Source organism: Oratosquilla oratoria, chromosome 22, assembly GCF_046742065.1.
Source record: "Oratosquilla oratoria isolate Oo_2021 chromosome 22, ASM4674206v1, whole genome shotgun sequence".
Classification (NCBI taxonomy): Eukaryota; Metazoa; Arthropoda; class Malacostraca; order Stomatopoda; family Squillidae; genus Oratosquilla; species Oratosquilla oratoria.
Genome location: NC_134798.1, coordinates 8,794,817 through 8,902,316, shown reverse-complemented (window position 1 = coordinate 8,902,316; position 107,500 = coordinate 8,794,817). Strand labels below are relative to the sequence as shown.

The window sequence follows — 107,500 nt, the reverse complement described above, 5'->3', positions numbered from 1 at the left end:
CTACCTGCATGCTCAGACTCTTAGGATAGGGAGTGATCACCCGTTTCCCTTGTTCATTTTGACGATGGGCCCATACAATGTTATGAGGTTGGAACTAACATGCCATAAGCTATACTATTTCGAATGTATTATCATTTTCATATCTTGAATTCTTCTCGAAAAATACAATTAGAAGTCACCCATCCACGTGTTTTCAGAGGTCATATTCCTTTCTATTGTGGCTGCTGCCAGGCAATCCCTCTCGGTAGCAAATAGTTAATATTCTTAATCTATTAACAGATGACAACACAAAATAACGTTCTGACCATTTCGGTGATTTTTAAGATGAATCACTCGTTGATCCTTTCTTCAAGTCGTATTCTAATAAAAAAAAAAAAAAAAAAAAAAAAAAAAATCCGTCAAGTACGTCATCTATTTAAGGAACGCGAACTACTTCAGCATCACAAGAAATAAAATAAAATAGAATAAAAGAAGAAGGTGGGAAGTATGAGGAAGAAAAGGGGGAGTAGGCGGAGGGGGAGAGGAAGAAGAAGGTGGAGGAAGAAAAGAAGGAGGAGGAGGAGAAGAAGGAGGAGGAGAAGTCATTGTCCATCGTCTGCACCATGACACCGTGTGCCCGATGAGCTCCTTGACTGCGGACTTCGAGACGAAGTGCTCTCGGCGTCCCTTGACCAGTGGTCAACCTCCCCCCGCCCCAAACATTTTACATTTGGGGAGTGGAGTCTTCGTTATATCACTTAATTCGAATCTCTTTACATTTGAGGTGTTTCCGTTCCACCTTTCAGTGATTCTATTTGGTAAAAAGCTTCTTTTACATCATCTTAGTTTCTTAAATCTAGCTTTGCTTCCTTTCGTTGCAACTCATGCCCGTTAAGGTGGCGGCACATTAGGCTAGCATGCTACTTGCTTTTGCTACTTCGTTTGAGTAGAAACTACTTGGGTTACAATATTCTAGACTTCCGCAGGATCATCTCAAAAAAGTGTTTGGCATTCGTATTCTAGGTTTAACTTGTCTTAGTTCGTCATTCAGCTTCTCACTATATGACTCAAAAGTAAATTGGCATTTGGAAATTTGATAAACAAAATATGGTAACCAAAGTCGTTTCTACTTAAACGGAATAGCAAAAGCAAGTAGCATGCTAGCGAGAAATGTCTTGTGTGTCGCCACCTTTAGCTTCATCTTCCAATCTATGAATCCCATTCCCTTTGTGCACTTTGTAAAGGTGATCAAATCTCCTCTTTCCCTTTCTTTCTTCCACACTGACGCATGTCATTGTTAGTGATGAGACGATACTTTCAACGATTCCGATACTGCTCTAAATTTCCAATTCCGATAAATAATTACTAAATGTACTTTGTTCATAAATAATTTGTTTCCCAGACCAATTGCAGGGCCTGGAAATTACCATGAACTATGATTACCACTGCAGGTATCGGAATCGGAAGTTTATAGTTGTATCGGGACTGGTACTGCAATAGTTGAAATTTTTGGTATCGTCGCATCGCTATTAATTGTCCAGAATTTTGTTGTAGGACAAGGTCAAACACTGCCTTCCTCTGAGGGCAGTATCTCGATGACTTCCTTGGCAATAGCCACGTGCATTACCTCCATAACTTAGACTTAATAAGATTACGAGCATGACGGCTCCAAATGGACCAGCTCCTTCGATCATGCCCCCTTGCTGCGCCTCCATCCGGGATCTTCAGGTACAAGGCAAGACCAACCGATACGCGTACTCGATTAACCGGACCATGATCAAACACGAAAGAAAATTAAATCATTGCGATCACCTTCCGGCAGAAGCATCGGACACTCGACCGCGCAACCCTCTGGATGTGTCTTCAAGACCCAAGAGCTTAAGACGAAGACAACCTGAAGTGCGTCACCGAAGTGACGAGGTTGACTCCTTCGCCAACGACAGGGTCCACATGAAGCTGAATAAAATAGTCTGGCAACAGCCAGGAGAAAAGGACAAGTACTACTTGGAACACAAGGGACGAGACCCAGCCTCCTTGAGTGACGTCGACGAATCCGGCATTGCCTTGTTCGTCGGAATCTGACACAAGTTACTTGGTTGTGAAGCTTCACTTCTGATTCTTGCCCAGTGTTTGTCTGTGGACTTAGACATCTATCGACAACTTCTCGTTCTTATCCTACCTTCCAGGTCCTACCACTCCGAAAGGTGTTATTTTTTCCCCGGTGCTAGTGTACTTGAATGTGCATGGGTAAGTACGACTGTGAGAATGTGAGCGAGTGCAAGATTGTGAGCGTCTGCGCGCCTGTTTCATTTGTGTGAGTGTGTGTGTGTGTGTGTGTGTGTGTGTGTATAGGTGTGTGCATGTGAGTGGGTGTCGAAGCAAGCGAATAACGAGGGAAAAGTTTTTCTTGTCGGGTTTCCACGAGATGCGGCATATTTTCTACGTCTTCCTCCATTTCTTGGCGCCAGACGTGGGGCCAAGTAAACATTGTGGCTGGATTCGGTTGAAATTTTGTGGTACAACTTTAACCTGTCCATGCCAATATCTTAAGAATCTTTTGATCTATTTGATTTAATTTTATCTTATCTATTCGGATTTTTATCTTATCTTATTCTATTTCATTTTATTTTATTTATTCCTGATGCCATCAGCAATAGCGTTAGGGAGAATATTGGAGACAAGTGAAAATCAAGGAAGAACAAACGGATATCGCATAAGTTGAATTCTCATGCATATATATAGATATGTATATGTATATGTGTATATATATATATATATATATATATATATATATATATATGGGGAAAGAGAAAGAGAAAACAACAATAGTGACGTCACTCCGGAGGCTGAGAGACGGATGGGTCTTTATGTGCCATAAACCATTCAGCCAAACTTGATAAGGCCAGGAGACAATGTGTCAGGGGATCATCGTAGATGACTTGCTGACATCGTCAGCAAGACTGGGATGTGATTCTGTCAGACACTCACGAGCAAAACATAATTATTCCTTTAGGAACTTGAAGAGCGTACGCCAGGAGGCGCTGAGTAGCTGCGACCGAATTTGTTATCTTTACCTTATGCGCTTGGACTGCCGGGCAGGTAACAGCCACTGCTGGGAATCGGAGAGACGTGCGGGATTCGAAACCGCGACTAGGAAAATGCGAGACCCACATCAATCCGATTACGTCTGAAGTGGACCAACATGCCTGTGGACTCGAACGGGATCATTACGAAATTATTCACTGCGGAAGGACACACGAGGTTTGAAAAGTGGTCATCCCACATGCAAAGACCCGTCCCCTGTAATTAAATCACGAAACGACACGAACCCACTCATACCCGACACGCTCTACCAGGCCAAGTGTAGCAGCCCAGATTAACCCATGACCAGAATTAACCCGGGTATAGTTTGGCCCAGGTCAGACTATACCATGAGGGATAAACTGTCTAGGCTAAATTATACCTGGGGTATAAATGAGCCTAGGCAAGACTGTAGGCCAGAATATACCCCTCAAGTGTAAAAAGATTTTGATTGTATTTGCTCAGGCCAATTCCTACACCGGAGTGTGAATTGGCCTAGGCCATAATAGGTATAACCGAGCCTAGGGCGCTTTAACCCCGGGTTTAGTCTGGACTTGGGGGGGGGTATACTATGGTCTGTTACACCCAATGTAGTGTCATTAGTGACAACACTTTTTTTTTTTAGCCTCTGTCCTTTCCATCCCAGGCTGCATCCATTGTACGAGTATCTATTCTGGCTGTCATTAACATGATAATCCCTTACTTACCAGATTATAATCTTCATTTTACCCTAACTGTCGCCAGATTATTGTATTCATCTTCAACCCCGCCCCTTTGCGTCGAAGGGGTAAGTTAATAATGTGTTATTTGAAACGCTGACAGGTATCTACTTCTGATATTGATGCAAGTGACATCCCAGGTGAGTTACCCTTTGTCAGCGATTGTACACCGAGTACCAGAAATCTATATTCTATGTAATTCCCCGTAGCGTGTTTTATTACTGTATTCTACCAACCCAAGGAAACGAACGCCCCATATATACGAGAGGAACCAAAAAGGACGAAACCTTTATTGTTAGTACTACTTAGTAATACCAAGTCCTAATAAGGCTTTGCCCTCACACCATATGTCCTCTGACGTGAATGAAATCGCCTGGCGGCAGTCACAGAATTCTTCAATAATAAATAAACAAATAGAAATGAGTTAGGTAAAGGGTAACGCCATGTTCCATGAAGAGTTTTGGAAAAAATAATTTAAAAATCACGTGGAAATTAACACCATATATCTAACTGGCCTTGAGCAACAAATGTTTTGCTCTAAACATTTAATCGTATACCTATCTACAGCTACAACATTGAAAATACAGACATAAATATTAACTGCTCCTATACATACACTTGTGGACACGCATATATACATAGATGCCGTGCAACGCTGAATTCATTGCACTGTTCAGATTATGAAACTAAGATTATTTTTATAAATCCGATTCCCCTACGGGGGTGACACTTGTACATGCGTCCGTGTGTGGTTGTCTGCGTGCATGTTTACTTACAATAGTTGTAATGTACATGGTTGGAGTTGTGTACATGATACCCTGTCTCTTTCCCTCCACTCATCAAACTTTGCCTTAAATTCGTTTTTGTTGTTGGCTTGGATTATGTTTTTTTTTTTAACTTGTTCCTTAAGTCTACACATCTGTGTGGACAGTTGTACTTCCTAACACCTTTCATTTGTTTTCAAAATTTTACTGCGACCTTTTGTTGATCTTTTATTACATACCAGAAAATCCTCTCTGTCCATTTTTCTGTACCTCTCTCCAATCTAAACGTCATTATCATGTCGCCTATCTTAGCAATTCCAATGTGAGAAGTCTATTTTTTTCAGTCTTTCCTCATATCTCTTGTCGTTTAGACTAGGGATAATCTTAGTTGCCGCCTTTTGTATTATATCTACTTTTCTTGCATTTTTCTTTAAATGTGGTAAACACACCGCCTCTGCATATTGTCTAGGACGAACGAGACTTTCAGTGGCTTTCTTCATTATGTCCTCTATCATGTTAGGAAATACTACTCTTATGTCCTTCAGGAAATTGTAAGGCTATCCTATTATTTTCTTTATTTGACTTTCTGGCCATAGATCATTTCTGATTACAGTATCTATTTTCTTTATTAATTACCCCACATTACATCTCGTTGGTGTTTTTATTATCTACTTTCTCCATTCCTTTGTATTGAAATTCATTTTCCACTCCTGGTTCTATTTATAAACTTTATCTACGTCTTCCTGTAGTAGTCTGCAATCATGATCATTATCTTGACATCATCTGCAAATAAGTTTGCATAGCTATCTACTTTATTCATCATGGCGTTTATATAAACATTAAAGGTGCTAGAACTGAGCGCTGTGGTACCCCACCAGTCACTCTTCTTCAGTCCGACTTTTCATCTCTTACTAATGTTCTCATACATCCATCGTTTATTTTTATTCATGTAATTATAGTCCCTTTAAGGACTACGTTTTCTAATTTCCATATCAGTCTTTTATGTGGCACTTTGTCAAATGCCTTTTCCAAATCTAAGTATCTGCAATCCACTCACCCCTTCCTTTCATTCAGCCCATCAACCACTCGTATAAAAAACACGTTGGTTACACACATTTTTTATTTTCTAAATCTAAATCGTCAACCAAGATTCCTTTCTCTTCTAAATATTTCACCTATCAATATTTTACAAAATTTCACGCATTTTGATTATCGTACTGATCAAAGACCAGTCTACAATTTAGCAGTACCTACCTGTTTCCTTCTTGGAACACTGGTACCACATTTGCAGATTTCTAGTCCAATGCCACTTTCCAATGGACATGTTATCGTGTATGTTTGTGTGTTTGTGTTTGAATGTGTGTGTGTGTGTGTGTGTGTATGTGTGTGTGTGTGTGCGTGCGCAGGTGACTCCAAGCGATAATCTTTAGTTAACCCGATCAACGCGGCGTTAACTTAAACAAAACTAAAGTACTTCACCGAATCAAAGGTGTTTATTTTGCTTTGTTATGACAGTGGTGGGGGTGGTGGATGTGGTGGTGATGGATGTAGTGGTGATGGATGTGGAGACGGATGTGCTGGTGGTACCGGAGCTTAGAATGGCTAAGAAGCGTCCATACTCTAGAATCTCGGCTCTACCTACAATCATAACCTCATTTCTGTCACGTTTCCTGTAGCTTCAATATTGCCTCAAGACAACTCCGCCCACCTAGCACAGGCTCCTTTGGCGCATGGCGTCGCTAGATGCGAGCTTATGAAGCAGAATTTCTTTGATTTTCCGCGGAATTATGTCTGTTTCCGTACTCATGACCCCTCGGCGATTGCAAAATAATTCCAGGCATGCAAGGTTACATTCTGTACACATTTTCTAATTCTAATCCTATAAAACCCTGGATTAACCACACTTGTTCTCGTGCTATCCAAGATAGGGACAAGGCGCACAAGCGGTACCGTACCCTTTAAACTCCTGAAAGTCATAAACTATTTACCTCTGTCTGCAATCGTGCAAAAATCTATCACACGCCAAGCTTAACACTTATGTCAATAAGTGTCAAAGGCTTACTTCCTGTAGTACTTCACGCTATTTCCAGCCAAAATGTCCAAAAACCTCGCATTATCTATATCTCCTCTCCTTAGCTGCGAAAGAAGCGTTGTTGTATCTTTCTCTGAAAAAGATGAACTCTTTGCTGACCCTATTTCTCACAGCACTGTTCCCTTTGACCTACGCCCTCAATTTGAGTTTCCTCCATTTTTTATTTATTTATTTATTTGTTTATTTATTCTGTCTCAAATGGCTTGACAGTGAGAAGGTTTAAAAGCCGAATGGGGCGCGCTCTTTCATTACATAATTTCTAAAATCTGTGCCTCCGTGCTGACTCCCCGCCTAGGCAAACTGTTCTATATCTGTCAATTTGCGACCCGAACCTTCCCTGGTACTGTATTTGTGTACAGTTTTGGTGAAACAAATGAACATTTATTTTCTCTTCAAGGAAGGCGTGGCCAAAACCTAAAAATCATAAATATATTTTTCGACTTTCCACCACCACTACGTTCGTATGTCAAGAATATCTTCAGTATATTTTGGCATCACGCTGTCCCTCTGATATTTGTATAGGAAAAAACACACAATCAATCTGTGATAAAAACACACACACACACACACACATTTCCCAATCCGTGTTCAATGTCCCCACGGCGACAAGATCTGAGAGAATTATCGTGGATTATAACCAGCAAAAGAGGCGTGGTGAACCGGTGCGTACGCCTCTGGTAAATACACAATCATATTCAATCCGCTCCTACTACATTTTTAAAACTAGTGTTAGCAAAAAGGGATGGATACAGAGTAGGCTGGCAATTCATTCACTCCAGAGATCTCAATAACCGAAAAAAACATTAAAATAATAATAATAATAAACAAATAAGTAAATATGTAAATAAATATACAAATACGTAAAATAAAAAGATAAAGAAATGAATAAATAAACAAATAAACTAATAAATAAATGAATGTATAAAATCTCATTACGGGTTGTGACAAATCAGCCCTTCATAAGCTCCTTCCGTGCCAGGTGGTACTTTCCTTTATAGGCTATTGTGTTCATCCCCGTGCCACCCTTGATGATAAACCCATACCACCTGTGCCAGGTACCACTTGTTGTTGTTGTTGTTATTATTATTATTATTATCATTATTATTATCTATTTTTTCCTTCTGCCAGAGTATTTTATTTATCTCCGTAGTACTCCATTAGTAACAAAGGGAGTAACACTTAGATAATGTAAGTACATGCATACAAAAGGCCTCTCCCCTCTTATGAGGGGGATAGCCAGTCAAGGCATGCACCGATCATTCACTTGTCAAAATTATTTTCCTGAAAAAATTGAATTTTTAAGTATCCGGGGGGTACATATAGCGGTGAATGGAGGAGAAAATGAAGAAGCAAATTATAGGGTAAAAATAACGAGCAACTGTCTGGGGGGGTGGAATGAATATTATTTTAAGAAAAATATATTTGGGAATGATTACAAAGAAAAGGTGGGCGTGATTCTACCCATTCTGTTTCATAGAGACTCGGAATACAAGAGACACAGAGAGAAGAGACTGAGAGATGTAAAGGTGAGGCAAAGAAATGGGGGTAAAAAGAAAGTAGTCGGACAGGATAGAATCAGCGTTTCCCAATCTTTTCCGACCCTAGCACCCCCTGTAGTCAGGGTTTAAGCAGTCTAGTACTCACAAACAAATATCTTATTATTAGAAGGATAAAAGAAAGTGTATGCATGCACTGCTTCCCAACACCCCCTATAATTTATTTCACCATCAGGTTGGGAAACACTTGGTTACATAAACAAATAATGAGGTGGTTTGTACAAGTTGAAAGAATGGACGAGGAAACTCTAGCAAAGAAAGTGTGGGAAGTAGAAGTGGATGGAATGAGCCTAAGAGGAAGACTCATAATGAGATGGATGGATGGATAGGGCGAAGAAGGCTTTGATGCGCGTGAAATTTTCGTTGTGGCGGGACGAAGGCGTCCCAAAAATAGGAGTGAATGGAGGGACATTGTGGATGGATGAAAGGAAAATGCGGCTCGAAAGGATGTACTTCTCACCTGTTTCCTTATTTATTTTGAGTGGATGAGGAGGATGGTTGCCATGCAGTGAAGCGATGGGGGTGGGGGGTGGTAACTATCTTCAGTTAATGAGTCCTGCTATGGGATGGGAAAGCTGTGTCTATCTGCATTGGTTTTAACCCAAACAGTGAGGCGGGATCAGGGTGGTGCTTCATCCGCGAGGTGCTGAGATGGTATGATCAAATGGGTTTTACTTGATTATGAAAAGCTTATGTGTTCTGGTTCGGTTACTCTCCTTCACAAGGGGAAAAGGCTTTTGGTATATCTGTCACTCTACAAAATCATTTCCCTTCCTGGCCACCGCAACACCCAATCATTTGCAAGTTAACAAGTCACATCTCATTACGAGCTCCCCTTCGAACTTAAATAGTCATCTTTCCCTAAGTACATTAGCACCTGTAATCAACCCCCGGTAATGTTCTCATCACTTAGTAGGGACCTTATACAAATTATTTATATTATTTTAGTACCTTCTCTATAATAATGTCCACATATCAAGTCAATTTCAGTGATTGTAGGAAAAAATCTTTGGGGTTTTAGTTTGACACTGAAAGCCTTAGACGTCACGGGTGCCAGTGATGAAAGTACTGGCACTGTTAGCATTTTCAATAAATAATGACCACAATGTGGCCCCATAGGCTGGCCCCGTAGACCTCATTACTAAGTCACGCTGACGTCACACACCCCTGTCTCGAACCTGCACCGCACGCCGTCCTCTCCAGGTTCCCCTCTCCCGTTTCCACCTGTCCTCATGAAAACTTTAACACACAAGCTGGTTCTAAAGTTCGACGACATCTTTGTGGCACCATCCCTTCCGATATGCTGATGGATGGTACCCCCACCTGCATACTCAGCACGTTGCAAATGAGATTAATGATTAATTGCGAAAATGAGACCAGCCTCTTGTGGTGCAATTTGTCTGTAGTTGAGGAAACCGTAAGACTGTCATAGAACTTTGTAACCCGGCTGTGCAGATAGTTTCTGCAACAGACTACAATCACATGGCGATAGTTAGAAAAAAGCTTGAAAACCCCAAAACTCCAGAAGGGACTTGATCGATACAAGTCATCACCTTAGCCCAATGCGCTTTGGGTACTGTTGGGGCAGGAAACAGTCACTGCTGGCAATCGGATTCGAACCCACAACTAAGTGAATGCGAGACCAGCACACTTCCGATTACGTCACCAGCGCGCTTGATCGAATTAGGCGGGACCATTTAGTTATTCCTACTATCAAGACGGGGCTTAAACGTGTCACATGCATCTAATAACGGTCCCACTACCGCGGGGATAAAGAAGAGACGAGTGAAATAGCCCGGCTGGGACCAGTATTAAAAAAAAAAAAAAAAAAAAAAAAAAAAAAAAAAAGCCGTTTGATACAGAAGGGAGTAAGATTTATTTTATTTATCTATTTGCTTGTTCATTTATTCTTTATATTTGTTATTTACTATTTATTCATTCATCCATCCATTTGTTTCGTTATGTTGCAGAGACAATACACTCCTTTTGTCCATGAACTTATTTACATTTGGGGTATTGATTGCATAATTCTTATACATACATGCATACATGAATCAAATTACCTCTTTCCCCATATAAAGGAGGTAGCCAGTGAAGCCATGCAGCCACCCTTCACCCATCCTACAGCCAAATGTTTTCCCTTTTATCTTAGATCCCTATGGATGAAGGACAATTCCTGTCTTCTGCTCACTGCCTAGGTCAGAAGCAAAGCAACAAGACTCGGCAGCACCTCCACAGCGGGGCCCGAGAGCCGAAGATGGTTTACCCCCACAGCTTCAGTTACATGACGACCCTCCCGCCTTGTCCACTCACGAGTAATTAGAAAAGACAAATAGAAATTCCTTCAGGGCGCGTCGAATTACCATTCATTCACAACCACTCTCCAGTTCCACCTATCTTTGTCTATCCTCTTAACCTCCACCAGACGTCTTAAACACTCCATCTCAAACACAATGTCCTCCTTTCTACATCCCTTAAAATCCAAGTCTGCTCAATACAATATCGTAGGCACAATCACCTCTTCATATAGTCTATTCTTTGCGTTCATCCCTAGATACCCATGTCTCAATGACACTTCTCATTCCTCCTAGACATACTTGCTTCCCTCACTCTACATTTTAACTTGTCCAACATTCCTCCATTCCCTGCTGCATGTGACCCTGTATACATAAAAACCTTCTTTTCCTCTAGCCTCTCTCCTCTAGGATTTACCTCCAATTCACAAACACCCTCTCCCGTGTCCATTTCATCACCTCACTTATACCCACATTTATTTTCAAATTTCTTCTTTCACAAATCCTCCCGAACCCTGTCACCAGCTGCCTTAGACCCTCCTCTAATCCAAGCACAAGAGCAGTCACCAGCAAACGACTGGTTCACCTTCCACACCCCTCCATCCTCAGTATCCATCTCCAAACCCCTGTCCATCATCCTCACATTTACCTCCCGTACCACACCATCCATGTGCACACTGAACAACCATAGTTACAATACATAACCCTGACACAGCGCCACCTTCACCTTAAACCACCCGCTCTATTTTTAATTCTAATACAAGGTCTACTACTCACGTAAAAAAGACGGTTTTTAATAATTTCCCCCTGTCCCATACTTCTTCAACACTTCCCAAAATCCCTTACTGTCGACCTTTCGTAAACCTTCTCCAGATTCACAAAATTCCAAAAGACATCCTCACATTTTGCCAAAAACCAACTCGCAAATCTGTCGTAATACGAAAAGTTTATCAACTTATCCTTTATCTTTCCTAAATACACACTATTCTTCTCCAATTATTCCCTCTATTCCTCTCCTAAAGCTTTCAATCATCACCCTCCCATATGCTTTTCAAACAACACTAATCAGACCGATCCCTCTACAACTACTACATTCATGTTTGTCTCTTTTTCTTTGTAAAGTGGAGCTATACAAAAACTCCTCTTGTCGTCCGGCATATTTCCTTCCTTTAAGTATACATAAAGCAACCTCACAAGTCAATCCACTACAACAGTTCCTCCATTTGTTAGACATTCCACATGAAACCCATCCAACCCAGATGCCTTACCAGCTTTCATAAATTTTAATGTACATTGTATCTTATCTTTTTATGCTGTAGCCCTGCCATTTTTTCTCCTTCCACAGTCATTTTCATTGCTCCCCCATTGTCATAATCAATCTCTAACCTCCACATTCAGTAATTTTTAAAATATTTTACTCAGGTTCCCACTTCGCCTTTAATTTCATTAGCATCTGTCCATCTACATCCTTTACATTTTCCTCTCTAACTGACTCACCCTCTCACTCTGTTCATTTCCTTTCAAAATCTCTTTTTATTATTTCTAAAATTATCTGCCAAAACTCTACCCCACTTTACATCTGCTCTTCTCTTTGCCTTCATCACCTTGCGTTTTGCTTTTCTTGTCTACTTCCTGTACTTTTCATATACTTCCCTTGTTCTACTTTGCAACCAAGCCTCATACGCTCGCTTCTTAACTCCCACCATTGATTTCACCTCTTCATCTCACTATTCGCTTGTCCCACATATCTTTTCGCACTATCACGTCCGCCTTGAAACATATACTTTCTCCTTCTATCCCTCTTTCCCCTTTACCTTTCACCACCTGCCACACTTCTCTCAGCTTCTGTTGGTATTCTTTCTTTGTCCTTCCTATTCAATTTGTTTACTTCCAGCACTTATATACTTCTCTCTCTTTTCTTCCTTCTCCAGTTTTCCTTCATTTTTAATTTACCTTTAACCAAAAAATATCCGACAATCCCCATTTCTCTTCCCTGAGAACACGAATATCCAAAACCCTTCCAATCCTCCCTTTGGATACCACTACATAGTCCATTAACACCCTATCAACCACTCTTATTTTCACCACCCTGCCTTGTTCTCTTCCAAAACAGTGTTCGCTATCAACAAATATATAATTATTCAGCACGAAGGTAATGTATTAGATCATTTAGTAAAAATCGCACAAATTGCAGTTTGAAAACGTGAAGCAGACAAAAGGTACTGATTCCCAATAATATAATGAGGGGGACTTATCCCCTAACCCCTCTCTCAAATGGGGGCCCCCTGCTTGCAGCCAAGAATCATAGGGACTGCTGCTGTCGGGGAATGCAAGCCCCTAACTCACCCCCGAACCCCCGTTCCTCTGAGGGCTCCCTCCCTGGCCATCCCGACTCCGTGGCAGTTGGCATCAAATATGAATCCCACCTTATACGACCTCACCGAGGGGGTTTGGGAGAAGGGTCCTGGGGGTTTACCACTATATCCGCGAAGCAAATTTCGCTCCCCGAACTTTTCACCCGATCTAATTTTGCCAATAACCAGCGTTTCTATCCTTTGGGGCAGTATCGAACCGGGGAAAAGCCCTAGAGGACAAAGAAAAATTATTCTTGGACAGCAGAAAAAGTTATATTTTTAGCGGATTACACTCTCCACGAATTTCACCAACGAACATTTTACTCGAATCGACTTACAAGGTGTGTAAGTTGCAGTAGTATTGGTATCATTTTATACAATATGTATTGTTATATTACTAAATGGCAACTGGAAACGTTGACAAAATTTATACTGAAGCTTCTAAAATTTTCGAGCAATACTTATGTGTGAAAGTGTTACGGCGTTTAACAGATGCCCAAACGACTTTCGGAGATTAACTATCTCCAATACGTCATTCGACCAAAATGGCCACATTCATGGAGAGAAGTGTACAAAAATACCAGACACAGGCTAGGTTACAACACGAAAAACATCTTCAAGGATAACGATCTCCACCGCCTCACCATGACCGAAGCCGTCCTAATTAGTCAAGAACACCCTTCCATCTATATACAGCTTATGCATGCTACATCTCTAATAGCAGGCGTCTTCCCCACGGCTCAAGACCTCCTACTCCCAGCCAATCAAAGTTGCCCTAGCTGCCCGCTACTTTGCAGAACGCAAGAATTCTCATGGTTACCTCTCCTAGTGTGCGTGCCTCTCTTATTTGCTTCCATGTTTTCTTGATTTTTTTCTTTTTACACTTTCCTCCCTGAATATGGGCATTGTGGTCGAAAGACGCCTTGGAGATAATGAACTTCCAAATGCCACTTGAATTTTTCTGTTGAATGCCCTTATACCTTCACAGAGAGGTATAGCTCGAAAATTTAGAAAACTTCAATATAAACTTAACAGTCCCTCCGCTGCTGTCGACTTCCTGTCTTCAAGATGTCCTGCTTCATATATAGATATATATATTATATATATATATATATATATATATATATATATATATATATATATATATATATATATAATGCGAAAACTATAATTCAACCAAATCCAAGAATGAAATAGCAACTATTCGGCAACATTGGTGAATAAAATCGCCTACAGTGAGCTGGAACAAAAGCCTTTAAACTGTGCCACCGTATTAAAAAGGTTGACCTGTCGGTCCACTCCAAGAGTGCCAAATGTGGCGCCGTTGTCACCATCATAAAAACATAAACAGATAATGAATAGTGACAATGACCCTCACCCATACTTCATGCATATTTCTTTTGATGGCATTGTATTCATTACTTCATTACTATCGGTCTTATTACCATTCCAACACCCGTTGCCTTTGACGTCTTTCGTATCAAGTGACATTTTTATCTTTATTCTAGTTGCTGGCATGCGATTTCATTCATCTTGTGGCACTCCCCCATCACTAAGGCAACGATGGGGCCGAACCTTGTCGCGATTAAATTCTTAAAAAAAAAAAAATATATATATATATATATATATATATATATATAATAATAATAAATTAATAATAATAAAAAATGGCGGTGCGAGACTGCTCACAAGGAAAGAAGTGCCAGAAAACTATAGTACATAAAAAGAGCAAGAAATCAATCATCAATTGTTCCGAATCAATGGAAAGCCTCAACCTGCCTGGAACCCATTTCTGTTAAACCAGTGTCAGGAAACAAGTGACAGAATATCAGAAGCAGGAGGCTGAAATGAACCTGGTTACGTATGCAACGGGCTGATGCATTTGTTATCGGGAACATAATATAGATAAATTCGTAATTTACGATCAAGGAGTCACGTGTTCCGACCCTTCGGCATTTGTAACCTCCCCCTCCCCCTTCCAACACACACATACACACGCATTTATTCTGCCTGGCGCCAAGCGATCTTATTCACGTGTCGTTTAACCCTTTGGCGTCAATATTTGACGCTCATGACGCCAAGAGATGTCATTAAGCTCAGGCACACTTGTACCGAACTCAAAAAGCTGCCTGACAGCGTCTAGCTGTAGAATGCCCAGTATTTTTTAATGGCGACTGCATATCTGCTTATTTATTACTTATTAACATATTCATTATAACTATTCAATCAATTAATTCATATAATTAATCATAAATAATCCCTTGTTCATTATACTCATTAATTTACATATATCAATATATTACTTATCACTTGTATCTTGCCTGTATCTTTATCTTTATCAACAGTGAGGGTCATTAATCATCGTAAGAACACTGTGATTGGTCTTCATATATTCAGGTCATACAAGAGGGAAACAAACAGACAGTAAGTACTTTAAACCAATCACCAGTCGTTCTAGTTTCGGTCTCTGAGGGTCGGCTTGCAAACGGCGGCGATTCCCTTTATTCTGGATGTCGCCAAAAGGGTACATTTAGCTCAGGGAATTCCCCTTCCTCTACTAAACCCACGTTCTCCTTCAGAATTGAATTAGTGACCATGTTGATGATCGTTGTTTTATTCTGGCTAACGTCGCGCGATTTCATCATAGGCATTCCTTCAGTAGCGAAGTTTTGCTAAAATAGAAATAAAAATGTTGTGGACAAGTTCATGGCAAATTGCCTGATCAGAGAAGAAAGTCGTAATCTGGAACAGTGTAAGACCAAACATTCTACCTTTCCTGGCCACGCCGTTCAGTTTTGCATCCAGCAAAACAGTGTAAGGAGGGACACAGCAGCAGCAGCAGCAGAAGTGGGCCTTGACGTCACACAGCGTCACGTCAATGCTGAGACATAAATAGTCTGCTGAATCCAAAGACATTTCTTTCCCTTTTACCGGTTGCCTAGCAACCACATACGTGCACTCTAGTCACCTCAAGTCCAAGAACAGTTTCACTTCCTCCTCCCTCCCTACGGCCTTAATTAATGTGTTTCGAGGTGTAGTGGCCTCATAGTTCACGTCAGGGGTGGGCAACCCTTGGCACGCGTGCAAAACTTAACGGCACGATAACGACCTTTTTTTCCGGCACGCGAAACCCAGAACTTACCTTGAGGAGGAAAATAACAACAATAAAAATAACAATAAAAGTAGTAATACTAATAACAGTAATGATAATGATAATAATAATGATAGTAATATATATATATATATATATATATATATATATATATATATATATATATATATATATATATATATATATCTTTTTTTTAGCCATTAGTTACCGCATGCTGTGCTGGGCGGCGGATTGGGGCCCTCATTGTAGTTGAAAAGAGGGAGTGGGCCCATACTTGTATGTAGGCCTATAAATTTAAAATAGTGTAATATATCAATACAATTTCTTGCCTAGCAATTTTACGACATTATACGATACGCGTTCCCCCCGAGTATAACTTGTAACGGAATTCTTAATCTTGGAAAATATATATTTTTTCGAATTAAATTGAACCGGCAGAGTTTTTCAGAAGTCTGTCTATCTATATACCATGTTTTTTTCCGCCTTACCAGAAAGGCAGCCAAGTCAAAAAGGCATATACCCACTCCCATCTTTTTTGGCATCTATTCCACATTCCCCCATAACCCTTTCTTCCCTCTCATTTTGGCTTCTCATGGATCCCGCCCAATGCCCTGGATTTTTCAGAATTACCGAATAAATACGGCTACCCTTTGGCAGGAAGTTGACAAAATGTTGACGAAATGTACACAATCATACGAACAAATTTGGAAATAATTAAATTTTCACAATGTGAATGTCCCAGTTTTCCTGAGTAAAATGCACATCGACTCGTGAAACTTTTAAATTTTATTTTACTCTTGTCATCTGATACTGTCAATACCTCTTCTGACTGACTATCGCTACATTAAATAAAATACTTGTTTCGCAACCGCTATTTCAAATTTTCGGGGTATGATGGGAGTCTTTTCTTAGTATAACATGATATGCATATGCAAGGAAGATATGATTAATGATGACATCCACTGTGTATACTTTCAGTATGATGGCATAATAAGGTAATAACACCTATAAAAACTAAGCCCAAGTTGTTGAAACATATTCACCGGATTCCGGCGCTCTGTTTTACATAACCTTATCAAATAAGAATAAAATTAGGGTTTCTGGGTATTAATACTGTCGGATGAGATTACTGAACAAATCTTTTTGATGTGTCCTACCTACCAATTGAACATCTACATTAGAGTTCCTTACCATGACTCTCGTGTCCAAGTTTGCTCTGGATTATCTTGTAGTGAAGACATCATAGTTTCCCACTAAAAGCAGAATCTCATGAATTATTTGCTCAGAATTTCATTGAAGTCGGTTCCTAATTATTTTCCTTTGAGGCTTGGCGGGTCGTCTATCCAACTACTGGTCACTTGGTCATCGCAAAAACCTTTGTTAGTGCAATCCTAATATGATACGATGAATCAATATTATAATGGAAATATAAACAATTATATAGTAGTATTTTTAATCTTCTTTGATAAAAATAGTAATATAGTTACTTGATAAATCGAACGTATTTCAATTTTCCGAAAATTACATCCGAATCCTTCGAAAAGATTTCACGATTGTTTTCTTTGAATAAATCACAGTATAACTAGAACTAATACAAGTATCATATTTCATTATATTAATTAAGTTTTCAATTACTAAAACATTTAAAGGTTCAAAACTGTGTCAATAATAAGCAGTAACCATGATAATAAATTCAAATTAAGATAAATTTACAAAATTCGGACACTTTGTTTTAAGGTCAGCTGTTTACAAAGTAAACTAAAGAGCTATAGTTTATAGAATAGTTTATATCAAAGCAAAATAAAATCTATATTTTATGAACTAATGACTAAATAGAATTAATAAATAAAGTTATTAAAGTATGTATTTTATGAAAAATATTTGTTGATTTTATTGATATTACAATATCAACAAGTGTTTTGATTCCAATACTGTTGTTTTCGAAACTAGGGGTCCGTCTGCTAGGTTTCGTTGTGGGAGTGCTGTACTATGGTAGGTTATAGAGTAATTTGCGTAATATAATGTTTTATTACTGATGAACCTATGTAGAATATGCTAGATTTGTAAACAATGATGGGTAGCAGGTATTTTAACAATGTTTAAGTTTATTTCAAAGGCACAATTGGTTTGCATAGTATATGTTTATTAGGTTAGCCACCCTCCCACCAGAGATAATTGCAAAATGTATCATTTGTCTTGCATACAGTAATGTATCCCTTATAAACTGAACTTATGAAATAAGCATCAGCACGTTTTTTGAATATAAATTGGGGTTTTCTTTAGCTTACAGAGTATGGAAACAAGTGGTATGCACTCAAGAAGTATTTGGGAATTGTTCCATTTGATTTCCAAATACTTATGAAAGAAGGAATTACTGTGCCTTTTAAAAAAATGGCATTTAATCAGCAGATTTAGGGAAATGTTACTATTGAACTGGAACTGACTTGCTAATTTGTATTTTCATTGTTTATCACTTTATTTAGTATTAGTATTATGTTTATAATCACCAATAGTTTTATCCTTTGGGACAGTATTGCACTAAATAAATGGAACCACAGAGGAGTGTAACAGAATGGAGGGATAGTAGATATTATCAGCATTCAATTTTTGAGTGGAGTCTTGAATCGTAACAGAAATATGATTTTGAATCGTTAATTGTTAATATGTGCCTCAACCACAGTGACCACTAGACCATGATACAAGAGGATAGTTATTACGAGCTAGAGCCACAGGCACATTAGCCTTTTCCAGAAGCCTTCTGTGTGTGTGTGTGTGTGTAACGAAATGCTGTGTTACTTTACTTACTTTGGGTGCTTCTGCCTGTTCATGGCACATCTGATGATCTGAGGTAAACCTTCATTGTCTCCAAGTTGTTCCGAGTCCCCTGCCACTCTTGCAGCTTCAGGCAGAGTCTTGTGGTGGAGACTTAGGTGTCCTGGTATGTGTCCTGCCTCATGTGGTAGCATGCCTAGCAACTTGTCCAGCCTGTATTTGAAAGACACCATTGATATTTCAGTTTGGATCCTAATATCTTTTTGATGGACAAATGAAAAGTTGGGCCCCATTGTAAGAGAAGCAATTGTGCACCAAGGTCTGCACCCACTGTGTGCTGTCCTGTGTAACTCCAATGTAGCACATATTTTCTCTTCTCTCATGGATATTCACTACGAGTCCTACATTTGGTACTATTTCCTCCATGATTTTCCACAACTATATAATGTTCTTTCCTTCTTTGAAGGGAGTATATTTGGAGGAGATTTAGTCTCTCAATAATTAAGTTGTGTACCTCATGTACGTTGTGGGCCTTCTGTTGTAACAATATATTAGGTCTTGTATGGGGACTGTTGCTGGTAGTAGTATTCTATTCTGGGCAGTACTAATGATTTCCAGAATATGATTAGAGGCTGTCTCTCTCATGTGCAGAAAGTCCTTAGGATCTAATTGCTCATGTTCCTTACTTTTCCTTCTATTTGGTGTAGATGATAGAAGATTGTCATTGTAGAGGGTGTGACTAAAGTCGGCTAAAATATTCACTACATAAAACTTATGCAGTCCCTACTCTATATGGAGTGTATTATTTCATTGAATCTCAAATACTTTAAAACTAACCTCAAAATTACACTCCAGCTGACTCCTCTAGACATCAGCTCCTCTGAGAAATTCCTCCAACAAACAATAATCATATTAGTATGACTGTTCAGGCCATTACCTAGCACTGATATGATACCAATTTATATTAAGCATGGTCACAGACTCAAGTTGCCTTAGATACAATCACTATACAGAGGTCATGGAAGAACTTATCCCGCATTGCCCCACTCTTGCCCAGCTCAGACAACAACATATTATTTCTTATTGAGTGACTTGCCCGCCATCCTGTCATTTTGTCGTAGTTTTTCAAGATATCCTTTATTCATTCAAGGAGCTTACATCTAAGTCCTCCAGTATGTTTCGGTTCCTACAACCATGTGGTTCAAGAGTTACAAAATTGATTACATTATTTCCTTTGAAAAGCTGTTTTTGAATTATTATTGTTTTTGCATGCCTGTATGTTTTATGTGTGCTTGTGGCACAATTGGAAGTGTGTTTGTCTCATGTTCATGTAGTTGTGGGTTCAAATCCTACAGTTCTCTTCGATAGTGACTTACGTGCCTCAAGAGTCAAAGCACATAATAGGGCAAAAGTGACTGCTTTAGCCACAGCTATGCACTTCCTGCCTTAGGCTCTGTACCTTCTCCTGTATGGCTTATATGAATTTTACCTTTTCCTCAGTGTTTCATAATTCTTTTGCCTTTATTTTCAGGAACCTGAAACATCAAAAGAAAGGCCAAAAAGGAAAAAGGTGCCACCTCCTGTACCTAAGAAGAAGTCTCGAGCTAAAAAACCAGAACCACAGCAAGTTCAGGAACAAATAACCCAAGACTTTGAGAATGATCAATTTACTGTTAAAGAGGAAGAATTTGTGAAGTGTGAAGACTTGACAAGGCTTCCATTTTTGTATGATGACTTAGGTGAGTAATAGGATACAAGTACTGTAGTCAGTCGGAATCTTTTATATGAGTAGTAGGACATGTGTAAGAGTCTAGAGTTGGGTGAGTGAAGGGTTTGAGGTGAATGGGGGACTGCATAAGGGTTGTTAATGTTGCCATGGTTGTTTAGTGTGTGTTTGGATATGATGGTGAGGGAGGTAAATGTGATAGTATAAGGCAGAATATAGGAGTTGTTGGGTGAGGATTATTGGTTTCCAGTAAGGTGGAAAGGAAAATGCTGAAAGTATTTTCAAAGTGTAATTTCATAGGGAATTTACAATATAAGTTCTAACTGGCTCACTCTCTCACGCATGATCTGAATTCAATGCCCGCTCGCTCGTGACTGCTGCGTGATGCTTTCACACTGTTTGCGTGCCCAAAACAGTTGCCTATTTATTTAAATTTTCCACTATCATTCCTTGCACACAGAATTTAACATGTACTCAAATATGATATAATGATTCAAATTTTAATGATATACTGATCTATCTCCCATTCATTCAACTTTTGCATACAAGAATAAAATGATAATTAATGTAAACAGAAATGGCAATTTGATTGTTCTATAATATTCATGGCTGCTAATGCATGCATGTATATACATGCACACTTCCAACTATGCATTTACTTGTATCTCCTACATGTATACAAAGTGCTACAATCTATAGGATGAAAGGTTATAGGAGGTGAACCAGTTATTGTTTGTGAATGACACTGTACTTGCGGTTGATTCTGAGGAGAGACTAAAATAGTTGGTGAATGAGTTTTGAAGGGTGTGTGAGAGGATAGCATTAATTGTTGTTAAGAGGACCGCATGGTAGCCCATTGGATACCATCTCACACTCATGAGCATGTGGTCATGAATTTGATTCCTGGGACTCACGGTGGACTTTGTTGCATTGGAATCTGACAGCTCTGGGCAGGTGGAGAGGTGACCTAACATTGGCCTAAAAAACCCAGTGGCTTTGCCTCAACCAACAGGGCTTTGCACTAATGGGTTTCTCACTTCCCACTGCATGGGAATGGCTTGGTGAGTTTTGAATTGTCTCATGTTTCACTGCAGGCCACAGGTCTTGTACAAGAGAGACCAGGTGTAATGGAGTTATTGATTGATCACTGACTAGAAATCCACAGCCCCACAGTAGCTTGCAGTGGTCCTTAGGCCATCTCGGTTATCTCTCTATGAAGAAGCTATGGACCATTGTACTGTATTAGTGTGGGGGTACTGTTTCAGTGTCACCAACTAAAAGTATTAGGAAGTGGGGAGTAGTTGCTGGTTGTCAGTTTTCCATATTTGAAAAGATGAAGGGAATACAATTGAAGTTGATAAAAATCTTGAGGCTGGTCCAAAGACCAAATGACAGGTTTTGAGAATGTGCAACAAGGAGATGATTCTGCCATCTGTCTTGCAGGACTACCACGAGCAGGTGCCTGTCATTGGTCCTTATGTGAGAGGAGAGAGTTAAGAGTAAATTTAGGCAAAAGTAAAGGGGTAAGTTGTGCAAAGAATGATTATAGTGGCAGGTTGAATGTATGAAAGATGAGAGACTTGAGAGGTCAAGCATTTTGAATACTTAGGGTCATATGTAACAATGAATGGAGGAGTGGATGTAAAGGTGAATCATAAAGTAAGCAAATAACTGCCTGGATAGAATGAAAAGTGTTACGAGAAATAGGTACTTAGGGATGAATGCAAAGAGATATTTATATGGAATGATTGCACATACATCATTGCATGGAGTAGAGACTTGGAACATAAGAGAGACAGAAAGGGAGGATGGAATATTTTCAAAATTAAATGTCATAGGAGTATGATAGGTATTACATGAATGGGTAGAATGAGAAATGTGGAGGTGGAGGGAACGAGGGAGGAAAAAGTTGTTGGGTATGGGAGATCAGTGATCCCCAAACTTTTTTAAGCTGAGGGTCACTTATCTCATTGTAAATACAATGGTAGGTGCCAAAAAACAAAGAAAGAAAAACCAATGTATGCAGGTTTTTCCACATAAACACAGGTTGAAGTTACAAAAATCTTTCTTGTGAATCCTTGTGGGTACCATGATAGAGTTCTGAGGGTGTCATGGCACCTGTGAGCTAGAGTTTGGGGACCACTGGGGTAGACCAAAGGGTGTTGAGGTGGTTGGGGTATATGGTATAAACAAATGATTAAAGACAAAAAAAAAAAGTGTGAAAAACAGATTGGATGTAGCCTAATAAACTTGAGAGGAAGATCATGAAAGAGGGATAGATGGGATGAAGGGGGCTTTAGATGTACAAAGAATGTCTCTCAAGGAGGGAAGATAGTGCAAAAATAGGAAGGAGTTTGTGAGTTTATGAAATGGCATTATCTGTTTCATGAATTATTTTGAATGAATGAAAGGGTGTAGGGGGAGGGGGCATCATATGATGAAATGGTGAGGTAAGCTAGCTTTGGCTGTCAGACTTTGCTGTGAAAGTGCTGAATCTCCCTGCATTACCCTTGACCCAAGCACTGTGACTTCTATGAGGTGCTGAGATGGGAGGGGCATTAATTGGGTTTTAATGTGTATGAAGTAGGTGTATGCTTTGATTCCACCACTGACCTTATAAAGGGGGAAGTGCCTGGTATGTGTGTACATGAGAGGGCAAGAGATAGGAATGAATGATAAGTTGACACATCCCAAAGGGATTATTTAATTTTTGATATGTAAATTCCTTAGTGGATGAGGGGAGGGGGTCACCATGTAATGAAGCTGTATTGCTTCTGACCTGAACAGTGGGCAGGGGATAGGGATGACCCCTCGTCCACAATGAACCAAGATAGAAAGAACAGCAAATGGGTGTCAGATGGTTGTGAGATAGGCGAATGGTGGGTGCATACCTTAACTAGGTCAGCCCCCTCCTCCCCTCAATAAGGAGAAGGGGGAAAGGACTTTTTGTTGTGTGTATGTATAAGAAACAGCATGAAGGATGTTTGCAGACCAAGCAGTTTAGAGCATTGCTTCTTGGGCATGAGATCTGAATGAAAATGGATCAAATGTGTCAGGCTGAATTCATAGTAAGGGGGATAATACATAAAAATTCCTCCATCAGGAGGCACCATCGTAGCCCTCCCTGAGAGGGGGCATTTTTTATGTCAAACTGAATCAGATCAAATCAAAGAAACAAGATTACTTATCACTTTTATTGTGGTGATGTACACTAGATTTGTTTAGGGTAGGCAGTTGATTTTAGACAGTCCTCATGTTGAAAGGTCAAAGTTCAGTGTGTTGTCTCTATGGAGCATTTAGATATCTTGTAAATATCATAGGGTCTGCTTGGTACTTTTCTGTCTGTGGGATGTATGACAAGAACTTAAGATACATGTTCCTTTTCAGTTCTTCAGTGTATTTCTTTACGCTTTTCTGCTGGCCAATATTACACATGGGCAGGACCAACACTTGTAGCTCTGAATCCTTGCAAGAATATTCCCCATTTATATACATCTGACATCAGGCAGCACCATTATTCACAAATTAAGGTTAGTTACTTCGAAATTTTATGAAAATTGCTGTTTTGAAATTGAATTTTCCTTGTGTACATTAAAATGGAAGGTGTATGACTAGAATACTGGTAAGTATAGATTCTATTTTTCTATCTGCATGCCAAAAAGTTTCCTTCTCCTTATGAGGGAAGTAGTTCACCAAGGCATGCATCCAGCCTACACCCATCCAACACCCATTATTATCTTAGCTCCTTGTGGATGAAGGAAGCATAGATACTGAATAGAATTTCAGGTCAAAGAAAAATAGAAATATTTTAGAGGATTGAAATTTTGTGATCAGTCATTCATTTATAGATGTGCAAAATATACAGTATGATTAGTGAATAATTTTATGTGCATTTCTGTAATTTAAATTGAAGTAAACATGTTGATAGTAATTATGATAATTGTTGCCATGAGTTTCACAAATTGAAACCTGCATCCTATCAGAGAATGGCAACAGTCCATGTACCCTTCCATAGATCTCTCTGAGAATAAACTTTGGTTTGCTGTCTGTATCGGACTCTTGTGGGACTGTTTCTGTTTCACTGGCTGAAGGAGGGAAGCAGTTGCTAGTTGTCAGCTCTTTTATTAAAAGATGGAGGAAAATAATCCGATTCTGTGGAGAGGCCCACTCTGTGTTGGTATTGTCACAGCTGGATGGTAGGATGATGTCCCAAACACAGGTGTGCCAGTGTGGTTCCTGTCTTTCCCAAGAGGGACTCTCTATGGGGTTGGTTTCAAGGGCAGGGTGGGGGTTGTAGCACCCAGTTTGGTAGTCCATCCCAAAAAGCCCACCTGTTCCATGATCTAGGTGTGAAAGTATTCTTCTGTAGATACACCACATAGTGCATGCGGTAGACCACTGTGTATGCCTGAACAATACACTGCCTATGTGGTCTCCCTGCCAGTGTAATGCAGCAGGTTGTGTGAGTGGGGCTAAGGGCTCCAGCAGAGAACATTGCACCCATCCCCCCCACCCACGTGATATCCCTGTATGAAAATGCTCCATTGGGTTGGTTTTAGTGCACCCTGCAAATTGGTGTTGGATGTATGTGAGATGGGTGAAAGGTAGGGGTATGCATTGGCTGAGCCATCCTATATATAATGGAAAATGGCCATTTGGTGTATATATTTTTATATATATATTCAATTAGATCAGTGGTTTCCAAACTGGGAGTAAATTACCTCCTGGGAAGAGGTGTCAAATTTTTGGGGGTAATAGAGGGGTGAAAAAAATCAAGAAAACATTGCGGCACCTGGCATTAGGATTAATATTAACTTAGTATGTATAGTTGTAAAGCTGAAAAAAGTTTGGGAATCCCTGAATTGGATGTCTATACAGTAGATAATACAAAATTTCTTGAAGGTTTTGTGAATGATGTACTTAAAATACTGTTCTGTTTAATGTTTTGAGTCATTATTCTTCTCCTCTTTCAGAGTGGAAAGGACAAGCGGGATGCTCATGTTTACAGTATTGCTGGTGTTGCACATCACCACTTGCTACACCAGCTAGGATGTGTAAACCAGGCAATATTAGTGTCAGGAGAAAGTGGTGCAGGAAAGGTACTGAAGTAATACATTTTATCCTCAGATGTTTGAATTTTTTTTATCCAATAGTAAAGTAAAATTTATTGTCCTGATATTAGAGATTAAACATAAGCTATTGCAGTTATAGTATTTTCTAAAATTGTCTGAGTAGTTAAGAAGTTTGTCCTAATGGTAGTATATTGTTTAACCTTTCAGACAATGTCAGCAAGATATATGCTAGGTTACTTGACACAAGCTGAAACTGGCTGGAGGAGTCCAAGTAAGACCATGAATCCTGATGGTGGGAAACCAGAAACAATTCAAGAAAGAATTTTAGCAAGTAATCCAATCCTTGAGGCATTTGGCAATGCAGCAACACTACGCAACCACAATTCTAGCAGGTGGGATATTTATTTACACTTATAAAAGTGGACACATGGAAAGAATGAGTGAAGAAAGACTAGTAAAAGAGGTATGGAAGGCAGATGTGGAGGGAGTGAACATGAGGGGACGTCCTAGGATGAGGTTGATGGATGGGATGAAGGGGGCTTTGGGGAAGAGGGGAATGTCTGTTGAGGAAGGACGGGAGAGGACAGAAGACAGGGGTGAATGGAGAATGGTTGTATATGGATGATGTTGTGATGTATGAGGTGGAATGGGTGGGGGGATGGGGGGTGAGGTAGTATGTGTGAGCAAAATTTGACGCAGCCTGAAGGGATTTCTCCCCGTCTTCTCCTTTTATGCATGGGGGGACGGAGAGGGGGGTCGCCAATTTAATGAAGCGGCCTTGCTGTGGATGTGCTGTGTCTTGCGACACTGCTTCTGACCCAGGGCAGTGGACAAAGTGCAGGGATGACCCGTCATCCAGGAGGTGCTAAGATAAGAGGGAGGGTGGAGGGGTGTGGAGTGTATTCAGGGATGGAATGGGTGGGAATGATTTTATGCCTTTTCCTTTTTAGCTACCTCCCTTGTAAGGGGTAAAAGCCTTGGTATATGTATAAAAGTGGAATGAAAAATGTTTTGTATGTTTTAAAGGGTGAGAATTTTTCTTAAGTGTCTCTCACATTTGTACAATACTCAAGGGTTTGAAGAGATGTGTTAGAAGGAAGTGAAAAAGAATGAGGGCCGAGGAGTCAGGTTGGGTAGAGAGAAGGTAAAGGGTGCAGGTAGATAAATGCTAATGGAAGTGAAAATGGTGAAGAGAAAATATATACATATTTTTCAGGGAGTTGTTAAATGGAAAGGAAGATAGGGAGTCTGATATTTGCATTGGGAGATGTCAGGAAAATGACTATGATGAGAAAGTAGAATTGTAAGGCTATAGGAAAACTGCTACAGTATGATGGTGTGATATATGTTGCTACTCAAACTGTTTCTTACAGGTTTGGAAAGTTGTTACGTTTGCAATATGGAGGAGGAGTCCTTCGGGGTGCTGAGATTGAGACGTATCTTTTGGAAAAATTTAGAGTCACTCATCAGCCAGAAAATGAAAGAAATTTTCATATATTCTATCAGGTAATGTGGCCATGTTTAAGTTGATTATGTAAGATGTTGATATGTCTCGACTCTCCACAATTGAATTGTGTAGAGTTTGAATTAGTATGGCTTATAATGATTTATAGATATATATTTAATTTTATTAAAGAGGAAAGATATGATTTATTTCTAGGATGTCACAGCTTGAGGATGGTTTATGGTTACTTTAGAAAAAATAGATTAAGAAAAGATTATATTATATTTAGTGTGTTTTTGTTGTTGTGGAAATATTTTGGTTCATATGCTACTAGCAAGTTGGACAGAGGGCATGGTTAATTAAATTCCATGCTACATAGTCCTCTGTAAGGGGCACTATCCTAGCCTCCTGATAGTGGGAGTTTGCGATGTTAAACTGAATCATCATCATGGGTATGATTTCATTATTCATTATTTCAATGTCTTAGGTTGTGGCTGGAGTTCACACAGGTGCTATTGAAGGACTTCTTATTGAACCAAAGGACCAATTCAGAATTCTTCCAGGGCAGCATGAAGCAGAAAACTTAGATAATTTCTACCTTACATATGAGGCCTTCCAGCAATTAGGCTTTCCAAAGGAATTACAACATGAAATATTTAAGGTACTTAACACATGTATTTTACTTCTCTTGCATACATATATGCACCAAAATATTTTTTCCCCCTTACAAAGGGGGTTGCCTGTGTCAAAGCATAGATGTTCCTTGTGTACTTATATTTCGAATGTTTGGAGATTTTTCTTGTTTACTTATATTACTTTTTACTTTTAGTAAAGTAAAGTAGAGTGCAAATGTGGCAGGAAAAGGTGGAGTGAAGGTGGAGGTAGAATGTAGATTGAGAGAAGTGAGTAAATGCCTTGATGGTCTAAAAAGTGTAATGAGGAATAGACATTTGGGAATGGATGCTAAGAGGAGACTGTATGAAGGAGTGATTGTGCCAACAGCACTGTATGGGGCAGAAACATGGAACATAAGAGAGGAAGAGAGAAGGAGTTTGAATGTGTTTGAGATGAGGTGTCTGAGAAGTATGATGGGGGTTACTAGGGTAGATAGAGTGAGAAATGAGGAGGTGAGGAGGAGAACAGGGGTGGAAAGGGAGTTGGGAGATAGGGTTGATGAAAGAGTATTAGGATGGTTTGGACACATGGAAAGAATGAGTGAAGAAAGACTAGTAAAAGAGGTATGGAAGGCAGATGTGGAGGGAGTGAACATGAGGGGACATCCTAGGATGAGGTGGATGGATGGGGTGAAGGGGGCTTTGGGGAAGAGGGGAATGTCTGTTGAGGAAGGACGGGAGAGGACAGAAGACAGGGGTGAATGGAGAATGGTTGTATATGGATGATGTTGTGATGCATGAGGTGGAATGGGCAGGGGGATGGGGGGTGAGGTAGTATGTGTGAGCAAAATTTGACGCAGCCTGAAGGGATTTCTCCCCGTCTTCTCCTTTTATGCATGGGGGGACGGAGAGGGGGGGGTCGCCAATTTAATGAAGCGGCCTTGCTGTGGATGTGCTGTGTCTTGCGACACTGCTTCTGACCCAGGGCAGTGGACAAGGTGCAGGGATGACCCGTCATCCAGGAGGTGCTAAGATAAGAGGGAGGGTGGAGGGGTGTGGAGAGTGTTCAGGGATGGAATGGGTGGAAATGATTTTATGCCTTTTCCTTTTTGGCTACCTCCCTTGTAAGGGGGAAAAAGCCTTGGTATATGGATGGACTTATATTACACAATACAAAAGTGAAAGATGCTTGCTGGGTGAACAGGTGAGAATGTTGCTACTTAATGCAGAGGTCAAGGTAATGGTTGTTCAAACCCTGCCACCAGTGAGTTGAACCTAGGGTATAGTTCATTAAATTCCATGCTACGAAATTCTCTGTAATGGGCACCATCCTAGTCTCCTGATAGGGGGAGTTTCAAGACATTAGATTGAGTCATCATGAATCAGCATCACAAAAATAAATGGAAAAACTTACTATTATGAGACTTTGCATGCGAACCAGTTAATGGACTATGATACCGTCTCTAAAGCTCCTTTTCTAACCTTAGCATTGCTGTTTTCCTTGTCTTTTCTCTAACATAGTAATGGATGTGTCGTCTGAGAAGTTTTATTTACATTGTCCACATAAATGAATATGTACCATAGACTTGGTTTTTAAATGACAGGTGTTAGACTTGGTTTTAGAATGACAGGTGTTAAAGTCACAATCTTGGAAAGAGGGATGCAAGACAGAAAATTGTTAATTATGAAAAATTTAAGGCAGGCAAAAAAGAGAAATTTAAATGCATTTGAGATTACATGTTTTAAGAAATATTGGGGTTGAGAATGGATAGTGAGAAATGAGGGGTGAGGTGGAAAGAGAGCTAGGAGGTAAAGTTAATCAAGGAATACTGGGATGGTTTGGGTGTATGGAAAGAATGAGTTAAGAACATACATACATATACCAAGGCTTTTTCCCCCTTACAAGGGAGGTAGCCAAAAAGGAAAAGGCACAAAATCATTTCCACCCATTCCATCCCTGAATACACTCCACACCCCTCCACCCTCCCTCTTATCTTAGCACCTCCTGGATGACAGGTCATCCCTGCACCTTGTCCACTGCCCTGGGTCAGAAGCAGTGTCGCAAGACACAGCACATCCACAGCAAGGCTGCTTCATTAAATTGGCGACCCCCCCTCTCCATCCCCCCATTGCATAAAAGGAGAAGACAGGGAGAAATCCCTTCAGGCTGCGTCAAATTTTTCTCACACATACTACCTCACCCCCCATTCCACCTCATGCAATCACAACATCATCCATATACAACCATTCTCCATTCACCCCTGTCTTCTGTCCTCTCCCTTCCTTCCTCAACAGACATTCCCTTCTTCCCCAAAGCCCCCTTCACCTTATCCATCCACCTCATCCTAGGCTGTCCCTTCATGTTCACTCCATCCACATCTGCCCTCCATACCTCTTTTACTAGTCTTTCTTCACTCATTCTTTCCATGTGTCCAAACCATCCTAATATTCTTTCATCAACCCTATCTCCCAGCTCCCTTTCCACCCCAGTTCTCCTCCTCACCTCCTCATTTCTCACTCTATCTAGCCTAGTAACCCCCATCATACTTCTCAGACACCTCATCTCAAACACATTCAAACTCCTTCTCTCTTCCTCTCTTATGTTCCATGTTTCTGCCCCATACAGTGCTGTTGGCACAATCACTCCTTCATACAGTCTCCTCTTAGCATACATTCCCAAATGTCTATTCCTCATTACATTCTTTAATCCACCAAGGCATTTACTCGCTTCTCTCAATCTACATTCTACCTCCACCTTCACTCCACCTTTTCCTGCCACATTTGCACCCAAGTATCTAAAACTATCCACTTCCTCCAGTCGCTCTCCCTTAATACTCACTTCCAGTCTACTGCCACTTTCACCCCTTGTACATCTCATCACCTTACTTTTACCCACATTTATCTTTAGCTTTCTTCTATCACATACTTTCCCAAACTCTGCCACCAACTTCCTCAATCCCTCCTCCGATCCTGCCACAAGCGCAGTGTCGTCAGCAAACAACAGCTGGCTCACCTCCCACTTTTCTCCATTTTCTTTAACCATCTCCAATCCCTGACCCACTACCCTTGCATTTACCTCTCACACCACCCCATCCATGTATAAGTTGAACAGCCAGGGCGACATAACGCATCCTTGACGAAGTCCCACCTTTACCTCGAACCACTCACTCTCTCCATTTCCAATCCTGACACAAGCTCTACTACTCTCATAAAAACTCTTGACAGCTCCCAGAAGCTTTCCTCCTACCCCATATATCTGCATATCCTCCCACAGTGCCTTTCTGTCTACCCTATTGTAAGCCTTTTCCAGATCCATAAAAGCCCAAAAAAACATCCTTCCCCTTTCCTATAGCTTTCTCACATATCTGTCTTACCACAAAGATCTGATCTACACAACCTCTACCTGTCCTAAATCCACACTGTTCCTCACCAATTACTCCCTCTGTTCCTCTCCTAATCCTCTCAATCAAGATCCTCCCATAAGCCTTCCCAACTACACTTAACAAGCTAATACCTCTGAAAGTACTACATTCACACTTGTCCCCTTTTCCCTTGTAAAGAGGAACTATACAAGCACTCCTCCAGTCCTCCGGCACTCTACCCTCTCTCCAGCAGACATTAAATAACCTCACCAGCCAGTCCACCATCACTGTATCTCCCTTTTTCAGACATTCTGCATGGCATCCATCCAGACCAGGTGCCTTACCAGCTTTCATCATCTTAACAACTGCCTTCACCTCATCCTTCCTTATTTCTCCTCCATTCTCCTCACTCATCACTCTCATTTTCTTCGCATTTCCCACTGCAGCTATCTTTCCCTCCCTATCCTCCTTCACATTTAGTAACTCCCTAAAATATTCTGCCCATCTTCCCCTTACTGCCTTCTCTTCCATTATCATCTCTCCATCTGCACCTTTTACCTTTTCTTCTCTACTTGATTCGCCTCCTCTTCCTCTCTTAATTTCTTTCCAAAACATCCTTTTATTACTTTCAAAATTATCTGTCATACTCTTACTCATTTCACATCTGCTCTCCTCTTTGCCTCCTTTACCTTTTGCTTTACTTCTCTTTTCTTTTCTTTGTACCTCTCATATGACTCCCTCGTCCTATTTTGTAACCAATCTGTGAAAGCTCGCTTCTTCTCTTCTACAACCTTCTTTGTTTCCTCATCCCACCATTCACTACCCTTCCTTCTATTTCCTCCACACACCATCCTTGCACACTTTATGACTCCCTCCTTGAACCATCCCCATTCCTCCTCCACACCTAGCTCTACTCTATCCTTCACTCCCTCCCACTCCTCCTTCAGCTTCTTTTCGTACTCCTCCTTTTCCTTTTCATTCAAAGAGTTCACTCTAAGAACCTCCCTACCTTTTGTCCCTTTCCTCTTTCTCCATCTATCCTCCACTCTCAACTTACCTTCCACCAAATAATGATCTGATATTCCCCCACCCTCTCCCCATAGCACATGTACATCCTTAACTCTTCCTATCATAATCCTATTTACCACTGCATAATCCATTAACGCTCTATCTACCACCCTCTCCCATGTGTACTTATGCTTGACTTTCTTCCGAAACACTGTATTTGCTATCATCAACTCTCTTTCTAGACACATTTCCACCATCAACTCTCCACTACGATTCTTTCCTGGAACTCCACATTTCCCAACCACTACATAGATTGGACTATTTCCTACCCTAGCATTAAGGCAGAAATGGATGGAGTGAACTTTAGGGAAAACTGAGAATGAGATGGATGGATGGGATGAAGGTGTTCTTGAGTAAAAGGGGAGTATTTTAGCAGGGAAGGGAGAGTGCAAGAGATGGGTGTGAGTGGAGAATGATTGTGAATGTATATATTGATGTAGCATGAAGGGGAGCTAAGATAAGAGGGAGGGAGGGGGTGAATGGGTGTGTAGTATGTGGGGATGGAATGGGTGGGAGTGTATCTTATGCCTTTGTTTTTTGGCTACCTCCCTTTGGTATATGTATGTATGAAAAGATTTCTCCTCATCTTCTCAAATTACTCATGAGTAGAGGAGGAGAGAGGGTTGCCATGCAATGGAGTAGTTAGTGCAACCAGCTTCACCTGTTAGGCCCTGCTGTGGAGATACAGTGTCTTGCTGCATTGCCTCTGATCCAAGAAGTTGGCAGGGTACAGGAATGATCCTTCATCCAAAAGGAGCAAAGATGGAAGGGACAACAAATGGACATTAGATGGGTGTGGGATAGGTGAAGGGTGGGTATATGCTTTGACTCCACTGCCCCCTTTGAAAAATGGAAAAGCCTTTTGGTATATATGTATATGTAAATGCATGTATTCCTGTTCCTCCTCTCTGCTGCTTCCTTGAATCTGTCCTTTACCACTTCTTAGTCTTTACCTTTTCATTTATGCCCTGTATGGTAATTGAATAAAGGGGAGAATAATGCTGCCACTGTGTTTCTATGTGTGTCATAGAAGGTAACTAAATGATGACAGAGTTAGAGGACTAGGAATTATACTCTCTTTGTTCTTCCGTGAAGAGTCAAGCAAGACTTGTACTTTAGTAATAATTGTTGCCTCAAGTTCCGTTGACTGGAAACAACAGCCTCTCAGAGTCTGGCAACTGTCTGTAGGCCCTCACATAGATCTCTCTTGAAATAAACTTTGGATTGTTGCCTGTGTTACATTAGTATGGGACAGTTTGTGTCACTGGCTTACAGTAGATTGTCAGCTCTCTTTTTGTGACCAGAAGAAGGGAATACAAATTGTTAGAGAGAGGTCTTGGGCCTGGTCTAGTGACTTAGTGTCAGCCCCTTGAGGTTGCATCTATAGATGGAGGTGAGAGTGTTGATGAGTTTTGAAGATGGGCTGTAGGGAGATGACTCTCTAATCTCTTGTAGGACCACAGCTAGTTGGTACTCGCTATTTGTTTCATTGGGTCTAATTAATTATATTATCAGATACCTGTTGAAATTGATTAGGAATAAAGTAGTATTTAGAGTTGTAGCTTTAGATTTCTGAGATTTTGGTCCAGTAAAATATCCTTGGCCTGTAGTCTTAGTTGCTGAATATGTTTATGAAAGAATTTTTTCTCTACATTGCTTTATTTAGTTTCTTATATGAGCTCTAATATTGATAACACTTTTTTACAGATAACCAGGTGGCTTTCAGAGTATAGGTATGGGAAGTGTGCTAAAATGTAATATGTATTGTCATTCATCAAGCATACATGTCCTTGTAGAAATTATTATGTCATAATGCTACATACATGACATAATATATAGATGGTTTTCACTTATTGTAGACTAATGGTTAGGAACATACCTATACTAAATAACCCTCACTGTTTTTAATTACACTCATTCATTGACAACAAGAGATATAATTTATTCATATTGTCTGAAACTGAAAAATAGATAAAATTTCTTTTTGGATTTTTTTTCACCCCTTTGACATAGTGAATTGTTTTAATTTTTTTCTGGCTAATACCAGACTTGAGCCCCTTCAATGTTACAATGCACTTTACATACTTTGCTCTTGCTTATGTCAGGATTTTATTTAGTATATTTAGGATATCACCAAGTTTTTTCTGAGTGCAATTTTAGTATAGATTTTGCATCAAGTACTGGCCTCTCAGGTCTGCACATCTTTGTGGAGATGGAGTTTGCGTGTTGCTTTGCAGCCTTAGGTTGGCAATGGGTTGATTGAAGATCAGGGGTCTTCCATTCATGTACAGTGTTCCTCTTGGTTGGCAAGATGGCCTCTTGCAGGTGCAACATGGCAGACCACCAAACTCAGTACTCCATCCCCATCTCCCACCCCACCCCAGCACCCAACACCAGCCCCACAAAAATGTTCCTCTCACGAGAAATAGGAACCACACTTGCATGCTTGTGTTCAGGACACCATCCAGCTCTTAAAGAGTACCAACAAAGAATCAAACACCCCTAGATGTAACCATCCACAGAGGACACTGAACACCTCATCCTACACTACCTTATATTAACTATTTGTAGACAACAACACAATATTTCTTTCCTGAGTGACCTATGCATCTGTCTGGTGGCCATTGCTGGTTATCTGGTACCCTTGGGTTTCCTACAAGAGAGACCTGGGGCAACTGATTGATTGATTGTATAGGTAGTTAACCCATTAAACTCCGATGACAAGATGTCTTGTCATTTGGTCAAATAAAACAAAAAATCATAATAAAACAACAAAATGTTTGATGATCAAACAGCACCAGAAAAATATGACGTCGTCAGTCCTCCTCGAAGAGGAGGACTGATGACGTCATATTTTTCTGGTGCTGTTTGATCATCAAACATTTTGTTGTTTTATTATGATTTTTTGTTTTATTTGACCAAATGACAAGACATCTTGTCATCGGAGTTTAATGGGTTAAGGATGAGTGTGTTCAGGTGTATGATGGTTAACAGAATAGTATATGTATTGATTACAAAAGTAAATGGGAAATGTGCAGAGTAATGAGAAATTTAATACATCAGATAGACATAGAAATAATGATACATGTGTTTTATATCCATGAGTTCAAGTTGATTTATGACTTGTCATTGTCTGGAGCATTGGCAAAGTTTTACTATGTAGTTACAATTATAGTAATTAGATATACCTGTTTTCAGAGAAGATACCCAAATAATCACATTGTGGACACTTACATTAAAGAATAGCCATGTGTCTGTCAGTGTATTATGACCTACATACATATGCATTTAGTTAATTCTTTTTTGTCTTTCTTAATTTTTTTTTTTATAAATTTCTTATATTTAGTTGAGACAGTTCACTGGATGATTTTTAAGAACAGATATCCTGCCTTGTGTTAGGAAAGGTGTTCAGCATTTTCTTTTACTAGAAAGATTTGATGTCTGCTTTGCACATTTTATTTTATGTGCACAAACCTCTTGTTTGTTTTTGATATTTTGAGCAGTAAACAGTACATATTCTTAGGAGATAGATAATCCCCACATTAATATCTACCATTTCTCAATAGTAAAACACTAATTCAATATGTAGATAGTTCATAAAAACACATGCATAGACATGTCTGCTAATGAAAAAAAATACTCAACTTTTTTTTCTATAAACACAAAAATACTTGCACATAAAGCTAAATAAATGTTTTGTTTTTTTTCAAATTCAAATAATAATCTAAGCTATATTTTTTCAGGTTATTTCTGCTCTCCTGCATATGGGCAATGTAACATTCACAAAAGGTAATGGAAATCAGGAAACATGGGAAGTGGATCATCGTAATGAAAGTGAGTGATTTTTTATTCTCTTAAGAATTTCTTTCATAGTACGTGAACTTCCTTCTATCCTATCTATATACAAAGGGCTTTTTCTCCATAGGTGTTCAAGGTGTACATGGATGGGGTGGTGCAGGAGGTAAATGTAAGGGTAATGGACAGGGGACTGGAGATGATTAATGAAAATGAAGAAAAGTGGAAGGTGAGCAAGTTGTTGTTTGCTGATGACACTGTGTTTGTAGCAGGGTCAGAGGAGGGATTAAGGGAGTTAGTGATGGAGTTTGGGAAGATATGCAATAGAAGAAAGTTGAAGATAAATGTGGGTAAAAGTAAGGTGATGAGATGTACAAAGGGAGAGGATGACAGCAAGTTGGAAGTAAGTCTTAAAGGAGAGAGGCTGGAGGAAGTGAATAGTTTTAGGTAGTTGAGGTTGCATGTGGCAGGAAAGGGAGGAGTGGATGAGGAAGTAAACTGTAGACAGAAAGGAGCAAGTAAATGCCCTGGAGGATTATAAAGTGCCATGGAAAGTAGGCATTTGGGAATAGATCAAAGAGGAGATTATATGAAGGAGTGATTGAGCAGATGCCACCATATGGAGCAGACTTGGAATGTAAGAGAGCCAGTGAAGAATTTTTTAAATGTGTTTGAGGTGAAATGTCTGAGAAGTATGTAAGGGGTTAGAGGGTTGGATAGAGTGAAAAACGAGGAGGTGAGGAGGAGAGTGGGGGTGGAAAAGGAGATGGGAGATAAGGTTGATGAAAGATTATTGGGATACTTTGGTCACATTGAAAGAATGAGTAAAGAAATACTAGTAAAAGAGGTGTGGAAGGCAGAGGTGGGTGGAGTGAACATAAGGGGATGACCAAGGATGAGATGGATGGATGGGGTGAAATGGGCATTGAGCAGGAGGGTGATGTCTGTTGAACAAGGAAAGGGGAAGGCAGGAGATAGGGATGAGTGGAGAATGACTGTGTATAGATGATACTGTGATGTAAGGAAGGGAGTGGGTGGGGGTAGAGGGATTAGGGAGTGGTTATGTGTGAATGATATTTTGACACAGCCCAAAGGGATTTCTCCCTGTCTGCTATTTTCTGCATGAGGGGTCAGAGAGGGAGGGGGGTGCTGATTAAGTGAAGTGGCTTTGCTGTGGATGTGCTGTGTCTTGCTGCATTGCTTATGATACAGGGCAGTGGGCAGGTTACAGGGATGACCCATCATCCACGAGGAGCTAAGATAAGAGAGAGGAAAGGGTGATGGATGGGAATGAAATGGGTGGGAGTGGGTATATGCCTTTTGACTTTGGCTGCCTATCCGGTAAGGGGGAAAAAGCCCTTGATAAGTAGATAGGTTGAGAGGTTGTGATGGGGAATGGCATTGAAAGCTTTACTAATGTCTAGTTTTATGAGATGTGTTCTCTGATGGAGCCTTTCTGAATTGATACCATATAGAACTCTTTGTATGAGGTTTATCAGAAGTGTTTGTGGAGTGTAGTGGTCTAGAACCATGTTGTGGACCAACAAAGTAGGTATATGGTGTGATGAGTTGTGGTATGATGTGTTATGACTTTGGAGGGGGTGCAGAGAAGTGTGATTTGGCAGTATGATGTTAGAATTGTTGGGTCTTTGTTGGGTTTGGGGATGGTGATGATTTTCCCATGCTTCCAGATGTCGGGTATAGTGTTGTGCAAATAGCAGTAGTTTGCAATGTTGGTGAGTGTGTGTATGCCATGTGGTCCAGTGTATTTTAGTTGGATGTTACTTATGTTGTCAAGGCCACAGTTGGATGAGTGCTTCGGGTTATGGATTATATGTTTCATCTGACTGTCTTTGAAGGGTGTATAGTCTGGGTCTATGCGGAAGTATTTCTTATGTTTAATGGTGCATTGGTCATCAGGGTGAGGGGTGAGAGGGCTTGTTTGTGCAAAATTATTTATTTATCTAGTTGTATCTTACGGGAAGTGGAGCTACGCTCATGGTGTCCTGTTTTGTATCTCGCAATGTCTAATTTGCTCTTAAATTTGTGTATGGTTTTTGTACACACTATTGTTTTGTCCAGTTTGTTTCACATGGCTATCACTCTGTGGGGATTTTTTTTTTTATTTTTATTTTATTTTTTTTCAGGTCCCTTCTATAACCATCCTTTTTGAATTTTTTTTATGTCCTCTTGTGTTTCTCTTGTCGCAATTTAGTAAGTCCTCTCTATCAAGGACTTCCATGCCTTTCATGATTCTGTAGATGGTCAGTAGGTTGCCTCTTTCTCTTCTTTGTTCTAAAGTCAGTAATTTCAATTTAGCCAGTCTCTCCTCATATAACAGGTTTGAAAGTGCTAGGGCCATTTTCGTGGTTGCACTCTGGATTCTTTCAATTTTCTTTATATTCGTTTAGGTACTTGGTGACTAAAGTGTTGCAGCATACTCCAGTCTAGGCCTTATTACTTACTTACTCTGGTGTTTGGGCCACTTGCTGACCCCTCACTGCCGATACTATCTGCCTCCATTGACGTCAGTCTTGCGCACTTGTCATTCAGTCTTCCGTATTCTCCATCCCAATACTTCTTAGGTCTTGTTTGATGTTATCCATCCATCTTCATCTGGGTCTTCCTACTGATCTTCTTCCACTGATAATTCTTTCTGTCATGACCTTTCTTGGGGATTCTGTCCATTTCCAGTCGGGCGACATGACCAGTCCATTGCATTTGTATTGCCTTTATTGTACTTACGATGCTTCCTTGATCTGCCAACTCTCTCAGTTCATTGTTGTGTTGCCGTCTCATTGCTTGTTCATCTACATCATACACTGGGCCAAATATCTTCCTAAGGACTTTATTTTCAAAGACAGATAAGTAGTGTTCCATTCTCTTTGTGAGACTCCATGTTTCACATCCATACAGCAAAACTGGTTTGATAATGGTGTTGTAGATCTTCAGTTTTGTCTTTTTAGATATGTTCGCTCTTCCCAGGACTTTTTTTTGGAGACTGTAGAAACATCGATTGGCTGATGCTATTCTGTTTTTAATTTCTGTTTCCATATTATTATCATCATCAACTATAGATCCAAGGTATTTAAATCTTCTGCACATCCCATACCTGATATTATCTATTTCTAATTGTTCTTCTTAATTAACATCCTTTTTCATTCGCATTATCTTTTTTTTGCATTGTTCATCTGTAATCCCATTCTTTTTGCTCTCTTCAAAGGTCATGAAAATCTCTTTTACCCCTTATATTGTTCTATCTACTAGGTCTACATTGTCAGTGTACGCCAAGATATTTACCCTTCCGGTTTCAAACACCACTCCATGATTCTCCCTTGGAATCCCTCTGATAACCCTCTCCAGTATCAGGTTGAAGAGCAGGAGGGATAATATACACCCCTGCCTCAGTCTACTTATTATTTCAAATGAGTCAGTGTACTTATTACCGACTCTTATTATTGCTCTTGTTTCCTTATATGCCACCTTCACTAGCTTTACTAGCTTTGTTGGAATGTTGAAATCTTTTAGTACTTTCCACAAGGCCTGCTGGTGGACACTGCCATATGCTTGCTTAAAGTCCACAAAGATATGCCAGTGTCCAACGTTGTATTCCCAGCATTTCTCTAGTAACTCTTATTGTAAAGAGGTGATCTGCTGTTGACCTGCCTCCTCTAAACCCACACTGGTATTCTTTTATAAGCCCATAGGTATAGGTTACCAGCCTCTTGTACAAAATTTTAACAAAGACCTTATACATACGGAAGAGTAATGTAATTCCTTGGTAGTTACTGCACTCCATTTTTGTATTCAGGGATGGAATGGGTGGGAATGATTTTATGCCTTTTCCTTTTTGGCTACCTCCCTTGTAAGGGGGAAAAAGCCTTGGTATATGTATGTATGGTAAAATAATGCCTGTTTTGAGGCTGTTAGGGAATTTCTCCTCTCTCCATATTCTTCTCAATAGACAGTGCATCTTATTTTCTAAATATTTACCTCCCTTATTGATCTTAGCAAGTTGTAGGATTCTCCTACAATTTTGTTTTTGTTTATCAGAGGAAAAGTCATTTGAGATAATTACTCCCAGGTCTTTTTCAAATCTCACTTTCTTCACTCCCTTTGTTCCAATTGTATATTGTCCTGATTTTTTTTGCCAAACACCATTATGCTACATTTCTTAATGTTGAAGTCTACTTACCACTTCTGACTCCATTTCCAAACCTTGTTTAGGTCTCTCTGTACATACATACATATACCAAAGGCTTTTTTCCCCCTTATAAGGGAGGTAGCCAAAAAACAAAGGCATAAAAACCACTCCCACCCATTCCATCCCTATCACACTCCACTCCCCTCCACCCTCTTCCCTCCCTCTTATCTTGGCACCTCCTGGATGATGGGTCATCCCTGCATCTTGTCCACTACCCTGGGTCAGAAGCAGTGTCGCAAGACACAGCACATCCACAGCAAGGCTGCTTCATTAAATCAGCGACTTCTCCTCTCCGTCCCCTCATGCAGAAAAGGAGAAGATAGGGAGAAATCCCTTTGGGCTGCATCAAATTTTTCTCACACATACCCCCTCACCCCCCCATCCCCCACCCATTCCACCTCATGGATCACAACATCATCCATATACAACCATTCTCCATTCACCCCTGTCTTCTGTCTTCTCCTGTCCTTCCTCAACAGACATTCCCCTCTTCCCCAAAGCCCCTTTTACCCCATCTATCCATCTCATCCTAGGTCACCCCCTCATGTTCACTCTTTGTAGCGATTCCCAATCCATTTTAGTTTTCACATTTTATACTTCCACCAACACTCCCAGAAATCAACCCAAGAAAGCAATTTCTCCCAAAATGAGTAAAAATTGTAGTATAATATAGGTGTTTTAACATGAGCCCTTTGGTGTGGCTGGATGGAACCCCAGGTGTCTGCATTGTTGTCACATCACCCCATCACATAAGAGGGCTTGCTATCTACCATGGTGGTGGATATGTGAATGACCCAACCTGTTAACTATGTCTAGGTCAAGAACACCTTGGGTGGCAATATTACATTAGCCACATTGCCAAATGAAATGGAAACTTTATTGTCATTGTCTTTCCCTCAAATCTCAAGCCATTTCTAACACCACACTGTTGTGTTATGAACATATATGTATATATATATATACATACATACATACATACATACATATACCAAGGCTTTTCCCCCCTTACAAGGGGGGTAGCCAAAAAGAAAAAGGCATAAAATGATTCCCACCCATTCCATCCCTGAAAACACTCCACCCCCCTCCAACCTTCCTCTTATTTTAGCACCTCCCGGATGACGGGTCATCCCTGCACCTTGTCCACTGCCCTGGGTCAGAGGCAGTGTCACTTGACACAGCACATCCAGAGCAAGGCCGCTTCATTAAATTGGCGACCCCACCTCTCTGACCCCCCTGCAGGAAAGGAGAGGACGGGGAGAAATCCCTTCAGGCAGCGTCAAATTTTTCTCACTCATACTAACTCACCCCCCATTCCCCCTCATGCATCACAGCCTCATCCATATACAACCATTCTCCATTCACCCCTGTCTTCTGTCCTCTTCTGTCCTTCCTTAACAGACATTCCCCTCTTCCCCAAAGCCCCCTTCACCCCATCCATCCACCTCATCCTAGGATGCCCCCTCAAGTTCACTCCCTCCACATCTGCCTTCCACACCTCTTTTACTAGCCTTTCTTCACTCATTCTTTCCATGTGTCCAAACCATCCTAATATATATATATATATATACATATATATATGTATATATATATATATATGATATATATACATATATATATATATATATATATATATATATATATATATATATATATTATTTTCCGGCTTAAAATGCGCATCGGGTTATAATGCGCACCCATGCACTTCGTTATCTCAGTACACAAATAGCACGCACCAACGTATAACGCGCGTGCCAGGAAAAGTCACTGGTGGCTAAAGCTCGTGAACTGCATGTATGTGACTCCTGCTTGCGTTGGTCCATTGTTTTGTGGGAAATTTGAGCCATGAAAAGTTTATTGAATACAAAATGTACATGAAAAATTTCGGATTTTTACAGAAAAATTATAATTTACTATCCTGAGGGAATAATTCATCTTACAAGTTTTTATCACCGTGTTCAAGTTTTTATCGCCATGCAGCAACTATGTTTCTGTTCATAAGTGTCTTTACTGAAGTGATGTTTAGTTTAACAAACTCTCGCAAGAGGGTGTTAAGTGTAGGCTAGATTGGCAATAGAACTGTCAATCTCGGCCCTGATCTCGCATATTCCGGGTGAGCTAAAACGGCCAACGTTCATGATGTTGGTACCAGTGCTGTTTTACGGATCCCAAATATTTGCATAGACTACGATAATTAATGTTAGTAAAAATAAACCAATGAAATAATGGCGATTAATTACTTAGTATCATGTGAACAAGGTTACATGGAGAAGCATTTTTCATTGGTTAGAGCCACCGCTGGGAAATCTGTTGATTTGTCACTAAATTGTCAGTTTAGGCATCAATCAGGACACAACTAAGAAAAAGTCGGAACTACATGTACCGGTATATGACTCATGTTGTGCGTTGGTCCCTTATTACTTTGTAGCTTAAATAGTTTGTAGGAAATATGATCTAAAAAAAAGTTTATTGGAAGTAAAATGTACAGAAAAATTTCGGGATTTTTACAGAAAATTTTCATGTTATATCTTGAGGAAATAATTCGTCTATACCATTTTTTATTTAATACTGAAACAAACTACAGACTGTTTCATTTTAGCTTTGAACCTACAATGACAGTGGTGAAATAGGACAGTCTCTCATCGAGGTGACGTTTAGTTATTATAACTCCCGAAAGAGGGTGTTGTAGTCAGGTGTTTGACACGAGTTTATGAACGGCCACAACGGAATTTGTACCGTACCTAAAGTGAAGCAACAAAGCCAACATAAAAATTCAAACTAGGATGCTGTGAACATGGGCAAATATCATGAATATTGATCATGTTTCATGGTGTTTAGGCCTATTTAAACATGAAAAATAAGATTCGATAGATACCTACCTATACCAAATATTTATATAGCCCATGCTGGCGTATTCTTTCATGTCACCATGGCTGTTCTTCTTGTTCTCACGGAACGTCATGGAGAAGTGTGCCGTCCCGACTTTGTGACGGCCAACATCGTCACGTTGTTGTGAAAAAAATTACACACACAGCCGCAGAATTTTTATCGTAGGCTGTAGATAATGCGCACCACCGGATAACGCGCACCCCCCATTTTTAGGCCCTTCCAACGGAAAAAAGTTGCGCACTATACGCCGGAAAATACGGTATGTGTATATATATATATATATATATGTATATATATATGTATATATATATATATGTATATATATATATATATACATATATATATATATATATATATATATATATATATATATATATATATATATATACACACATTCCATAGATAGATAATGGACAGAATAATAGTGAGATAGATTGCCATCTGCATGTCATTGCTAGATGTTTCAACAATGGGGGTTTCCCTGGGTCACAGCAAAGAATTCAAGTTAGGTCACATTTACTATAGGATGCCTACATTTATGTCATCTCCTTACATTGAAACCATACCAAAACAGAATTGACCTAGCGACATACACAAGTTGCTCCAGGTGCAACCACCATACATAAGACAGATCACCTTGTATTACATTGACCTGCACTCATTCTTTCCAACATCAACACAAAATCTCTTTACTGAATGACTTACAGGGTGAACCAATGGCCATGGTTATTTTCCTAATGGCTGTAGGTCTCCTTATGTGAGCTGGGGCAACAGATTGATTGATTTGACCCCATGTCTAATTTGCACATTTAAAATAGGAGGCTGTGTACACATATGTGCTTATATATTCTACCTATGCTGTATTGATCATTTAATATAATAAAATATGATTTACTTCTAATTCTAGAATGCAGAAGGAGTTTAAACACTGCATGTGAACTGCTGGGCCTGGAAGTGAAGAAGCTGGAGGATACTTTGACTGTGCAGACAATCACTGTTGGGGCTGGCAGAAAGGTATGATTGCATTAATTCATACATATACATATACCAAGGCTTTTTCCCCCTTACAAGGGAGGTAGCCAAAAAGGAAAAGGCATAAAATCATTTCCACCCATTCCATCCCTGAATACACTCCACACCCCTCCACCCTCCCTCTTATCTTAGCACCTCCTGGATGATGGATCATCCCTGCACCTTGTCCACTGCTCTGGGTCAGAAGCAGTGTCACAAGACACAGCACATCCACAGCAAGTCTGCTTCATTAAATCGGCGACCCCCCCCCCCTCTCCGTCCCCCATTGCATAAAAGGAGAAGACGGGGAGAAATCCCTTCAGGCTGCGTCAAATTTTGCTCACACATACTACCTCACCCCCCATTCCACCTCATGCAATCACAACATCATCCATATACAACCATTCTCCATTCACCCCTGTCTTCTGTCCTCTCCCGTCCTTCCTCAACAGACATTCCCCTCTTCCCCAAAGCCCCCTTCACCCCATCCATCCACCTCATCCTAGGACGTCCCCTCATGTTCACTCCCTCCACATCTGCCTTCCATACCTCTTTTACTAGTCTTTCTTCACTCATTCTTTCCATGTGTCCAAACCATCCTAATATTCTTTCATCAACCCTATCTCCCAGCTCCTTTTCCACCCCTGTTTTCCTCCTCACCTCCTCATTTCTCACTCTATCTAGCCTAGTAACCCCCATCATACTTCTCAGACACCTCATCTCAAACACATTCAAACTCCTTCTCTCTTCTTCTCTTATGTTTCATGTTTCTGCCCCATACAGTGCTGTTGGCACAATCACTCCTTCATACAGTCTCCTCTTAGCATCCATTCCCAAATGTCTATTCCTCATTACACTTTTCAAACAACCAAGGCATTTACTCGCTTCTCTCAACCTACATTCTACCTCCACCTCCACTTCACCCTTGCCTGCCACATTCGCACCCAAGTATCTAAAACTATCCACTTCCTCCAGTCGCTCTCCCTTAATGCTCACTTCCAGTCTACTGCCACTTTCACCCCTTGTACATCTCATCACCTTACTTTTACCCACATTTATATTTAGCTTTCTTCTATCACATACTCTCCCAAACTCTGCCACCAACTTCCTCAATCCCTCCTCCGATCCTGCCACAAGCGTAGTGTCGTCCGCAAACAACAGCTGGCTCACCTCCCACTTTTCTCCATTTTCTTTAACCATCTCCAATCCCTGACCCACTACCCTTGCATTTACCTCTCGCACCACCCCATCCATGTATAAGTTGAACAGCCAGGGAGACATAACGCATCCTTGACGAAGTCCCACCTTTACCTCGAACCACTCACTCTCTCCATTTCCAATCCTGACACAAGCTCTACTACTCTCATAAAAACTCTTGACAGCTCCCAGAAGCTTTCCTCCTATCCCATATATCTGCATAACCTCCCACAGTGCCTTTCTGTCTACCCTATCATAAGCCTTTTCCAGATCCATAAAAGCCCAAAATACATCCTTCCCCTTTCCTATAGCTTTCTCACATATCTGTCTTACCACAAAGATCTGATCTACACAACCTCTACCTGTCCTAAATCCACACTGTTCCTCTCCTAATCCTCTCAATCAAGATCCTCCCATAAGCCTTCCCAACTACATACATACATACATATACCAAGGGTTTTTCCCCCTTACAAGGGAGGTAGCCAAAAAGGAAAAGGCATAAAATCATTCCCACCCATTCCATCCCTGAAAACACTCCACACCCCTCCACCCTCCCTCTTATCTTAGCACCTACTGGATGATGGGTCATCCCTGCACCTTGTCCACTGCCCTGGGTCAGAAGCAGTGTCGCAAGACACAGCACATCCACAGCAAGGCCGCTTCATTAAATCGGCGACCACCTCTCCGTCCCCCCATGCATAAAAGGAGAAGACGGGGAGAAATCCCTTCGGGCTGCGTCAAATTTTGCTCATCCCCCATCCCCCGCCCATTCCACCTCATGCATCACAACATCATCCATATACAACCATTCTCCATTCACCCCTGTCTTCTGTCCTCTCCCATCCTTCCTCAACAGACATTCCCCTCTTCCCCAAAGCCCCTTTCACCCCATCCATCCATCTCATCCTAGGTTGACCCCTCATGTTCACTCCCTCCACATCTGCCTTCCATACCTCTTTTACTAGTCTTTCTTCACTCATTCTTTCCATGTGTCCAAACCATCCTAATACTCTTTCATCAACCCTATCTCCCAACTCCCTTTCCACCCCTGTTCTCCTCCTCACCTCCTCATTTCTCACCCTATCTAGCCTAGTAACCCCCATCATACTTCTCAGACACCTCATCTCAAACACATTCAAACTCCTTCTCTCTTCCTCTCTTATGTTCCATGTTTCTGCCCCATACAGTGCTGTTGGTACAATCACTCCTTCATACAGTCTCCTCTTAGCATCCATTCCCAAATGTCTATTCCTCATTACACTATTTAATCCACCAAGGCATTTACTCACTTCTCTCAATCTACATTCTACCTCCACCTCCACTCCACCTTTTCCTGCCACATTTGCACCCAAGTATCTAAAACTATCCACTTCCTCCAGTCGCTCTCCCTTAATGCTCACTTCCAGTCTACTGCCACTTTCACCCCTTGTACATCTCATCACCTTACTTTTACCCACTTTTACCCAACTACACTTAAGAAACTAATTCCTCTGAAACTACTACATTCACACTTGTCCCCTTTTCCCTTGTAAAGAGGAACTATACAGGCACTCCTCCAGTCCTCCGGCACTCTACCCTCTCTCCAGTAAACATTAAATAACCTCACCAGCCAGTCCACCATCACTGTACCTCCCTTTTTCAGACATTCTGCATGGCATCCATCCAGACCAGGTGCCTTACCTGCTTTCATCATCTTAACAACTGCCTTCACCTCATCCTTCCTTATTTATTAATTCATATGTATACAAATGTCTTTTTCCTCCATACAAGGGAGATAGCCAAAAACAAAGGCATTCCACTACCACCCATTCCATCCTCACATACTCCAGTCCCATTCACCTCCCTGCCTCCCTCTTTTCTTGGCTCCTCCTGGATGATGGATCATCCCTGCATCTTGCCCACTGCCCTGGGTCAGAAACAATGTAGCAAGACAAAGCACATCTATAGTAAGGCCACTTCATTTAATTGGTGACCTCACCCCTCTCTCTGTCCCCTCATGCAGAAAAAGAGGGGATGGAGAAGGGGTCGGCAATTAAATGAAGTGGGCTTGCTATGGATTTTGTCCATGTTTGATAATTGATTATCCGTTTCATTGCAGTCTCTTACTCATTGGATTTTATCATAGTTTTTCAGTAGGAAACCTCATTATAGTGAGAGGATTAAAACTATGTTATTAGTGTGATTGTTTCCATTTTGTTGGCTGAAAATATTAGGAGGGGAGCAGTTGTGGTTGTGAAAAGATGTAAGAAATAGAGTTGAAGTTGATAGAACTGCATCTCCTATTGGAGGTGAGAACTTTGATGGGTTTTGAAAATGGGTAGCTGTATATTTCATCTTGCAGGATCACCACAAACAGGTACTCATCATTGTTCCCAAATGTTTAGCTTCTGGTTTTTGTGGTATAGTGGTGATGTAAATGCAGTGTACTTGGTATGGAATGCTATGTAGCAAGATGCATCAGTGAGTACAAAAGCCCTTTCAGATGGCCAGCTATGTAAGGTCACACACACCCAGCTAGTGTCACATAGACATATAGCATAACACTAAGACACACACCCAGCATGATAATGACACATTGTAGGTATGTATATCACATGCATGTAATTACTCCCAGATCACAGGGCTAATAGGTACAAAAGTGGGTGACCTAATTACCACCTGGCAACACTGCATGCCCAAGGCTAGACACACATTCTAAGGTGTTGCATGAGCTCCCTTGTAATGATAAACTGGACCAGCATCCCTCTGCTAGGACAAGGTCAGGATAGTTATGGGCTGTGGCAGGTCCAGGGATTAGATTTGCCTCCCAAGCAAGAGCCTTTGGTCATGCAACCAGTGCCATCTCTGCCTGGTGGCCCTGTGCCCTAGTAATGACCCCATCCCCCAGTATCCCCTCCCTCAGCAGAGGCCCTTAGGTCCTCATCTGCGAATTTTTCCATGGCCCCTCATTGTTCACCCTGACATGGAACCCCCTCACAATAGTGCTAAGAGCATGGAGGGGGATGGGGGAGGTGTGGTATAGTGGTGATGTAGTCACTGTAGTTGCCATAGGGCACTATGTAGCAAGATGCATCAGTGAGTACAGCAGCCTCTCAGATGGTCTGCTATGTAAGAATGCCACGTACATCCAGTGAGTGCCACATAGACACATACCATAATTCTAAGACACACTCAGCATGATAATGATATATTGTAAGTATGGGTGCAGACTTGGAAGTATGCTAATGTCACATGCATGTAATTACACCCAGAGCACAGGGCTATTAGGTTCAAATGTGAATGACATAATTACCACAAGGCAACACTGCATGCCATAGGCTAGACACACTCTGTGGGCAGGCACTCAAATGCCAGAGTCTAAAATGTCTCACTCTTGTTCCACTGTTGCCCTCATATGACAGTTTTCTCATCATGTCCTATAAGATTCATCTTCAGTACAATATTGCGTAACCCCTAGAATACAATGACACCTATGTAAGCATCATGAGGGGCGAGTGAGTATATTTATTTTGTAGTTGTAGCTGAGTGACCCCTGTATTCTGTGAACAGGCTTGATTGCATTTTCTGTGATTATAAACATTCTGGGTGAAAGAGAACAAGTATGACAGCTGTAACTTTATATTTCATAACACATGTATTGTGATGCCTCATTGTACATCGGGCAGCTAATGTGTGTGTGAAAATTTGACTCATATTGAAGAGGCTAAGTAGGGATCAACTATGGAAGCCTGGAAGTGGTAGTCATCCTAAATGGATGTCATAGAAAATTATCTTTTCACTGACCATTTACAAAACCTGTTGAACACCCTCAGTTTCATTTACTGGTGCATCCATAAGAGGTTGACACTTGGTTACTGAACTGGGCCCAAGATTTTCCTGTATCAGGTTTTATTGTGTTTCCTCCACATTTTCACTTAAAGGGGGCTGACAAATGGTAAATGCTTCCCTCTTCCTATTTCTACAAACCAGTGACAAGGTCCCACACTAACATGACTCAGACTGCATTCCAGCATTTCTTATCTGAGAGATCTATGAGAGGGCCTGGGGACTGTTGCCAGCTGTTGTGGGGTTGTGGGTTGATAGTCAATGAAACTTAAGGCAACAGTTATTATTCTAGGCACACATTAAAATTGTGATTTGATAGTATGTAAATTTTACTTTATATGTGATAAAGAAACAAAGTGTATGAATGATGCACAGCCATGCTTCTTGGTTGAATTGAATTTTTTTCCTTCAGCAAATTCAGGTTGCCTTGTTACTTGTTTCAGGTGAGTGTTTTCCACAAACCCTGCAGTCGGCAAGGGCAATGTGAGGAGCGGCGAGATGCACTCATGCAGTTGCTGTATCAGTCACTCTTCAACAGTATTGTGTCATTTTTTAATGCACAAGTATGTGCTAGGAGGGACTGCTGGGAAAACTACCTTGGTAAGTCATACAATTTTAGAATACCCTGATGAGGTTATTCTTTTATTTACTTTTGGTAATGAGATAGTGTATGTTTGTCAGAAGTCATCAAGGTGCAACACAAAACATTTCTTCACAACTATATGTAAATAACTCATAAGAACAGCATTTAACTATGTATTCAGAAAATGGTCTCCAACAATCAAGAAAACAAAGAATGTCAATGAACAGTACAAAAAAAATATAACGGGCAACACCAAAACAACACCAGTAGAACAGAAAATAAAATTCTTCGTATAGAGTTGTACGTAGGGCATTCATTTCTGCACAAGGACTTTAAACCAGTCTACCCTTTACATCACATACAAACACACCACATACAAAAAAGATAAAGATAGGCAAGAGTAACACAAGTATAACTACAACAGATTGTCCTAACAAGAGCCACCAAATCTCCATGATGCAAACACTATAGCACTACACAGAAGACTCAGAACAACTAATAATACACTGTCTCTCATTCATTCTTTATAGTATTATACCTTTATGGTTCAAGCAGTGTTGATAATTTAGGTGTAATACATGAATGATATTTGTTCAGTAATCTGTTGTTGGAAATAAGCAGTATATGACTTTGAAAGTATTTAGTTATGTATGGTTGATACATATAAAAATTTAAGTATTTGGTTTTACAATAGAACTTTTTGTTTATAAGGACATAGTAAGACAGGGAGGTAATGTATTGACTGTCTTTGATTACAGGTATTCTTGATATTTATGGCTTTGAAACTTTTGAACACAACAGCCTTGAGCAGCTATGCATTAATTATGCCAATGAGAGACTTCAGCAAGAATTCATCACTAGGTATCTAGCTACAGAGCATATGGTGAGTATGTTTAATATGAATGCATGCACATTGCATATATGTACACATACATGTTTATGAATAGGGGAGCAGGTTTGGAGGAAAATGGCAACAATGAATGTTAAACAACTGAGAGCATGTGGATGACACTGTTATGCAAACAGAAACACATTGTGTTCAAAGAGGTTGGTGAGTGATTTTGATAGGATTTTGTGGAGAAACTGGAAGTTAAGACATCAAAGAATAAGGCTATGGTTATATTCAAGAGTGGACACTAACTTGATATCAGAGGTGGACACTTCCACAGTCAGTCCTTCAAACCACTGATTCTGCAGTTGTGGAGTCTTCACTTGATTGTGGTGGTGGGAGAGAAGCAAACTTATGAGGATTGACTGTAAAGTAGAACTAGGTAAGCATAGGAGGGGTACAGAAAGAAGAGAGAAAAATAAAACACAGCTAAGGAAGGTAAAGAGGAGAACAGGTAGAAAGGTGGATAGGGGTTTGACTGTAAAAAAAAATATATATATATTTTGGAAGGAAGTGAAGATTGAGGGGATAAGTTTGATAGAGAGGAACAGACAAAGGGTCCAGATGGCTAAATGCTAATGGGAATGAAGACAATAAGGGGGAGATGGGTAGAGTATTTCAGGAATTAGTTAAATGTGGAGGAGGTTAGGGTTTCATTGTAGTAAGGTGAATACCATGAAAATGCTTAGTTATATTCCACTTATGTAGAACTCTGTAGATAAATGTAGAACTATGTAGATAAATGTGGGTAAAAGTAAAGTGATGAGATGTACAAGGGGAGAGGATGGCAGCAAGTTGGAAGTGAGTATTAAGGGAGGAAGTGGATAGCTTTACATACTTGGGGGTGAATGTGGCGAGAAAGGGAGGAGTGAAGGTGGAGATAGAATGTAGATTGAGAGAAGCAAATGAATGCCTTGGGGGATTAAAAAGTGTAATGAGAAATAGACATTTGGGAATGGATGCTAAGAGGAGATTGTATAAAGGGGTGATTGTGCTAACAGCACTGTATGGGGAAGAAACATGGAATATAAGATAGGAATAGTTTAAATGTGTTTGAGATAAAATGCCTGAGAAGTATGGTAGGGGTCACTAGGCTGGATAGAGTGAGAAACAAGGAGGTGAGGAGGAGAGCGGGGGTGGAAAGGGAGTTGATGAAAGAGTATTGGGATGATTTGGACACATGGAAAGAATGAGTGAAGAAAGATTAGTAAAAGAAGTGTGGAAGGTAGAGGTGGAAGGAGTGAACATGATGGGGCAACCAAGGATAAGATGGATGGATGGGGTAAAAGGGGCACTGGGAAAGAAGGGGATGTCTGTTGAGGAAGGACAGGAGAAGACAGAAGATAAGGGTAAGTGGAGAATGGCTGTATATGGATGATGCTATGATGCATGGAAGGGAGCTGGTTGGGGGATGGGGACATGAGGAGGTGTATGTGAATTATATTTTGACACAGCCTGAAGAGATTTCTTCCTGTCTTCTCTTTTTCTGTATGAGGGGACAGAGAGGGGGGTTGCCAATTAAATGAAGCAGCCTTGTTGTGGATGTGCTGTGTCTTGCTGCACTACTTCTGACCCAGGGCAGTGGGCAAGATGCAGGGATGACCCATCATCCAGGAGGAGCCAAGAAAAGAGGGAGGGTGGGGTGGTGAATGGGAGTGCGGAGTATGTGGGGATGAAATTGGTGGGAGTGGATTTATGCATTTGACTTTGGCTACCTCCCTTGTAAGGGGGACAAAGCCTTTGGTATATGTATGTATGTATGTATGTATGTAGAACTAAATAAATAAATAATTTCAGGTGTTACTGGAGGAAGGGCTTCTTGATCTGAATTTGACATATTCAGATAATGCTGCTTGTGTTGCTGCTCTAGATTCACATGTATCTGTTTTTGCAATACTAAATGAGGTGAGTGCACTTCTGTTGCTATTTCTTTCTGGGAAATTAATGTTCCTTTTATTATATTCTGTAATGTGAATCACCTGCACTGTGGTACTGGGTGCATACTTAATGCTTTAGGGACTTTATTAACACCTCTATCACCTCTATTGACCAAAGTCACACAGCATTCTTGTATGTTTGGAAACAAGTCTCCTCTCATAGAAGAATGCTGAGCCACTTGTTCTCTCCCTTGTTTCTATTGTTTTAAATCTTCCCTACACCACTCCTGTGGTGGGAGGCTATGAATACTGCTTCAATCCCATGCACATTGTACAAAACCACTAAATAAGTTAGAATGGGAATATTAGGGATCTTTTTGTATTTTTCTCTTACAAAGAGTTAATACTTACTTTGACTTGGCTACCCCCCTTACAAGGGGAAATGGGGTGGTACATATGTATCATAATAATGATTGATGTGTAAAATTTTTGTCATTATGAAATTTTGGTTTCCATAACACTCATTAGTATTTTTGATTCCCAGTTGGCCACCTCCCGTACAGGGAAGAAAAGGCCTTTGGTATGTATGATTTCCAGTCAAAATATAGAATGCTTTATGGATGTATAAGGGTAAACTCACTGAACACTTGATAATGTGACATTTGATAACTTGTAATTATAACTCAATATGGTAACTGTTTTGGTAATAAATTTAGATAAATAAGTATATAAAAAAATGCTTGGATATCAAAATTTATTCTGAAGTTTTTGGCTCAGGCAGTGTTACAAGTAGTGTCCATATTCCTGGGCCTCTCTTGTTTTGGAGTTCTTTTGTGCTCTTTTTTTTGTTGTTCATCCCTTATTTATACTCTTGTAGTTTATCAAAATGACTGATTCATAATTGATATTTCCTAATCTTGGAAATTTGCATATCTCAGATTTTTTCAAAATATTCTTTGTTATGCAAATGATCTCAGATTTTGCATAAACATAGAAATTTGAAATGGTCAGAACTCCATGTGTTAAGTTATCGAGGGTTCAGTGGATTTGTATTATTGAAGTTGATTTTTGATCTCTGGGTTGAGCCCAAGATCTCTATTAATTTCAACTGTAATCTTCCACCTTTTCACATAAGGAGAGCTGACAACAGCTCTTTCTATTACTATTTGCTGGTGGTGTAGAAACAGTCCCACATTGATTCAATACAGACAACAGTCCAATGTTTCTTTTTAGAGAAATCTATGGGAGAGCCCAATGACTGTTGCCAGCCACTGTAAAACTGCAGATTTACTGTCAATGAGATTTGTGTCAACAATTATTGAAGATCACCTGAGATATTACATGCATTCAAATTCTTTGTTAAAGATTGGAGTTGTCTTGAATTGGCTGCATGCAATCAGTTTAAAAAATTCCTTTCCATATTGGCAATTTTTTAAAGGAAACTGGAACAATTATTGTTCAAGTTTATTTATTTATTTATTTTATTTATTCATTTATTTATTTATTAATTTTTCTATTCTACAAGAGTTCAGCTTTATTTTTTGTTCTTGGGGAATAAAAAAATATTCCAAATGAGATAAATTTTAATTCTTGAGCTGAACCTCAGACTTGTATGTCTTCATATACATTATTTTCTTAACACTCACCGGGTAGAAATAGAAATGTATATTCATAAGCTCAGTTTTGATAAACTTATATGATAATTATTCATCTTGCTCAAATTACAGTAACAAGTAAATTATATTGCAGGAGTGTCAGCTAAAGCGAATAGTGAAGGAAGAAGAGGCATGTGAGCGGGTGGTGAAAGCACTTGAAGACACAGGTGTTGTGTACCCTCCATCATCTCCACGTCACACTGCTGGCTTTGTTGTCAGGCATTATGCTGGTCCAGTCAGCTATAGTGCCCAAGGTTTGCTTTACAAGAACAAGGATGAGGTGTGTACTTTTTCATGTTAATATGCCTTGGTGGATTAAAGAGTGTAATGAGGAATAGACATATGGGAATGGATGCTAAGAGGAGACTGTATGAAGGAGTGATTGTGCCAACAGCACTGTATGGGGCAGAAACATGGAACATAAGAGAGGAAGAGAGAAGGAGTTTGAATGTGTTTGAGATGAGGTGTCTGAGAAGTATGATGGGGGTTACTAGGCTAGATAGAGTGAGAAATGAGGAGGTGAGGAGGAGAACAGGGGTGGAAAGGGAGTTGTTGTTGTTGTCGTTCCCTAGACTGTCTGTCCGAGCAGTCCCGTCTCCCCAAGGAAGGCCACAGCCGAAACTGGGTTTTCCCACAAATCCTTTATAGAGTGTATGTTGTGTTGTTTGCGTGTATGATTGTGTATAATGCAGTCTTCCATTATGTGTTGTATGGTATGGGGTGAAGTGTTACATCCTGGGCAGCTGTTCACAACACGGTCGTCCAGCCTCTTCTGGTAGCTTAGAAGTGCTGGGTGGTGACCGCATCGCAGTCTGGCCAAGTGGACTCTGTCCTTACGTGGGAGAGAGGATTCAGAAGGGTGGATATCAGGGGGTCTGGCATGCAGCAGTGTGTTGTCTTTCAGTGTGTTAATGGAGCGGTGAGTGATATGATTATGAATATGTTTCCGGAGGCTGGTATTTGGTGGTTGTGGAGGAAGAGAAGAGAGTATCTGTGTGTAATAAAGGTCTTTGGGTGTAGTTTTAATGTTTCTTGGTGTGTGTGGGTGTTCTGCTATGTAGTGTAGCGGGTGTGATGTGTTTGTGGTGGCTGCAGCAAGTGTTTGTGTGCCTCTCATGTCGAGGTGGTCCTTGACTTTGAGGACTTTTGTTTCATGGTGTAAATGGTCTGTAGGTGATGTATTTGTGCAGCCTGTAATTGTTTTTAGGGCTTTGTTTTGTATGATTTGAAGGGTGTTGTGGTGTGTCTCACTGAGATTAGGAGCCCATGCAGGACTCGCATAATTCATCACTGAGCGTATGCATTGTTTGTATATTGTTATATTAGTTTCTTTGTTTTGTCCAAATGTTGTTCCAGTGATTGACTTAAGTGCGTTAAGTCTAGGTATGCATTTGTTTTTTATGTTTGTGAGGTGTTGTTTGAAAGACATGGATGTATCGTATGTTACACCAAGAATTTTCGGTGTGTTTGTGTGTGGTATTAGAGTGTTGTTGATGTAGAGATGAGGTATGTATTTGTGTTCTTTTGTCCAGTTGGTGAGAAGTGTTGCTGTAGATTTGGTTGGAGCTATTTTGAGTCTGTTTGTGATGAACCATGTGTTGAGTGTGTCAAGGTAAGGCTGGATTATTTCTGCAGTTTTGTCTGTGTTACGATGTGTGCATGTGATTGTTATGTCGTCTGCGTAGGAAGAGATTTGTATTTCTGAGGTGTCTGGCGTGGGTAAGTCATGCATGTATAGATTAAATAATGTGGGGGATAGAACCGAGCCCTGTGGTACTCCGTTCTTAATGTTTCTGATGTGCGATGATTGGCCATTATATGACACATGAGCATTCCTGCCTGCCAGATAATTGGCCAGCCATCTTTTGGTGTTATTGTGCATGTCTGTGTTATAAATTTTATTTGTTAGGTTGTGGCGGGGGATAGCATCAAAAGCTTTACTAATGTCCAATGTTATAAGAAGTGTTCTGTGGTGGGGCCTATCTGAATTGATGCCATCTAAAATTCTTTGTGTGAGTTTTGTCAGAAGAGTGTTTGTGGAGTGTAGTGGCCTAAAACCGTGTTGTGAGTCAGCAAGGGGAATATATGGTGTGACAAGTTTAAGTATTAGGCGTTCAATGACTTTAGAGGGGGTGCAGAGAAGTGTGATTGGGCGGTGCGATGTTGGGATTGTTGGGTCTTTGTTCGGTTTTGGAATGGTGATTATTTTACCATGTTTCCAGATGTCGGGTATTGTGTTGTGTGAATAGCTGTAGTTTGCAATGTTTGTGAGTGCGTGTATACCTTGTGGTCCAATGTGTTTTAGGTGTATGTTGCTTATGTTATCAGGGCCACAGGCAGATGAGTGCTTGAGACTATGTAATATGAGTTTTGTCTGACTGTCTATGAAGGGTGTATAGTCTGAGTCTGTGGGGAAGTCTTTCTTACGTCGAATGGTGCGTCGGTCGTCAGGGTGAGATGTAAGATGGCTCGTCTGTGCAAAATGACGTATGAGTGCGTTTGCTTGTTGTCTGTTTGAGGGTAGATTATCTGTTGTGATTATTGCAGCGTGAGAGCGTGTAGTGTTAGTGTTGGATAGTGTGATGCTGTTGAGTGTTTTGTACAATTTGCTGGTGTTTGTTTTGTGATCAAGTGTATTGATAAAGTTTTGCCAATTTTGTGTTTTTTGTTCATGTATTTTATTGGCAATCACAGTGTTTAGTGTTTGTATTTGGTCTGCTATGTTTTGAGGGATAGGTGTGGGGGTATCGTGTTTAAGTGTGTCACGTTGTCTGATGAGGCCTTGGATTTCTGGTGTGAAGTTGGGGTTGTGTGATTTTCTGTTGCCTCTAGGGATGTATCTCTTGTCTGCGTTTTGTATGATTGTATTAAAAGCGTGCACAGCATTGTTTATGTTTGTGATTGGTGTACTGTTAAGTGTTTCAAAATGTTGTTCTGTCTCTTCATTAAAGGCTTCCCAGTTAGCTCTCTTGTAATTGGTGTAAGTGTGTCTGTGGCCAGCTGGGGTGCATCTTGTTTTGGTGGTGATGATGATTGGAAGGTGGTCAGAACCAAGGGCTCCGACCACTCTCCATGATGTTGTTGGGGTTAGGCAGGGGGAGCAAAAGGTGATATCAGGAGAGGAGGGAGTGTAGAGGGCTTGGTATGGGATATGTGTATGATTATGCGTGTTGTTCATGATAGTCAATGAGTCGAATTGAGTCTGTATATCAAGCCCTCTGTCTGTGTCAGGGTTGTCGACAAACCAGGCAGACGACTTGGCGTTGAAGTCACCACCCATGATCAGGTTGGGGATTGAGGTTAGTTGGCTGAGTTGAGGTCTGAAGGTGTTTGGAACTGTGGGGGATGATTGGGGGGGAATGTACATGTTAACTATTGTTAGTGTTGAATTGTTGCCTGTGCGGATACGAATGGATTGGGTTTCTGTTGTGTTATCTGTGGTCGGGAGGTAGGGTTGATGAATGAGTATTACGATGGTTTGGACACATGGAAAGAATGAGTGAAGAAAGACTAGTAAAAGAGGTATGGAAGGCAGATGTGGAGGGAGTGAACATGAGGGGACGTCCTAGGATGAGGTGTATGGATGGGGTGAAGGGGGCTTTGGGGAAGAGGGGAATGTCTGTTGAGGAAGGACGGGAGAGGACAGAAGACAGGGGTGAATGGAGAATGGTTGTATATGGATGATGTGATCCATGAGGTGGTATGTGTGGGGTATGTATGGGGTGAGGTAGTATGTGTGAGCAAAATTTGACGCAGCCCGAAGGGATTTCTCCCTGACTTCTCCTTTTATGCAATGGGGGGATGGAGAAGGGGCGGTTGCCGATTTAATGAAGCGGCCTTGCTGTGGATGTGCTGTGTCTTGCGACACTTTTTCTGACCCAGAGCAGTGGACAAGGTGCAGGGATGACCCGTCATCCAGTAGGTGCTAAGATAAGAGGGAGGGTGGAGGAGTGTGGAGTGTATTCAGGGATGGAATGGGTGGAAATGATTTTATGCCTTTTCCTTTTTGGCTACCTCCCTTGTAAGAAAGATTAGTAAAAGAAGTGTGGAAGGCAGAGGTGGAAGGAGTGAATATGAGGGGGCGACCTAGGATAAGATGGATGGATGGGGTGAAAGGGGCATTACAAAAGAGAGGAATGTCTGTGGAGGAAGAACGGGAGAGGACAGAAGATAGTGGTGAATGGAGAGAGGTTGTGTATAGATGATGATGTGATGCATGAGGGTGAGTGGGTGGGGGATGGGGAGTGAGGAAGTATAGATGAGAAAAAAAGAAATTGACGCAGCCCGAAGGTATTTCTCCCCATCTTCTCTTTTTCTGCATAAGGGGACGGAGAGGGGGGGTCGCCGAATTTATGAAGCGGCCTTGCTGTGGATGTGCTGTGTCTTGTGACACTGCCTCTGACCCAGGGCAGTGGACAGGATGCAGGGATGACCCGTCATCCAGGAGGTGCCAAGATGAGAGGGATGGAGGAGGGTGGAGGGGAGTGGAATATATAGGAAATGGAATGGGTGGGAGTGGTTTCTATGCCTTTTTCTTTTTGGCTAACCCCCATGTAGGGGGAAAAAGCCTTTGGTATATATATGTATGTATGTATGTATGTACCATAAACTGCAATGCACTGTGTCTCTGATCCAATTTTCTTTTTCCTTAATTACTTTGATTACCATTTTTTTTTATAATTTTCTTCCATTTGTTGCTGTACTATTTCTTTAAAAGTTATTTTTTTATTTTCTTGTTCCACTTTCCATTTCCATTGATCTTTTATTTCTTGGAGATCTGTCTCTTTAATTGTTTCTCCAACTTTCTCAGTCACTGCTTGTATCTGTTCTTTCACTTCTTTTTTCAAAGCCTCATTCTTGTTTTTATCTTCATTTTTCATTCTTTTTCACTTTTGACCATGTTTAATTCCCTTTTTAGATTATTAAGCTCCCTGTCAGTCACATCATTAGCTCTTTTTAATTGATTCACCTCTGTGCATTGACCTGTATTCAGCTTTCAGATCCATTAGTTCCTCTATAAGTTCAGCAATATCCCGATTTCTTAGGACATTTTTATACCTAGATTCTCTTTCCAATTCTAAACCTCTACCTAATATTCCACTTTCTTTTATAAACCCTGAAAATGCATTATTGTCCAACCTTTGAGTAGATTATGGGGTATCAATCATACAAGATTTTGTAGGTATGACCCCCAGCGGTGATTCCACTCTGCTTAAATCCAAACATCTCTTTGTTGGTTCACTTTTTCATCTTTCTCCTTTATCATTCTCCATTTTGTGTATTTAACACTAAGGCTACCTCCCTTGAAAGGGGGAAAGAGCCTTGGTATATGTATGTATGTATGTAACACTAATGTTGAATACTCTATTTTATAATTTCGGTCACACAGTAAAGATAAATCTCTTTCCCATGGGAGGTATTGCAGATATATGGGATAGGAGGAAAGCTGTTAAGAGCAGTCAAGAGTTTTTACAAAAGTAGTAGTGTTCGGGTTAGAATTGGAAATGGAGAGAGTGAGTGGTTTGAGGTAAAGGTGGGACTTCACCAGGGATGTGTTATGTCACCATGGCTGTTCAATTTATACATGGGTGGGGTGGTGTGAGAGGTAAATGCAAGGGTGGTGGGTCCGGGATTGGAAATGGTTAAAGATGGAGAAAAGTGTGAGGTAAGCCAGTTGTTGCTTGCTGACAACACTATGCTTGTAGCAGGATCAGAGGAGGAAGTGGATAGTTTCAGATACTTGGGTGTGAATGTGGCAGGAAAGGGAGGAGTTGGGGTGGAGGTAGAATGTATATTGAAAGAAGCAAGTAAATGTCTGTGGAAAGTAAAAAGTGTAATGAGAAATAGACATTTGGGAATGGTTGCTAAGAGGAGATTGCATAAAGGAGTGATTGTGCCGACAGCACTGTATGGAGCAGAAACATGGAACATAAGAAAGGAAGAGAGGAGTTTGAATGTATTTGAGATGAAATGTCTGAGAAGTATGATAGGGGTTACTAGACTGGATAGAGTGAGAAACAAGGAGATGAGGAGGAGAATGGGTGGAAAGTGAGTTGGGAGATAGGGTTGATGAAAGAGTATTGGAATGGTTTGGACTCATGGAAAGAATGAATGAAGAAAGACTAGTAAAAGAGGTGTGGAAGGCAGAGGTAGTAGGAGACATGAGGGGGTGACCAAGGGTGAGATGGATGGATGGGGTAAAAGGGGCCATTGGGAAAGAGGGGAATGTCTGTTGTGGAAGGATGCGAGAAGACAGAAGATAGGGGTGAATGGAGAACGGTTGTGTATGGTTGATGCTGTGATGCATCAAAGGGAGTGGGTGGGCAATGAAGGGTGAGGGAGTATGTGTGAAAAAATAATTTGATGCAGCTCAAAGGGATTTCTCCTCATCTTCTCTTTTTTTGCATGAGGGGACTGAGAGGGGGTGCTGCTGATTTAATGAAGCAGCCTTGCTGTGGATGTGCTGTGTCTTGCATCACTGCCTCTGACCCAGGGCAGTGGGCGAGATACAGGGATGAGTTGTCATCCAGGAGGAACCAAAATGAAAGGGAGGGAGGGGTGGTGAGTGGGGGTGGAGTGTGTGGGGATGGAATGGGTGAGAGTGGATTTGTGTCCTTGTTTTTTTGGTTACCTTCCTTGTTAGGGGTAAAGAGCTTTTGGTATCTGTATGTTTTTACCTAGTTGTATCTTATGGAAAGGGGAGATACGCTTGTGCCCCGTTTCTGTATCTCGCAGTATCTATATTGGTCTCAAATTCATGTATAGTTTTTGCACACACTATCATTTTGTCCCGTTTGTTCCATACATCCACCACTCTGTGGGAAAAGCTGTTCTTTTTTAGGTCTCTTCTATAACTATCCTTTGTTTGTGTTTCCTTCCATGTCCTCCTTTATTTCTTGTATCCCAATTCAGCAAGTCTTCTCTATCAAGGACTTCTATATCTCTCATGATTCTATAGATGGTCAACAAGTCTCCTCTTTCTCTTCTTTGTCTCAGGGTCAGTAACTCTAATTTTGACAATCTCTCTTTGTATGACAATTCTGAAAGTGTGGGGGCCATCTTTGTAGTTGCTCTTTGGATTCTTTCAGTTTTCCTTATATCCTTTTTGGTACTGGGTGACCATAGTGTTGCTGTGTACTCCAGTCTTGATCTTATCAGTGTGACTAATATTTTCTTCACTATTTCTTCGTCCAAGTAAGTAAATGCCACTTTTATTGATCTCAGCAAGTTGTAGGTTTTTCTGACAATTTTGTTTATCTGTTTATCAGGGGACATGTCCTTTGTGATGATTATTTCTGTGGTCTTTTTCCTATCCCACTTTCTTTACTTCCTTTTCACCAATTTTATGTTGTCATGATATCTTGTTTTTACTTTTTCCAAATTCCATTATACTGCATTTCTTAAGTTCACTTCCCATTTCTGACTCCATTCCCAAAGTTTGTTCAGATTTTTCTGCAGCAATTCACAGTCTATTTCAGTGCTCACTTTTCTCAACAACTTTGCATCATCAGCAAAGAAGCTCATGTAACTATCCACACCCTTGTCCATGTCATTCACATAAATACATACATATACCAAAGGCTTTTTCCCCTTACAAGGGAGGTAGCCAAAAAACAAAGGCATAAAAACCACTCCCACCCATTCCATCACCACATACTCCACTCCCATCCACCCCCTTTACTCCCTCTTATCTTGTCTCCTCCTGGATGACGGGTCATCCCTGCATCTCGCTCATTGCCTTGGGTCAGAAGCAGTGTCACAAGACATAGTACATCCATAGCAAGGCTGCTTCATTAAATCAGTGACCCCCCTCTCTGTCCCCTCATGCAGAAATGGAGAAGACGGGGAGAAATCCCTTCAAGCTGTGTCAATTTATTTTTCACACATACTGCCTCACCACCCATCAGTCACCCACTCTCCCTCATGCATCACAGCATTATCCATACACAACCATTCTCCATTCACTCCTATCTTTTGTCCTCTCCCATCCTTCCTCAACAGACATTCCCCACTTTCCCAAAGCCCATTTACCCCATCCATCCATCTCATCCTAGGTTGATCCCTCATGTTCACTCCTTCCCTCTGCCTTCCACACCTCTTTTACTAGTCTTTCTTCACTCATTCTATCCATGTGTCCAAACCATCCCAATACTCTTTCATCCACTCTATCTCCTAACTCCCTTTCCACCTCTGTCCTCCTCATCTCCTCATTTCTCACTCTATCCAGCTTAGTAACCCCTATCATACTTCTCAGATACCTCATCTCAAACACATTCAAACTCATTCTCTCTTCTACTCTTATGTTCTATGTTTCTGCCCCATACAGTGTTGTTGGCACAATCACTCCTTCATAAAATCTCTTAGCATCCATTCCCAAATGTCTATTTCTCATTACACTTTTTAATCCACCAAGGCATTTACTCACTTCTCTCAATCTACATTCTACCTCCACCCCCACTCTTCCCTTTCCTTCCACATTTGCACCCAAGTATCTAAAACTATCCACTTCCTCCAGTCTCTCTCCCTTATTACTCACTTCCAGTCTGCTGCCACTTTCTCCCTTTGTACATCTCATCACCCAAACTCTGTCACTAACTTCCTCAATCCCTCCTCTGATCCTGCTACAAGCACAGTGTTGTCAGCAAACAACAACTGGCTTATCTCCCACTTTTCTCCATTTTCTTTAACCATCTCCAATCCCTGACCCACTACCCTTGCATTTACCTCTCACACCACCCCATCCATGTATAAATTGAACAGCCAAGGCAACATAACACATCCCTGACAAAGTCCCACCTTTATCTCAAACCACTCTCTCAAATTGCAAACATTATTGGAGCCAGTACGAATCCCTGTGGAACTCCACTAATCACTTCTTCCCAAGTAGAACCCTTATCTCTGAGCACTATAATTTTTCTTCCATACAAGAAATCTTCCATTCATTCCAGTAGTTTACCTTGTACCCCTCATATGGTTTTCAGTTTTCCTAGTATTTTTCTATGTGTCACTTTATCAAAAGCTTTTTGTAGATCTAGGAAAGCATAATCAGCCCATCCAACCCTTTCCTGTATTATATCTAATAGTCTTGAGTAAAAACAGATCAGATTTGTGGCACCTGATCTTCTGTGTCTGAATCCAAACTGTCTCGGGTTTAGTGTGTTGTTCTCCAGATGTTTTGTCCATCTATTTTTGATAACTTTTTCTCAAAATTTTGGCTGTGGCACTTGTAAGGGAAACTGGTCTGTAATTTGTTGGTTCTTCCTTGTTTCCTCGTTTATTGGTACAATGTTGGCATTTTTCCAGTCGTCTGGTATTTTTCTGGTGTGTGTGTGTGAAAAAGTAAAAATATTTTCATGGATAAAACCAATGAATATTAAAACTCCAAACTACAACTTGAAAAGAGGAGATGCTTGTTATTAAAACATGGAAATTGTAGGTTAAAAAAAAAAAAAAAAATCCCATTAAAACTTATTTTTTCCCAGAAATGTAATATATTTTAATTGAGATTTCCAACAAAGTAGAGGCTTATTTAGCAGTATTACTCTATTCAGGTACCCCATGAAATATCAAGCCTTCTTATTGGAAGTGAATCTTCATACGTAGCTGACCTCGTCCTGGATGACAGTGAAGGAGACTTTAATTCTTCCACTCTCAGTCTTTCTTCCAACTCCCTAACTGGTACACCTAGGAGGACAACCAGAAAGATCACAACTTTATCAAAGTTCAAAAGTTCCTTGGATGCTCTGATGAGGTCTTTGACAGTGTGTGATCTCCACTATGTGAGATGCCTGAAACCAAATGTTTCAGGTATCAAAGGTGAGCATAAAGTGGAACCTGTAACCAATGTATGTAAAATAGTCAGAAAATAACCCTGTTCATATAAAGTAATTTTAAAGTAGTATTGCTTTCATTGTATGTTGTTTAAGATTTTTTGTGATTTTGTGAGATTAAAACTTTTTTCTTTGCAGATGATCCTGATCCAGCTTATCTTCTTCATCAGCTTCATGCATGTGGCATCATTGAAACTGTTCAGATTAGCCAGGCTGGCTATCCAGTAAGGTACTGTGTCAAATTTTATTTATTTGATTATTTGATAAAATAAATGTCTGTTAAGGAAGGAAGGGACAAGACAGAAGAGAGTGGTGAGTGGAGAATGGTTGTGTATGGATGATGCTGTGATATATGGAAGGGAGTGGGTGGGGGATGGGGAGCTAGGGAGTATGTGTAAATGATATTCTGACACAGCCCAAAGGGCTTTCCCATCTTCTCTTTTTCTGCATGAGGGGATGGAGAGGGGAGGTCACTGATAAAGTGAAGTGGCCTTGCTCTGGATGTGCTGTGTCTTGCTGCATTGCCCTGACCCAGGGGAATGGATGAGATGCAGGGATGACCCATCATTCAGGAGGAGCCAAGAAAAGAAGGAGGGAGGGGTGGAGTATGTGGGGATGAAATGGGTGGGAATGGATTGCCTATGACTTTGGTAACCTCGCTTGTAATGTATTTATTTGAGAGGGAAGTTACTGTGTAAATGAAGAAACCCTGCTGTGGATGTGCTCTGTCTTGCTGTATTGCTTCTGACCTGGGCAGTAGGCAAGAGACAAGATAACCCTTCATCCAAGAGTAGCTAAGATGAGAGGGAAACAAGGGTGATGGATGGGAGTGGAATGGGAGGGATTAGTTGCATGCCTTTTACTTGGCTACCTCCCTCAGAAAGGGGGAAGAAACCTGTAGTATATAGATAGATAAATACATGTATGAAGGGCTTTTCCCCCCTTACAAGGGCAGTGGACAGGATGCAGGGATGACCTGTCATCCAGGAGGTGCCAAGATAAGAAGGAGGTAGGAGGGGAGTGGAATATATAGGATATGGAATGGGTGGGATTGTTTTCTATGCCTTTTTTTCTTTTTGGCTACCCCCTGTGTAAGGGGGAGAAAGCCTTTGGAATATGAATGTATGAACAAGGGAGGTAGCTAAAGTTAAAGGCATAAATCCACTCCCATCCATTTCATCCCCTAACCCACTCCCATTTACCCCCCTCCCTCCCTCTTTTCTTGGCTCCTCCTGGATGATGGGTCATCCCTACATCTCACCCACTGCCCTGGGTTAGAAGTAATGCAGCAAGACACAGCACATCCACAGCAAGGCTGCTTCATTTAATTGGTAACATCCCCTCATGCAGAAAAAGAGAAGATGGGGAGAAATCCCCTCGAGCTGTGTCAAAATATCATTCACACATACTCTCTCACCCCACCATCTCCCACTCACTCCCTTTCATGCATCACAGCATCATCCATACACAACCATTCTCCACTCACCCATATCTTCTGATAGACAGATAATTATTTGGGTCATCTCTGTTCTCTGCCCACTGCTTGGGTCAGAAAGAAGGCAGTAAAACACAATACCTCCAGAGTAGGTGCCAACAACAGAAGCTGGTTTAATTTCTACAGCTTTATTACATGGTGACCCCCCCCTCCCTCATTCACTAGTGAAATTATGGAGCAGAGAAAAAGAAACCCTTCAGACTGCATCAATTTCTCATCTCTTCACAGCCACTCTCCATTCACACCTATATCTTTCATCCATTTGTACTCATCTACCCCATTCTCAATCTTCTCTTTAAGGTTACTCCATCTGCCTTTACCTTCTACTTTTTTTCACTTGTTCATTCAGTATGCTCAAACCATTCCAGTATTCCATGATCAGTCCTATATGACTACCCTATCCACAGCAAATTAAGATAGAAGGGACAGCAAATGTGTGTTGGATGATTGTAGGATGGGTAAAGTATGGGCATTATCTCTTGATGGAGGTGAAGGGGTTGAGGGGATTTGAAAATGGGCTGCTCTGTTTTCCATCTTGCTAGACCACCACAAGCAACTATTTGTCATTGGTCCCTGCTCTGTGAAAAAATAGACATTTATATATCTGTCTATCTACCTATCTCTCTGTATACCAAGGGCTTCTTTCCCCTTACAAGGAACCTACCCACTCCCACTCATTCCACTTCTATCTACCACCCTCCCACTTCCTCATCTTAGCTCCATGTGGATGAAGGGTCATCCCTGTCACCTGCCTACCACCTGGGTCAGAAGCAATGCAACAAGAAACGATACATCCACACCAGGGCCACTTCACATATACATTGACTCAGTAGACATATTTAGTATTAATAAATATTGATATTTTATAATCTTTTCCCTATCAGAGTATCATATAGAGAATTTGTCAAGAGATATGGAAAACCTGGAACTGGGGATGATCAGAATGAGACAGAAAGGATTGCAACAGAGGCTTTATGTGATGGAGAGGCTATCAGTTCAGACCAGTGCAGGTAAAATGAGTCATACAGTTAATATGAAACATTCATACCATTTTATTTTATTAGTAAAGTTGTATGATTTTAAACTGTATGTGTGATAGATATGTGAAGGAAGATGGGTTGTTATTATTTTATTCCAAAAGAATTAAAGGATATTCTCTCTTATTTCTAATATTTTTTTCTAGGTTTGGTAAATCTATAATATTTCTTTCTGAAAATGCATTCCATATCCTAGAGAGAGTTAGAAAAAAGAAAAGGGAAAATGCTACCATATGTCTTCAGAAATGTAAGTATTTATTATGTACATGCATACCACCGTCTGGGGTATTGGTTGCTCACCGTCTGGGGTATTGGTTGCTTGTTATTGTGGCAAAGTAGCATGCAGTCGATACTTTAGGGTCTATATGGGGCGCCCCTACGGACCAGAGCCACACATCATTTTGTCTATGATAGAAGAAATTCTGTTCATAGAGAAATGATGACACTTTTATACTACGACTGTCCCTCCGTTATGCTGTCCCCCAACCCCTTGTTGCTGTCCTGTACCATTTCTCTGAGTATTCTCTTTCTGATTGGGGGAATTCCCTGTGGTGGGGGAAAAGAATACTGCCACCAAGTTTTCCCACTTGGATCGTAAGAGGCGAGAAGAAAGGGACGGGGAGAGGGACTAGGCATCCTTCTCCCTGTAGCCCCAAGGGGCAATTACCTAAAATGAAAAGAAAAGGCATAAGGGGTGCTGGCGGGCCTCGGGCCAGCACCCTAAGGTTTGGGTCTTTTAATGTGCGTGGATGTGGTACAGATGAGAGTAAAAGGGAAGAGATAGGTAGTATGTTTGTGAGAAGAAAGTTGGATGTGTTGGCTTTGAGTGAAACTAAGTTGAAAGGGAAGGGTGAGTGTATGTTTGGGAGTGTAAGTGGGAGGTTATCAGGAGTGAAGAGAGGGCGAGGGAGGGAAGGGGTGGCTATTCTAGTAAGTGAGGAGATAGGTAAAGGGGTAGTGGAGTGGAAGGAGGTTTCCTCAAGGATAATGTGGATGAAGGTGAAACTGGGAAAGGAGATGTGGGTCTTTGTAAGTGCATATGGGCCGGGCAGTGAGAAGAGCATGGAAGAAAGGGAGGCCTTTTGGATAGATTTAAATGAGTGCATAGAGGGTTTAGGAAGAAATGTCAATGTAATAGTACTGGGAGACCTTAATGCTAGAGTGGGAAATGGTCCAATCAATGGAGTGGTTGGGAAGTGTGGAGTTCCAGGAAAGAATCGTAGTGGAGAGTTGATGGTGGAAATGTGTCTAGAAAGAGAGTTGATGATAGCAAATACAGTGTTTCGGAAGAAAGTCAAGCATAAGTACACATGGGAGAGGGTGGTGGAGGGAAGGGTGGTAGATAGAGCACTAATGGATTATGTAGTGGTAAATAGGATTATGATAGGAAGAGTTAAGGATGTACATGTGCTAAGGGGAGAGGGTGGGGGAATATCAGATCATTTTTTGGTGGAAGGTAAGTTGAGAGTGGAGGATAGATGGAGAAGGAGGAAAGGGACAAAAGGTAGGGAGGTTCTTAGAGTGAACTCCTTGAATGAAAAGGAAAAGGAGAAGGAGTACGAAAAGAAGCTGAAGGAGGAGTGGGAGGGAGTTAAGGATAGAGCAGAGATGGGTGTGGAGGAGGAATGGGGATGGTTCAAGGAGGGAGTCTTAAAGTGTGCAAGGATGGTGTGTGGAACAAGAAGGACAGGGAGAAATAGAAGAAAGGGTAGTGAATGGTGGGATGAGGAAACAAAGAAGGTTGTAGAAGAGAAGAAGCGAGCATTCACAGATTGGTTACAAAAGAGGACAGGGGAGTCATATGAGACGTACAAAGAAAAGAAAAGAGAAGTAAAGCAAAAGGTAAAGGAGGCAAAGAGGAGAGCAGATGTGAAATGGGGTAGGAGTATGACAGAAAATTTTGAAAGTAATAAAAAGATGTTTTGGAAAGAAATTAAGAGAGGAAGAGGAGGCGAATCAAGTAGGGAAGAAAAGGTAAAAGGTACAGATGGAGAGTTGATAATGGAAGAGATGGCAGTGAGGGGAAGATGGGCAGAATATTTTAGGGAGTTGCTGAATGTGAAGGAGGATAGGGAGGGAAAGATAGCTGCAGTGGGAAATACGAAGAAAATGAGAGTGATGAGTGAGGAGAATGGAGGAGAAATAAGGAAGGACGATGTGAAGGCAGTTGTAAAGATGATGAAAGCAGGTAAGGCACCTGGTCTGGATGGATGTCATGCAGAATGTCTGAAAAAGGGAGGTTCAGTGATGGTGGACTGGTTGGTGAGATTATTTAATGTTTGCTGGAGAGAGGGTAGAGTACCGGAGGACTGGAGTAGTGCCTGTATAGTTCCTCTTTACAAGGGAAAAGGGGACAAGTGTGAATGTAGTAATTTCAGAGGGATTAGCCTGTTGAGTGTAGTAGGGAAGGCTTATGGGAGAATCTTAATTGAGAGGATTAGGAGAGGAACAGAAGGAGTAATTGGTGAGGAACAGTGTGGATTTAGGACAGGTAGAGGTTGTGTAGATCAGATCTTTGTGGTAAGACAGATATGTGAGAAAGCTATAGGAAAGGGGAAGGATGTTTTTTGGGCTTTTATGGATCTGGAAAAGGCTTATGATAGGGTAGACAGAAAGGCACTGTGGGAGGTTATGCAGATTTATGGGATAGGAGGAAAGCTTTTGGGAGCTGTCAAGAGTTTTTATGAGAGTAGTAGAGCATGTGTTAGGATTGGAAATGGAGAGAGTGAGTGGTTTGAAGTAAAGGTGGGACTTCGTCAAGGATGCGTTATGTCGCCCTGGCTGTTCAACTTATACATGGATGGGGTGGTGCGAGAGGTGAATGCTAGGGTAGTGAGTCAGGGATTGGAGATGGTTAAAGAAAATGGAGAAAAGTGGGAGGTGAGCCAGCTGTTGTTTGCAGACGACACTGCGCTTGTGGCAGGGTCAGAGGAGGGATTGAGGAAGCAGGTGGCAGAGTTTGGGAGAGTATGTGATAGAAGAAAGCTAAAGATAAATGTGGGTAAAAGTAAGGTGATGAGATGTACAAGGGGTGAAAGTGGCAGTAGACTGGAAGTGAACATTAAGGGAGAGCGACTGGAGGAAGTGGATAGTTTTAGATACTTGGGTGCAAGTGTAGCAGGAAAAGGTGGAGTGAAGGTGGAGGTAGAATGTAGATTGAGAGAAGCGAGTAAATGCCTTGGTGGTTTAAAGAGTGTAATGAGAAATAGACATTTGGGAATGGATGCGAAGAGGAGACTGTATGAAGGAGTGATTGTGCCAACAGCACTGTATGGGGCAGAAACGTGGAACATAAGAGAAGAAGAGAGAAGGAGTTTGAATGTGTTTGAGATGAGGTGTCTGAGAAGTATGGTGGGGGTTACTAGGCTAGATAGAGTGAGAAATGAGGAGGTGAGGAGGAGAACAGGGGTGAAAAAGGATTTGGGAGATAGGGTTGATGAAAGAATATTAGGATGGTTTGGACACATGGAAAGAATGAGTGAAGAAAGACTAGTAAAAGAGGTATGGAAGGCAGATGTGGAGGGAGTGAACATGAGGGGACGTCCTAGGATGAGGTGGATGGATGGGGTGAAGGGGGCTTTGGGGAAGAGGGGAATGTCTGTTGAGGAAGGAAGGGAGAGGACGGAAGACAGAGGTGAGTGGAGAATGGTTGTATATGGATGATGTTGTGACTGCATGAGGAGGAATGGTCGGGGGGGTGGGGGGTGGGGTAGTATGTGTGAGTAAATTTTGACGCAGCCCGAAGGGATTTCTCCCCGTCCTCTCCTTATATGCAAAGGGGGACGGAGAGGGGGGGTCGCCGATTAAATGAAGCGGCCTTGCTGTGGATGTACTGTGTCTTGCGACACTGCTTCTGACCCAGGGCGGTGGGCAGGGTGCAGGGATGACCCGTCATCCAGGAGGTGCTCAGATGAGAGGAAGGGTGGGAGGGGTGTGGAGTGTATTTAGGGATGAAATGGGTGGGAGTGTTTTTATGCCTTTCCCTTTTTGGCTACCTCCCTTGGAAGGGGGAAAAGGCCTTGGTATATGTATGTATGTATGTACATGCATAAATGGATGTGGTGGTATAGGAGGTAAATGTGAGGATGATGGGAGGTTGTTGGAGATAGTTGGTGAGAGTGGAGGGAAGTGGTGAGCCAGTGTGGTAGGAAGTCACAGATTTCATCCATGAAGTGCTGAGATGGACGTCAATTGGCAGAGCTGGGGACGTTCCTTGGTGCATTCCTAGGTGTGTCCCTCGGTGTCCTAACTGACACATATATAGTCAGGACACTGAGAGACACATATAGGAATGCACCAAGGAACATGCCCATGCCCAGCTCTGTTAATTGGTTTTAATATGTGTGAAGTAGGTGTGTAGTTTGATTTGCCCATTCCCCATATTAGGGGAAAAGAGCCTTGGTGGTGAAGAACCTATGCCAGGAGGTGCATAGTTGTGGCTGAAGTTGTCACCTTTGTCCCATTCACTTGGACTATTGGGGCAGGTAACACTCACTGATGGGAACCAGAGAGAAGTGCAGGACTTGAACCCACAACTAATATACATATATTTGTCTTATAATGCATAAAACCCTTTGTATAGTTGATACCTCATTTTTATTCTTTCAGACTTCAGAAGATGGAAGTACAGAAGGGAATTTTTACAACTGAAGTCAGCCACATTGTTTTTACAACACATCAGTAAGGGGTGGTTGATCAAAAGAAAATTTACTGCCATGAAAAGTGCTTCACTTATCATTCAGAAGAATACTCGGAAATGGCTGGCACAAAAGAAATTTAGAGCAACAAAACATGCAATTTTGACTATTCAGAAGTATATAAAAGGAATGAATGCAAGAAAAAGATATGAATCTTTAAAACAGAAGAATCTGAGACCTTCCTCTAGGTACTCCACCTTTTCTGCATACAGCAGTGGGCACTATAGTATGAGCACGTCAGTATCTGACTTTAGCCTTGGTGCTACTTCTGTCACCAGTCCCTCAGATCTGCATAGTTTTGATATGGCTCTCATGTATGGTATTAATGGCCCTGCAAGTCGGCAGAGCTTTCTTGAAACTGAGGAATCAGGAATTGAGACTGACACAGAGAGCATAAATGAAGACACTGGAGAACCAAAACCAAAGGTACTAAAGAAGAGGGCACAACTTATGAAGATTCTTCAGCAGAGTCAGTGGCGTAATACTCGTGTAGAAGAGGTAGCAAGTGAAGAATCAGATGTTGACTCTAGTGACAGAGGGGATAGAGAAGTAACAAGTGATGATCAATCTAGTCCAGAGAGAACAATGCTTGAAAGAAAGTATTCAGCTATGAATGAAGGGCAGAAGTTAAAGGTTACTACTGTGTGTGGACTAAAGGATGCATCAGGAGTTCTGAAGAAATGTTCTCCTGAAAATCTTCAGTTGAATGTTGCTGATCGAAATGTCTCACTATTCTTCAAAGATGGAGTTTTGTCCTATAGACGAATACCTATGGTAAGGAGTATGTAAAGATAAACTGTCATGTATTTAGTATTTATAGGTATGGGTAGTTGGGTAAACAGCATTACTGAAGACTTCTTAAGGGATGTAGACATTCTGTTTTGCATAAGTCATAGTTCCAGCTTACTAAGCTAGGTTTATGTTTTTGGTTGATATTTTGTATTTAACTAGGCTATTTCTCTTATACATATTACCTTACCTTACCGTTGTGCCATATCCTCTTGGACTTCGGCAACCATGGAGCGCCACCGTTCACGGTCCCTAGTTACTTGTAACATCTGTGCTGGTTTGAGTTGTTTTCCCATCGCCCTCATCAGCCCGTCCATATACTTCTCCTTCTGCTTTCCTCTTGCTCTCCTTCCCTCCACCATTCCCATCATCACCACCTCTTTCAACCCTTCCCTCCTCATTATATGTCCTAAGAATTGCAACTGTCTTTTCCTTATTGTTGTCATCAATTCCCTATCTGTCTCCATTTCTCTCAATACTTCTTAATTTGTTTTCTTCGCTGTCCATGGTACTCTTAATACTCGTCTCCATATCCACATTTCTGCTGCTTCTAAGTTTTCCTGCAATTTTTTGCTGATTGTCCACGCTTCTGAACCATATAATAGTGTTGACCATATAAATGTTTTAACTGTTCTTCTCCTTATATCTGTAGACATTTTCTTGTTTGTTAAAACTCCTTTCATTTTCTGAAACATGCTTTTAGCTATCGCTATCCTTGATTTTATTTCTTTTTCACATCTACAATCTTCTGTCAATACGCTTCCCAGGTACGAAAATTTGGTTACTTGTTCTATTCTTCTCCCTGCTATTTGTACTTGCACTCTTGGTGGATCTGTTTTACTGGCCACTAGTATATTAGTTTTCTCCACATTTACATTTAAACCTTTCTCCTCACTAGCTCTTATGGTTACATTCAATAGATGTTGCAGTTTATCTTCTGAGTCAGCCACCAATACCATGTCATCAGCATATCTGATATGATTTATATTAAATCCTCCAATTTTAATCCCTACCATTCCCTCTAATTACCCTAAGGATCATCTCTCCATATAGATTAAATAAATCTGGAGACATAACACAGCCTTGACGCACTCCCCTCTTTATAGCTTGAAATAAATTCCAAAATACCAAAGGCTTTTTCCCCCTTTTCCCCCTTACACACTTTTTCCCCACACACTCCACTCCCTTCCCCCCCCCATCCTTCTTTTCTTGGCTCCTCCTGGATGACGGGTCATCCCTGCATCTTGCCCAAGACACAGCACATCCAGAGCAAGGCTGCTCCAATTAATTGGCAACCCCCCCTTCTTTGTCCCCCATGCAGAAAAAGAGAAGATGGGGAGAAATTCCTTTAGACTACATCAAAATATCATTCACTTGTACTCCCTAACCCACCCACCCACTCCCTTCCATGCATCACAGCATCATCCATACACAAGCATTTTCTACTCACCCCTATCTTCTGTCCTCTCCCATCCTTCCTCAACAGACATTTCCTTCTTTCCCAAAGCCCCTTTTACTCCATCCATCCATCTCATCCTTGGTTGCCCCCTCATATTCACTACATCCACCTCTGCCTTCCATGCTTCTTTTACTAATCTTTCTTCACTCATTCCATGTGCCCAAACCATACCAATACTTTTTTATCAACCCTATCTCCCAATTCCTTTTCCAACCCCAGCTCTCCTTCTTGCCTCCTCATTTCTCACTCTATTCAGCCTAGTAATTCCTACCATATTTCTCAGACATTTCATCTCAAACACATTTAAACTCTTCCTCTCTTATATTCCATGTTTCTGCCCCATACAGCGTTATAGGCACAATCACCCTTTCTCATGACACTTTTTAATTTCCCAAGACATTTACTTGTTCCTCTCAATCTACATTCTACCTCCACTCCTCTCTTTCCCACCACATTAGCGCCTAAGTATCTAAACCTATCCACTTCCTCCAGCTTCTCTCCTTTAACCACATCAATATGACTCAAATTCAGTTGGCTGCCAAACGTATGATTCATCATGCTACTTGTGTTATAAAATATAAAGTCACTGCTGTATTACTCATTCTCTTTTACTCTGAATAATAATAAACACAGAAAATGTGATTAAACCAGTTCACAGAATCCAGGGTTAACTCATGTACAACTGCAAAAATATATAATTAAGGTGCCAACACCAACATCCTCATATACCTACTTGCGCCTCATGACACCTACGTAGGCATCATTGTACTGAAATGGTTAATGCTCACTTCCAATTTGCTGACATCCTCTCCCCTTGTACATCTCATCACCTTACTTTTACCCACATTTATCTTCAACTTCTTTTGCATACTTTCCCAGACTCCATCACTAACTTAAATCCCTCCTCTGATCCTGCTACAAGTGCAGTGTTGTCAACAAACAACAACTGGCATATCTTCCATTTTTCTCCATTTTCTTTAACCATCTCCCTGTGGTGGGGGAAAAGAATACTGCCACCAAGTAATTCCACTTGGATCGTAAGAGGCGAGAAGAAAGGGACAGGAATTGGGACTAGGCATCCTTCTCCTTGTAGCCCCACAGGGGACATTCCTAAAAAAAAAGCAAAGGCATAAGAGGGTCTGGGAGTTTTCCGATCAGCACCCTAAGGTTTGGGTCTTTTAATGTGCATGGATGTGGTACAGATGAGAGTAAAAGGGAAGAGATAGGTAGTATGTTTGTGAGAAGAAAGTTGGATGTGTTGGCTTTGAGTGAAACTAAGCTGAAAGGGAAGGGCGAGTGTAAGTTTGGGAGTGTAAGTGGGAGGTTATCAGGAGTGAAGAGAGGGCGAGGGAGGGAAGAGGTGGCTATACTAGTAAGTGAAGAGATAGGTAAACGTGTAGTGGAGTGGAAGGAGGTTTCCTCAAGGATAATGTGAATGAAGGTGAAACTGGGAAAGGAGATGTGGGTTTTTGTAAGTGCATATGGGCCTGGCAGTGAGAAGAGCGTAGAAGAAAGGGAGGCTTTTTGGATAGATTTAAATGAGTGGATAGAGGATTTAGGGAGAAATATCAATGTAATAGTACTGGGAGACCTTAATGCTAGGGTAGGAAATGATCCAATTGATGGAGTGGTTGGGAAATGTGGAGTTCCAGGAAAGAATCATAGTGGAGAGTTGATGGTGGAAATGTGTCTAGAAAGAGAGTTGATGATAGCAAATACAGTGTTTCGGAAGAAAGTGAAGCATAAGTACACATGGGAGAGGGTGGTGGATGGAAGGGTGGTAGAGTGTTAATGGACTATGTAGTGGTAAATAGGATTATGATAGGAAGAGTTAAGAATGTACATGTGCTAAGGTGGAGAGAGTACGAGAATATCAGATCATATTTTGGTGGAAGGTAAGTTGAGAGTGGAGGATAGATGGAGAAAGAGGAAAGGGACAAAAGGTAGGGAAGTGCTTAGAGTGAACTCTTTAAATGAAAAGGAAAAGGAGAAGGAGTACAAGAAGAAGCTGAAGGAGGAGTGGGAGGGAGTGAAGGATAGAGTAAAGCTAGGTGTGGAGGAGGAATGGGGATGGTTGAAGGAGGGAGTCACAAAGTGTGCAAAGATGGTGTGTGGAACAAGAGGGACAGGAGGAAATAGAAGGAAGGGTAGTAAATGGTGGGATGAGGAAACAAAGAAGGTTGTAGAAGAGAAGAAGCGAGCTTTCACAGATTGGTTACAAAATAGGACGAGGGAGTTATATGAGAGTTACAAAGAAAAGAAAAGAGAAGTAAAGCAAAAGGTAAAGGAGGCAAAGAGGAGAGCAGATGTGAAATGGGGTAAGAGTATGACAGAAATTTTGAAAGTAATAAAAAGATGTTTTGGGAAGAAATTAAGAGAGGAAGAGGAGGCGAATCAAGTAGAGAAGAAAAGGTAAAAGGTGCAGATGGAGAGATGATAATGGAAGAGAAGGCAGTAAGGGGAAGATGGGCAGAATATTTTAGGGAGTTGCTAAATGTGAAGGAGGATAGAGAGGGAAAGATAGCTGCAGTGGGAAATGCTAAGAAAATGAGAGTGATGAGTGAGAAAAATGGAGGAGAGATAAGGAAGGATGAAGTGAAGGCAGTTGTTAAGATGATGAAAGCAGGTAAGGCACCTGGTCTGGATGGATGCCATGCAGAATGGCTAAAAAAAAGGAGGTACAGTGATGGTGGACTGGCTGGTGAGGTTATTTAATGTATGCTGGAGAGAGGGTAGAGTGCCGTAAGACTGGAGTGCCTGTATAGTTCCACTTTACAAGGGAAAAGGGGACAAGTGTGAATGTATTAGTTTCAGAGGGATTAGCTTGTTAAGTGTAGTTGGGAAGGCTTATGGGAGGATCTTGATTGAGAGGATTAGGAGAGGAACAGAGGGAGTAATTGGTGAGGAACAGAGTGGATTTAGGATGGGTAGAGGTTGTGTAGATCAGATTTTTGTGGTAAGACAGATATGTGAGAAAGCTATAGGAAAGGGGAAGGATGTTTTTTGGGCCTTTATGGACCTGGAAAAGGCTTACAACAGGATAGACAGAAAGGCACTGTGGGAGGTTTTGTGGATATATGGGATAGAAGGAAAGCTTCTGGGAGCTGTCAAGAGTTTTTATGAGAGTAGTAGAACTTGTGTCAGGATTAGAAATGGAGAGAGACTGGTTCGAGGTAAAGGTGGGACTTCGTCAAGGATGTGTTATGTCGCCCTGGCTGTTCAACTTATACATGGATGGGGTAGTGCGAGAGGTAAATGCAAGGGTAGTGGGTCAGTGATTGGAGATGGTTAAAGAAAATGGAGAAAAGTGGAAGGTGAGCCAGCTGTAGTTTCCGGACGACACTGCGCTTGTGGCAGGATCGGAGGAGGGATTGAGGAAGTTGGTGACAGAGTTTGGGAGAGTGTGTGATTGAAGAAAGCTGAAGATAAATATGGGTAAAAGTAAGGTGATGAGATGTACAAGGGGTGAAAGTGGCAGTAGACTGGAAGTGAGTATTAAGGGAGAGCGACTGAAGGAAGTGGATAGTTTAAGGTACTTGGATGCAAATGTGGCAGGAAAAGGTGGAGTGGAGGTGGAGGTAGAATGTAGATTGAGAGAAGCGAGTAAATGTCTTGGTGGAATAAAAAGTGTAATGAGGAATAGACATTTGGGATTGGATGCTAAGAGGAGACTGTATGAAGGAGTGATTGTGCCAACAGCACTGTATGGGGCAGAAACATGGAACATAAGAGAGGAAGATAGAAGGAGTTTGAAGGTGTTGGAGATGAGGTGTCTGAGAAGTATGATAGGGGTTACTATGCTGGATAGAGTGAGAAATGAGGAGGAGAACGGGGGTGGAAAGGGAGTTGGGAGATAGGTTTGATGAAAGAGTATTAGGATGGTTTGGACACATGGAAAGAGTGAGTGAAGAAAGACTAGTAAAAGAGGTATGGAAGGCAGATGTGGGGGGAGTGAAGATGAAGGGATGTCCTAGGATGAGGTGGATGGATGGGGTGAAGGGGGCTTTGGGGAAGAGGGGAATGTCTGTTGAGGAAGGACGTGAGAGGACAGAAGACAGGAGTGAATGGAGAATGATTGTATATGGATGATGTTGTGATGCATGAGGTGGAATGGGTGGGGGGATGGCGGGTGAGGTAGTATGTGTGAGCAAATTTTGACTCAGCCTGAAGGGATTTCTCCCCGTCTTCTCCTTTTATGCATGGGGGGATGGAGAGGGGGGGTCGCCAATTGAATGAAGCATCCTTGCTGTGGATGTGCTGTGTCTTGGGATAGGGCAGTGGACAAGGTGCAGGGATGACCCGTCATCCAGGAGGTGCTAAGGTAAGAGGGAGGGTGGAGGGGTGTGGAGTGTATTGAGGGATGGAATGGGTGGGAATGATTTTATGCCTTTTCCTTTTTGGCTACCTCCCTTGTAAGGGGGAAAAAGCCTTGGTATATGTATCTCCAATCCCTGACTTATTACCCTGGCATTTGCCTCTCACACCACCCATCCATTTACCGTATTTTCCGGCATATAGTGCACGACTTTTTTCTGTTGGAAGGGCCTAAAAATGGGGGGTGCGCATTATCTATGGCCTACGATAAAAATTCTGCGGCTGTGTGTGTAATTTTTTCACAACAACGTGACGATGTTGGCCGTCACAAAGTCGGGACGGCACACTTCTCCGTGACGTTCCGTGAGAACAAGAAGAACAGCCATGGTGACATGAAAGAATATGCCAGCATGGGCTACCGTATATAAATATTTGGTATAGGTAGGTATCTATCGAATCTTATTTTTCATGTTTAAATAGGCCTAAACACCATGAAACATGATCAATATTCATGATATTTGCCCATGTTCACAGCATCCTAGTTTGAATTTTTATGTTGGCTTTGTTGCTTCACTTTAGGTATGGTACAAATTCCGTTGCGGCCGTTCATAAACTCGTGTCAAACACCTGACTACAACACCCTCTTTCGGGAGTTATATTAACTAAACGTCACCTCGATGAGAGACTGTCTTATTTCACCACTGTCATTGCAGGTTCAAAGCTAAAATGAAACAGTCTGTAGTTTGTTTCAGTATTAAATATAAAATGGTAAAGACGAATTATTTCCTCAAGATATAAAATGAACATTCTGTAAAAATCCCAAAATTTTTCTGTATATTTTACTTTCAATAAACTTTTTTAGATCATATTTCCTACAAACTATTTAAGCTACAAAGTAATAAGGGACCAACGAACAACATGAGTCATATACCGGTACATGTAGTTTCGACTTTTTCTTAGTTGTGTTGTGATTGATGCCTAAAACACTTAATTTAGTGACAAATCAACAGATTTCCCAGCGGTGGCTCTAGCCAATGAAAAATACTTCTCCATGTAACCTCATTCACATTATATAAATACCGAGGTAAAACTGCGTTATAGACAAATGCGATCGGGCATGCGCGCTATACGTCGGTGCGCACTATCTGTGTACTGAGATAACGAAGTGCATGGGTGCGCATTATAACCCGATGCGCATTTTAAGCCGGAAAATACGGTACCCATTGAACAGCCATGGTGACATGACATCCCTAGCAAAGTTCCACCCTTACCCCAAACCACACACTCTCCATTCCTGATTCTAACATAGACTCTACTACTCTCGTAAAAACTCTTGACTGCTCTTAACATTTTTCCTCCTATCCCATATATCTACAAAACCTTCCACAATGCCTTCCTGTCTACCCTGTCATAAGCCTTTTCCAAATCAATAAAGGTAAAAAAAAACATCCTTACATTTTCCCAAAGCTTTCTCACATATCTGCCTTACCACAAAAATCTGATCCAAGCAACCCCGACCTGTCATAAACCCACACTGTTCCTCACCAATTACTACTCCCTCAGTTCCACTCCTAATCCTCCCTTTTTTAGACACTCCGCATAACACCCATCTAACCCAGGTGCCTTACCTGCTCTCATCATTTTAATAACTGCTTTCACCTCATCTTTTCTTATTTCTCTCCTGTTTTCCCACTGCAACTACCTTTCCTTCCTTATAAGGGGGAAAAAGACTTTTGTATATAGATTTTATAGTTACAGTGATGGGCTATTGTTGTTAGGTCATACACATGTGAAAACTTTGATGTACTCTGGGTTTAGTGTGGGGAGTTTGTTCATGAACAAGTTGTTGATTGGCAGACTTAGCACCATTTGAGGATGAAGCCAAAACTGTTGGTGATAGTAATGCCCCTTGGGGGATGCCATTCAGTCTTTTGATCCCTGATTGATGATTGTTCTGAGATACTCTGCATTCTCAACCAGCTAGGAAGTTTGTTAATCATTTCTGTAGTTGCACGTATCAGTTTCTATTATTTTGGATTGTGAAGAAATGCAAGTGAAACATCGTGAATTCAATATAGTGATGTTCTAGGATAGTACCTGGTCTCTGGAGTGTCGCTAAAATAAACTCACAATGTGTTGCCTGTATTTCTCCACCATCTAAATGTGCCCATATATCAAGATAAATGTTCTGCATTATCAGTAATAGTGTTTACTACAACTAGAACAATTATAATTAATGTACCTTGTAGCATATATTGTTTTATTATTAAAAAGAAGGTATACCAAGATGTTTAGAAAATAATTCTTATGTCTTTATTTTCAGGTCGCCATCAAATTCCATACCCGTCGCACCTGCCTGCCATATTCTTATCATATGCCCTTCCAGGAGCTGCCACAAGGCTTTCTAGATGCTTTTAATTGAATATTTACTTACCCTGTCATCTCTTAAAAACCCATATACATTTCTTATGGTGATATTACATAGGTATGAATAGAATTCCTTTTACAATCTTTTGACTCTATGTACGTGGTCAACATTGAATTATCATGCTCAAGTTTGATGGAGTTAGTCTAAATCTGAAAGGGGAAATTAACATACCTCTGGCAGCTTAGTATGTGACATTCCCTAGCCATTCCTTTTGTATTAAAAATTTGTGATAAAAGAAATAATAGGTAGTTATTCTGAGCAAATGTTTAAGACATGAATGTGTTGATGTAACTTGATATAATGTTTAATACAACTTTCCATATACATATCATTTTGCATAATAAATCTAGAAATATTAGTAATCATGAAAAAATACATTGGCAGTATCTAGAGAAATGTGATATCTGTTTCTGGTGCAGAATCCTGGTGAGATGGGAAGGAAATGTGACTACTTCTAAGGTCTTTTTACTCTTTTTTGTAAATGTAGAAAGAAGAACACAGTTCGTGTTATTTGAGAAATTGTTGGAAGTGGCTCTAGCAGTCCTTTCACTTTTTCTTCTTTAACTGGTATGCCATAACCTGCAAAGTAAGGCAGCTAGGAATGGGAAGCAGAAATCCTCACCTCTTTCATTCTTACCTTGCTCATACCTTTCACTTCATCCAGCTTTAAAAATATGAAAATTGTACCTTGTTTCTCTCCCAGAAGTACTGCTAGTTCATCCCAAGTGCACCCCTCTCATGGAACAGGTCATTGCCCTTGTTCATATGTTCTTCAGTTCATTGTTTCTTTCACATGCAATTTTGCTCACTTGGCATCCTGATTAGAAGCTCTTTCATTGTGTTTGTTAATATCTTCCATGGTCCTCTCATAAAACACATTTTAGCAGAACTCTTCCATCTGTGTTTTGCAGTATTCACTAAATCCTTTGACCATTTTACTCTGATGTTGACGTGTTCCATGAAAGGGATATGCTTGGGAACTAGAAGTATTGTTGGGGAAGAAATGTGGCGACGATGATTTGGTTTAATGTCGCAAATTCCCCTTATTTGGATGCTAGGATGGTACCCCTTACAGAGGACTTTGTAGTGCTAGATACAATGAACTATGCCCTTGGTCCCACTCACTGGTGGCAAGGAGTGAAAGGGATGAGTGTAGTGGTATTAGTAGGGGTGAGGATTTCTCTGATGCCTACTCATCTTGCTTTGTGGATAATTGCATATAAGTTGAAAAGAAAGAAGGAAAAGAAAATCAAAGAACTTCCAGGACATAAAAATCTTCCATTATATCTGAGCAGCTATAATGTACTTACAGGATATGTATGACTGTGTGATATGTGTATGCACAATTTATATTGGTAATTTTTAACAGTGATGCCATAATACTCTAGTCACTGTTGCATTTGATAGCTTTATAGGAAATGAAACTTAAAAAAAATATAATTTTGGCCTACTTTGCTTTAGGTACATTTTTAAGTTCAGTTTATTTTCATTGGTGCTTATGTTCCATATATATGTATATGTATGTATGTATATATATATATATATATATATATATATATATATATATATATATATATACACACACACATGCAAGAATATACATATACACACTTTTACAGGAAACCAAACTAACACCTCAGACCATGCTGCCCATATTCATTGAGTACACCCTAAACAGGAAAGACAAAACACATCACAAATCTGGGCTAATTCACAAGAGCTCTTCTTTGAGACAAACTAAATAGATACAGACACCACAACAGAACTAATCATCATCCAGACATAAATAAAAAACACAGGATATGATATTACAAACAAGTACCTACCACTCTCCATGTATATTGTGAATTGTGTTACACAAACACATATAATATACATATATATATATATATATATATATATATATATATATATATATATGTATATATATATATATATATATATATATATATATATATATATATATATATATATACATATATATATATATATATATATATACACTATGTATGTATGTATGCATATGTCTGTTGAGGAAGAATGGGAGAGGACAGAAGACGGGTGAATGGAGAATGGTTGTATATGGATGGTGCTGTGATGCATAAGGTGGAATGGGCGGGGGATGGATGGGGGGTGAGGGAGTATGTGTGAGAAATAATTTGTTGCAGCCTTAAGGGATTTCTTCCTGTACTCTCCTTTTCTGCGTGAGAAGACTGAGAGGAGGGGTCACCGATTTAATGAAGCGGCCTTGCTGTGGATGTGCTGTGTCTTATGACACTGCTTCTGACTCAGGGTAGTGGGCGAGATGCAGGGATGACCCATCATCCAGGAGGTGCCAAGATAAGAGGGAGGGAAGAGGGAGATACACTTACACATGTGTCTGAATGCATTGGAGAAATTACTGGATGTTTTCTTATGTGGGTGGGTATTTCAAAAGTTTAATTATACTAGTTCTCAAGCAAGATAAATTTTCAAGCAAGATAAATTTTCATCATACTTGTATATTTATTTATTTATTTATTTAGGAAACTATCATGTTTGGGTTATGGACATACAAAGTGTACATAGAATAATCAGTATTTAGTACATGAACATAATTGTATTTACCTAATTGTAGTATACAGGAAAGGAGCAATGCTTGTTAGATCCTGTCTCCTACTCTCCAGTTTGTCATACCTAACCTCAAATTGATAACTACCTATATGATGTGAGTGTGAGTGTTTATATGTGCATTTTTTTCTCATATAATGTGCAGTTACCCAACATAGTTCTGCCTATATATGTCATAAGAATTTCTATAACAGTAATGCTAAGAATAATAATAAAAATTGTATTGTTAGAGTCATGTAAATTCAAACACAGGATCCTTTGGTCAAAGCAATACAGTTTGGCACAGCTCTTCCACAATAGGGCTTGACAACAAGAGCTGGGTTACCCCCATCTCTTCATAGTGTAACAACCCTTTCCTCATCCCCTGAAATTATAAGGCAGATGAGAAAAACATCTCTTCAGGTCAAATCACCCCTTCATCCATTTACAGTATTCCTCCATTTACTCCTATCTTTTGTGCACTCTCCTCTTCTCAATAGTCATTTCATATACATCCAAACCTTCCTTCACCCCATCCATTCATCTTATTCTTGGTCTTCCTGTTTAATTCATTCTGTTTACTTCTGCTTTCCATAGTCCCAATACTAGTTGTTTTGTGTTCATTCTTTACATATGCCCAAACCACCTGAACAGCCTTTGTTGTACCCTGTCAGACAGACTCCTTCCCACCCCCACATTTCTTACTGTCTATTTTTGCAACACCTATATTTCTATGTATGAGAAATTTGACGCAGCCTGAGAGGATTTCTCCCCATCTCCTTTTCTGCATGAGGGGACGGAGAGGGGGTGTCGCTGAATTAATGAAGCGGCCTAGCTGTGGATATGCTGTGTCTTACGACACTGTTTCTGACCCAGGGCAGTGGACAGGATGCAGGGATGACCCATCATCCAGGAGGTGCCAAGATGAGAGAGAGGGAGGAGGGTGGAGGTGAGTGGAATATGTAGGGGATGGAATGGATGGGAGTGGTTTCTATGCCTTTTTCTTTTTGGCTACCCCCCGTGTAAGGGGGAAAAAGCCTTCAGTATATACATATACCAAAGGCTTTTTCCCCCTTACACGGGGGGTAGCCAAAAAGAAAAAGTCATAGAAATCACTCCCACCCATTTCATTTCCCATATATTCCACTCCCCTCCACCCTCCTCCCTCCCTCCTATCTTGGCACCTCCCAGATGATGGGCTATCCCTGCATCCTGTCCACTGCCCTGGGTCAGAAGCAGTGTCGCAAGACACAGCACATCCACAGCAAGGCCGCTTCATAAATTCAGCGACCCCCCCTCTCTGTCCCCTCATGCAGGAAAGGAAAAGATGGGGAGGAATCCCTTTGGGCTGCGTCAAATTTTTTCTCATACTGTACATACTTCCTCACCCCCCATCCCCCACCCACTCCCCCTCATGCATCTCAGCCTCATCTATACACAACCCTTCTCCATTCACCCCTATCTTCTGTCCTCTCCCGTCCTTCCTCTACAGACATTCCTCTCTTTTGTAAAGCGTTTGGTATATGTATGTATATTTCTATCTCATCATATCTTATTGCACCAGATAGCCAGCCATTCAAGTGTTCTTTGGTTAATATTGACTAGGTCGGTGTCCACTAGGTCAGGTGAAAGTTGACAGGAGCTTAGGGCATGGTCATTGTTCTGTACAGCTTCTCTGCACTCACAGGATGACTCGGTCTTGAGGCTCCGTTTAACCAAATTGTCACCAGTTCTTGTGACTCTGGATCTTGCTCTATTGAGTGCGGACCACTCTTATCTTGGCAGTATGTGTATATATATATATATATATATATATATATATATATATAATATACACCCACACACCCACACCAAGGCCTCTTCCCCCTTATAAAGGAGGTAGTCAGTCAAGGCAGCATGCACACCTACCTATTTCTGGAACACATCATTTCAAAAGACATGAACAAATGTCTCCTCTTTGTCTTGTTTTCTGAGTCTCTTTCATACAACATCATGGGTACAATCATTCCTTTATACAACCTTCCCTGCAAGCATCCCTAAATATAAATTTCTTGTTGAACTTGTTATTTCACCCAAACTCATATGAATCCTTTATTCACCCCATCCCTATACATCTATCTATATACCAAGGGGTTCTTCCCAATGGGAGCTATGTCAGAGGCATGTATCCACCACCATATACATATTGAACAATTATAGTGACATCCTACAGCCCTGATACAGCTTCAGAAATTGTATTTGAATAGAATGCTGTTGAATGTGAGGAGTTGTTTGTGTGACGTGATGTGAGATGTAGGTGGGTTTGAGGGCTTTTCCATTGAATTGTGTTTGTCATTCACATGTGCTGCTGTATAAGATGGATTTTTGTTTCTGAGTATAGATGTACTGTTGGTGTTATTTTGGTGCAGCCAGTTATTATTCACAATGTTTTATTTTGTCCTGTTTTTAGGCTGTCTTTGTTTATTTTCTTATATGTATGTTACCATGCTTTGAATACATAATTGAGTATAGTTATTCTGAGTTGCTTATATACAGCTATTAGTTTCTTTCCACTCTAGATTTTGTTCTTGTAACTGCTCAAGTATGTTCAGTTTCATATTTCCCTTCAGTGTGAGGTATTTATTGTGTCAGGTGAAGGTCAGATGTGTATTATGTATGAGAAAGATTTTTGTCCACTGGGAGAGGTTGACCAATTAGTCTGACCATTAGGTGTTTCTTAGATTCATGGAAATCAGGCATTTACACCTAATTAAGGTAAGAATTCTGTCATTTCATTTGGTTTATTTTTTTATATTGTTTTTGTTGCAAATTCTGCAGTAAAGATGTGGATTTACGCTTAAGGTTATGTTGTAGGAATTCTTTATGCGGTATATTAAAATGGTGGCATATTGTTAGGAAATTGTAATGGAGATTTATGTAATACATGTTATGTAAGAGTTGACAGCATATGTATATGTATGTATGTATGTATAATTTGGCTGGCTACCTCCCATAGAAGAGGGAGAGGCCTTTTGGTATAAGTATGTAAGTAAAGTGCTTTTAATCGAAGAATTGGCAAGGCAAAATGAGTTGTATAGCCCTGTTGTCAAGTGACATCTACTGGTAAACACCAGGGATGGGACCAATATACCTGTTTGTGGTGGTCCTACAAGATAGACAGCAGAACTGTCCATTTTCAAAACCTAGCAACTTTCTTATAGGATGTGCAGCCCTAAAAGGCTAACATGCAGTGGTTAGACTTGGCCTAAGATCTCTTTCTATCAACTTCAACTGTATTTCTTACACCTTGTGACAAGTGGAGAACTTATAACCAGCAGCTGCTCCTCTCATACTATGCTGGTGTCACAGAAACAGGTCCACACAAGTACAACACAGACACCAGTCCAAAGATTCTTCTAAGAGAGATGCCCAAGTACAGTTGCCAGCTGCTCTAGGGCTGCAGGTTTCCAGTCAGTGAAACTTTGGGCAACAATAATTATTTTTGTAATAGTAGGGATAGTGCAAGTGGAAGAAAGTGTTTGTTTTTGTTTGCTTATTTATATATATTTTTACCTGTGAACTCTGGTGTTGAAGGCTAACCATACCATACCATATATCAAAAGGCATTTTCCTGCATATAAGGGGGGGGGGGTGAGTCAAAGCTTATACCCACCTTTCACCCATTGTGCATCTATCAAAAAATCCATTTGCTGTCATTTTTAGTTTAGCTCCTAATGGATGAAAGGTCATCCATGTCCCCTGCCCAATGCTTGGCTAGGTGCTGTCTTGCTGTATTGCCTCTGAAGGCTGCCAAGCCCCAAAAGGTGATTTACTTTATGAAAAGCATGAGGGAGAACAGCAGTATCTCTCCCATGCTAACTGCCTTGCTTAGCAGGTAATGGCATAATGTTTAAGTTGAAAGCATTGTCCATTATTCTTACAAAAATAATATGCTTTGGACATTTTCATTTTTAATATTTTGTTAGTTATATTGATACTGAAGTTATGAATATGGTATCAAAACATGTGAATAATGATTGTTTTTATTGTTAACATTCATCTTTTTTCATGGTAGTTGTAGGATCATCAGACATCTTGATTTATATGTACACATTAAGGAATTGTCTTTCTGAAATCACTAATTTTTAAGGTTTTGAATGAGAGTATTGTTTATACTAAGTTTTGAAAGTTATATTGTGATTTTCTCCATAGAAATTCTTGAAGTACATCTGAGGTAGAAATGACTTTTATACACTATGAACTGTATTACTATTAAAAGAGGTTATATTAAAGTTCCTTGTCAATGTGAAAGTGACATTTATATTTTCAAAACATTAATCAGAAGTATCTTGAAGTACTGGATGTGTTTTCTATTTTGGACCACGAAGATATGGGTTCACAAATAGAACAAATGTAATGGCATCTTGTCTCTAATGCTGCAATCCCAGTTGCTTAAAAGATGTCCCTATAATTTTGTATGAGTTAATTCATAAAATAATATGGATGGGGTGGTGTGGGAGGTAAATGTCAGGGTAATGGGTAATTGGAGATGGTTAAAGAAAACAGAGAAAAGTGGGAGGTGAGCCAGTTGTTGTTTGCTAATGACACTGCACTTGTGGCAGGGTCAGAGGGGGGATTAAGGAAGTTGGCAACAGAGTATAGGAAGGTATATGATAGGAAAAAGTTGAAGGTAAATGTGGGTAAAAGCAAGGTGATGAGATGTACAAGGGGAGAGGATGGTAGTGAGTTGGAAGTAAATCTTAAAGGAGAGAGGCTGGAGGAAGTGGATAGCTTTAGGTATTTGGGATTGCATGTGGCAGGAAAGGGAAGATTGGAGGTGGAGGTAAGTTATAGATTGAGAGAAGTAGGTAAATGCCTTGGGGGATTAAAAAGTGTCATGAGAAATAAGTATCTGGGAATAGATGCTAAGAGGAGAGAGTATGAAGGGTTGATTGTGTTGATGGTATGTGTATGGGCCAAAGACTTGGATTTTAAGAGAGGCAGAGGGTAAAAGTTTCAATGTGTTTGAGATGATATGTCTGAGAAGTATGGTAGGGATGACTAGGTTGGATAGAGTGAGAAATGAGGAGAGCAGGAGTGGAAAAGGAGATAGCAGATAGGGCTGATGAAAGAGTATTGGGATGGTTTGGATGCATGGGAAGGATGAGTGAAGAAAGATTAGTGTAAGAGGTGTGGAAGGCAGAGGTGGAAGGAGTTAACTTGAGAAGATGAGATGGATGGATGGGGTGAAGGAGGCTTTGAGGAAGAGGGGAATGTCTGTTGAGCATGGGAGAAGGCAAGAGATATGGATGAGTGGAAAGTGGCTATGTATAGATTATACTGTTATGCAAGATAGGGAGGTGGTGGGGGAAGGGGGTAGGGGCTGTTTATGTGTGAATGAAATTTTGATGCAGCCAAAGGTATTTTTCCCCATATCTTTTTCTGCATGAGGGGGTGGAGAGGGGGTGTCGTCAATTAAGTGAAGTGACCTTGCTGTGGATGTAGTGTCTTGCTACATTGCATCTGATCCAGGGCAGTGGGCAGGATACAGGGATGACCTGTCATTCATGAGGAGCTAAGATGAGAGAGAGGAAAGTGTGGGGGATGGGAGTGAAATAGATGGTAGTAAGGTATGTGCCTTTGACTTAGCTACCTCTCTTATAGAGGAGAAAAAGTTTTGGTATGTAGATAGATGAGTTAATTCAATATTTACTGGTGTTTCTCAGAATTCAGTTGTAAAGGAAGATTAACATTCTGCTCATGATTTAGAGTGAAGGATTTGTAGTTGGTAGCTGATGGGGAAAGTCTGTGATTTTGTGGATAATCATAGTTAAGGCTGTCTGTAGAATAGTAGCTTTGATTACCTTACAGTATGTGACCAACCTCAATAGAAGAGAGCAAGGAGTATCCCTTAGCAACCAACCAATCAAAATCTTGTGTTTACACAAATGGTGTCACCTCATTAACTGATTTCAGGTTTCCTGTAATTGGCCAAGGTCACCTGACAGCAGCTAAAATAGAATAAATAAGACAGTTATGAAAGCAGAAGGGTTTTATGTATGTGTATATTCACATACACCCACCCACATATATATCCATACACCAAGGGCTTTTTCCCTCTTATAAGGGAGGTAGTCAAGTCAAAAGGCATGTACCCACTCCCATCCACCACCCTTTCCTTCTTATATATATATATATATATGTATATATATATATATATATATATATATATATGCAGAGCTGGGCACATTCCTAGGTGCGTCCCTCAGTGGTGACATACATATATAGTCAGGATACCAAGGGATGCATCGAGGAACGTGCTCAGCTCTGTATATATGTGTATATATATATATATATATATATATATATATATATATATATATATATATAATACCTATCCTCATTACCTTTCACATTTTTTTTACATCAGTTCTCAGTTTCTTTCACTTTTGTGTGGGTGAGTGTTGGGTGTGTGTTGATTTACTCACCCCTCTTATAAAGGGGAAAAGACCCTTAAGCATGTACGTATATATTCCTATCTTCATTACCTTTCTCACCTTTTGACATTTGTTTTAAGTTTCTTCCTCTCATTTTTATATATTAATGTCAGGCCTTGCTTTTTTTTTTCTTGTCACTCATCAGCTGTGCTTCATCCAGGAAATGTGTGTGATTTAAATCCCATTATACTGGTGGTGTAATTGGAAATGTCTTGCACTCCTCTTAGTTGTGGGTTCGAAACTCAACTTCTTTCTGATTCCCAGTAGTGACAGTTACCTGCCTCAGCAGTCCAAGTGCACAGGGCAAAGGTGGCTGCAGCTACACACTTGGCATAGGCTCCTCACTTTTTTTCTTCATCTACTCAAACACCACTTCCATTTGCAGTTCTTACCATCAGTTCGGAGCATCAACCAATATGGTTCTAAACCTTGATGATAAAGTATACATAAAAAGACTACTGGTATACTGGAACTGCCAATATAATAAGAGAGAAGAGAAAGAGATATGATACCAGTATTCAAGACACTGAAAGTAGACATAATTGATAAATAAGGCTTACTAATGTGGGATAGAAGAAATATCAAAGGACATGTATAAAGACTGAAAAAGACAAGGTGCTTGAAAGATATCAAGAACTACAGCTTTCCATATAGATACACAGATACATGGAACACTGAAAGAAGAAACTAATCAAACCACAAATGAAAATTCAAAATTAAAATTGACCAATGAGAGCACAGAGAACCCAAAGAGCAGACAGGAGCTATCATCCTGTATATTATAATTAGGCAAAATGTATTTTAGCATCCCTTTTAAATTTTACATGTTATACATATTTGCTCTTCTTTTAGCTTCTTTTACTTTACATTTTACTTTGGCCCTATTAATACTGTACCTCTCCAATGCTTCATTTTTTTTTTTTGCTTAATCATTCCTCATGTGTGCACTTCTGCCAGTACTGCACTCACCCTTCATTTGGAAATGAACCCAAAAATCTGTAGACTTACTTTTGATATTCACATGACCCTCACTCAACACATCAGATTTGACAGTGAAAATCAATAAAAAAAATAAACATACCAAGATCAGTAGCTAGCATGGGCTTAGGTCTGAATAAAACCCTAATTGTATTCTATAGACGATCTTGAAGAACCACATAGCATGGTTTCCAAAAATCAAGAAAACATAAGACACCCCACAAAGGACACAAACAAATCACTGAGAATAACAACAGGATGCACAAAAACCACTCTAAAAAAACATGTACAGTATACAAAAACCAAAATCCATCCTATAGAACACCATATGAAAAAGGTACAAAGTTCAATGCAAGAGTGCACAATCCTACTCACCCATCTCATAACATAATACAAACATAACCAACTGAATACAGAAAAAGAATACCAGCAGTATACTACTCAGGCATCTGCAACAGCCCTCCATGAGCACCATACAACACATCCATACAAAACACATTCACACTCAGATTACAAAACAAGCATTTCAAGACCGATCACCATGCTCCCTACCCCATCACCCCACCCACCTTAGGACATTATCCCCCTAAAAAAAAATCCTTCCCAAGAGAAGCAGGAACCACACTTACCAACAACATTCAGGTTATCCAGCACAAAAACAATACCAACACAGAATAGGTGTGGTCACTGCCCAGATGCAACCAGTACTTTGAAGACATAGAATATTTCATTTTACATTGCCCCACCCTAATAACCAGACAATACTTCTTCTATGAGTGACATGGGCCAGTCTGGTGCTTTTGTTGTTTACATGTGGACCATGGGTCTCCTGCAAGAGAGATCTGGGGCAACAGACTGATTGATTGAGTACGTTTCCTCTTTCCCACCTATTTTCTACCTCCGACACCATTTTTGCACACTAATAATTACTCTATTAAAAAAATTCATTATTTTTCCATTTCCATTTTCCTTGTCTTTCACTACATTCCATACATCTTTAAATTTTGCCTGATATTCATCTTCTCTGCCTTCTTTGACTCACTCATTTTCAGCACATCTCCATCTCTCTCCCATGTTTTATTCCCCCTTACATCTGCTCATAATCTTCTCCCGTCCACTAGATGATGATCAGACATTCCACCTATCTCTCCCATTAATATGTTCTCTTCCAGAACTCTTCCCAATCAACTTTTTGGACATCAGTACATAATCCCTCCATCAACCACCATAGCCCATGTATAATTATGTCCATCTTTCTTATACTCTGTATTTATTCTCATGAGCATTTGTACATAATCCTCCCATCAACCACCCTAGCCCATAAATGCTTGTGTCCATCTTTGTTGTACTCTGTAATTATTCACATAGACTTGTTTAGTGGGGACAATCACACATAGGGCAATTTAATATCCTGTAACAAATTAATGCTGACTTTTCATTTTCCTAAGATGTTCCCCTATCAATGTCAGTTATTAATTGGATATAATGTGAGGGGTGAACTGTAATTATCTGTGATTGGATATTGAGCTTATACAATTTTATTCTCATCTTGAAATTTATCTTGACCACTATTATTAAAACAGAATGGTAGCAGTGACTGAATGATTTTGTATATTCCTTTGCAAATTTGATGTATGAAAACTGATATTGAAACTTAAATTCATGTACATATGTAGATTAAGTTTCAAGAAGTAAGTTACTTCATCATTCTCATTTCTAATGTAGTATTTAGTTCGATAAAATTTAACAAGTATTATTTTCATATAACTTGGTCATGGACAAGCAGAATTGTTTAAAAATTGTAAAATTTATAACTTCTTCACTGGTTATAATTATGATCAAGCTAAAAACCTTTCCAATCAACATTTTTACTCTACTAATTATGCATGCATTCCTGTTGTAATAAAGATATTTTTACTACACACTAGTATCACTCTTCCCAGAGGATATTTCTAGATAGAATGTGAGCAACAATGTCAGGTTGTGGTGAAACTGAATGGAAATATTTAAAGGGGGCCCAAGGACCATTGCTGGCTGCTTTGTGCCTGCAGGTTTCCATTTAATAGAACTTGAGGAAGAGCTGTGCCCTACTGATCTGAGTAGTATAATGTGTTTTGATGGGAGGGCTGTAAAATAGGGTTTAATTGTGCATGCAGTACGTGTGTACTCTGATTTGGCAGACCTTTTATATACATACATATAGCAAGGGCTTTTTCCCCCCTGTAAGGAGTAGCCAAAGTCAAAAGGCATAATTCCACTCCCACCCATTTCATCATCCACTCCACTCCCATTCACCACCCCTCCCTTTTTTCTTGGCTACTCTTGGATGATGGGTCATCCCTGCATCTTGCCCATTGCCTTGGGTCAGAAGCAATGCAGCAAGACACAGCAAGGCTGCTTCATTTAATCAGCAACCCCCCTTATAAGGGGGAAAAGAAATATGGTATATGTATCCTATTATTGTCCCTAGACTCACCTGATTGAGAAAGAAAATATACCTATATATTTTTTGATAGCCTGGTAAATGCAAAAGTATTCTCATGGCTTTCCAACCTCTCTCCACAACACCAAATATCAGAGGAGTGGTAGATCAGTGTCGCATATATGCTAGCACCTAATCAGTATGACTGAGCTGATTATACTGATTCCAGACTATATTCACAACCACAGCCATTTCAACATCCAAAGAACACTTCACATGCACTTTTCACCATATAGTGACAGCCTTACCAAGCAGGATTAAGCCACCATGGTGAGGTAGAGAGGCTGCACATCCCTCAAGGGGCCTCAGTGAAGATCCATCTCGGCTGTGTCAATAAAGATGGAATAACCTCAAACATTCATCAGGATGATTTTTTTCTCCTTTTTGAGGGGTCACAATTTTATAAAATAGAAATAAATTCTTCAAATCCAGTGGAACAGTTCTTTATGTTGTAGATCATATCTAAGTACTTGTACTAAATAATTTTTCTTTACAAATTCTACAAATATTGTAGATACAAATTATAAAAGAAAATTGTGGATTTGAATTCTTGTGCTGAAATTAATTTGTAGCACATCCCTGATTCATTATTGATATGAAAAAAAAAAAAAGAGAGAGACTATAAATATGAGTTTCTTCAAGTTAGCCATCCCCATTTAAAGGGGTTAACACATTGGGCTTCCATGGAGTTCACCATAACCAACCATTGATAGTTTGAATAAAAATTACTTTGGTTACAATATGTTTCAAATCTCTATATATCAAATTAGATTTCCATATAGAAAAGCTGAATGACAAACTAAGAGATTGTAAACCTATATAAATGTTAGATATAATATTGAAATGTTCTTAGAGAAAGTCTAGATTTCTGTAAGCCAAGTCATATTCTAGTTATTCAAATGGAGGTTGGAGGTAGGATGTAGGAGGAAAAATCACCCAGTGTGATAACCCCTTAAAGCAGCGTTTCTCAACCTTTTTACCCTTGCGTAACCTTTAAAATAAATTGCATGTCTCAAGGGACCCCTGCGCAAAAAAAAAAACACGTATACCATATCTTTCTCATTTTATTTTCATTGTAATAATAGGTTAGATAAGATGAGGTCTATATTACATTATTACAATAACCAAAAATATGTTGTGCATGTTTAATTATATTACATATATACATACATACATATACCAAATGGTTTTCCCCCTACACAGGGGATAGCCAAAAAGAAAAAGGCATAGAAACCACCCCCACCCATTCCATTTCCCATATATTCCACTCCCCTCCACTCTCCACCCTCAAAAAGTGCATTAGCTCATCTCACTTGATCTCACGGAACCCTTAGTGACCTTTTGCGGAACCTTAGGGTTCCGGAGAACCCTGGTTGAGAAATGCTGCCTTAAAGGATTTATCTAATTTCATACTACCCCATCTTTTTAACCCCTTCACTACTGGGTGTTATAGAGATGAGGAGCATAGTCCTGCTGCAGTCTGAGTAGAAGGAAAAATGCTGCTAAGTACAGAGTAGGTTAACTTGGTCCTTCTCAAACTTACCAGAAATTAAAATGTCACACTATATATATATATATATATATAATATACTAAATTACTGTGCATTACCTGAAGTAATTACTATGATGGAGTTTATGTGGTTTATGTATTACAAGTTTAGATTCCTTGAGAAAAAATTATGAATGTGATGAAACTTAAAGTGGATAAAATTAATAAAGTTCTAATCAGCTTATTTATTAATGAAATACATGATTGATCAACAATCCATATAATACTGTATGAAATCATCTTTTTTATATTACACATGTATTTTGCAAAATTAGATTTTTTTTTATTTAAATATCATCAAAGAGTGAGGGTATTAATTCCCTCTAAATATTCTAGTTGCACAACCTTTACCTTAACACTATAGTAATTTCAACCAATTCATTGCTTTAAAATAAGCAGTTTGTACCAAATGACTATACAGCTGTTTGCATAAGCTACAACTATATAATCTAATACCTTCATTGTTTTTGAAACTTATGAACTAGGTCTCTTGTTACAAAACATGGGGTATCTTGTGTTAAGACTATAGATATATCAAGCTGGTGCACTGGTGGCATAATTGAAAGAGTGCAGGTCTTGAATCTTCCTAGTCATGGGTTCAAATCCTACACTTCTTTTTGATTCCCAGCAGTGACTTTTAGGGCAAAGGTGAAGGCTTTGGCTACAGCTATCCACCTGGCATAGGCCCCTCACCTTCTTCCATACAGGCAATGATCATCACAATATAGCATCTTAATCACTACAAGTTCCTATGTACATGAAATAAGCATATACAACCTATGTAATTATCAAGTATAATGTAAAAATAGTTACTTCATCCTTACAGACAAGTAGAAAAATAGAAAAATAAAATGGATACATTGAACTTACATACTTGTTTTCACCCACTATCTTAACATAAACATTGGCTAACTTTAATTTTACAAAAAGAATTAACCACAACCATAAAAAAATTATAAGCAACATTTTGACACAACACTATCCCTGTTCACATTACAGACAAAAGGCCTGACATATTGCATCATCCCTGAAACACCCTGAACAGCTCTTTGTGTCTCATGATAAAGGCTGCCCTTAGTATGGCATACCAGCTCTAAAATAATGCTACCCCTAATCCACATTATTCATCTACACATGCCAAAAAAAAAAAAAAAAAAAAAAAACGGCAGAAAAGAATACCAGAATTCTACTCTCCAAATCCTTAGATGACTAATGCCCAACAGTGTCCCCACTGTCTGTTCATTTTAACCTGGTCAAGATTTTAGTTAAAAATTACATTAGGCACTGGAGTACTAGTACTGAAGGATGATCACCTCTTCATTCTGGCTTTGGGCTATTTTACTCAGCCACAGCTTATCTCTATCAATCCCTTCCTTACTAGTTTCTGCCATTATTTTATTTAATTCTTCTCAGAGGCACACCATATTATTCAGCAACATTACTGATAAAAGTCTCCACCAGGTTAAAATATGATGGGGCAGTTAGGTGATACTTCCTTCAATCAAGTGATCCTCAACTGGATCATCATCAGTGTGTTCTTCCACCAAAATAATGTAGTGGAATTCTCCACCCAGCTCATCCTGAGCCTCAAGTATAATGTCATTTTCGGACTGATTTGAACAGCTTCCTACATACTCCATTGAGACCTCATCTGTGGAAGCAGTTGGACTTGCATTCTTATCCTTTGGCGGTCTTACTTTCCGATTTGATATTTTGGTATCCCCTGTACCTAACAAAATATCAAGACTACTGCTTTTAATAAATTTCATTGATGCCCCCCTTACTGATGACTGCACAGTTTTACAACTACTTCTGTTGGTTTCACACTCTTTCATTGTTTTACTACCATTGCAGGAACCTTTTTCAAGTTCAAGTCCAAAGTCTGGTTTATTCTCATTCACCGTGAATAACTGTAGGGGGCTTGGAGTAGCTATGTCATGTGAAGTACCAGTATCAGGATGAGAACTGGAATAGAAAAAGAAATTACATTTCACTAGTATGTACTATAAATGCATGTGTGTGTGCGTGTATTTACCTATTTGTATTACAACCACTCCTCGTTTAACGACGACAATTGGGACCAGCGTCGCCGTCGTTAACCGAATTGGTCGTTAAGCGAAAGTGTATACATATACGTACATGTACTGTATGTACAATGTCCAGCAATACATGTATCTTTATTTTCGTGTATTTTCCCTCTTTTATACAGTACATTAAAGCTTTATTTACTGTTTATTTACCGTGGTTAGGTTCCTAAAATTACCGTATATGACCAAATCCGCGTATGCTGACATTCCATATTAAATACCGGGGTATTTTTTTAGTTTCGACCATGGGCGCAATATAGCAATAGAAAATTAATTATTAATTTTGTAAATTAAAATGTATCAACGTAATATGCAATTTTGTGGGCAGAAATGGAAGTAAAGAATACCTTGCTACAAGCAAATATGCTAATGAACGAAGTTGGTAGCATAGGATCGGGACGCCATCTTGTCGTCTGTCAATTGACAGCCTCGGTACTTCTGACTACCTCGCCAGGTATATTTTCTTGAAGGAATGTTATGGTGCGGAGATACATGCATTCCTTCACGCTGCAATAACTTTGTATACCTCACAAGCTGAGAGAGTGGTTGAAAAGCCCGCCAACGTCTCTTACGACGATGACAACGAGGACGAGCCGGATGACATTTAATTTGCAGGTGATGATTTATTAAACACAGGTTAGGTTAGTTTCGTTTAGGTTAGACGAATTTATCATCCTTTCATTTCTTCAATGTCGGAATCTATCATAACAAACATGGTGTACCATTCGTCCGACATGACTTTGTTACTTACGAAATCTGTTTTCGCACTTTTTTTCGCTCACAAAATTGTATATTACGTTGATGCATTATAATTTACAAAATTAATAATTAATTTTCTATTGCTATACAGTATTGCGCTCATGGTCGAAACTAAAAATTTACCAATACCGGTATATACTGTACCCCAGGTAGTTTGTGCAGCTTGCAGGATGGTAATGTAGACCTAAGCTTCAGAACACTTTACCTCACAGCTAATATCCACCGTACAAGTTCATTTATAACATCATACAAATTTGCCTCAGCCAACTTAATTATCATACACGACGTCGTAACTTCGGGAGATTTACGTTAAACGAATATTGGTCTGTCATAAAGCCCGTCGTAACTCCGCGTCGTTGCTAACCGAGTAGGTCGTTAAACGAGGAGTGGTTGTATATGGGAAGGGGAGCTATGCTCATAGTGACCTGTATTTACCTAGTTGTATTTTACGGGAAAGGGAGCTATGCTCGTGGTGTCCCACCTTTGTATGTCACAGTATCTAGTTTGCTCTTAAATTCGTGAATGGTTTTTGCACACATTATTTTTTCAGCCAGTTTGTTTCAAGTGTCCACCACTCTGTGTGGAAAACTGTTCTTCTTCATATCTCTTCAATAACTATGTTTTTTGAGTTTCTTTCCATGTCCTCTTGTGTTTCTCTTGTCCTAGTTAAATAAGTCCTCTCTATTGAGTATTTCTGTGCCCTTCATGATTCTATAGATGGTCCGTAGGTTGTCTCTCTCTCTCTTCTTTGCTCCAAAGTCGGTAACTCCAATTCAGCTAGTCTCTCCTCATATGACAAGTTTGAAAGTGCAGGAACCATTTTTGTGGTTGCTCTCTGGATTCTTTCAATTTTCTTTATATTCTTTTTTGTACTGGGTGACCACAATGGCGCCGCATACTGTCTAGGCCTTGTCAGTGTGACTAATATTTTTTTAATCATTTCTTCATCCAAGTATGTAAATGACACTTTTATTGATCTTAGCAATTTATAGGAAACTCCAACAATTTTGTTTATTTGTTTATCAGAGGACAAGTTGTTTGAGATAATTACACCCAGACCTTTTTCAGATCCCACTTTCTTTACCTCTCTCAGCATCTAGTTTGTTCTTAAATTCTTGTATGGTTTTTGCAGAGTATTTTAGGGAGTTGCTAAATATGAAGGAGGATAAGGAGGGAAAGGTAGTTGCTGTGGGAAGTGTTAAGAAAATGATTGTGATGAGTCAGGAAAATGGAAGAGAAATAATGAAAGAAATGAAGTGAAAGCAGCCATTAAGATGATAAGAACAGGTAAGGCACCTGGCTTGGATGGATGCCATGCAGAATGTCTGAAAAAAGGAGGTACAGTTATGGTGGACTGGCTGATGATGTTATTTAATGTTTGTTTAAGAGAGGGCAGAGTGCCAGAGGACTGAAGGAGTGTCTGTATAGTTCCACTTTACAAGGGAAAAGGGAACAAGTGTGAGTGTAGTAGTTTCAGAGGGATCAGGTTGTTAAGCTGGGAAGGCTTATGGGAGGGTCTTGATTGAGAGGACTAGGAGAGGAACAGAGGAAGTAATTGGTGAGGAACAGTGTGGGTTTCGGACAGGTAGGGGTTGTGTAGATCAGATTTTTGTAGTAAAACAGATATGTGAGAAAGCTATAAGGTAAGGATGTATTTTGGGCTTTTATGGATTTGGAAAAGGCTTATGACAGGGGAGACAGGAAGGCACTATGGGAAGTTTTGCAGATATATGGGATAGGAGGAAAGCTGTTAAGAGCAGTCAAGAGTTTTTATGAGAGTAGTAGAGCTTGTGTTAGGATTAGAAATGGAGAGAGTGAGTGGTTTGAGGTAAAGGTGGGACTTCATCAGGGATGTGTTATGTCGCCCTGGCTGTTCAATTTATACATGGATGGGGTGGTGCGAGAGGTGAATGCAAGGGTAGTGGGTCAGGGATTGGAGATGGTTAAAGAAAATGGAGAAAAGTGGGAGATAAGCCAGTTGTTGTTTGCTGACAACACTGTGCTTGTAGCAGGATCAGAGGAGGGATTGAGGAAGTTAGTGACAGAGTTTGGGAAGGTGTGTGAAAGAAGGAAGTTGAAGATAAATGTGGGTAAAAGTAAGGTGATGAGATGTACAAGGGGAGAGAGTGGCAGCAGACTGGAAGTGAAATATTAAGGGGGAGAGACTGGAGGAAGTGGATAGTTTTAGATACTTGGGTGTGAATGTGGAAGGAAAGGGAGGAGTGGGGGTGGAGGTAGAATGTAGATTGAGAGAAGCAAGTAAATGCCTTGGTGGATTAAAAAGTGTAATGAGAAATAGACATTTGGGAATGGATGCTAAGAGGAGATTGTATGAAGGAGTGACTGTGCTGACAGCACTGTATGGGGCAGAAACATGGAACATAAGAGAGGAAGCAAGCTGGTGGTGGTGTCTGTGCATATGTAAACAACAGGTGGTGTACAGATATCACTGTGTATGAGCAGTTTTGTAATGAAAATATTGAATACTTAACTCTTGCACTAAGGCCTTTCTACCTACCACATGAGTTCACTAAAGTATTTGCTACAGTTGTATATATATATACCACCAAGTGCCAATGTGAAGTTAGCCGAGAACATTTTGTATGCAGCTATAGATAAGGTCAAAAACAAAAATCCTGATGCTGTCAAAATTATTACGGGTGACTTTAATGATTGTCAATTTGGCAAGTGTGTTCCTCAGTACCAACAATATATAAACTTTCCAACCAGGAAGAATAAATTGTTAGATCCTTTTCTCTGTAATATAAAAGATAGTTATGTAGCCAAAAAATTAAAACCATTACGCATATCCGATCATGACATGTGTCTTCTCACTCCCATATATAGACAACAATTGAAACAGTAAACCAACGGAAAAACTATAATATACTTGGAACAAAGATGTAAATGAGACCTTACTGGGTTGTACGGAGTGTACAGATTTTGATGTATTATTTGACAGTGATGCCTCTATTGATGTTAATGTTGATGTGTTGAACTCGTACTTGAATTTTTGCATTGACATAATTGTACCCCAAAAATTGTCAAATGCTTCCCAAACAATAAACCATGGGTAACGAAAGAACTAAAAGATTTACTAAATAAGAAAAAACATTCTTCGTGTTAATGATAAAAATCAGTTAAAAGAGGTTCAAAAAGAAATTGATCAAACTATTTCTTTATGCAAAAATAGATATAAAATCAAGGTGGAAAACCTGTTTAAGAGTGACACAAAATCAACTTGGAATTGTGTTAGACAAATGATAGGAATGAAGAACAAGGTCAATTATGGAGTAAAAAATGTAGCAGACTTTTGTAAGGATCTTAATGTTTTCTATGCAAGGTTGGATAAATATGACTTCTCTGCTCAACGATCACACATCACAAATTTTCATCATAACAGAGGAGACTTGCACATTGTTGTCATGACTGATGAGGTACTCAAAGCTTTACAATCTATTAAGATTGGTAAGGCTAATGGGCCAGATAAAATTAATGGAAATGTACTGAAGTTATGTACAGAACCATTAGCACCTTTTTTGTGTAAAATTTTTCAGCAATCCATGGATAATGCCTTATGGAAAACATCTGAATTAATACCAGTACCCAAAAAATCCCCACCAACCTGTAAAAATGATTATCGCCCAGAAGCCTTAACTTCCATTATGATGAAATGTTTAGAGAAAATCATAAAGAGAATTCTTTGTGAGCAGGTCAGACATTTTACTGATCCTTTTCAATTTGCCTATACAGACACTCCTCTACTTACGTTCATTCGTTTTACGTTTTTTCGATTTTACGTTTAAACTGACTGTAAAAAAAAATAAAAAAATAAAAATTTTGAGTGAATTTTTTAGTTTAGCGCGCTCTCCGTAGTTCAAACGATACTTACGCATGACGATGCGTCCATTGTTTACATGGCACAAACGACAGACTGAACGTGCCTTGTCTCATCCTCCTCCTCCTCCTCCTCCACCATCTCAATTTATGTTGCTTGAATTTAATTTATTTGAAATGAATGTTATTATTTTACAATGTTATGTGTATAATTAATGATTTAGGGGTGTTTTATAAGATACGGTAATAGAATTTATGGATGTATAGTACAGTAACAACTTACGTTCATTTTCAACTTACGTTCGGCCGTTCGGAACGTAACTAAAACGTAAGTTGAGGAGTGTCTGTACTCGAAATTGGTGTGTAGAGGATGCCACTTTGTCTCATTCATTTTGTACTTAAGCATATGGGTAAACCAAATACCATAAACTCCAAACATTTTGCTAAGATATTATTTGTAGATTTTTCAAGTGCCTTCAACACCATACAGCCGCACATAATGATGCAAAAGTTAAATAATATGAATGTAAATGCCAACCTGATATTATGGATTAATGATTTTCTCACATGTAGACCACAATATGTTAAATTTCTTGATACTAAATCAGATATCATTATTACAAACACAGGTGCTCCACAGGGATGAATATTGTCACCAATATTATTCACTTTATACACTAGTGACTGTCGATGCCCTACCAATAATTGTCAAAATTTTAAATACACAGATGATACTGCCCTTGCTAGCCTCTGTACTAATAATGATATCATGTATCGAGAAGAAGTAGAGCGTTTCAATGAATGGTGTAATGACAACAACTTAATGTTAAGAAAACAAAGGAAATGGTTATTGATTTTAGTACCACACAAGTTGCTCAACAGTCATTAAATATAAATGGGGAAATTGTAGATACTGTTAATGAATACTAATATCTTGGTACGATCATAGATAATAAGTACAGTTTTAATAGGAATGCAGAGGCAGTGTACAAAAAAGTAAATTCCAGAATGTACTTTGTAAGGAAACTGTACAAACTTAGAATTGACACAAAAATCATGGATTTATTCTATTCTGCTGTGGTACAGTCTGTCATTTAATTCTCTATCACCTGTTGGTATGGCAACTGCAGCGTAGAATTGAAAAATAAACTTACAAGAGTAATAAAGAACTGTAGAAAACTGGGTGTTCAAAATATGATTTCACTGCTGGACATATACAAAAGGAGTACAATCCAAAGATGTCACATAATTATCAACGGTGCAACACACCCACTGAATGACAGTTACCAAATGTTACCTTCAGGAAAAAGACTGAGATCACTGAAAAGCAGAACAGCAAGGTTTTCTAAATACTTTGTACCAGCTAGTATAAGAATCCTAAATGAGGAAAAATTAAACACATCATAGGGTTGACTGTTAAGGCTTGAAACTCAGATGGTAATTTTTTGCATTTCTTTAGCTTTTATGTAAGTGAGATTTCGATAACCACTGTAAGATTGTAGTAGCTCATCTATGTATGATTACCCTCAATTTCTTATGAAAACACACAAGACAAATTTCATGTAATTTACGTGACCAATAAAGAATTTTACTTTATTTATTTATTTATTTATTATATATTTACCTAGTTGTATTTTACGGGAAGGGGAGCTATGCTCATGGTGTCCCATCTTCATATCTGTTTGAGATGAAATGCCTGAGAAGTATGATAGGGGTTACTAGGCAAGATAGAGTGAGAAATGAGGAGATGAGGAGGAAAACAGGGGTGGAAAGGGATTTGGGAGATAGGTTGATGAAAGAGTATCAGGATGGCTTGGACACATGGAAAGAATGAGTAAAGAAAAACTAGTAAAAGAGGTATGGAAGGCAGAGGTGAAAGGAGTGAACATGAGGGGGTGTCCTTAAATGAGATGGATGGATGGGGTAAAAGGGGCATTAGGGAAGAGGGGAATGTCTGTTGAGGAAGGATGGGAGGGGACAGAAGATAGGGGTGAATGGAGAAGTGTTGTGTATGGATGAGGCTGTGATGCATGAGGGGGAGTGGGTGAGGGATAGGGAGTGAGGGAGTATGTATGAGAAATAAATTGATGTAGCCCAAAGGGATTTCTCCCCATCTTCTCCTTTTCTGCATGAGGAGACAGAGAGGAGGGGTTGCTGAATTAATGAAGCAGCCTTGCTGTGGATGTGCTGTGTCTTGCAACACTTCTTCTGACCCAAGGCAGTGGACAAAATGCAGGTATGACCCATCATCTAAGAGGTGCCAAGATAAGAGGGAGGGAAGAGGGTAGAGGGGAGTGGAGTATATAGGGGATGGAATGGATGGGAGTGGTTTCTATGCCTTTGTCTTTTGGCTAACTCCTGTGTAAGGGGGAAGAAAGCCTTTGGTATATGTATGTACAGTAGCCGCGAAAAGTTTGGGCGCAAAATTATAGGCGCCCCAACTTTCCCCTAAACTCAAAACATGCGAAAAATACAACTTTCCACCCAAACTTTTCGCTATTTTTCAATGCTAGCGTTTGTACCTGTATTTAGCCGAGACACTACACACTATTTGGCAACTCTGTTTAGGCGCACTCGATGTCACATGGAGTCAGATTCTAAACATCTCTCACGGAGAGTAGTCTTTTTTTTGCGGTGGTCTCTGTTTTTGTGCCTTGATATCTCCGTAATGGGAAGTGGTAAAGAGCTGGAAAGAGACACAGTTGTTACAATCATAACCCTCTATAAGGAGGGTTATAAGTGTAAAGATATTGCTACTCGTGTGGGAATTGGAGTGCGTCAAGTGCAAAAGTGGACCAAGAAATTTCGAGACGAAGGAAGTGACATCATTCGTACTCCAAAGCATCGCTCTGGTCGGCCAAGGAAGATATCAAATCGTACTTCTACGGTTCTAACTGCCTCCTAATAACCGTAGGAGGCAGTTAGAACCGTAGAAGTACGATTTGGTATCTTCCTTGGCCGACCAGAGCGATGCTTTGGAGTACGAATGATGTCACTTCCTTCGTCTCGAAATTTCTTGGTCCACTTTTGCACTTGACGCACTCCAATTCCCACACGAGTAGCAATATCTTTACACTTATAACCCTCCTTATAGAGGGTTATGATTGTAACAACTGTGTCTCTTTCCAGCTCTTTACCACTTCCCATTACGGAGATATCAAGGCACAAAAACAGAGACCACCGCAAAAAAAAGACTACTCTCCGTGAGAGATGTTTAGAATCTGACTCCATGTGACATCGAGTGCGCCTAAACAGAGTTGCCAAATAGTGTGTATTGTCTTGGCTAAATACGGGTACAAACGCTAGCATTGAAAAATAGCGAAAAGTTTGGGTGGAAAGTTGTATTTTTCGCATGTTTTGAGTTTAGGGGAAAGTTGGGGCGCCTATAATTTTGCGCCCAAACTTTTTGCGGCCACTGTATATATATATAGTTTTTGCACACACTATTGTGTCATCCAATTTGTTCCAGACATCCACCACTCTGTGTGAAAAACTATTTTTTTCAGCTCTCTTCTATAACTATCCTTTTTGAGTTTCTTTTCATGTCCTCTTGTTTTTCTTTTATCCCACTTTAATAAATCTTCTCTGTCAAGGACTTCATGCCTTTCATGATTTTGTAAATGGCCAATAGATCCTCTTTCTCTTCTTTGTTCCAGGGTTGGTAATTCCTGTTTAGACAATCTTTGTTTGTATGTCAATTTTGAAAGTGTTGGTACCATCTTTGTCACTGCTCTTTGGATTCTTTCTAATTTCTTTATATTCTTTTTTGTGCTGGGTGTCCATAGTGTTGCAGCGTACTCCAATGTTGGTCTTATCAGCGTGACTAATATTTTTTTACCATTATTTCATCCAAGTAATTCAAAGCCACATTTATTGATCTTAGTAAATTGTAGGTTTTTCTAACTATTTTGTTTATATGTTTGTCTGGTGACATGTCTTTGTTAATAATTACTCCTAGGTCCTTTTTGGAGCTATCTTTTTTTACTTCCTTTGTACCAATTTTATATTGCCCTGATATTCCTTTTTTACTTTTTCCAAACTCCATTATACTACATTTCTTGATGTTGAAGTTCACTTCCCACTTTTGGCTGCATTCCCAGACTGTGTCCAGGTCTCTCTGCAGTGATTCAGTCTTTTTCTGTATTCACTTTCTTTAGTAGTTTTGCATCATCTGCAAAGAAGTTCTTATAACATTCCACACCTCCATCCATGTCATTTATAAATATAGCAAACATTACTGGAGCTAATACAGAATCTTGTGGGAGTCCACTTATCATTTCTTCCCAGGTTGAGTTTTTATCTCTAGGTACCACTCTCATTTTTCTCCTGTGCAAGAAATCTTCCATCCATTTCAATAAATTTCCTTGTATACCTCTTGTTATTTTGAGTTTTCTTAATAGCTTTTTGTGTGGCACTTCATCAATGCCTTTTGTAAATCCAGGAAAGCACAATCTGCCCATCTGTCCCTTTCTTGCATTACAAGGGAAGTAGTCAATAAAACAAAGGCATAGAAACCACTCCCACCCATTCCATCCCCTACATACTCCACTCCCCTCTACCCTCCCTCCCATCTTGGCACCTCCTGGATGACGGGTCATACTTGCATCTTGTCCACTGCCCTGGGTCAAAAGCAGTGTTGCAAGACACAGCACATCCACAGCAAGGCCCACTTCATTAAATTGGTACCCCCCCATTCATCCCCTCATGCAGAAAAGGAGAAAACAGGGGGAAATCCCTTTGGGCTGCATCAATTTATTTCTCATACATACTCCCTCACCCCCCATCCCTCACAAATTCCTCCTCATGCATCACAGCATCATCCATACACAACCTTTCTACATTCACCCCTATCTTCTGTCCTCTCCTGTTCTTCCTCAACAGACATTCCCTCTTTCCCAATGCCCCTTTTACCCCATCCATCCATCCTATGTTGAACCCTCATGTTCACTCCTTCCACCTCCACCTTCCACACCTCTTTTACTAGTCTTTCTTCACTTATTCTTTCCACATGTCCAAACCAACCCAACACTCTTTCATCAACCCTATCTCCCAACTCCATTTCCACTCCCATTCTCCTCCTCATCTCCTCGTTTCTCACTTTATCCAGCCTAGTAACCCCTATCATACTTCTCAGGCATTTCATCTCAAACACATTCAAACTCCTTCTCTCTTCCTCTCTTCTGTTCCATGTTTCTGCCCCATACAGTGCTGTCAGCACAGTCACTCCTTCATACAATCTCCTCTTAGCATTCATTTGCAAATGTCTATTTCTCATTACACTTTTTAATCCCCCAAGGCATTTCCTTGCTTCTCTCAATCTACATTCTACCTCCACCCCCACTCCTCCCTTTCCTACCACATTTGCACCCAAGTATCTAAAACTATCCACTTCCTCCAGTCTCTCTCCCTTAATACTAACTTCCAGTCTGCTGCCACTCTCTCCACTTGTACATCTCATCACCTTACTTTTACCCACACTTATCTTCAACTTTCTTCTTTCACACACTTTCCCAAACTGTCACAAATTTCCTCAATCCCTCCTCTGATCCTGCCACAAGTGCAACGTCATCCACAAACAATAGCTGGCTTATCTCCCACTTCTCTCCATTTTCTTTAACCATCTCCAAACCCTGACCCACCGCACTTGCATGTACCTCTTGCACCACCCCATCCATGTACAAATTGAACAGCCAGGGTGACATCACCTCCCTGACAAAGTCCCACCTTTACCTCAAACGACTCACTATTTCCATTCCTGATCCTGACACACCCTCTACTATCGTAAAAACTCTTGACAGCTCCTATAAACTTTCCTCTTATCCCGTATACCTGCAATACCTCCCACAACTAGGTAAATAGTATATATATATATATATACATACCAGTATATGAATATAAATATATATACAGGTAATCCTCGTTTTACGCGGGTTCACATTACGCGATTTCACATTAAAGCGGTGTCCAAAACTAGGGGGTATTCCTCACATTACACAAATTCCTCAGAGTAACGCGAAATCCGGAAAGTTAAAATACGCGGGCTGCGATTTAGTTCCGTAAGGCAGCCGCTAGGTGACGCTAGCTGATTCCAGCCTCCGCATCCCTCTCGCCACCAAGCTCATTGTTTACCAACGCTTCGTTGTGTCAGCATCTCTGTGTTCATCAAATCATCAGTGTTCTTGTTTACCATGGCTCCCAAGCGCCCAGCGACATTTCCAGCCTGTGATGGTAGGCAGAAGAAAGCAAGGAAGACTTCGAGGATTTGGAAGAGGAGGACATCGACAACTTGCTTCAGTCTCACACACAAGAGCTCTCCAATGAAGATTTGTTTGACATCGAGAAAGAGAGAGTGAAAATGATGGAGGAGAAAGAGGAAGCAGCAGCAGCAGCAGCATCACCAGGACCACAGCGAGCCCTCACAGCTGCCAACTTGTCTGAGTGTATGGACTCATTGATGCATGCAATGAGGGTCATAGAGGAGAATGATCCTAATGTCGAGAGGAGCAGCACCATCATACGACGTGTGATGGAGAACATGGCTTGCTATAATGCTATGTTAAAAGAAAAACAACAAAAGACAAAACAACAGCCGATCACAAACTTCTTCCGACAACGCACACCAAGTCAGCTAACCAGCGAATCGGAGACAGGCACCGAATCGGAGATGGACGCTCCCGATGACCCTGCCGCCCCTGCCTCACCACAAACATCACACACACACACCGAGTCCGATATAGCGCGCAGTGACACGTCAGGGGGTGAA

The 107,500-nt window shown here is 40.3% G+C and overlaps 2 protein-coding genes across 4 annotated transcripts in view; one reads left to right on the top strand and one right to left on the bottom strand.

Moving 5' to 3' along the window:
* Positions 1-17,864: 17,864 nt before the first annotated feature.
* LOC143037423 (unconventional myosin-XIX-like) lies at positions 17,865-83,406 on the top strand. 2 transcript variants are annotated; one of them, XM_076205586.1, is made up of 20 exons: positions 17,865-17,943; positions 20,255-20,462; positions 23,837-23,979; positions 25,423-25,548; positions 25,729-25,913; positions 26,895-27,027; positions 27,453-27,626; positions 35,753-35,843; positions 43,802-43,908; positions 49,371-49,527; positions 50,269-50,393; positions 52,197-52,304; positions 52,821-52,856; positions 54,026-54,211; positions 63,483-63,747; positions 63,900-63,990; positions 66,141-66,266; positions 66,440-66,540; positions 70,902-71,764; positions 79,876-83,406. In XM_076205586.1, the coding sequence occupies exons 1-20, from the start codon at positions 17,941-17,943 to the stop codon at positions 79,972-79,974; spliced, it is 3,327 nt and encodes a 1,108-aa protein (XP_076061701.1). In that variant the 5' UTR covers positions 17,865-17,940; the 3' UTR covers positions 79,975-83,406. The 2 variants fall into 2 exon arrangements, with proteins under 2 accessions (XP_076061701.1, XP_076061703.1); XM_076205588.1 differs by lacking the exon at positions 52,821-52,856.
* A 9,748-nt stretch (positions 83,407-93,154) lies between these two features.
* Positions 93,155-107,500, bottom strand: part of LOC143037422 (uncharacterized) — a 36,718-nt gene continuing 22,372 nt past the window's right edge. Inside the window, exon 4 of one of the 2 annotated variants that reach the window (XM_076205585.1) lies at positions 93,155-96,019. In XM_076205585.1, the coding sequence (XP_076061700.1) occupies positions 95,536-96,019 (484 nt within the window). In that variant the 3' untranslated portion in view covers positions 93,155-95,535. The remainder of the gene's footprint in view (positions 96,020-107,500) is intronic. The other variant, XM_076205584.1, reaches the window with a different exon arrangement.

Bases quoted from the DNA above. Each gene is read 5' to 3' on its own strand.
- LOC143037423 (XM_076205586.1), top strand. The intron at 49,528-50,268 runs GTAAGTCATACA...CTTTGATTACAG, and splicing joins CTGCTGGGAAAACTACCTTG to GTATTCTTGATATTTATGGC. The intron at 66,541-70,901 runs GTAAGTATTTAT...TTATTCTTTCAG, and splicing joins TACCATATGTCTTCAGAAAT to ACTTCAGAAGATGGAAGTAC.